Source organism: Pistacia vera, unplaced genomic scaffold (genome assembly GCF_008641045.1).
Source record: "Pistacia vera cultivar Batoury unplaced genomic scaffold, PisVer_v2 Contig160, whole genome shotgun sequence".
In the NCBI taxonomy this organism is placed as follows: Eukaryota; Viridiplantae; Streptophyta; class Magnoliopsida; order Sapindales; family Anacardiaceae; genus Pistacia; species Pistacia vera.
In genome coordinates, this window is record NW_022195685.1 from 522,916 (window position 1) to 665,617 (window position 142,702).

At 35.5% G+C, this 142,702-nt stretch overlaps 13 protein-coding genes, 4 non-coding genes and 3 pseudogenes across 20 annotated transcripts in view; 10 read left to right on the forward strand and 10 right to left on the reverse strand.

Annotated features, from left to right (window-relative positions):
- LOC116125085 overlaps positions 1–996 on the reverse strand; it is a 2,403-nt gene extending 1,407 nt beyond the window's left edge. The window contains exon 1 of the mRNA XM_031410815.1: positions 832–996. Within this exon, the coding sequence (XP_031266675.1) occupies positions 832–996 (165 nt within the window). The remainder of the gene's footprint in view (positions 1–831) is intronic.
- A 5,625-nt stretch (positions 997–6,621) lies between these two features.
- LOC116125178 (transcription factor MYB41) lies at positions 6,622–7,989 on the reverse strand. The gene is made up of 3 exons (XM_031410910.1): positions 7,830–7,989; positions 7,603–7,732; positions 6,622–7,516 (listed from the first exon to the last, which is right to left on the reverse strand). The coding sequence occupies exons 1-3, from the start codon at positions 7,960–7,962 to the stop codon at positions 6,712–6,714; spliced, it is 1,068 nt and encodes a 355-aa protein (XP_031266770.1). The 5' UTR covers positions 7,963–7,989; the 3' UTR covers positions 6,622–6,711.
- A 7,830-nt stretch (positions 7,990–15,819) lies between these two features.
- Positions 15,820–15,902, reverse strand: TRNAS-AGA. Its single transcript has one exon. It is a non-coding gene; the product is annotated as a tRNA-Ser (tRNA).
- Positions 15,903–17,037: 1,135 nt separating this feature from the next.
- On the forward strand, positions 17,038–21,676 carry LOC116125086 (annotated as a pseudogene).
- Positions 21,677–24,699: 3,023 nt separating this feature from the next.
- LOC116125087 lies at positions 24,700–27,347 on the forward strand (annotated as a pseudogene).
- Positions 27,348–28,559: 1,212 nt separating this feature from the next.
- On the reverse strand, positions 28,560–28,641 carry TRNAS-AGA. The gene has a single exon. It is a non-coding gene; the product is annotated as a tRNA-Ser (tRNA).
- A 695-nt stretch (positions 28,642–29,336) lies between these two features.
- TRNAS-AGA lies at positions 29,337–29,418 on the reverse strand. The gene has a single exon. It is a non-coding gene; the product is annotated as a tRNA-Ser (tRNA).
- A 1,137-nt stretch (positions 29,419–30,555) lies between these two features.
- Positions 30,556–35,193, forward strand: LOC116125088 (annotated as a pseudogene).
- A 1,704-nt stretch (positions 35,194–36,897) lies between these two features.
- On the forward strand, positions 36,898–37,602 carry LOC116125089. The gene is made up of 2 exons (XM_031410816.1): positions 36,898–36,973; positions 37,103–37,602. Exons 1-2 carry the CDS (start codon positions 36,898–36,900, stop codon positions 37,393–37,395), a joined length of 369 nt encoding a protein of 122 aa, XP_031266676.1. The 3' UTR covers positions 37,396–37,602.
- Positions 37,603–43,039: 5,437 nt separating this feature from the next.
- On the forward strand, positions 43,040–45,839 carry LOC116125133 (vesicle-associated protein 4-1-like). 2 transcript variants are annotated; one of them, XM_031410848.1, is made up of 7 exons: positions 43,040–43,340; positions 43,513–43,583; positions 44,029–44,110; positions 44,232–44,353; positions 44,928–45,005; positions 45,139–45,258; positions 45,379–45,839. In XM_031410848.1, exons 1-7 carry the CDS (start codon positions 43,094–43,096, stop codon positions 45,436–45,438), a joined length of 780 nt encoding a protein of 259 aa, XP_031266708.1. In that variant the 5' UTR covers positions 43,040–43,093; the 3' UTR covers positions 45,439–45,839. The 2 variants fall into 2 exon arrangements, with proteins under 2 accessions (XP_031266708.1, XP_031266709.1); XM_031410849.1 differs by lacking the exon at positions 45,379–45,839 and having other exon boundaries at positions 45,107–45,247.
- A 2,250-nt stretch (positions 45,840–48,089) lies between these two features.
- On the reverse strand, positions 48,090–51,302 carry LOC116125202. 2 transcript variants are annotated; one of them, XR_004127294.1, is made up of 4 exons: positions 51,089–51,302; positions 50,472–50,982; positions 49,091–49,516; positions 48,090–48,808 (listed from the first exon to the last, which is right to left on the reverse strand). XR_004127294.1 is itself a non-coding variant. In XM_031410941.1 (3 exons), exons 2-3 carry the CDS (start codon positions 50,940–50,942, stop codon positions 49,157–49,159), a joined length of 831 nt encoding a protein of 276 aa, XP_031266801.1. In that variant the 5' UTR covers positions 50,943–50,982; positions 51,089–51,302; the 3' UTR covers positions 49,024–49,156. The 2 variants fall into 2 exon arrangements, 1 of the variants encoding a protein (XP_031266801.1); XM_031410941.1 differs by lacking the exon at positions 48,090–48,808 and having other exon boundaries at positions 49,024–49,516.
- Positions 51,303–57,266: 5,964 nt separating this feature from the next.
- Positions 57,267–58,037, forward strand: LOC116125201 (dynein light chain 2, cytoplasmic). Its single transcript, XM_031410940.1, has 2 exons — positions 57,267–57,404; positions 57,496–58,037. Exons 1-2 carry the CDS (start codon positions 57,267–57,269, stop codon positions 57,697–57,699), a joined length of 342 nt encoding a protein of 113 aa, XP_031266800.1. The 3' UTR covers positions 57,700–58,037.
- A 1,025-nt stretch (positions 58,038–59,062) lies between these two features.
- LOC116125139 (cyclic nucleotide-gated ion channel 4) lies at positions 59,063–65,830 on the reverse strand. Of its 2 annotated transcripts, XM_031410856.1 has the most exons (8): positions 65,072–65,830; positions 63,222–63,437; positions 61,956–62,272; positions 61,515–61,623; positions 60,700–60,936; positions 60,398–60,484; positions 60,061–60,297; positions 59,063–59,423 (listed from the first exon to the last, which is right to left on the reverse strand). In XM_031410856.1, exons 1-8 carry the CDS (start codon positions 65,711–65,713, stop codon positions 59,145–59,147), a joined length of 2,124 nt encoding a protein of 707 aa, XP_031266716.1. In that variant the 5' UTR covers positions 65,714–65,830; the 3' UTR covers positions 59,063–59,144. The 2 variants fall into 2 exon arrangements, with proteins under 2 accessions (XP_031266716.1, XP_031266715.1); XM_031410855.1 differs by lacking the exon at positions 59,063–59,423 and having other exon boundaries at positions 59,700–60,297; positions 65,072–65,828.
- A 40,935-nt stretch (positions 65,831–106,765) lies between these two features.
- Positions 106,766–116,567, forward strand: LOC116125138 (double-strand break repair protein MRE11). The gene is made up of 24 exons (XM_031410854.1): positions 106,766–106,924; positions 107,049–107,098; positions 107,193–107,221; positions 107,822–107,957; positions 108,220–108,377; positions 108,843–108,933; positions 109,328–109,447; positions 109,528–109,596; positions 109,681–109,772; positions 109,903–110,005; positions 110,092–110,199; positions 110,297–110,359; positions 110,437–110,508; positions 110,641–110,718; positions 111,111–111,173; positions 111,272–111,332; positions 111,946–112,028; positions 112,498–112,611; positions 112,813–112,890; positions 113,423–113,494; positions 113,657–113,916; positions 114,321–114,441; positions 114,881–115,078; positions 116,253–116,567. The coding sequence occupies exons 3-24, from the start codon at positions 107,205–107,207 to the stop codon at positions 116,283–116,285; spliced, it is 2,190 nt and encodes a 729-aa protein (XP_031266714.1). The 5' UTR covers positions 106,766–106,924; positions 107,049–107,098; positions 107,193–107,204; the 3' UTR covers positions 116,286–116,567.
- A 2,710-nt stretch (positions 116,568–119,277) lies between these two features.
- On the reverse strand, positions 119,278–123,188 carry LOC116125195 (CDKN2A-interacting protein-like). Its single transcript, XM_031410936.1, has 6 exons — positions 122,981–123,188; positions 122,226–122,293; positions 122,079–122,108; positions 120,969–121,962; positions 120,475–120,741; positions 119,278–119,582 (listed from the first exon to the last, which is right to left on the reverse strand). Exons 1-6 carry the CDS (start codon positions 123,017–123,019, stop codon positions 119,529–119,531), a joined length of 1,452 nt encoding a protein of 483 aa, XP_031266796.1. The 5' UTR covers positions 123,020–123,188; the 3' UTR covers positions 119,278–119,528.
- Positions 123,189–125,337: 2,149 nt separating this feature from the next.
- TRNAF-GAA lies at positions 125,338–125,410 on the forward strand. The gene has a single exon. It is a non-coding gene; the product is annotated as a tRNA-Phe (tRNA).
- A 498-nt stretch (positions 125,411–125,908) lies between these two features.
- Positions 125,909–127,349, forward strand: LOC116125073 (chlorophyll a-b binding protein 3, chloroplastic-like). The gene is made up of 3 exons (XM_031410804.1): positions 125,909–126,111; positions 126,205–126,366; positions 126,649–127,349. The coding sequence occupies exons 1-3, from the start codon at positions 125,992–125,994 to the stop codon at positions 127,156–127,158; spliced, it is 792 nt and encodes a 263-aa protein (XP_031266664.1). The 5' UTR covers positions 125,909–125,991; the 3' UTR covers positions 127,159–127,349.
- Positions 127,350–127,356: 7 nt separating this feature from the next.
- LOC116125072 (myosin-2-like) lies at positions 127,357–134,967 on the reverse strand. The gene is made up of 15 exons (XM_031410803.1): positions 134,859–134,967; positions 134,583–134,721; positions 134,151–134,269; positions 133,878–134,030; positions 133,706–133,795; positions 133,461–133,538; positions 133,097–133,255; positions 132,122–132,310; positions 131,330–131,535; positions 131,102–131,237; positions 130,097–130,226; positions 129,771–129,884; positions 129,578–129,687; positions 128,807–129,019; positions 127,357–128,207 (listed from the first exon to the last, which is right to left on the reverse strand). Exons 1-15 carry the CDS (start codon positions 134,943–134,945, stop codon positions 127,740–127,742), a joined length of 2,391 nt encoding a protein of 796 aa, XP_031266663.1. The 5' UTR covers positions 134,946–134,967; the 3' UTR covers positions 127,357–127,739.
- Positions 134,968–139,521: 4,554 nt separating this feature from the next.
- LOC116125154 (chlorophyll a-b binding protein 13, chloroplastic) lies at positions 139,522–140,184 on the forward strand. Its single transcript, XM_031410877.1, has one exon. The coding sequence runs from the start codon at positions 139,539–139,541 to the stop codon at positions 140,025–140,027; it is 489 nt and encodes a 162-aa protein (XP_031266737.1). The 5' UTR covers positions 139,522–139,538; the 3' UTR covers positions 140,028–140,184.
- Positions 140,185–140,572: 388 nt separating this feature from the next.
- Positions 140,573–142,702, reverse strand: part of LOC116125127 (myosin-2) — an 11,312-nt gene continuing 9,182 nt past the window's right edge. The window contains exons 22-25 of the mRNA XM_031410841.1: positions 142,641–142,702; positions 142,448–142,557; positions 141,677–141,889; positions 140,573–141,077 (exon numbers count right to left, since the gene is read on the reverse strand). The exon at positions 142,641–142,702 is cut by the window's right edge and continues 52 nt beyond it. Of these exons, the coding sequence (XP_031266701.1) occupies positions 140,610–141,077; positions 141,677–141,889; positions 142,448–142,557; positions 142,641–142,702 (853 nt within the window). The 3' untranslated portion in view covers positions 140,573–140,609. The remainder of the gene's footprint in view (positions 141,078–141,676; positions 141,890–142,447; positions 142,558–142,640) is intronic.

Sequence of the window (142,702 nt, forward strand, 5' to 3'; positions counted from 1 at the left end):
ATCAAAGACAGTTAATTCTGTGAAAGAAAAGATAAATAACATATAATTGTGGGAAAGATAAGATAACAAACATTGAGTTTGATCATTTATTTCGTTTTTTTGTCGTTTTTATTATTTTCTCAAAAGGCCAGAAACTCACATGAAAACAAAAGAAAAATCTTCATTTTCCCCCTCATTTCTATCATTTTCTATGAAGGCAAACAAGGGTTTATAAGTTCAAGAATCCAGAAGAAACTCAAATAAAGCAAATGACTTGCAACAGAACGAAACAAATGATTAGTAGTTCACAGTTCTTTCATTTACTTGGACTCTCTATCATTTTCTCAGTAGGTTAACAAGGGTTTGCATGTTCGTTTCACAAAAAAACATGGAAAACAATCAGACAGAATCAAGAAACCTTGATGGAATCAATAATTCACAAGGAAGAAATTCCAAAGAACAAAAACAAAACAGGAGTTAATAGTACAATTCTTTCCCCTTTTTTTTTTTCTCTCTTCAATTCTATCATTTTCCCAAGGATTTAGAAGTTGAAGAATCCAGAAAATTTGGCTTTATAAAGAAACTGACACACAACAGAACAAAACAAATTAATTAGTAGTTCAGTTCGTTCTTTTTCTTAGACTTTTTATCATTTTTTGTAATAAAGAACTGAAAGCTTTTACTCTCTTTTTTTCTTGGCAACGAAACTAGATATCATGCATATCTTTCATTTTCTTTCAATCTTACCTTGTTTTCTCGTCAACCAAACAAAACCACAAAGTTATATTTTAAAGTCATTTTCCAGGAAACCAAACAGAAACAAGAAAATAAGAACCTCATTAGCACACTTACTTCCAAGATCACTCTAACAGCTATCTTTCTGAGAGTCGCTTCTTTACTCGTAGCATAACCCTCAGCCGCCATGGATTCGTTTTCAACATTTAAGTAACTCTCAAAAGCATTTTGTTCTTGGTAAACAGGCACCGGATTAAGTGGGTCGTAAATTCTCAGAGCCATTTTTTTTCCGGAAAAAATCTAAAGAAAATAAGAAAGAATTCTCTTAATCTATTATCGTAACAATTTTCTCCTTGTATAATAATAATAATTCTCCGATAAATCATATACTAATACCTTGTCCTAATAGAATACTGACCTTATCTAAATAAATCAAGCAACTAAAATAAATGGCTCAAGAAAATTAGAGAACTGAACTACTAATTCATTTGTTTTATTCCATTTATTTCAAGTTTGTTAGTTTTTGATAAATTCGTGAGACTTAAAAGATTATCTTATGTTGATGGCACAACTCTCAATGTGACAATTTTGATCGTTCGTACCATATCTTGCTTTAATTTCAAAGAACCCATGATTTTAAGAGTTGGATTTTTCACATACTTTGTTTGTTAATGTTAACTGTTGCTTAATGTGCTAGAATCTTCAGGTCCTTGAATTTGTGGTAAAATCAATATGAGTGTATTTCATTTACTATTACTGTTTGTTTCTTGAAAGATTGAAGTTGTTAAAAGGCAAAAACGGATATGATTGTGGAACTTGAGATTCTCAATGGACTTGACTGGAAAAAGCGTGTTGTGCGCGCTACAAGATGGTAATCCAAACTCAAGGGAGTAACTTCTGATTTTGATTGAGTTTTGGTTAAGCTACTTACTCTAAACAATATCTGAGACATTATATTTACAAAGTTCAGTTATTGCAAAATGTACACAGAAAATCGAATTGTTATGAAGAAGATGAACAGAGGCCTCCTAGAGGGCCATCAAACTGTACATCTGACAAAGAACCCCGTGACGTTAGGGTCATCAGGCGGAAAATGACATCCTAATGGAGACAAATTGTTAATATATATAAATTAGGGGAAAATGTAATTTAATTTAATTGTTAAAATTACTTTTAATGAATGGGAAATGACATTCTCCACCCATGATATTTTGTAAATAACATTTTCCCCTACAATTTTGGAATATATATCTCCATATGAGGTTAGCAAGATAAGCAGAGGACTTGAGAAGATGGGAGTATATGACAATATTCAATGGTGTTTCCCTTTCTGACTTGTCTTGTAATGTTTCCTAAGTATGCCATTCATGGCAATTTTGCCGCTGGCGGAAGATTTTCTGGGAAATTAATGAGTTTAATTTGAGTTATATAAGGGAATTTTCAAGTCAACAACTTTAAAACCTTCCAACATGTTTTGACAAGATTCAAAGACGAGAAAACTACAATCACACGGATATAAAACTAATGCTACTGAGGATAATGATGCAAATGGAGTACATTTGAAGCATTGGCAATTGTCTATCCGAACCATTTTGACTCCTCAAGAGCTTGAAATTTTGGACAATCATCTCCATTATGTTGCTGAAAGGTAATCACGTAATCTGATTTGTTTATTTTTCTATCTTGATCAATAATATTTTGCACAACAACTAGACTTGAAAGATTAGATCTGATGAGTTCCTCATCAGCAACTGGTTGATGGTTGTACGAGTGATAATTTATTTGCTTTTTCAACTACATAAAAACATCAACTGGTCATCAGCAAGCATTAAGATATAAGAGGTGAATATGAGCTAACATGATGTAAATACTTACTACAATAGAATGAACAATGTATGTTGAGAAAAGAAAGATGAAACTAACACTGGATTACCTGAAGCAGGGGCCCTTCGAGCTGGAAAACTAGCTAATTTGTGTAAATATAGCCCACGAATGAAGTTCCATCCATGGCGGTTGTTCATCCATCCATCGTTTAAACTTGTCCAGTAAATAAGATTCAGTGCCCTGTTCAATGCCTTTATTTCCAGCTGCAAAATGCCACCGCCTGTCTTTTCCCTTTGATCAAATTTTATGGCGAAACTCAAACGACTCCATTCAAGTAAATCAGTAAAATCGTAATCTATAAAACAATCATCAAAAAGAATCTTCTCCAGCTTAAGGCAGTTGGACAAGAAAAGATTCATAACCTTTCTAAGTAAGAAAGCAACATCGAACTTCTGTCTTTCCACGTCTGGCAGATTCTTACTTACATCATATGCTGTACTTGCCTGAAAACGGAGGCGCCCACTTACATTTAGTGTTCTAAGTTCACGGCAGACTATGCCAATCTCTTCTAAGATATAAGTAAAGCATTGACTACTGGTGATATGACCAAGAATTATGTGTTTAACATGTTTCCAATTACAAACTGCATTTGCAAAACCTCCGCTCGTTATTCTTGATGTCCCAAGTACAGTTAAACTTTCAAGTCTTGGTGTTCTGTCATATGGGCATTCGTCATTCATGAAATTTCCACTAAAGAGAATGAGGTACTAATTAATCTAAATATTTTAAAATAAAGAAAGAATCTTGAATAAAATACCTTTCTGCAATGTAAAGGAGATGCTGGTTTGATATCTCGAGATCTTTTGGAATGAAAAGACTCCTTATGGACAATCTCCAATGCTCCAAAGAAATGCCAAACACATCTTTACCGTACAATATACTCTCTAATAGCTTCATCAATTTATTATCTATATGCTTAAAGCCTGCCATTGAACTGACATTTTTAGGAATCAAACGCCGAAGTCTGAATGATCTTCCAGAAAATGAATCAACTTTTCCCGGAGCAGCCACTAGAGGACTCAAATCAAGCACATTGTGCTCCCAAAACAAAATATCAAAACAGCATAATCGCCACGAGTGACACACTCTTAAAATATTACCAGGCGAGTCACTGAAGGAAAATATTTTCTTGAGAATATGAGTATCTAAATCCTCCCATCTTCTTGAGGATTCTTCCATTATCTCACCACAAATCTTCTTCTGCTCAATTTTGTCGATCTGCAAAAGACAAGAGTTACATATTATTGTCAAACACACCACAAATTTCTACCAACATCACCATATCTTGTTAAAAACCCACAACATTTTTCACAAAATTGGATGAAGTTAAAAAAAATTCATTGTTTCACCCCACATTTAACCCCATTCCAAAGCCAAAACCATAAGCCCTCTCTTGGCTCATATCCCTAAAACTCTCTCTCTGTATCACACAGAATTTGAATGCAGACATATTGCTTGTCGCTTCTTCCTTAAAGAGCAATTAAATTTAAGCAAAAAACAATTCTATCTTACATATCTGCAAGGCGCTATTATCTAAGTAGAGCTACAATTGCAGCTTATCAATTATCAACTTAATGATTTTTGTCTAGTGCACTCCTAATCTTGAACCATAGCTACATTATTCATTGTTTCAGACAATGAGATACAGAAACTCTTACAGTTGAAGAACAATTCTTTGATTGCCTACGTTACTAGTTCCAAGTCTAGAAATAACAAACAATAAAAATCCTAAACTTGAGTCTATTCAATGAAACTGCTTTTCAATCTCCAAATTTTAACCAGTTTAATGATGAGCGACGAATTGAAAATCAGAAACTCAGTGATACAGTAATCAAATTACACCATAAAACTTCAGATTATGTAATAATTTCAGAACACGGTTGTTAAATTGCAAATTTAACATATACGCATGCGTACAGATATAAAATCCACCTGAAAAAGCCGTCAGTAACGATGCACAAGAGGAAGAGAGAGGAAAGTGATGCAGCAAATAATAGGAAATCCTAAAACTAAATGGAATCCCATTTGGCTAAGAATTCCAAAGCCATGTGGTCTGCATGAGAAAGAGAAACAGAGCTAATTGATAAAACAGTAACCCCCCGTTTTTCTCGAGAACGAGAACGAAGATTTACAGTTTGTACATACACGCTTGATTTGCGTGAAAGGAAGAAAGATACGTTACGTGCATCACTAATTAGAATATGACACGTATTATACATATATTTGGTATGGGGTGTCTGGCCAGCTATTCCTTTTAAACCTAACCTTAGAAGTTAAACCCTAGAAAATTCAAACCCTTATTAATAGTTATAAGAATTTAAATTCAAAATTTCTTAAATAATATATCCAAGAGTCTCAAACAAATCGTTAAACTAGATAATTAATAAAGTACATTAATTTAACTTAAATTATTTAAAAATTAAATATCCATATATAACTTATAAAAGGTATAATCTGATACTATTTTAATGATATTTATATGAATATTTGGAAGGTTATTAATATTAAGTTTAAAATTTACACTCGTCTTTTAAGTGATATTCATATGAGGTCGTTGGATTGAATAAGGAATTAATAATTTAATTTTCTTTTAATCACTCACAAAAATCATAAATCTCCAGGCAATTGGTTTGTCATCGTTTCCTTGTACTATACGTCTTCCCAATTTATTACTACTGTAGAAATCAACTTAGCCTGAGCATTGCTCTAATTGCCTAATTAAGAAAACCCACCATGGAATTAGGTTTAAAAAACACCCGAAAATCGAATCTGTTTGGGTTGAAATTCGATCTCGTAATGAAACTTATTAGTATGGGGATTTTCTTTAATTGAATGAATTCCTATGTAATATTAGTTACAGGGGAGGTTATCGATAAATTGTTTGTTATAGTTGCTTATTGCTGAACTGAATAAATTGTCACCAGAGTGTGCCAGTCATGGCAATTAGGCTGTTGGCAGGTCGTATGTTGGACAGAAAGTACGTTTGATTTGGGTGTCATTAAGCATCCTCTTCAAAAACTTAATGTATCAACAATGAAACTGTTAAAAGAGCATATTTGAGGACCAGGGTGGGCGAGGAATTTATTTGGAGCATTGGAGATCGTCTGTTGAAACCATTGAGATTCCTGGAGATATGGAAATTTCAGATGACCATCTCCTTTACATTGCTGAAAGGTTAGCAATTGTAGTCTTTTTTTAATTAGACTATGCTGCTTTTGTGACTCTCTCTTATTTTACTTATTGCTTTGTTGTAGAACAACTGGGTTGAAGAGATTAATTCTATCAGAACCCTCGCAGATAACAGGGACAGGACTCATGAAAGCAATGTGCAACTGGAAAAATTTCCGATTTATTCATCTTAAGCAAGTTAACTATAGCTACTTCAGTCAAATTGTAGACAAGATTATCCAAAATAGTTCTGCTCTTGATATGGTTGGGATAAGAATGAATGATCTTCCTTCAGGGAAAGACTCTAGGACTTCGATAATGATAGATAAGATTCTAGACAAAATGAAATATGGAAGTGGTTTCGTACAAACTAACGGATTTATCTCGGCAAGCTTCTATAACTTTGATTCAAAGGTGATTGAGCCATCTCCAGACTTTGCAGGTCTATACTATTCTTATCCGTTTGAAGCAACTTTGAAAATGAAAGGAGCGGAAGGTGACAAGCAAGGGTCTAATGAAGATGATGATAAAGCTGTTAGTGACTCAATTTTTCTTGATAATATAACAAGGCCGCAGAGAAGTGGCCCAGTTTTAGTATGTGTATTCTTTCAGTAAGTTTCATTTTCTAGATGCAGAAATTTTTTTTCAGTTTTTTTGTTGATCTATGTTCTAGGGGCTTCAGATTGAGATTATTTAAAAGTAAGTGCACAATTTTGCAGATGATTTTGAAGGGATGCTTGAAGAACTTTGTGATACTTTTTTTCCTACATTTTGTGGTGCTAATAAGATCTGTGCACAGAGTCTCTTGATGACTTCAGCTTTAATTATTCAAATTTGATGCTTGTTTTCTTCTTCTTCTCTTTCAATTACTAAATACTCATAAAAGTTAATACAGAGATTGTACAGTTACATTAAGTTTGAATCTCAAATTTGACATATGTTGTTTTACAAAAGTCCAATGGCATCCAAGCTGTCAAACAACACGTTGCTGCAGTAACTGTCCCTCTCATCTTCAGTGCTACCATTGACATAGGTTGTAGATGATGAATTCAACTGAGTCGAGCTAGAGGAAGGCGTAGATAGAAGCGATCCAAAGCTCATATTTGGGATTTTGCCACCATTAATGTTGGAAAGAATTGCTTGGTTTTGGGATAGAGGGTCAATCCTGTTGGATTGACTAGTACTGTAACTGTGCTGATAGCCATAGTTTGGTGTTTGAGTATATTCTTTTGGCATATTGAAACACTCTGAATTATCCTGAATAAAGTTTGGTGGACAATTTTGCCAACTAAAGCTATTGGGGTCTTGAGAAATTTGTTCCAAATTGGCTTGCAAGAGTTGGGATTCATTCAGAAATTGAGGACTTGAGTCACTTTCTGGCTTTGTGAAGGTTTGAACAGGGCACTGAAGCAGATTTTGGTGAAAGGATTGTATTTGGTTGAGGTTTCCTTGAACATTTTGAGGGCTAAATTCCTGATCTCTGTTTTGGCAAGATAAGAGGGTGGTGGCTAAATTCAGAAACTCTGGATTGAAAAAGGGTCCTAGACCGAGAAAGTTCGAAGCATTGACTTGGGATGGATTGCAGAGAGTTGAACTAAGAAATGAAGATAGTTCAAGAAGATCAAGGCGAGGGCTATGAGTGACTGGATCAATTCCCATTCTCAAAAGTTTCTTTTTGATGTGAGTGTTCCAATAGTTCTTGATTTCGTTATCAGTTCTTCCTGGTAAGTGAGAAGCAATTGCAGACCACCTAAAAAAAAGTAAAAAACATGAGAAATTTTATACCATAAAGTATGAAACAATTATCCACAAGAATGAAAAATAGAATGTACTCACTTGTTTCCCAAAACTTTATGCAATTGTATAATGATTTCTTCTTCTTCGACTGAAAACTTCCCTCTCTTGATATCAGGTCTCAAATAGTTTGTCCACCGAAGCCTGCAACTCTTTCCACATCTTTTGAGCCCTATAACAAAGAAATGAGCAACCCATTAATGTATTATAACAAAACCCAGAAAAGAGGAAAAAAAATTGAGAAATGAATGTAATAATAAAAACAATACCGGCATTCTTGGGAAGGGTTCTCCATTTGCCATGGCCATGATTCTGAATATAATCAACAAGTTTCTGATCTTCCTCAGCAGTCCATGGACCTTTCTTGAGTCCATTTTTGTCAGAACCAAGTGACTTTCCCATAATCAATCAAATAATTATTAGTTCAGAAACTCTACAATGAAGTTTTGGAGCAAAGAGTGAAATGGGTTGGTGTGTTTTTAAATAGGCAAAGACAGCAAGCAAGCTCAGAGAAAAAGTGAACAAGTCAATGGGATTCGGTACCGCCCTCTTGAGCAACGTGTCTTGTTTTGAAGAAAATTATACACACAATGCCGCTCTTTTCTACCTTCAATTGTTAAAGTAAAATCAATTTGGTGTCTCAGTTTCATCAATATCACGTAATCACTATGCCATTCTCAGTTGCGTCTTTGAAAACTGTTTATATTTATATAATTCTGTTAATTAAATTCAAACCAACAAAAATATCTTAAACCCTTGATAGGGGTTTTGAAAATGAAACAAAAATGTACAGAAAAATCACTTTAAATTGGTTTTGACTAAGGAATTGAATGAAGTGGCAAGGAGTGATAAGCCAGTTGAGAAATTCTTGGAGGATGACCCCGAAATGCAATGGTGTTGGCTCAATCCTTTGTTTTTGATGGGTGTCTCAAATCCTTGAGCAGGATGACACAATCAAAAATCTTTTTCCAATTTTCAATTGTTGCCCTGTAGTACATTCTTGCTTTTCCAATACGTATTAGCTGTCACCCACTGATCATTGCCACCTCATCTGGCGATTGATTTGATCAATCGTATTGAAATTGCATGGCTCTATCATGCCCACCACCACACTCCATAGCCAACTTCAATAAGCTCCAACCACGCAGCCGACTCGGCTCTTAAATTAATATATATATATATACTTTTTGCTTTTCATTCCAAATCGACCTAAAAAATGGAATATAAAATCAAGAGAAAGAAACCCTGGAACATTGACATCTTCCTAACCAATGGATGGAATTGTAACAGTAGTGGATGACAAATAAAGAATGATCTTGTAACAGTTGGATTATCAGATGGGGCAAGAAGCTTTAACTGAAACCTAACTCGAATTGAAAGCACAGTGAGAATGAAGGTGGTGCTCTGAATGGAGCCTAAAGCTTTCTATTATATATGCTGTTCAATGTTTAACTGTTTGATAGTCAAAAACAGTAAAGTATTTGCCATTAGCTCAAGAAATATCGAAATTGGTCTGGGATAATCGATTTGACTCCAATGACTAATGTTTTGCAGGTGTATTTTCATGGCATTTACCCATAGAATCAGCTGCATATGTCACTTCAAGAGTTTGAAAAGAGACTTTTTCACTGTTTTGGCTGTCAACAAAAGTTTGGATTAGGTTAAAATTTAGGTAACAGTGAATAACGTTTGTGATTGAAAGAAAAGATGAAGAAGAAGAAGAAGATGAACGTTTTCATGCATGTGATCTTATTTTGACTCATCTTTTTTATTTCAACCAGGAACTGAACCTCCATTTCAGGCTTTCAATCATTCTATATATTTCCTCAATTTGCTCCTTCATTTATGCACATAATCATGGGATGTTCAAACCTTACAAAACTTAAAATACTTCTCACAAATTCTCCTTGAATAAAGCATACTCCATACGACAAAATATACAAGTAATTTAGATTTTCTCTTGATGCAAAATGGGCATAATAGTCAAGGCTATCCTATAAAAAAGGAAACGGATCTAATATTGTCTCTTAAATTCGAGTCTCCTTAAAGGTATAGAACAGAGGAGGGTCTAACATATATGATCTCTCGAGTTTTAGTTTCATATTGTTAAAGGCGTAGTTATTGAGATTATATTTAATCGATGGTTTTATGGTATCAAAAGGTTAACGGAGATACAGGTAAGCCGATCTGAACACCCAAACATTTCCAACAAAAAAAAAAAAAACATATAATTATGCTGATGGTAAAGCGAGGTCGTTTCATCACCCACATGAATGGTTACAATTATTAGTCTTGGTCAAAGTCACGTGGAATATGAGAACAGCACTTATAAAATGCCAATTTAAATACAGCATAGAGAAAAGTGCTAAACACGAGTTAGAAATTCAACAACATAATTAATTAACGAAAGTGAAAGCTGAAAAAATCTAAAATTAATTCGCTATTGAATTTCCTTAATCATCAATTATTGATGAAATTAAGTTAGAAATTCTACACCATAATAATTACGAAAGTGAAAGCTGATATAAATCTAAATTACTTCGCTATTTACTTTCCTTAATCATCAATTACATGTCTAGAAAACGAAACACGCGGCCATCAGTAATGCCACCCAATTGAACTTTTATATTAATTTAACGAGTAACCGACTTTTTCCCTCTAGGTTTGCCTTATGGACTTTTTCATCGAAAAATTTTAAAATGTCATTTTCCTATCTAAAGTTTATATTTCGTAACTACCTAAAGCTGATTTTGATAATAAAATTCTCTTTATCACCGCAACTTGAACTCCATCTCTTCTCTATAAAACCTTTCTCTTAAGTGAGTAAACGACATATTGCCACCCAAGGTTTGACGCAATCTCAAGTGATTACCACAGGTTCAATTTATTCCAGATTCCCACCCTTAAAGTGACGGAAAAACGTTTGATATAACGGTAAAGAGTAAATTGGTCATTTTACATAGGCGGCGCACGTTGCAGACCCACCGCCTGCAACAGTCCCCGGCGCACGTTAGAAGACCACCGCCGGTAAACTTTTTCGCTCTTTTTCCGGCGATTTTTTCACCCAAAATCACCCTTGTCACCACCATTTGACTCCTCCAATCCTCGCCTACAAAACCCCTAACGTTTCCAGCCATGGCAGCTCACCTTTGCCGTCCACCGCTTCATCGAAAAAACGGCCGAAGAACACGAACTCTCGGCCGGCGAATGACGACGAGACGGCTGCTGGGGACATGGGGAATTTATAGATCTGGATACGCTGGTTTCATTGGTGGTGTCCAATTGGATTTTCACCGCCGGAATCGACCGGAATCCGGTGAAGAACGTCAAAACCCTAGTCTATCAACGGTGCCGGCGATTGGAGGGGCAAATGAGTCGGGAATGAGAGGGGTTTTGGACATGGAATACGGGGAAGGTGATGGAGTGACCAGGACGTTCGACGTCGTCGGAAACAGCCCAGATCGGCTTTTCCGATGAGGTGTGTAATGATCGGGGGTGTTTTTGATATAATTTAAAAAAAATGTAAGTTTATAATTCTAATAAATTAGGGATAAAACATAATTATTAATTTGGTTAGGGCATTATGGTAATTGCACGTCCTAAACCCAAAAGTTAGTAACACTGTTACTTTAAGGTGTGAATATGGAATATGAAACCTGTGGTACTCACCTAGATTTCGTCAAACCTTGGGTGGGAATATTCGTTTACTCCCCAATTGAACTTTTATATTAATTTAACGAGTAACCGACTTTTTCCCTCTAAGGTTTGCCTTATGGCACTTTTTCATCGAAAAATTTTAAAATGTCATTTTCCTATAAGTTTATATTTCGTAACTACCTAAAGCTGATTTTGATAATAAAAATTCTCTTTATCACCGCAACTTGAACCTCCAATCCTCTCTCTATAAAACCTTTCTCACTCTATACTTGATTTCTCGTTGATTATAGCTCACCGCAAAGTTAAGGTTTTTTATTCTTTTGATTTTCGGCTGATTCCCACAACATATTTAATTGGTCATCACCATTCAATCTACTAAACTTCACTCTACAAAACCTCTCTTATCTTGGTTCCTAGTAACTTGTTGAACGTGATTGAAAAGTAAGTGTATTTTGGGTATTAATAGAATAATTTTTTTATGAGAAAGTGATATTTTGAAATTTTTGGGTGAAAAAAGACCGTTTACTCTAATGTAATTCAATATATTATTAAAAATAAAATAACTCTATTACTTGTCCATGTAGGCCTGCAATCGCCCGAACATGAATGAACAAGCCCGTTCGAAAATCATTCGATAAGCATGTTCGATTGTTCGTGTTCGTGTTCGAACGAACACAGGATGTGTGTTCGTGTTCGTTCGATTACAAAAGCTCGTTCGTGTTCGTTCGATTAACAAAAAGCTCGTTCATGTTCGTTCGTAACTTGTTCGTGTTCGTTCGACTAACTCATAAATACTTGTTCGACAAACTCGTTCACTAACTCATAAATACCTGTTCGATAACCGTTCGATAATTTTAAATACATGTTCGAATAACTCGTTCGATAACTTGTAAATACCTGTTCGAATAACTCGTTCGAATAAAAATATACACCAACTTTCCAATTCATGCCCTAAAAAACAAATATGCACAATATAATTCATACCCATTTAATTCAACTTGAAAATAAACCAACTCTCTATCTATATTTATTTTAAATAAATCAATAAAAACTCAGTAAATTAAATAATAACCATCATAAATAATAAAACTTCAAAATAAATTAAACAAACAATAAATCGTTCAAAACAATTTAGTTCAATATCAATATGACACAAACAAAAGGAATTTACATTTTGCATAGACATTACAGCACAACCAAAAGGATTCCAAGGAATGAACATGCCACTAAATAGTATGTAAAATTTTTCAACATTATTAATCATAAATTAATTTTTAATATATTATGAATTACCAAAACTATAGATTATCATATATTTTTATCATTACATAAATTATCGTAAATGTTTTAAATGTTACATATATATTTTTATCAACCTCATAAATTCATAGTAAATGAGAGTTTATTATAATATATGATCATACTATGTGTGATTAATTGTTATTATATGTGTAATTATTTATATACAAATTATTATCATACATATATTAATCATAGGTTAAATATGTTATGAAATTACCAAAATTATAGGTTCATATATTTATTATCATACATAATTATCATAAATATTTAACATGTTTACATATATATTTTGTATCAACACCCATAAATTTATAGTGAAATGAAAGTTTATTATAATATATGATCAATACATAGTGTGATTAATTTGTTTAATATATATTTCATATTTTGTATCAACACCTATAAATTCATATGGTATGAGGGTTTATTGTAATATAGCAATACAAATGTGTGATTAATTTAGGTTTAATTAAGTTATTATATTATAAAATTTGTTATGCTATACATTATAGATTATACATATGTTGTGTTTATCAATTTATCATACTATATTTATTATTTATTAATTGAAATGCTATCATAATATCTAATTATTGATTATATTTAGAAAAATATGAAACTTTATGTTATTGGATTTACTATATTATATATCATCACTTGATTAATAATCATATATGTTATTAAATTTGTCATGCAATGTATCATATATTTATTATTTTTTAATTAAATGTCATATACTTATATATTTAATTATTAATGACATTTGGAAGAAAAAAAATCCAAACATATTATATATATGAAGAAAACAAAGTATCATAATTTTATTATTGATTACCATTAAAAAATTTCATCCAAACTAAATCAAATATAATATAAAAATAAAAAAAAATTAATTATAATAATGCATACATGTTTTTCAACATAAAGAACGAACAATTGAACGATTGTCACGAACGAATAGATCATCGAATATTATTTTTGCGAACATAATCGAACGAACAATTCCTGTTCAAATTCGATCGAACATATCGAACGAACATCAAACTGTTCACGATAATATTTGTAAACGTTATCAAACAATAATCGATGAACAACGAATATTCATAAACTGTTCATTCGTTTGCAGCTCTAGTCAGTGTAGACGATTTCAAAATTGGCACGCATGTTTAATTGAAGAGTCAATCAAGAAGTAGCCATGGCTTTGTAATTGGCTTCAGTCTGGCTCATGGGACGCCTAACTTATTATTATTATTTTTCCCCATGATTTTCGAAAAGAAATATAAAAGAATTCAATAGTTGGTTAACAATCCCTTTCGGATAAGCCGCGCGTTGAATTTTTGTTCCACACAAACGACAACACTATAGTCAACTATTTATTTAATTCATCAAACTAAGATCTCACCTAAGTTTTGTCGTGATTTATGATAATATTTTCTATTATATATATAAATAATAAATATAACTACTATAAACAACTTTCTCTAATTGGTTTTGTCAATTTTTTTTTTTTTTTTTTTATATCTCAACTAACTTCTCATAATCTAGAACTATCAGCCAAATAAAGTTCTAATATAATGTTAAATAACTAGTTATTTATGATTATTTAGATTTATTTCAAACTTTATCTAATTTCTATGCTTGAGATTTGTTTATTGTTCTAAAGGTTAATTGAGTGTGAGCTTTGTTGTTAAGATAACTCACTGCGTCGCAGTGGCCACTCCTATTAGTAATTGATAAGGGATTCGAACTCAGAACACTTGAATATACATTTAATGAACAAAATAGAGAAACAACAGGAACAAAATATAACAATAAACAAATCAAAATAGTAAACAAAGAAAATAACACGCGCGATTACCCTGGTTCACCCAATGTGGGCTACGTCCAGTTAAGTCAATATTATTGCAATATGTCTCACCTCTCCGTTTATAATTATGAATTGTTCTATGATTTGCTATCACTTCCATAATAAGAGAGAAAAATATATTTATATAATAAGTTTAAGAGACTAAACCTAGTTTTACAAGGATTCATATTCCTAAGCCCAAACCAATAAGGAATTAGTAACTTAAAGAAATCATATACGTTATACATGGAACAACCCAAATCCGCCTACGAGATGCGTCTGCGTTACCTATTAATGCTGAAGTAGTCGACAACTCCAACACTTAAGAGTCCATATCAAACCATTCGATGACCCAGAGATAGTTGTTCTGTCTATCATTTCAATTGAAAATTTGAAAAGAGAAACAACAATTTGATTGGACAAATTGTATCATATAGACTATAATTAGTATCCATTAAATAGTTTAATTTTGATTAATCGAATTGCATTTCAACAACCATTTTTAATTAAGTTTTCGAAGAAAAGGTGATTGCTGATTCTTCTCACTCCAATACAAATTATACTCCAGTACCAAATACCAATAATTAAATAGAAGTTTCCTAGAGCATCGATAAATTAAGTTGATGAGATGACTTAATATATAATTTCATATACCCCATTTAATAATAATAGCACTTAACAGATAGATTAAATTAATTAATTACCGGAAGGATATGCTATATTATAGTTTGGTTGCGCAGAAGGAATGTACCATGGTTACTATAAGGAAATTATATATACTTTAAATCATTGTAGCCTCACGTTATATATCTCATTATAGTGGTATTTAGATAATCCTGGTAACGACCAAACATATCATATTTATATATCTCGTTACGACGTGTCTTCTAATATATATTATTTCAAACTTTATAATTCAATTTTTTTTTAGGGTTTATAATTTAAGAGTTGTGTGATTCGTTCGTGCATGTGTGGACGTAAAGAATTGTTACTATTCAATTAATTAGCTTGATCTTGTCACCATCTTCAATTTTCTATGCACGTAACCATAATTATTTATTTTCTTGTAATTATCATGCAAATATATACTATTTTTGGAAATTATGATGACGTTGGATGTTATTTAATCAATATAGTTAATTATCGTGCAAATATATCTAATTTTGGATTTTGGTTAGAAGATGTTATTATATTAAGATTTGAGGTTTTGATTGCGTGGAAGAAGTAATCCTTAATCATATAATAATTAAGCTTAATTATCATGTTATAATTTATAATTAGGGAATGTTTGTGGACAAGCAAGTAGGAAAGCCAGGTGGGCATCAATTTCAGGTCAAACTAAAATTACAGAGTTTGTTAAACCAAATCATTCAATCATATCGTAATTTATAGAAGAAAAAAAAATTATTATAAACCAAACGTATTGTGCAAGTGTTCCAGGGAGAATTAAACATCGTGAACGGCAGGATTCGAACCTGGCGCGGCAGAGCCCACATGATTTCTAGTCATGCCCGATAACCCACTCCGGCACGTCCACCTTTGGTTCAATATATGATTTATTATATCCAACCACCAACAAAACTTGAAACACGAATACTATTTTCGTCCCAAGATTTATGCCAAGGGATGTGTCATTATATGATAATGCATTGAATGATTGACAATGGTTATTTGATGACACATAATAAGGTAGCTGTAATATATTTTACATTTTACTATCTCTAGGGTGGATAATGCTATTGCCTAGCATCCACCTCTACAACTCCTAAGTTATTTATAAATAATGATCTATTCATCTCTTTACTAGACCCAACCAACCAACAACAAAGAATTGGGCCCAGAACTTACCCACCCACTAATGAGGCCCGAGCTCCTCTTTGAAGGCGGATCTATGCAACATGGCATCTTGGAGTGTCCGTTAATGAGCCCACTTGCTTCTTGTCCCCAAGTATATATGATTTAAACATTATTTTAAAAAAAATAGTAATTACAGTTATTCATTAACATTATTTTTTTTATCAAAAATCCCATTATAACAGTATATGTTAAAAATAATTTTTTTTTTTCTCTCTGATACTCAATTTATATTTGAATTTATTATAGATAAGTATTGACATCATGTTTTTCAAGACTCGTATGTACAAGTCCAATTGTACAAACTTCTTAAAATATTCTATTCCCGTAATCACAACTTATAGTCTAAGTCAGATAATTAAAAAAAAAAATACAAAATCGTCAAACAAAAACAAATTCCATACAAAACAACCCAAAACAAAAACAAAAGCAGTTGATTAACTTGATTCTGAATATTGAGTTTGAAATGGTAAACAACCAAAATAAAAAGCGCAAAACAGAAGCTTCTCTTTCATGCTTTCCCATTTCACGTTTCTTCGGTGGTTCTCTTTGGTTTTTTGTATTCAACCAAAACCGCGTTGTTCCTTAACGATTATTCCAAGAAAGGGAGCTTCCGAGAATTGCTTCTAATTTGCTTCTTTCTATACTTTGTTGATTCAATGATATTCTTTTTCGGATCATTTGTCTCTTTCTTGAGAAGCATACACCCAATTCAACTCGGCTAAGTTATTGCATGGATATATATATTAATATACACATTGGTTAGGCTCCTTCATTAAGGTTTACACAATGGAGAACAAACAGAGATCACGAAAGAAATGGAGCTTCTTCACAATTTTTCTTCTGGATCTGGAAATTCTTGCGACCTATTCATGATTTCTATCAAAAAGGTGAGATTAGATGAGTATGAGGATCTCGATTAGTGCTTTTTTCTTTTTTCTTTCTTTTTTGGTGAGTCATTAGGATTTATCTAGGTTTGTTTTGGAGAATGTGACAATAGATATGATCTAAATAAATGGATCTGGAATCTTAAAAGTTACTGTTAGAATGATGACTTATTATTTCTGGGTTTGTGAATTTTTTATTTTATATTATTTTTTCTTCTGTTCAGGCCGTAAAGGAATAAAATAGCTTAAAATATGTGGCTTGTAAGCTTCCAGATGTACTTCCTTGATGAATGTGGTTAATTCGAAACATTAACGAGACAACAGAGGAAGAATTTTCATGACTTTATATTCTTTGGCTTTTACCCTTTTTTATTTTTGATTTTTGATTTTTTTTTCAAAACGTGGTGCGTTGTGATAACCCTTAGCTTCTCAAAATGTTTAAGGCTTTCTCAGAGTTCTAAACTGCTTTGAGAAAATGTGTGTAGGATCACCAAACAAAAGGGAGATTCAGTATTTGTGTGACAGTGAACTTACAAATTTGTTTCTATTACTAGGTTTTGAATTTGATGTCTTATTTTTGATATAATTGTAGTTCGACGAAGCAACAACTGATTCCATATCTGAGAGTGTTTTAAGGAGATTATTATATTCCAAATTACATTCTTGTAGCTGGATCGAGGCCACAGATGCTTCCCATATACCTGCTTGTCCAGTGATAGTGTTCATTACCTCCAGAAGTGGCGGTCATTGGGTGGGAAACTTCTTGTCAGTTATCGTCTCTTTTAATGAAAACCAGGTAATTGAAGGATTTGTACATTTTGATTATGATTAGTTTGTTTTCAGTGGAATTGACGGAGAGTGATCATTTCAGGTTTTTGATTTGGGAGAAAGGCCCCTGATAAAGTGCTACATGAACTTTATGCCAATTAGAAAAGTAAGGTATGCTGGAGATTTCTTGGCTGCAGAAATTCTGAAGAGGACTGAGAATAATTGTGAGTAGGCTTGCCCAGAAATAATATGCTGCCTACAGATATCAATAATAATTCTTACTTATTTTCTTTCCGTATGTCCTTGATTTACTTGATATCTTTGATTTCTTTAATGTATCTCACAAAATCAGGTTGCCGGGGGAGTGGCACAGCTGGCTGGCTTCTTGGAGTTTGTTCTGATCTAAACTACCTCATCCACCTCAATTGCTACAGTGCCATTGGGAACTGGAAAACAACCTCCCTTTTGCATTTGGTTGGGTAGGTTATATGTTTCCTGTCTCTTGTAGCTGAACTTAGAGAATGCCAATCTTATAATGGATTTCTTCTTGATTAATCTTTATCAGTTAGCACAATTCTATACATGTATTTGGATATTCCAGGGAAAGAAAAATCCAGCACAGACGTGATATAATATCTTATATCAGTTTAGCACAATTCTTAACCATGTATTGGATAATTCTCAGGGAAAGAAAATCCAAGCAAGACCGTCAGTCTGTGCTGTCATTCATGGAACAAGTAAAGAATGCAAAAGATGAAAATCGACAGGTAATGCATCCATGATGGCTTATATACTATATACCATAAAGTTACTTATTCTGGCATCACTACTAAGCAATCTAGTGGCACTAGACATTTCCTTGTATTCATATATAGTTATATTTTCTCTTGTTAAATTGGAACTCTATTTTTTCTGTCAGAATTTTACTTTATTTTCTGTTTACCATCATATATTTTCTTATTAATTTCAGCTGGCATATTCTAATGAGAATGAGGATTCCTAAACAAGGACCTTGTGATCCTATTGCGCCTCTTGAATTACCCATTCTTGCATGCATTTCATCGCGCTCTGAAAAAGATACACTGATGTGGTAGTCTTTTCTTTTCTTTTCTTTTTATTATTATTTTGTGTTTTTTACATGGTTTATGCAATCTGACATTGCTGGCTTACTGTCAAATGTTTTGTTGAATGTTTCTCAGGAGGGTTGCACACATTTCGTGGGGGATTTTGAACTACTCAGCATTGGTAAGAAATACGAAATTTAGTTTCTATAATCATAGAAGTTGATCCATTATGATGTTTGAAAGGAAAGTTTAATTTGTTTGGTGGCAACCAGTTCTTATTACATCAGTGTAGCTGCTCAGTTTGTTGAACTATAAGTTTTCTTATACAGGAATGGATGCTCAAGTGTTCATATGCATTTCATTCTGAGAGGAGTTACACCCAGAAAAATTCCAAAATCAGTTAGTTAATCAGGTATCAATATCTTTACTATTTAGACTTCAGACAGAATAGTAAAAATTCTTGATCATAATTACCCTACTATGTTAGTCCAAAGACAAAAATCAACTTACCACATCTTTCTATTAATTTAAGATGTCATACATAAAATTTCTTTCATAGGTCCATCTGATAAGTTAAGCTGTGAAATACATGGTATCACATCTTTCTATTACAGGATCTCTTCTTGTTCATTTTATTATATTTTCTTACTTGTGCAAGTCAAATTATCTTTCGGCTGCTTGCTCCCTTTTAATTAAATTGAATAGTATCTTTACTTGCTTTCGAATTAATATGTATCACTGCATAATTTGAATTTAACCCTATACTTGTGTTCTGAACATCTTTGTACAAGGTCAGAATTTCATATTTTTATGAGCTGTGCTTCACTTGTCTTCTCTATAATTAAATCCTTGCGATAATTTTTCCAACAGCTGACTTTCTTTCTGTGGAGCAGAGTACTTATTTGAAGCTTGCTGTACTCAAGGATGGTTTTTTGCTTCTCTTTCGCAGCCTTCTTCACAATCACGGTGAGTAATCAATTAATGAGTACCATTACTTCTTATAAGATATATTAATTGTTTTCGTAGTCGAGTCTACTGAGAAGAACATGCCTGATGCTTGATGTTGATCTTGCCTCTCAGCTTAAGTATGTGATCATGATATTGGAGTAGGTTAAATTGGTGATACTATATAACATTATAACACTGAGCAGCTTTTAACTTGAGCCATTGAAATTTGTTGGCTGTTTCTGGCAAAGTGTTCTGGTGGCATTCTGTTTTCTGTATATATTTGTCACACTACATTATCAGTTGAAGATAAAATAAATAACTTGTTTTTCTGGTTTCTTTTCATATGTTTTACATTTGCCTAAACTTCTTGAGGCTAATGGTTTTATTTATTCTTCAAGTTACTGGACTTCAGTTTGGTTTCTATGTTTCTGGATGGCTTGATTTCATACAGGACCATAGCACAGCTAGCAAAAGTTAAAATCATGAAAAAGCAAGGCGTATGGGAGGACCTCGACATACCTCACAGGTGAGATTATATGTTCCAATATTTCAGTTTTTACTGATCCAACTGAGTCAGATTGGATATTCCAAGTTAAGTGACAAAGAACAGGAAAGCATTAAAGTGTTGAATGTCTTATGTTGTTTCTTGTCACTAAAACTGCATTTACATCAATCTAGTACATTTACATATAGTTTCTCATTTCTGTCAATTTTCACTCCGCAGTTCACCAACACTTTTGTCTTTTGACATACAGCATTAGGTCTATTGTATGTCTCAACTTGCCCAGTTTTTCTGGTGGACTTGATCCTTGGGGAAAACCATTAAGGAAGAAAGTACGCGAGGTTAGTTCTGACTTTTAATACAACTTCTGGGTTATGAAGTGAAAACACATCTTCACCAATTAGTTTCTAATTCTCTAAAATTTTGATTTCCAGAGGGGCTTGACTCCTCCATATGTAGATGATGGCTTTATTGAGATCGTCGGTTTTAGAGATGCTTGGCATGGACTTGTTTTGCTTGCTCCAAATGGACATGGGACTCGTCTTGCTCAGGTAGGAGATAAAGCATATTTTTATTTTCAAATTCATAATGCTTAAATTTTTCCTTGAACTGTTAACAGTCTAGTTCTATGCTACACAATATGTGATGTGCAGAAATTTTAATTAGCTTGTTTCTATCTTGGCTTTAATTTTTATTTTTCATTGTTGTATGCAGGCAAACAGAATACGTTTCGAATTTCAAAAGGGTGCTGCTGACCATACATTCATGAGAATCGATGGTGAGCCATGGAAACAACCTCTCCCAGTTGATGATGACACCGTAGTTGTGGAAATATCTCACCTACGCCAAGTGAGCATGCTTGCCATCCCAGGTTGCCGGTCCAGAAGCATAAATGACCTCTCACCTGCCAGTTCCCTAGATGAAGAAACTGATAGTGTTGAAGATGAATGTGACCAAGATTGGGAAGAACGAAGGAAGTTTGGTGCTGCTGAAACATTTAAAATTCCAGATGGGGTCGATATAGCTTGTCTCAGTTGAATTACTAACAGCTAAACTTATTCTCCCACTTTTTCCCAGCCTCTAACATCTCGCCACTGCTCTTTTTCACATTAACTGATTGATATTCGTTTGGTTTTCATGATATGTGCAATACAAATTATATTGTACAGATTGCAAAAGGGTTATCTTCCCTTTTGAATGTATAGAATTCTGATCAGATTGTTTGTGTATGAATCTGTGAATGGTCCACAGAATTTTGAGTGTTTGAAATTTTTAATTATTCTCTTCAGTTTTATTATCACCAAGATTAAAGGTAAAATTTTGTAAAACGTTTCAGGACAAGGGTTTGCCTTAGGGGTCATAAAAAGTGTTTCAGTAACAAAATATGCAGAAAGGAGTATGATTTATTTTCTGTCATTCTGAACAGAGTTGAATGTTTGTGATGCATTAATGATACCGATACTCAGGATTCAAGAATGTGAAGTATGATTCCTTAAAAGCAGAATAACTTTTCAAGTTAATTTTGCTAAAGATGCTTCAATTAAAGAAATTCCAAAACTTTCTCACTGTGATAATAGCATAATAGTTCTAGTTTCTGAATGCATACTGTTATAATCAGTTAATAACTTAATATTACCATTGATATGCACTGTTAAAAATTTTAACTGAATAATACAACGTTATCAAATCAAAAAAAATAACTATACCCTTCAAATAAATTGCATAAAATCAAAATAACCAATATAATATAAGAAAAAAAAAAAAAAAAAAAGCTAAAAATTACAAAAATTACTAAGGATAAATTTTACAACACTCTTATTAAGACACAGGTTTGATTATATGATACTTGGTCTATTCCTATATTTAAAAATCATTGCCTCCATTTTTATTAAAAAAAAAATAAAAATACAAAACTAACCTTGTAATATTAGGGGTGTGAAAAACTATCCAATCCAGTTTTGCATTTTTCTAATCTAATCAGGAAATTCGGATTAGGATGAAAGCTAATATGAATCCGATCAAGATTTGGTCTGATTCAGTTTTGATCCTCATTCAGTCATTTGCATGGAAAGTATATTTGCCCCCTAAAATTTTGCATTATTCTTTAACATCCTTGCCACATCAGAATTCTTTTGTCCCCCAAAGTTGTCATTTATTTTATAGCAGTCCACATACTTTACCAATTTTCACCTAGGACCCTAAAATAACTTCTTAAAACTTGTACTTTTGGACAAAACCGAATTGGGTTCAGATATCCAATTTCTTTGTAGAGGCGATCCGGTATCCAATCCGAACATCCAGATCCTCCAAAAATTGATATCTGAATCTGATTTGAATTTTCAAATATTCAAATTTTTCGAATCAAATCGGATACGAATATTGGATTTTTTTTCACACTCCTACCTTGTATCATACAATAAAAGTTTTTTTTTTTTTTTTTTTTTTGGTCAAATAATTAAATGAAAGATGGCGTTTTCATCCTCACACAGTTACACTCCATGTCTGATTATCCCGGTTATTATTAGTGGGGAGTAAATACTTGGGTCCCGGACCTATCAAATCTCGGCCCGGGCCCGGGAAGGCAGGTATAAATTATGTCCGGGCTGGGCCAGATTTTTTTAACTTCCTTATTTACTCGAAGCAAAATGGACAATTTTTTTTCCCAGATCCCCAAAACTGAAAACACTTTTTAACAGCAAAAAGCACTCAATAAACAGTCAAAGTCTCCCAATTTATACGCGTCAAAATTAAAATTAAAATATGTAATTTAGAACCATTATTTTTAAAAAAAATAGTAATTACAGTTATTCATTAACATTATTTTTTTTATCAAAAATCCCATTATAACAGTATATGTTAAAAATAATTTTTTTTTTTCTCTCTGATACTCAATTTATATTTGAATTTATTATAGATAAGTATTGACAATCATGTTTTCTCAAGACTCCGTAATGTACAAGTCCAAATTGTACAAAACTTCTTAAAATATTCTATTCCCGTAATCACAACATTATAGTCTAAGTCAGATAATTAAAAAAAAAAAACAAAATCGTCAAACAAAAACAAATTCCATACAAAACAACCCAAAACAAAAACAAAAGCAGTTGATTAACTTGATTCTGAATATTGAGTTTGAAATGGTAAACAACCAAAATAAAAAGCGCAAAACAGAAGCTTCTCATTTCATGCTTTCCCATTTCACGTTTCTTCGGTGGTTCTCTTTGGTTTTTTTGTATTCAACCAAAACCGCGTTGTTCCTTAACGATTATTCCAAGAAAGGGAGCTTCCGAGAATTGCTTTAATTTGCTTCTTTCTATACTTTGTTGATTCAATGATATTCTTTTTCGGATCATTTGTCTCTTTCTTGAGAAGCATACACCCAATTCAACTCGGCTAAGTTATTGCATGGATATATATATAATATACACATTGGTTAGGCTCCTTCATTAAGGTTTACAATGGAGAACAAACAGAGATCACGAAAGAAATGGAGCTTCTTCACAATTTTTTTCTGGATCTGGAAAATTCTTGCGACCTATTCATGATTTCTATCAAAAAGGTGAGATTAGATGAGTATGAGGATCTCGAATTAGTGCTTTTTTCTTTTTTCTTTCTTTTTTGGTGAGTCATTAGGATTTATCTAGGTTTGTGTTTGGAGAATGTGACAATAGATATGATCTAAATAAATGGATCTGGAATCTTATAAAAGTTACTGTTTGGAGAATTGATACTTATTATTTCTGGGTTTGTGAATTTTTTATTTTATATTATTTTTTCTTCTGTTCAGGCCGTAAAGGAATAAAATAGCTTAAAATATGTGGCTTGTAAGCTTCCAGATGTACTTCCTTGATGAATTGGTTAATTCGAAACATTAACGAGACAACAGAGGAAGAATTTTCATGAGCTTTTATATCTTTGGCTTTTTACCCTTTTTATTTTTGATTTTTGATTTTTTTTTCAGAAACGTTGGTGCGTTGTGATAACCCTTAGCTTGTCAAAATGTTTAAGGCTTTGCTCAGAGTTCTAAACTGCTTTGAGAAAATGTGTGTAGATCACCAAACAAAAGGGGATTCAGTATTTGTGTGACAGTGAACTTACAAATTTGTTTCTATTACTAGGTTTTGAATTTGATGTCTTATTTTTGATATAATATGTAGTTCGGACGAAGCAACAACTGATTCCATATCTGAGAGTGTTTTAGGAGATTATTATATTCCAAATTACATTCTTGTAGCTGGATCGAGGCCACAGATGCTTCCCATATACCTGCTTGTCCAGTGATAGTGTTCATTACTCCAGAAGTGGCGGTCAATGGGTGGGAAACTTCTTGTCAGTTATCGTTCTCTTCTTAATGAAAACCAGGTAATTGAAGGATTTGTACATTTTGATTATGATTGTTTGTTTTCAGTGGAATTGACGGTAGAGTGATCAAATTTCAGGTTTTTGATTTGGGAAAAGGCCCCTGATAAAGTGCTACATGAACTTTATGCCAATTAGAAAAGCTAAGGTATGCTGGAGATGTTCTTGGCTGCAGAAATTCTGAAGAGACTGAGAATAATTGTGAGTAGGCTTGCCCAGAAATAATATGCTGCCTACAGATATCAATAATAATTCTTACTTATTTTACTTTCCGTATGTCCTTGATTTACTTGATATCTTTGATTTCTTTAATGTATCTCACAAAATCAGGTTGCCGGGGGAGTGGCACAGCTGGCTGGCTTCTTGGAGTTTGTTCTGATCTAAACTACCTCATCCACCTCAATTGCTACAGTGCCTTGGGAACTGGAAACAACCTCCCTTTGCATTTGGTTGGGTAGGTTATATGTTTCCTGTCTCTTGTAGCTGAACTTAGAGAATGCCAATCTTATAATGGATTTCTGTCTTGTATTAATATCTTTATCAGTTTAGCACAATTCTATACCATGTATTTGGATAATTCTCAGGGAAAGAAAAATCCAAGCACAGACCGTGATATAATATCTTTATCAGTTTAGCACAATTCTTAACCATGTATTGGATAATTCTCAGGGAAAGAAAATCCAAGCATAGACGTCAGTCTGTGCTGTCATTCATGGAACAAGTAAAGAATGCAAAGCATGAAAATCGACAGGTAATGCATCCATGATGGCTTATATACTATATACCAGTAAAGTTACTTATTCTGGCATCACTACAAGCAATCTAGTGGCACTAGACATTTCCTTGTATTCATATATAGTTATATTTTCCCTCTTTGTTAAATTGGGAACTCTATATTTTTCTGTCAGAATTTTACTTTATTTTCTGTTTACCATCATATATTTTCTTATAATTTCAGCTGGCATATTCTAATGAGAATGAGGATTCCTAAACAAGGACCTTGTGATCCTATTGCGCCTCTTGAATTACCCATTCTTTGCATGCATTTCATCGCGCTCTGAAAAAGATACACTGAATGTGGTAAGTCTTTTCTTTTCTTTTCTTTTATTATTATTTTGTGTTTTTTACATGGTTTATGCAATCTGACATTGCTGGCTTACTGTCAAATGTTTTGTTGAATGTTTCTCAGGAGGGTTCACACATTTCGTGGGGGATTTTGAACACTTCAGCATTGGTAAGAAATACGAAATTTAGTTTCTATAATCATAGAAGTTGATCCATTATGATGTTTGAAAGGAAAGTTTAATTTGTTTGGTGGCAACCAGTTCTTATTACATCAGTGTAGCTGCTCAGTTTGTTGAACTATAAGTTTTCTTATACAGGAATGGATGCTCAAGTGTTCATATGCATTTCATTCTGAGAGGAGTTACACCCAGAAAAATTCCAAAATCAGTTAGTTAATCAGGTATCAATATCTTTACTATTTAGACTTCAGACAGAATAGTAAAAATTGCTTGATCATAAATTACACTACTATGTTAGTCCAAAGACAAAAATCAACTTACCACATCTTTCTATTAATTTAAGATGTCATACAAAAATTTCTTTCATAGGTCCATCTGATAAGTTAAGCTGTGCAAATACATGGTATCACATCTTTCTATTACAAGGATCTCTTCTTGTTCATTTTATTATATTTCTCTTACTTGTGCAAAATCAAATTATCTTTCGGCTCCTTGCTCCCTTTTAATTAAATTGAATAGTATCTTTACTTGCTTTCGAATTAATATGTATCACTGCATAATTTGAATTTAACCCTATACTTGTGTTCTGAACATTTTGTACAAGGTCAGAATTTCATATTTTTATGAGCTGTGCTTCACTTGTCTTCTCTATAATTAAATCCTTGCGATAATTTTTCCAACAGCTGACTTTCTTTCTGTGGAGCAGAGTACTTATTTGAAGCTTGCTGTACTCAAGGATGGTTTTTTGCTTCTCTTTCGCAGCCTTCTTCACAATCACGGTGAGTAATCAATTAATGAGTACCATTACTTCTTATAAGATATATTAATTGTTTTCGAGTCGAGTCTACTGAGAAGAACATGCCTGATGGCTTGATGTTGATCTTGCCTCTCAGCTTAAGTATGTGATCATGATATTGGAGTAGGTTAAATTGGTGATACTATATAACATTATAACACTGAGCAGCTTTTAACTTTGAGCGCATTGAAATTTGTTGGCTGGTTTCTGGCAAAGTGCTTCTGGTGGCATTCTGTTTTCTGTATATATTTGTCACACTACATTATCAGTTGAAGATAAAATAAATAACTTGTTTTTCTGGTTTCTTTTCATATGTTTTACATTTGCCTAAACTTCTTGAGGCTAATGGTTTTATTTATTCTTCAAGTTACTGGACTTCAGTTTGGTTTCTATGTTTCTGGATGGCTTGATTTCAATACAGGACCATAGCACAGCTAGCAAAAGTTAAAATCATGAAAAAGCAGGCGATGGGAGGACCTGACATACCTCACAGTGAGATTATATGTTCCAATATTTCAGTTTTTACTGATCCAACTGAGTCAGATTGGTTTCCAAGTTAAGTGACAAAGAACAGGAAAGCATAAAGTGTTGAATGTCTTAGTTGTTTCTTGTCACTAAAACTGCATTTACATTCAATCTAGCTTACATTTAGTTTCTCATTTCTGTCATTTTCATCACTCCGCAGTTCACCAACACTTTTGTCTTTTGACATACAGCATTAGGTCGAGTTTAATTTTGATTAATCGAATTGCATTTCAACAACCATTTTTAATTAAGTTTTCGAAGAAAAGGTTGATTGCTGATTCTTCTCACTCCAATACAAAGTCATACTCCAGTACCAAATACCAATAATATAAATAGAAGTTCCTAGAGCATCGATAAAATTAAGTTGATGAGAATGACTTAATACTATAAATTTCAATAACCCCATTTAATAATATATAGCACTTAACAGATAGATTAAATTAAATTAATTACCGGAAGGATATGCTAATATTATAGTTTGGTTGCGCAAGAAGGAATGTACCATGGTTACTAATAAAGGAAATTATTATATACTTTAAATCATTGTAGCCTCACGTTATATATCTCATGATAGTATATGGTAGTTTAGATAAATCCTGGTAGACGACCCAAACATTATCATATTTATAATATCTCTGTTACGACGTGTCTTCTAATATATATTTATTTCAACAAACTTTAATAATTCAATTTTTTTTTAGGGTTTATAATTTAAGAGTTGTGTGATTCGTTCGTGCATGTGTGGACGTAAAGAATTGTTACTATTCAATTAATTAGCTTGATCTTGTCACCATCTTCAATTTTCTATTCACGTAACCATAATTGTTTATTTTGCTTGTTAATTATCATGCAAATATTATACTATTTTTGGAAATTATGATGACGTTGGATGTTGATTTAATCAAATATAGTTAATTATCATGCAAATATTATACTAATTTTGGAAATTTTGGTTAGAAGATGTTATTATATTAAGATTTGAGGGTTTTGATTGCGTGGAAGAAGTAATCCTTAATCATATAATAATTAAGCTTAATTATCATGTTATAATTTATAATTAAGGGAATGTTATGTGGACAAGGCAAGTAGGAAAGCCAGGTGGGCATCAATTTCAGGTCAAACTAAAATTACAGAGTTTGTTAACCCAAATCATTCAATCATTTCGTAATTTATAGAAGAAAAAAAACATATTTATAAAAAACATAACGTAGTTTGCAAGTGTTTTCCAGGGAGAATTAAAAAAACATCGTGAACGGCAGGATTCGAACCTGCGCGGGCAGAGCCCACATGATTTCTAGTCATGCCCGATAACCACTCCGGCACGTCCACCGTTTGGTTCAATTATTTGTAATAAGAATTTATTTGCTTTATTATATCCAACACCAACAAATAATGAGACACCAAAAAACTTTGAAACAAGAATACTATTGTTCTTCCCAAGATTTATGCCAAGGGATGTGTCATTATATGATAATGCATTTAATGATATGACAATGGTTATTTGATGACACATAATAAGGTAACTGAATATATTTTACATTTTACTATCTCTTAGGGTGGATAATGCTATTGCCTAGCATCCACCTCTCTACAACTCCTAAGTTATAAATAAATGATCCATTCATCTCTCTCAGTTGGGCCTTCATGGATCTACTTTACTAGACCCAACCAACCAACAACAAAGAATTGAGGCCCAGAATGAACCTTACCCAACCCAACTAATGGAGGCCCGAGCTCCTCTTTGAAGGCGGATCTGTAGCAACTATGGCATCTTGGAGTGGTCCGTTAAATGAGCCCAACTGCTTCTTGTCCCCAAGTATATATGATTTAAAGTTNTTAAGGGAATGTTATGTGGACAAGGCAAGTAGGAAAGCCAGGTGGGCATCAATTTCAGGTCAAACTAAAATTACAGAGTTTGTTAAACCAAATCATTCAATCATATCGTAATTTATAGAAGAAAAAAAACATATTTATAAAAAACATAACGTATTGTGCAAGTGTTTTCCAGGGAGAATTAAAAACATCGTGAACGGCAGGATTCGAACCTGCGCGGGCAGAGCCCACATGATTTCTAGTCATGCCCGATAACCACTCCGGCACGTCCACCCTTTGGTTCAATATATTGATTTATTATATCCAACACCAACAAAACTTTGAAACACGAATACTATTATTCGTCCCAAGATTTATGCCAAGGGATGTGTCATTATATGATAATGCATTGAATGATATGACAATGGTTATTTGATGACACATAATAAGGTAGCTGTGAATATATTTTACATTTTACTATCTCTTAGGGTGGATAATGCTATTGCCTAGCATCCACCACTCTACAACTCCTAAGTTATAAATAAATGATCCATTCATCTCTCTCAGTTGGGCCTTCATGGATCTACTTTACTAGACCCAACCAACCAACAACAAAGAATTGAGGCCCAGAATGAACCTTACCCAACCCAACTAATGGAGGCCCGAGCTCCTCTTTGAAGGCGGATCTGTAGCAACTATGGCATCTTGGAGTGGTCCGTTAAATGAGCCCAACTGCTTCTTGTCCCCAAGTATATATGATTTAAACATTATTTTAAAAAAAAATAGTAATTACAGTTATTCATTAACATTAATTTTTTTATCATAAAAATCCCATTATAACAGTATATGTTAAAAATAATTTTTTTTTTTTTCTCTCTGATACTCAATTTATATTTGAATTTATTATAGATAAGTATTGACAATCATGTTTTTCTCAAGACTCCGTAATGTACAAAGTCCAAATTGTACAAAACTTCTTAAAATATTCTATTCCCGTAATCACCAACAATTATAGTCTAAGTCAGATAATTAAAAAAAAAATAACAAAATCGTCAAACAAAAACAAATTCCATACAAAACAACCCAAAACAAAAACAAAAGCAGTTGATTAACTTGCTTGTGAATCTTGAGTTTGAAATGGTAAACAACCAAAATAAAAAAAGCGAAAACAGAAGCTTCTCATTTCATGCTTTCCCATTTCACGTTTCTTCGTGGGTCTCTTTGGTTTTTTTGCATATTCAACCAAAACCGCGTTGTTCCTTAACGATTATTCCAAGAAAGGGAGCTTCCGAGAATTGCTTCTAATTTGCTGTCTTTCTATACTTTGTTGATTCAATGATATTCTTTTTCGGATCATTTGTCTCTTTCTTGAGAAGCATACACCCAATTCAACTCGGCTAAGTTATTGCATGGATATATATATATATATATATACACATTTGGTTAGGCTCCTTCATTAAGGTTTAACAATGGAGAACAAACAGAGATCACGAAAGAAAATGGAGCTTCTTCACAATTTTTCTTCTGGATCTGGAAAATTCTTGCGACCTATTCATGATCTTCTATCAAAAAGGTGAGATTAGATGAATATGAGGATCTCGAATTAGTGCTTTTTTCTTTTTTCTTTTTCTTTTGGTGAGTCATTAGGATTATTCTAGGTTTGTGTTTGGAGAATGTGACAAATAGATATGATCTAAATAAATGGGAATCTGGAATCTTATAAAAGTTTACTGTTTTGGAGAATTGAATTGACATATATTATTTCTGGGTTTGTGAATTTTTTATTTTTATATTATTTTTTCTTCTGTTACAGGCCTAGTTGGTATAAGGAATAAAATAGCTTAAAATATAGTGGCTTGTAAGCTTCCAGATGTACTTCCTTGATGAATTTGAGTTAATTCGAAACATTAACGAGACAACAGAGGAAGAATTTTCATGAGCTTTTATATCTTTGGCTTTTTACCCTTTTTGATTTTTGATTTTTGATTTTTTTCAGAAACGTTTGTGCGTTGTGATAACCCTTAGCTTGTCAAAAATGTTTAAGGCTTTGCTCAGAGTTCTAAACTGCTTTGAGAAAATGTGTGTATGATCACCAAACAAAACGGGGATTCAGTATTTGTGTGACAGTGAACTTACAAATTTGTTTCTATTTACTAGGTTTTGAATTTGATGTCTTATTTTTGATATAATATGTAGTTCGGACGAAGCAACAACTGATTCCATATCTGAGAGTGTTTTAGAGGATTATTATATTCCAAATTACATTCTTGTAGCTGGATTCGAGGCCACAGATGCTTCCCATATACCTGCTTGTCCAGTGATAGTGTTCATTAACTCCAGAAGTGGCGGTCAATTGGGTGGGAAACTTCTTGTCAGTTATCGTTCTCTTCTTAATGAAAACCAGGTAATTGAAGGATTTGTACATTTGTGATTATGATTACGTTTGTTTTCAGTGGAATTGACGGTAGAGTGATCAAATTTCAGGTTTTTGATTTGGGGGAAAAGGCCCCTGATAAAGTGCTACATGAACTTTATGCCAATTTAGAAAAGCTAAGGTATGCTGGAGATGTCTTGGCTGCAGAAATTCTGAAGAGACTGAGAATAATTGTGAGTAGGCTTGCCCAGAAATAATATGCTGCCTACAGATATCAATAATAATTCTTACTTATTTTTACTTTCCGTATGTCCTTGATTTGATCTTGATATCTTTGATTTCTTTAATGTATGCTCACAAAATCAGGTTGCCGGGGGAGATGGCACAGCTGGCTGGCTTCTTGGAGTTGTTTCTGATCTTAAACTACCTCATCCACCTCCAATTGCTACAGTGCCATTGGGAACTGGAAACAACCTCCCGTTTGCATTTGGTTGGGTAGGTTATATGTTTGCCTGTCTCTTGTAGCTGAACTTAGAGAATGCCAATCTTATAATGGATTTCTGTCTTGATATTAATATCTTATTATCAGTTTAGCACAATTCTTATACCATGTATTTGGATAATTCTCAGGGAAAGAAAAATCCAAGCACAGACCGTGATATTAATATCTTATTATCAGTTTAGCACAATTCTTATACCATGTATTTGGATAATTCTCAGGGAAAGAAAAATCCAAGCATAGACCGTCAGTCTGTGCTGTCATTCATGGAACAAGTAAAGAATGCGAAAGCAATGAAAATCGACAGGTAATGCATCCATGATGGCTTATATACTATATACCAGTAAAGTTACTTATTCATGGCATCACTACTAAGCAATCTAGTGGCACTAGACATTTCCTTGTATTCATATATAGTTATATTTTCCCTCTTTGTGGTTAAATTGGGAAATCTATATTTTTCTCTGTCAGAATTTTACTTTATTTTCTGTTTACCAATCATATATTTTCTTATTAAATTTCAGCTGGCATATTCTAATGAGAATGAGGATTCCTAAACAAGGACCTTGTGATCCTATTGCGCCTCTTGAATTACCCCATTCTTTGCATGCATTTCATCGCGTCTCTGAAAAAGATACACTGAATGTGGTAAGTCTTTTCTTTTCTTTTCTTTTTATTATTATTTTGTGTTTTTTACATGGTTTATGCAAATCTGACATTGCTGGCTTACTGTCAAATGTTTTGTTGAATGTTCTCAGGAGGGTTGCCACACATTTCGTGGGGGATTTTGGAACTACTTCAGCATTGGTAAGAAATACGAAATTTAATTTCTATAATCATATGAAGTTGATCCATTAATGATGTTTGAAAGGAAAGTTTAATTGTGTTTGGTGGCAACCAGTTCTTATTACATCAGTGTAGCTGCTCAGTTTGTTGAACTATAAGTTTTTCTTATACAGGAATGGATGCTCAAGTGTCATATGCATTTCATTCTGAGAGGAAGTTACACCCAGAAAAATTCCAAAATCAGTTAGTTAATCAGGTATCAATATCTTTACTATTTAGACTTCAGACAGAATAGTAAAAAATTGCTTGATCATAAATTACACTACTATGTTAGTCCAAAGATCAAAAATCAAACTTACCACATCTTTCTATTAATTTAAGATGTCATATCAAAATATTTCTTTCATAGGTCCATCTGATAAGTTAAGCTGTGCAAATACATGGTATCACATCTTTCTATTACAAGGATCTCTTCTTTGTTCATTTTTATTATATTTTCTCTTTACTTGTGCAAATATCAAAATATATCTCTTCGGCTCCTTGCTCCCTTTTAATTAAAATTGAATAGTATAGCTTTACTTGCTTTCGAATTAATTATGTATCACTGCACTAATTTGAATTTTAACCCTATACTTGTGTTCTGAATCATTTTGTACAAGGTCAGAATTTCATATTTTTATGAGCTGTGCTTCACTTGTCTTCTCTGTAATTAAATCCTTGCGATAATTTTTCCAACAGCTGACTTTCTTTTCTGTGGAGCAGAGTACTTATTTGAAGCTTGCTGGTACTCAAGGATGGTTTTTTGCTTCTCTTTCGCAGCCTTCTTCACAATCACGGTGAGTTAATCAATTAATGAGTACCATTACTTCTTATAAGATATTTAATTGTTTTCGAGTCGAGTCTACTGAGAAGAACATGCCTGATGGCTTGATGTATGATCTATGCCCTCTCAGCTTAAGTATGTGATCATGATTATTGGAGTAGGTTAAATTGGTGATACTATATAACATTATAACACTGAGCAGCTTTTAACTTTGAGCGCATTGAAATTTGTTGGCTTGGTTTCTGGCAAAGTGCTTCTGGTGGCATTCTGTTTTCTGTATATATTTGTCACACTACATTATCAGTTGAAGATAAAATAAATAACTTGTTTTTCTGGTTTCTTTTCATATGTTTACATTTGCCTAAACTTCTTGAGGCTAATGGTTTTATTTATTCTTCAAGTTACTGGACTTCAGTTTGGTTTCAATGTTTCTGAGAGTGGCTTGATTTCAATACAGGACATAGCACAGCTAGCAAAAGTTAAAATCATGAAAAAGCAAGGCGTATGGGAGGACCTCGACATACCTCACAGGTGAGATTATATGTTCCAATATTTCAGTTTTTACTGATCCAACTGAGTCAGATTGGATTTCCAAGTTAAGTGACAAAGAACAGGAAAGCATAAAGTGTTGAATGTCTTAGTTGTTTCTTGTCACTAAAACTGCATTTACATTCATCTAGCTTACATTTAGTTTCTCATTTCTGTCATTTTCATCACTCCGCAGTTCACCAACACTTTTGTCTTTTGACATACAGCATTAGGTCATGTATGTCTCAACTTGCCCAGTTTTTCTGGTGGACTTGATCCTTGGGGAAAACCATTAAGGAGAAAGTACGTGAGGTTAGTTCTGACTTTTAATACAACTTCTGGGTTATGAGTGAAAACACATCTTCACCAATTAGTTTCTAATTTCTACAATTTTGATTTCCAGAGGGCCTTGACTCCTCCTATGTAGATGATGGCTTTATTGATCGTCGGTTTTAGAGATGCTTGGCATGGCTTGTTTTGCTTGCTCCAATGGACATGGGACTCGTCTTGCTCGGTAGGAATAAAGCTATTTTATTTTCAAATTCATAATGCTTAATTTCCTTGTACTGTTAACTTCTAGTTCTATGCTACACAATATGTGATGTGCAGAAATTTTAATTAGCTTGTTTCTATCTTGGCTTTATTTTATTTTTCATTGTTGTATGCAGGCAAAACGAATACGTTTCGAATTTCAAAAGGGTGCTGCTGACCATACATTCATGAGAATCGATGGTGAGCCATGGAAACAACCTCTCCCAGTTGATGTGACACCGTAGTTGTGGAAATATCTCACCTACGCCAAGTGAGCATGCTTGCCATCCCAGGTTGCCGGTCCAGAAGCATAAATGACCTCTCACCTGCCAGTTCCCTAGATGAAGAAACTGATAGTGTTGAAGATGAATGTACCAAGATTGGAAAACGAAGGAAGTTTGGTGCTGCTGAACATTTAAAATTCCAGATGGGGTCGATATAGCTTGTCTCGTTGAATTACTAACAGCTAACTTATTCTCCCACTTTTCCCAGCCTCTAACATCTCGCCACTGCTCTTTTTCACATTAACTGATTGATATTCGTTTGGTTTTCATGATATGTGCACTCGAATGAATACAAATATATTGTACAGATTGCAAAAGGGTTTCTTCCCTTTTGAATGTATAGAACTCTGATCAGATTGTTTGTGTATGAATCTGTGAATGGTCCACAGAATTTTGAGTGTTTGAAATTTTTAATTATTCTCCAGTTTATTATCACCAAGATTAAAGGTAAAATTTTTGAGTGTTCAGTAACAAAATATGCAGAAAGGGAGTATTTATTTTCTGTCATTCTGATCAGAGTTGAATGTTTGTGTTGCATTAATGATACCGACACTCAGGATTCAAGAAGTGAAGTATGATTCCTTAAAAGCAGAATAACTTTTCAAGTTAATTTTGCTGAAGATTCTTCAATTAAAGAAATTCCAAACTTTCTCACTGTGATGATGGCATAATAGTTCTGGTTTCTGAATGCATACTGTCATAATCAGCTAATGTACCATTGATATGCACTGTTAAAAATTTTAACTGAATAATACAACGTTATCAAATCAAAAAAATACTATACCCTTCAAATAAATTGCATAAAATCAAAATAACCAATATAATATAATATGAAAAAAAAAAAAAGCAAAAAATTACAGAAATCCTAAGGATAATTTTACAACACTCTTATTAAGACACAAGTTTGATTATATGATACTTGGGCAAGTCCTATATTTAAAAATCATTGCCTCCATTTTTATTAAAAAAAAAAAAAAAAAAAATACAAACTACCTTGTAATAATTTAGGGGTGTGCAAAACTGATATCCAATCCGGTTTTGCATTTTTCTAATCTAATCAGGAAATTCGGATTAGGATAAAGTCAAGATTTGGTCTGATTCGGTTTTGGTCCTAATTTGCATGAAAAGTATCTTTGCCCCTAAAATTTTGCTTTACTCTTTATACCCTTGCCACATCAGCATTTCATTTTTTGTCCCCCAAGTTGTCATTTATTTACAGTCCAGTACTTTACCAATTTTCACCTCGGACTCTAAAATAACTTCTTAAAACTTATAGTTATGAACAAAACCAATCAGTCGGATATCCATTTCTTGGTAGAGGTATCCGGTATCCTATCCGAACATCCACATCCTCCAAAATTGATATTCGAATCTGATTTTTTTCAAATTTTCGAATTTCCCAAATCAAATCGGATATGAATATTGGATTTTTTTTCACACCCCTACCTTGTATCATACAATAAATTTTTTTTTTTTTTTGGTCAAATAATTGAATGAAGGGTGGCGTTTTCATCTCACACGTCACAGTCCATGTCTTGATATCCCGGTTATTATTAGTGGGGAGTAATACTTGGGTCCCGACCTATCAAATCTCGGCCCGGGCCCGGGATGGCAGGTATAAATTATGTCCGGGCTGGGCCAGATTTTTCACTTCCTTATTTACTCGAAGCAAAATGGACAATTTTTTTTCCCAATCCCCAAACTGAAAACACTTTTTAACAGCAAAAAGCACTCAATACAGTCAAAGTCTCCCAATTTATACGCGTCAAAATTAAATTAAAATATGTATAACAACAAACCAAAACCATCATCGTCATCGCCTGTTTTTGTCATTTTTTTTTATTACTCTTACTTCAGCCTCCGCACCTGAATCACAATTACAAACACGTATACAAGTAAACTACGCACGTGTTAAACCAAACGGCCAAACCCAAACAGCAGCAACACAATGGTTTTGCTTTTACTTACAAAACCATGGGCATTTTCTCCTGAAATATTGCTGTTTCCAGTGAACTCTGCCTCTGGTTTTGAACTGACACCACTATATATCAACAAACTCACCAACCTAACTAAATCACAAATCAACGCTGTCTTCTCAGTTCTAACACTTACAGCCAAATTAAGAAAATCCCTTCAGAAAATATCCGAATGAGTGCTGTCACGAAAGGCTTGGTTTGTGGCGGCCAGTATCGGTGCGGTGGAGGCACTGAAGGATCAAGTTGGGATTTGCAGGTGGAATTATGCTATAAGGTCGCTTCAACAACATGCCAAGAACAATTTGAGGTCGTTTAGTCAGGCTAAAACGATCTCTTCTACTTCTTCTTCTTCTTCTTCTTCTTCGAAGGTTTATGAAAAGATGGCATGTGGCAAGGTGAAGAAATCTGAAGCTTGCATGGATAAAGTTATGGATTTGAACTCTTGGGGTCCTAGTACTGTTAGATTTTAATGTAATTAGTGATCTTATTATTAAATGTAGTCAGAAAATATATGCTTCATTCTGTTACAGAATTATTATTTTTTCTGGGTTCTTTTTATGTTCTTAAATTAATGGAACATGAAGTAGAGGAACACGAGCTTGTAAGAAAGTTCTTAAATTTTTGTGAGAAATGAAAAAAATTGTTGAGCAATTGCCTTATAAGTGAATAAAAAATGTAGCTGCTTCGTCAGTGGTGATATTGATGAAACGCTTTGTTTAAAATCTGTCGTTTATTTGCAGCAAGAAAGAAAGCAGCAATATGCCTTGAGAAAAAAATAAATAGAATCAGCAAATGGCCGAAGAAATGAACAAGAACATGCTCTTTTTCTTATGTAAAAGTATTTTGATACTGCTGAAATATTACCCAACACGATTTAAAAAATCGCAATACCACCAGCTTGAATTGATTCCACAAAACTTCTTGGATCTTGATCCCTACTCTCCATAATCTATAAAATTTTTCATTTTCAGTTTAAATTTTCTTGAACCAGTGAAGAAACTGAAGATTTGAAGCAATGTTTTAAAACCAATGCGGGTGGAACCCGGCAAAGTTGCCGGTTTGACCGGCCGGATGACAAAACTTCTAAAATTCACAAATACACTCTTAAAAACTCGTTAAGTCCTTATAAGTTTGAAATTTAGCAAACACACCCTAAATATAAATTGATTGGTGATTGGTACCCCAAATGCAATCCCCAATCATTCTTTAAGCCCATTCCCTAAAAAATCTACCCAAGATGTGGTTTGATTTTGATAGATCTCACCGACGCAGGCATCAACATTCTAGACCAAATCTCATCGACACAGTGTTGACAACCCTCCCCATCACTCTGAAAATACTCTCCTTTTTCTCCAGACCAAAACCCACCTCACCCCACCCCCGTTAGCCTCGACAATCACCAGCAAAAGTCGGTTGTTTCAACTGCCTTTTTTTTCTTTTAATTTTCAGTCGATTCACTCACCGAAAATCAACTATGTTGCCACCATTGCACTCATCGACACTTTCTCATTAAAAGCCCCAACATCCCGACCTTCAATTATTCGTCGATTATCATCCCAAATTCTATAGTTTTGGGTGAATAGGGAATTGTTAACCTAACCCAGTGAAGCTCATGGGTCCCGATTAAACTGGTTAAACCGGCCAAGCCGGGCTGGATTTTAAAACAATGATTTGAAGTTGAAGAAGTATTCTAGTAAAATGTGCGGAGAGTTTGATGAATTGAACATGTGAAACAATGCAGGTATGACCAAATACAAAACAACACAACCATTAGCCTCTTGGCTTTGGAAAAACAGTAACCCAAATTTGTTTTGTTTTCTTTTATTATTGCATATATTCTGATTTTAGTCCTCAACCACAAAAATATTAATATATTTAACTGTAGTTTATCAGCTAGTTAAATTTCCTTGAAGTTTCCATCAGGGATTCAAAAGACAAAGCACACAAAGAAAGAAGTATCCAAATACTAGGGATTCTTTCCAAAAACCAAAACTGTTGGTTTCCACTGCCTGTGGTTTCTTACCAAATGAACCAAACTTTATAAATGATTAAGCTGCTGCTTCTTCTTCTTTAAAGTCTAAAGAAGAACTCAAAACAGCATGAGTTTGGCAAGAAAAGCTTGGATTGTGGCGGCCAGTATTGGTGCAGTGGAGGCATTGAAAGATCAAGCAGGAATCTGCAGATGGAATTATATTTTAAGGTCATTTCATAATGATGCCAAGAATAATTTAAGAATTATACTTTCTGCTTCTCCATCCAGGGAGATGTTCATGAGAATCAATAACATGAACAAATCAAAGGATTCCATGGAAAAAGCTTTGCAATTGGGCTGTTGGGGTCCCAATACTATCAGATTTTAGCATGATTGTAACATAATTTTCTGTTGCAAATTTCATTGCCATCTTCTCATCTGGGTATATTTTACTATTCTTTTTTGGTATAATTTTTTTTCAGTTTACAAATCTGATTGTGAATGAGACTGGATTTCAAGACTGTTGCACCAATCAATTATTGGATTGTAATTAGATATAATCAATTTTAGAAATATCCGGATCAAAGATTTTGCATATGGGCATAGTAGCTTTTTCCCCATCAAATAAAACCTGAAAAACAACGACCATTAGTGGCTCAACAGTCAGCTGAGACTCTTAGATGAATTACTCAAAAAAATTTGAGTTCGACCTATCTGAGTTGCTAATAAGGGTAATCACTAGGAGGATTTATCCGACTGTTAATTTCAAAGTACTGAAGAATTAGTTAAGGTGCCTGTAGACTGGCTTGGACACCTCAGTCACCAAAAAAAAACAAAAACTAAAACCTGAAAAAAGTTAATGGCAGTTCTATATTCTAATGCCCACAACCACAAGTCATCAAACCGTGTGCTTGCGTTTAAAGTTGAAAGTGCTTAAACAAAAAGCACTTTCCACCACATGCTTGATGCTTCTACTACAAACAAACCACTAACACATTAAAATTCCACTCGTCAGCACCCCTTGAATTTTAATAACCCTCTACACTGTCCACAAATCTGGGAGCCAAGTCCCACCATTTTCAACCTCAGTTTTCCCAAAACCACTGACATTTTCTAAAGAAACAAACAGTACCCCATTTTTAATTCCCCAAGAATCCAAGTCTCTTTATTTATTCCTCTCTATATAAATCCATGCACCAGACCTCACAAATTACACTCAAACAACACAACAGCGAATTCCGCGGGCTCGTCAATTTTAATTCAACAACTCAAAAATTTTCTCTTTACTTTTCTGGTGGTTTATTATACAGAGAGTAGAGATGAGTAGTAATGGAGGGAGAATTTCCAGGTTTGATGTGGCATTAATGAAGTCTGTGCAACAAAAGGGAAATGCCTCTGTGGCAGAATCTGCTTCTGCTTCTGGCAATAAGTGCAACAACAGGAGTGTTTGGTCTACTGTTGGAGATGTTAATAATCAGACAGTGAAGAGAATTAATGGTGATGATCAGAAGAGGAGAAAAGAAGAGAAAGATGAAATTCTTTTTAACTTAATTTGCTGGGCACCCAATTAATATGTTCATCTGTTTAAATTAAATGTTATATGGTAGCATAATATTTCATTTATTTTTTCTTTCTTGGTTGAAAATTCAGTACTAAGTCTGTTTGGTTCGGTTGAAAATGGATTATGGGTTTCAGCTTGTTTAAAGTGTTAAAATTCTAAAATTTTAATATTCTATATTATATTTGATTTGATTTATTTTTATTTATTAAAATCTTTTTTATTTATTTTATAAATTAGTAATAAAAGGTTCTCTTATATTTTTCTTACCTAATAATTAACTAATTATTCATAAAAATTATAAATTATATTTTTCTTACCATTCTTTGGCCGTAAATCTAACTATTTCCCACTAGATCGACGCACGATTGACCAAATCAATAGCTAATTTATAAAGGAAATATTACAAATTTAGAGCACTTCTAACAAACCGCTTTTAACCCAAGCAATCTTATAAAAGTACATGACAACTTTTGATGAGAATAAAATTCCAAATGTTTCATATGCTTTTTAAAAAAAATAATATTAAATCAACAATCATCTCTCATAAAATTTGTTCAGAACCTTGACGGGATAATTCATAGTTGGTCAATTCACAACATGTCTTATATAAGTCCCACTAATTAATTGTGAGTTGACTAATTGCGAGCTGTTATATCAGGATTGTGAGACAAAATTTGTGAAAAAAGTGTTGTTGGTATGATATTACTCTTTTAAAAAATAATTAATTATTTATTAATGGAAATATTAGATTAATGTGAAAGAATAATTAAGTCCAAATATTTAACCTAATTTATTATGGGTAGGTCTCCACCTCATCCAAATTTGTTTTAAACAATGATTTACACATAATCTTAACTTACAAAGTTAAAATTAAACAATAATTTACATATAAGAATAAACTTACTAAATTCAAATCAATGATTTGAGTGTTAAAATAACAATTTTGACAAATATCTCTTGGTCCCAGTCCATCAATAGTTATTATTCTCAACCATGAATAAATATTATACAAAAAAACAAAAAATCTTATTTAAAATTATTTCAAATCAAAGTATAAATACCCTACCCCTCCTCTCTTTCTCGATGAGACACTTCAACAACCATTTTTGCAACATTAAATATTAAATACCATATCTACATCTACATCAATATCCATATCTATTTTAATCTAAATGAATATTTTATATTTCTAATAATGTTGTCATTATAACCCATGTTCATAGTAGGTTTTGTTGCATTTTTTGTTTTTGTTTGTTTTTTTTTTTAATCATCGGGATGTTTGGGCTAGCTAACACACACCTTAATTAATCCCTCAGAGTCCTAAAATTGTCAGTTGGGTTATTGGGTAGTCTTGGGGCCCTGAAACTGCCAACCAAATAAGAGCTTCAATGTGGTAATCTCTATTAGTGTCTGGTGTCACGGACCAGGAGTTTTACACCCAAAAGGCTAACCTATTAGGTAGAGAGACTTCTCCCCTTATAAGCCCAAGACTACCCTAATACGTTTCCGATATGGGATCCATGACATTCTCCCCCACCTAATCCTGTGATGTCATCATCACAGGTGGGGCCCCCTACCTACTCGTTCACCTTACTCTCAACTGGACCCATAATCATACGTGAGCCCGATTCTACGTGGGCGTTTGGCGAGAAATTGAAAAACGAATTGGGGTTGCTCTGATACCACTTGTCACCGGCTGAGAGTTTCGCACTCAAAAAGCTAACCTATTAGATAGAGAGACTCCTCCCCTTATAAGCCCAAAATTTTCCTAATACGCTTTCGATATGGGATGTATGACATCGAGAAGACTCAAACTCAAGAATTCATAGAACCTCTTTTTGCTCTTTTACCATCAGACCACCCACGGTGGTTAAGGATTTTGTTACAATTCAATACTATAATAGTAACTTGTAATTTATAAATTTGTAATTTTAAAAATATAAAATTTGTAAAATAAACTTACATAATAATAAGCATAAAAATCCAATTATTTTTTTATATTTTGATTTCATATTCATTATTCACCTAATTAATTCCTAACTTCCCAACTAACCCATACCAACAAAACCAGCCGACAAAGGTAAATACCGTACATTGCCTTGCATAATCTGTTCATTCATAATTAAAACCATTCCCCTCAAGTGAAGAATGCCGTTACTCTCTCCCCCACCCTCACGCGCCCCACCCCTTTATCTGCCTCAACAACACAACACATGTCCTTCTCTGCTCCTCTACTCTACTGTACTGTTCCCCACAGTTCACGCTTTCAACAGTTGTACTATGATTAACCTCGGTAATATAATTAATTTAGTGAATGCTTCAAGCCTCTGCCAGTTATAACAATAGGATTCAAGTTTTATACCTTCGGCTTTACATTATCCTTTATCCAAAGTACAACCACCTCAATGCACGGATGGAAAAATCAAATTTAATTCTAGTTAAAGAAACATTTGGAATCCGCTAAGTTTAAAACTCGTGAGGCCACTCCTCTTTTCTCTCTCTCTCTCTCTCTCTTCTGTCACTCCCATTTTATATAAATCCAAACTCATTTCAGACGACATATCCCTCCCCAGTTCCCCCGCCCCCAAAAAAACAACTCCAACCTCGCGGAGGAACCTTGCTATTCCCGGTCACCATGGCTATCGCCGGCCGGAAAAAGTCAAACTCTGAAACGAAACTCTTTCGGCTCTGTCCGTTTTGGCAAACCGGAACGAACTCCTCCTCTTCGCCGTCCACAAACCACCTTAATAACGGTAACCGACACGTGGACTCTCCCGCTCTCAATTCTAGGTCCACCAAAACGGTGTCATCGGTGGCCAGATCCCTCCTTCCTCCTCGGCGTCGGCTACGCCTTGATCCTTCGAAAAATCTCTACTTCCCCTGTACGTGTTGATGTTCTCGGTCAGGGTTGACTTTTGGACGTCTTTAAAATAATAGTTTTGTGAGAGAATTGTTAATTAATCTTTAGTTTTTTGTGTTCTCGAGATCGATTAGCATTTTGGAAGTACTTTTGTTGCTTTTTGAAAACAGAATTTTGTTTTCATTGCTGTGCAGATGAACCTGGTAAGCAGGTTAGAAGTGCGATAAGGTTAAAGAATACCAGCAGGTCTCATGTGGCTTTCAAGGTCTTTTTTTTTTTTCAATTCTTTTATCTACTTAAATATAATATATTGGTAATTTGGTACTATCCCATGTTACAGTCCCAGTAAAGTTACCGGGCCGGCTTCTTCGCATTAATACTACTTACTGCAACTTTGTTTTCAGTAATGTTATTCGATGTCCCCGAAATCCCGGTGTTAGATTTTTTTTATTAGTTATAGGGAACTGTGAACTTTTTTAAAATTAAATAGAAATTTCGGGTTACATCTTATGTTGCTGGCACGTTAATGTAACCGGCTGGCATGTTTTTGGTAATGTTACTTGATGTCCTGGCAAACCCGGTGTTGTAGCAGTTCCCATCATAAAGTATTAGAGATTTTATTTATTTATTTTTTTTTTTTTTAAGCTGTAATTGTAAAATTTTCAAATTTATTTTATTCTTCTGATTGTGTTTGTTTGTTGATGGTTTAGTTTCAAACAACTGCGCCAAAGAGTTGTTACATGAGGCCACCTGGCGGCATACTTGCACCTGGAGAAAGCATTATTGCAACTGGTATGTTTAGAGTTTGATGTGGATTGAGGTTGTAAACGTTGTTCAATTTTGTTGTGTTTATTGTAGGTTTGGTTTTTGTTCTTGGGATTTAAGTTTGTTTTGTAAATGTGATGGCGTGTAGTTTTCAAGTTTGTGGAGCACCCAGAGAACAATGAAAAACAGCCACTGGATCAGAAGAGCAGGGATAAGTTTAAGATCATGAGTCTGAAAGTGAAAGCAGGAATAGACTATGTGCCTGAGCTGGTGAGTCATCTGAGTATTTTTTTTGCTACAATGTTGCTTTGCCTCTATGTTTTGTTATGATTGGATTGAGAAAAATGCTTCTGGATTGAAAGATAAGCTATTTTATGGTTTCAGATAATTGGTTTTAACTTTTTCATTGTTTATTAATCTCAAATTTCAATGCAGAAATTGTAAAGTCTATCCGAGGTTTCATGATGGCAATTATATGTGTTTTGCCAAGGGAATAATTAAGATTTTTGTCAATGTTTGTTTGAGTGGGAGTACATTCTTGGAATATTAAAAGGTGGAATTGCAAAGAAGACTTTTTAATATTCTTTCTTTTATGCGGATTTTGCATTTGTGGCTTATGTATATGGGAATGAGAGAGCAGTTTGAATTTCCTTAGTACATGAGATTTAAATTGGTTACATGCTTATATTTTTCATTTTGTTGGGTGTACTTGTTATCTTAGTAGTATCCACATAATGTTGTATGAGAAATGTTGTATGAAAATGATGTATGTGTAGTATTACTCTTATATAATAATGTTCTGGTTTATGAGAATAACCCAAATTTTGTTACTTGTGTATTGCAGTTCGATGAACAAAAGGATCAAGTGACTGTTGAGCGAATTTTGCGGGTTGTATTCCTAGATGCAGTGCGTCCTAGTCCTGTAAGTGTGATTTGTATAGTTTGGATATTTCTTATAATTGAATTATTTGGAAATTCTGTGTAATTGAGTCAATAATTGACTTCATTGATGGTGATAGCTAGTAATGACAATGCTATTAATTGTTTCGCTGAAGGCATTGGAGAAACTCAAGCGTCAGTTAGCCGAAGCTGAGGCTGCTCTTGAAGCACGTAAGAGACCTCCACCAGACACAGGTCCCCGGGTGGTTGGGGAAGGTCTTGTAATAGATGAATGGGTATGAATATTGAATCGGTCTTAATAAATGCTTAACTCTCTGAATCTTTTCTTCCCACCTAACAGAGTATTTCCTTTTTTTATTTTTTCTTTTTCTTTTTATTTTTTTAAACTTTTTCAGAAGGAGCGAAGAGAGAAATATCTGGCTCGGCAACAGGTTGAAGCAGTTGACTCGGTGTGAGGTGTCATTCCACTCATTCTGCAAGCAATTTATCTACCCAGATGGGTACGCTGTATGATTTAACCCCTCAATCTTCAGTTTTTCTTGAGAGAGGCGGTCCAGCGCTTCGTGTAGAAAAGAAAAATATTGAATATCATGCCTCAAATGGCTACACGGAGCCACAGTACTAGATTTTTGGATGAGCCCTTTTCTTGTAGATAATGCTTTTGCTGTGTTATGATAATAATCTAGATGCGAAATGTATGATCACCTCATTTTGTATACCTTCAGGCTTCAGTTTTAGGGTGCTTATGTTTGTGTCCAAGTTTTTGCCCTTTTTTTTCTCGGGTGTAATATATTATTAAATAATATTAATGATTTTACCGGATTTGTAGTGTATCTTCTGCATTTTTGGTTCTGAACATCATCTTTTTCCATTATGCTGTGAGTTGTGAATGTGAAGGTTAGTCTTGATCAGATTCAGAAAATTGGTTTTTGTTTGCAAAATGGAAATGGCAACAGGGCATTTGTGGATCATTTTAGGATGAGCTTAATAGACAACAATTACTATCCAGGGAGAGAAGTAACATCAAAATTGACTTGCCCATGAAATGGTTGTTGAGAAAAGTGAAGTGGCTGTTACCATCAATGTTCCACAAAGAATAATTTTGAGACTTGAAAAACAGCTGGAGGCTAATATCTGATTTTCTGATTGATTTATTCTTTGCTAAATAAACCCACTTTACCCACCTATCATACACTCATTTAAATTCATTTTTAAGGGTTTTTTTTTTTTTTTTTTCCTTCTTATCAGGAGGTGTTTGGATCAGTTTATGCATACTTTAACTGATCTCTTGGGGTCTTAAAGTTCATAATTAGGTAAACTTTAATCACTTCTATTAGAGTATATGGATATTCGAACTTAAGAGTTTATGAAATCTTAGATTGCTAGTTTACTATCATGCTACCGGTGGTGTTATTTCTCTTTTAACCCACGAAAACTTGGATTCTACCATTGACCCTTGCACACACAATAAAATAAGAAAAATTGTTTTGACTTTTCCCATGAGGTCCTTTTTCCAAAATCACTTTTAGGTAAAAAGTAATTCTCAATGTGACAAGACTAAGCTCTTAAGGAGTTAAGAATTCGACTTTTATTACGAGTCCACTATGATATTATAATTATACCTCGTGTTTTACCATTTCTACTGTTTAAGAGGTTCAATTTTAGTCAAGTAACAAATACAGATAACTAGCTGGCTGGTGCACCCAAATGGCTGTTTTAGATTCCCTATAAAGACTGCAATAATAGCCCCAACCACCTCCAATATAATATGAGATCTTATCCTCCTGTTTTGGTTCATTTATGATGTATTCCTAACTGAAATGATTTGATTTGATGCATCATAATTTCTGTCAACTGCCTTCTTGGTGTCAATATCACTGTTGATTTGAGCTAAGAATGGCTTCAGTATTTTCAAAAAGCTTATTCAGATATTGTACTAGAGTCTTATTACTTATTGAGCTTTTAGATGGCAAATCAACCAAGAATCAAGATTGAGAAAACTGATTTGTGTTACCTTCTTATTCCAATGACTAAATATGTAACCTTGAAGAGAAATCTGAGGCCCCTAAAAGATATATACAAAGCACCTGTCTTCACAATTGGTCTGTCAGAAATTTTTGTAAGTTGCTGTTACTTTTAGTGAAACCACTCTAAATTAAGTTTAATCAGCCATCATAAATGCATTCAACTGAGTCATTAACCATTCTGAAAGAAACTAAGTAGTAAATGCATTGATGAACTGATCCTTCCACTACTATTAGCAAAAGCAGTTCTAGGGCCTAGCACCAGAAGTTCTGATTCTACTTCTCAAGTCAAATATGCCATAAATAGTTCCGGCTACAATGTCCCCAACTATTCCATCAACCTTCTGCTCAATTACTTAACTCTTGCCAAATTGCTGAGGTCAGGTTTGGTCAATGTTATGTAAGTTGATTTCAGTCTGCTTTAGTACCTGAGTCATTTTTCTTTTCCCTTTTTATTACACACTTCACTCTATTAAAAGATATAGAAAGTGATTCTCAAAAATCGCAAAACAAAAAATCATACGATGAGATAAAATGTACAAGCAATGAGTTAATTACTTTAAAAGATCAAAACGAACCCTTTTATTATGAATTCTTTAATTCATAAGGAATCAAATCTCTCCAAATAGGATTTGAAACTGCAACCAATTAGTTAACACTCTCGCAACCACTTTACCATAAAAGAATAAGGATTTAACTAACTAGACTAGATTCTATGATTTAATTTTAAATTGAAAAAAGAAGATAATAAACTTGGTGATTCATAAGACAATATATATGAGTATCAAACTCATACATGGTAATTTGAATCCTCAAATATATCTGACTTAAATTTTTATTTGGTAAATTGAAAGAATAGACCATGCATGTACTTTTGATAAGCATCTATGGTCTCTATGTAAGTGAGTCTTTTCATTGAAAAACAGTCTGAAATTTGTTAGCTGATCATGCTCTAGTAAGATTCTGGTGACACTGACCATTGGATTATATTCAGTCTAACATATAATTTGAGTCCCATTCAGGATTTTAGCATGTCTCACCCTCTTTCAAATTCAATATATTCTGCACAAACCATTCATTTCTAGTGCAATGGATAAACATTTCAAGGTACATTCTGAGTACGAACAGTTTCTGAGTGTTCACCAGACACAATGACAATGACCCATGACTGAAAGAGTGCTTTAGAAAAAGTCATGAAAGAAATAAAGACAAAATGGGATAGAACATTATTGATGTCCATGTACACTGCATTGCATATATTCCCTATCAAGTGAATTTGAAATCTTAACTTGAGGAGAAACTGTCAACACTCAAATATGGGCACTGTCTTTCCCCATAAAGGGTCTCCTGGTTTTTGCTAGTGGATTTTATTTGGAATTGTATTAAGACTTGCTTTACTTGTCTATATATTCATACATCATTTATCTTCTTTGACAGCACTAAAATTCACTTGAAACCTTCTCCTGCTTGAAGCTAAGATGAGGTTTACAAACAAGGCTTGTGTAATTGTCACACTGGGAGCTGCTTTTGGACTTAGAGATCAATTGGTCAAGTCAAAATCGCATAGTCTTAAGCCGGAATGGACTGGAATTGTTTCTTCTATGTTGCAAGCAAAACATGTTTCAGGTTCTTTTAGTGGATCAAAGAAGGCTCACCAGACTGCAAATCAGAATCGTCAGGCCGCAGAGGAGTCCTTGAGGGTGGTGGTCTATTTGAGTTGCTGGGGACCCAACTGAGTGGCCTCACAGATTCAGAGAGCTGTTTATCCAAACCTATCCATCTCTTAGGTCAACCAAATCCCCTAAAAGATTCATGGTAATTAGCCCAGGATGATAAAATCTGTGTTCATCAACAAGCAGTGGCACTAGCTATCTCTGTTTAGAAACTAATTGTAAAGATCACCTTTACATTAAGGTGTTAATTGACTGGAAATGAAAATATTTATGACATTAATGCAAACTTCTCTCTTCATATACATATATATGATATGATTCTACATATAGTGACAATACAATAAGAAAGAAAAGTGAAAATTATAGAGAAGAGGAGTCCAAAAATAAACAAAAAGAAGAGAAATCAATACCTAAACAGAACACATCCTGTACATAATGGCCTGAAGAAACAATACAATAAAAACTCAAATCCAGTTTCATATGTTGTCCGGCAACTGAAAGTTCTGTGAACACAAAATTTGATGAGAGTTGCTTTGAACAAAGACAGTAACACCACATTTGCTACTGTTGAAGCCTTGCCATAGAGGGAAATTAACAGTTCCTGAAACATTCTTCTTGGCCGAGATGTCTTTCACAGTGCATAGTTTCTCTAGCTTCCGAACAACATAGTCATTTGACAGGACACGCCCTTTGTTCTCTCCCTTTGGAACGTCAGTCACCAACCCACTTTCATATAGAGCCACCATCACATTTGCGCCTTGATTATCCACCTTGTTCCTCAAAGCTCCTGTTAGAGAAACTTGCAAAGATTCTGGTGTAGGCCTTTGGAAAGTTGCCTGTATTATAAAATTAACCACTTCTTTCAACATCAAAATTGCATAATTTTTGCTTCGTGCTATAAATACTCAGTTTGATCAAACACAAGTAGCAAATTATCAAAAATTATGCAGTTCTTTACCCTAGTAAGGGCAAATTATCCATGAGGTGACTTCTGGAAAGGTGAGGTAGAATTTTTGGCATTCAAAAGCTGTTCAAATGTCACTTCTAACAAGTCTTAACATCATATTTTATTCAATTTTTATATTGATTTTCGGGATTAAAATTATATAATTTGAATCATGATATATTAAGTTGGCTACTGGATTGAAAAATTATACAATATATTTTTCTTTTCCAATAGTATCTGTAATGTCAGTCGTACGAAATGCTAAGAAAAGGTCTATCTTAAGTGAAGGGGTGGGCGGGTACCCACTAGTTCTAGGGATTTGGAACCGACTAAAATCTTGGAACCGAAACCTGTGTTCAGAACCTGTAACACAGGATCCGATTCCAGGTACCGAGAAAAATTCATAACCCCCCATTATTCACAAAAATGACAAAAATGACAATACACCCCCAAAAAGTACACCCTCAAAAGTTTACAAAAATTACAGTTTAATCCCATTCCACCCAAGTCTTAGTTCTGATTCCGATTTTAGTTCATGTTCCTATAGTGGTAAAATTGGAACCGCACAATATCGATTCCAATTTTTTAAAACTGAAACCCTAACTATTCGTCGATTTTGGTTTTGACTGGTTCTTTTGCACACCCCTAATCTTAAGACAACAATTTTATTTCCCCATCACCAAATCCTTTTAGATCAAATAATACCTAACATCTCACCAAATTCAAACACAAGGGCCCATATGAGCAATTAACATATTTCTAATTATCAAATTTGTGAAGTTCAAGATCTATGAATTATGATTCACGAACACCCAAAAATATAAATGTAAAAGAGCAATAATCACCTGTAAGGTAGGAGCAGGGAACCTGGGTGCACCAGTAATCGCAGACAATAATCCATCCTGATCATTCCCCTGACACTGGGCTCTCCCCTGGATCACCACCTGTGGCGTAAACATTGTATCAAGATTCAACGCCTCCACGTAAGCCTTTTGTCGAACAGTCCACTGGCTGGATCCGTACGGGTCTTTCCAGCCCATGTAGTCCCAGTAGTCCACGTGGTATGCTAACACAATCACCGGAACCTCCAGCTCGAAGTCCCCTCTTCCTAGCCGTGACACCAGCACCTCCGCCTCCGGCGACGTTTTGCAACCCTGTGAAGAAAACAGCTCCACCAGCACTGCACCACCCCGCCGTTGCTCCTCCGCCGACACATCCGCCGTTACATTCTTTTCTTGCGCATGGTTTAACGATACCTTCGTCACTGCATCATTGCTTTTTCCCCAGCCAAAACAGGAAAAGAGACGACGCCCCATTTCGTTCTTATCTCCTTCCCGCGGCGAGGCGTCTCTTCAGCTGAAAAATGAGTTCCGGGTGATGGCGGTGGCGGTGATAATGAATTAGCTAGATTACAAAGAGGGAGAGAAGATTAAAAATAAAAATAAAGGAAATTCGTATGTACCTTTTTTTTTCTTCTTTAGAACAGAGAGAAAAATGAAGAAACCAAAAGGTTTTTAACGTAAGGAATAAACGTGAGTGGTGAAGAGAGAAAGGTGGCAAGGAAGAAGGAAGGTTTGAATCGTTCTCTTTAATGTTTTCTATTTTTGTTTCTGTTTCAATCGCATTGATTGGTCGACAAATGTTGAGTTGTGATTGGGCGGTGTGCTGCGTCGGTGAGTTAAGAAGAAGATGCAGTGCAGTTGGGTGGAGTGGTAGGAACTGGGCAACAACAAAATTGAGCTGGAATGGTTGAAAAGCCATCTTTAACTGTAAAGAAATAAAATTGAATAACTTAGTGGGCACGTTGCCCACATCTTTTTTTCGGTTGGTGACAAAATTGGTAGTTAGTTTGAATGGTATTCTTTGTCAATAAGAAAGGAAGATTTTATGTCTTGGTGTCGTATTTGATGGATCTTCTCAAATCTATGTAGATGTGGTTTTCCATGTGTATTTATTTACTAATTTGAGAATCTGAGATCTATTTCTCAACAACGTACATAATATATGGAATTATGGCTTTATTCCAGCAACTTTAGTTAGGGATCGGCACGGGCCGGGGACCCCTCTCTCCAGCCCCGACCTGAAAGCCCAAGAGAATTCTCCGGTCCCGGCCCGCAGCCCCGAATTAGGCCCGATCCCCAACTTGGAAATTCGGGAAATCCCTATTTGGGGTTTTGCATTATAATTTTTTTTAATTTTTAATAATTAAAAATTATTATTATGATTTATTTTAATGAATTAAAATATCAAAATTATAATTATTATACATTATACATATATACAAATATATTATATATTAATGGTATAATATTATGTATTATGTATTAAGTAACAAGTATTAACATATGATATTATGATATTATGATTATGGATAATAACATATTATATATAATGTATAATTTTTGTTTTATAGCATATTATGTATGATATATAATATATAATATATTATAATAAATTCTAAATAAATTATACCATATATATTATAATGTCTCATTAATATTCTAAATAATACATAATATATTCCATATGATACATTATACATATATATTATAATAAGTTCTAAATAAATAACTACCATAATATAATAAGGGCAATTAGGTAATGGAATTGAAATAATGATTCAACGACGGACAAAAAAAAATTTATAATGATTTATTGATTTATTATAATTAATCAAAATATCAAATGATACATTATACATAAATAATATATATATTATGTATATCAAATGATATATTATACATATATAACATATTTATTATGTATTACAAATATTTATAATGATTTATTATATTTAATATAGTTTTATTTATTACCTTGTATATGGTTTCATAAAATACTCACATAATTATAATTTGTTTTTGTATAATTTATGACTTCATTGATTGATTTTCAATTTTCAAAATTAATATAGGATTAAATAGTTAAAATTATATATATATGGGGCGCGGACGGGCCGGGGCAAGACCAATCCCATCCCTGAATTCGGAGACCAATTTTTAGCCCGAGCCGAACTCAAATCCCGAATAATTTGGAGAAACTCCGCGTCGTTTGGGCCTGGTCGGGACGGGTATTATGCCCATCCCTTACTTTAGTAATAAACTTTAAAAATTGTAGAAAAATAAAGAAAGACTCTTTCTTTTAATTACTTTTCGATAGAGACTCTTGAGTGTATCACTCAATAGATTCTGAGTTCGAGTCATTTTTTAGATGCTAATAGAGATAGTCATTGAAGTTTTTATTTAACCGATAACTCTAAAGTTCTAAAAGATTAGTTAAGTATGTATAAACTGTTCAGACACCCGTTAGAAAAATAAAAAAGGACATAAAAATTGTAAAAATTACTGGACCGTCGGCATAAAAGATACGATATGTGTTAATACAGACTTTTCAAAGGAGTGGTTACGAGGTTTGAGTTGTAAAAAGTCGGCGAGATTTGAACCGGTCGATATTTGACTTGTTCTTCTTACAGGCAGGCTTAGCTTGGGCGGTGAGATTTGGTGAAAAAAGAAAAAGGTACACGTAAGGCTTTGGGAAATTGGGCTTTGATTTTCTTCAAAATCTTAAGCTGTTTGATGAAGTCATGGTGACCACTAAACCACCAAAGCTAATATCAATGTAAGACAAAAACCCAATTTGTAACATGTGGCAGTTAACCTACAATAATTCTGGGCCAGTCCAAAACTGCCCAAATCCAGTCCAGTGCAGCCCAGCCTCATGACACATAAGAGAAATTGAGTCACATCAGGACTTCCGGTTTGGGATAAAAAAAATCTTCAAATTTACTACTAGAGATGCAATTCATTTGATTTGATAGGTAAATGCTCTTATCTTCTTTTCTTCTAATCATAATCATGTATATATAAAATGAACTGGTGGGCACATATGGTCAAATTAATATGAAAATTTTCTAATTAATTATATATTGTCTCATTTTTTTTTTCTTAAATTGGCTTAGAGTTAGAAAGAAATTATACATTATCACATAAGAAACTCGTTTTTTTTTTTTTTTTTTTTTTTTAATGACGAAAGTATCCAGACCAGTTTACGCACATTGCAACTAAACCCTCGAGAGCTTAACTACCGACTGGGTAAGAACTCTAGTGACCACCCCTATGGCTATCAACAATCGAAGAAGAACTCGAACTCAAACCTCTTAAGTAATATACTCAAGAGTCCCTATCAAACCACTCAGCTACCAGAGATCGATTAAAGAACCTCCTTATAGTGGATGTAAAATTTCCATCTTCATAGACTTATACCACTTAGTCAAATTACATCTATAACTCAAAATTTTTCTTTCTTTCTTACCTGCTCCTGCTTAAAGAATTCCTTTGCGTGTGGTTCAACCAAATTACTTTTGTTAGTTAAGTCATGCTTCATAATTGACAAATCGACATAATAAAACTTCATATTGTTAAGAAAAAGCAGCGAAATTTCTAGCCCCCAGCCTCCCAATCTCCTCCTCACACATTAGATGGACCACTACAAAACTCGACAAAACATGCCATTCGGTCATATTTCGCCCGCCAACACCTGTCAAAATCTTACTGTAGTTCACAGACAACGAACCACGTGTCCATGATCATACAAAGTGGGTCCATATAATCCTTGTAATTTCCCAGATTTAAGCAGCATTCATGCAGTGTGCTTCCTCATCCTCTCTCTCCAATGGTGTCAGATGCAACTCTTTCATCAAAAGAAAACATATATAAGTATAGATATATATATGGCCACTCTTTAATTAGTCGAATGTGTAAATATCAGTTGCATATTTATATAAGTAATATATGCACTCTTTAATTAGTCGAATGTGTAAATATCGTTGCATTTTACAGTGAATTTTTTTTCTGCATAAATGCAGACACCAAAGGGTCCACAGGCCAATCAATATCAAATAGGTCGTTGGCTCGAGGCCATGGTATCTTTTGGTGACCACAAAGCCAAATCAATACGTGGTTGGCCCACTGGCCCTGAGGCATTTATGCTCAACTCAATATATATCTCCACCACCAGCTGCATTGCTTTCATCCATAACGTAGTTAGTTTATACTAGCTCACTCATCTGTCTCATTGAAGAAATCATTTATCTTTGTATAACGCTTTTGTATTAGCGGCCATGTTAGAGGCAAAGCAGTCATCGGCGAGACTGATATGCTCGAAACCATGCGCAAGATGCCCTTGATTGGCTGCCAAAGCCCTTGATTTCTTTGATGTCACTGAGGCCACCGAGATTGCCCGCTTCATTAAAAAGTGTAATATAAACAAGAAAGGAATTTCTTGCATGTTTGAATTGTGGTGGCTTAATTCATTACTGAGTTTGTTTTGTGTTTGATGACATGCAGGAATTTGATAGGACTTACGGAGCTGGATGGCAATGCTTGTGGGAACTGATTTTGGTTCATTTGTGACACACTGTTTTGATGTTTCATATATTTTCAAGTCGGTAGCCTTGCGATTTTGCTCTTCAGGTTCTGCAGCTGGTCAAGAGACTGATGAACCTGCAGCAAACCAGTTTGCCACATTAAGACTGTCAAAACATATGTTTTTTAGTTATACTTTCGTTTTCTGCAATATCTTTTGTATCCTCTCTTGATTAGTTGTGTGTAGACTAGCTAAAGAACAAGAAAAATATTGAAGTTTCAAATTCAATCTTGTATCCCTGTTTTCATTTTTGTATCCAGTTTCAATATTGGCCTGTGTGGTATATTGTATAGTTTAGCACACAGATGATACCAGTAGCAAGTGGACAATTTTTAAATTTCAGGAGTCGATTTAAGAGAAATTGGAGTTTAGATTTGGTGATTTGTTGAATGCATATTTAAGAATTATAAGAAGAGGTAAAGAATCCTAGAGTTATTATGTTCATGGTTGAAATTAACTAGTTTGATTCTCGACTGTAACAAGAAAAGACCAAATTGGGTCCAAATTAGCTAAGCCAGAATTTTAATTTCAATTATCAGTACAGTTAACCATTTTTAATTGCGTGCAGCACTGCAGTAATGTCTTTGTCTAGCTTGAGAAATGAAGAGTATGCTTGAAACTAAGCATAGAATTTCAGTCTTTATGAATCGTATTCACAGGATTTATTCGAAGCCAAGTGCTGGGGAACACTGTTCACTTTATCTCTGGCATCAAATTCACCCTTTTTCTTATCCATTTATTCTTCCTTTGTAGGGTCATTCTTCAATCGTGGAATAATGCTAAAGAGAACTTCTATTAATATTCCCCTTGCAAGCCAAATGTGCTAAAAAAAACAAAGATTGCTATGCCAACCACCGCTGAGTTAACTGATGGTAAAAAAGCAAAGGAATCTAAGTTTACATGGTCTTCTGGGTACAAACGTTAATGACCACTCTGGTTCAAGTCCCCGTAGCCCTTAATAGTGACGGCCACTAAAGTTTGTACTCGATTGATAGTTTTAGCAGATTAGTTGAAGTACGTATAAGTTGGTCCAAACAACCTTGATTATAAGGAAAAAAAAAAAAAGATTACTATGCATACATAAAGACATATCTACCATTACACCAAAAATGTTTCTTTCAGAGGGGCTAATTCATCTAGGTAAAAGAAGTATCCCTCGAAAATACGGCTCTGTTTGGTTCCCTTTTTGGAATACTACGATTAGTATTTCCAATAAAGTTAAACAGTAAAATTACAAAAACTCACAATATTATTCAATATTATTTAACTTTTTTTAAACCCTTTAAATTTATTAATTTAATTAAATACCCCTAAATATTTTTTAAAAAATTAAAAAAAAACCCCAGCAACCCATATTTACCAGATTCCGGCCACCACCACTGGAAAATGGCCAGAATCTGATATAATGGCACACTACCGGCTGAATCTGGCCGGTAGTGCGTCGATCTAGCATTTTTCAGCCAGATCCACGATGGATCTAGCCGGAAAAGGCCAGATCTTTGGCCGTAGCCAGTCGTCAACGACGGCCAACAGATGGTCTTCGTTGACCATCAACGACGGTCGTATCTTTAACCGTCGTTGACGAGCAAATACGGCCAGATCCACCATGGATCTGGCTGGAAAAGGCCATATCGGCACACGGCCGGCAAGATCCAGCCGGTCATGCATCGATACGATGACTCCGGCCACCCTCCGGCGGTGGTGGTCGGCTGTCCATATTTAATGGGTAGGTTGAGAGTGTTTTTGTTAACTTTTAATGTTTTATTATAGGGATGTTTAGTAAAAAAACAAACATAGGAAGTATTTTTATTAATTTTCAAATCCTACATCGTAATGTCCGCCCAATTCAACTTTTTTCAATAAAACTTTTCTAAAAAATATAAAAAAGTGAACCAAACGGAGCCTACGTTTTTTCAAGAACTATAAGTACTCGAATACTGTTGTGAATGCAGACACCAAAGGGTCCACAGGGCCAATCAATATCAAATAGGTCGTTGGCTCGAGGCCATGGTATCTTTTGGTGACCACAAAGACAAAATCAATACGTGGTTGGCCCACTGGCCCCGAGGCATTTAAGCTCAACTCAATATGTAATCTCCACCACCAGCTGCATATGCATTTCATCCATAACGTAGTTAATTTATACTTAGCTCACTCATTCTGTCTTCATTGAAGAAATCATTTATCTTTGTATAAACGCTTTTGTATTAGCAGCCATGTTAGAAGGCAAAGCAGTCATCGGCGAGACTGATATGCTCGAATCCATGCAGCAAGATGCCCTTGATTTGGCTGCCAAAGCCCTTGATTTCTTTGATGTCACTGAGGCCACCGAGATTGCCCGCTTCATTAAAAAGGTAAATATAAACAAGAAAGGAATTTCTTGCATGTTTGAATTGTGGTGGCTTAATTCATTACTGAGTTTGTTTTGTGTTTGATGACATGCAGGAATTTGATAGGACTTACGGAGCTGGATGGCAATGCATTGTGGGAACTGATTTTGGTTCATTTGTGACACACTGTTTTGGATGTTTCATATATTTTCAAGTCGGTAGCCTTGCGATTTTGCTCTTCAGGGGTTCTGCAGCTGGTCAAGAGACTGATGAACCTGCAGCAAACCAGTTTGCCACATTAGAGACTGTCAAAACATAATGTTTTTAGTTATACTTTCGTTTTCTGCAATATCTTTTGTATCCTCTCTTGATTAGTTGTGTGTAGACTAGCTAGAAGAACAAGAAAAATATTGAAGAGTTTCAAATTCAATCTTGTATCCCTGTTTTCATTTTTGTATCCAGTTTCAATATTGGCCTGTGTGGTATATTGTATAGTTTAGCACACAGATGATACCAGTAGAAAGTGGACAATTTTTAGAATTTCAGGAGTCGATTTAAGAGAAATTGGAGTTTAGATTTGGTGATTTGTTGAATGCATATGTAAGAATTATAAGAAGAAGGTAAAGAATCCTAGAGTTATTATGTTCATGGTTGAAATTAACTAGTTTGATTCTCGACTGTAACAAGAAAAGACCAAATTGGGTCCAAATTAGCTAAGCCAGAATTTTAATTTCAATTATCAGTACAGTTAACCATTTTTAATTGCGTGCAGCACTGCAGTAATGTCTTTGTCTAGCATGAGAAATGAAGAGTATGCTTGAAACTAAGCATAGAATTTCAGTCTTTATGAATCGTATTCACAGGATTTATTCGAAGCCAAGTGCTGGGGAACACTGTTCACTTTATATCTGGCATCAAATTCACCCTTTTTCTTATCCATTTATTCTTCCTTTGTAGGGTCATTCTTCAATTGTGGATAAGATATGAAATAATGCTAAAGAGAACTTCTATTAATATTCCCCTTGCAAGCCAAATGTGCTAAAAAAAAAAACTAAGATTACTATGCAAACTACGACTGAGTGATAAGTGATCAGATGTTAAAAAAGCAAAAGAATCTAAATTTATATAGTCTTCTGGGTATAAACTTTAGTGACCATTCGAGTTCGAGTTTCTACAACCCCTAATAGTTGTGGCCACTAGAGATTATACCTAACTAGTAGTTTTAAGATTTTAGCAAATTAGTTAAAGTACGCGTAAGCTAGTCCGAACATTTGATCATTAGAGAAAAAAAAAATTTAATATACATACATAAAGACTTATCTACCATTACACCGAAAAATGTTTCTTTCAGAAGGGCTAATTCATCTAGGTAAAAGAAGTATCCCCCAAAATTATGTTTTTTCAAGAACTATAAGTACTCGAATACTATTGTTATTTCTCTTGTTGGAAAATGTATTTTGTTAAAAGCAGTCGTTAATGTACCATTTTTTTACATGCATTACCTCTAAAAAGCATGATCACATATATATTTCAAACTATGAATAATATTTAATTCTAAGGAAAGACATCCGTCATAAAATTACTATCTTACTACCTAATTAAACTATTCTTTTAAGTTAGAAATTGCTCTTTCCAACTTCTACATTAAGAAAAGGAAGCATTCTATATACAAACTTAGTGCCTTATGGAGAAAGAGAACTAAATTACTCCGTCAAATTAAACAGAATGAATTCCACAATCCATACATGGTTTCATCATAAGTTCTCAGAAATCAAAATCATCTTGATTCGGCTTTGGTGAAGTCAACAAAGCGGTATAAAGCCTGAGCCTATCCTCCCCCAACGATGAGCACCTCGACAAAGGTCTCCGAGGCCGTATAAACGACAACGAAGTAAGCGTTAAACGGTGCTTGTACCGCCTCCAAGCCAGCTGAATTGCCACAGCCGCCCAGGTCCTCCATCCTGGAGAATAATATCTTGCACTTCTCTTCACTCTTTCATTCACAAATGTGTACCTGAAATGTTGTGTCACATATTTTACATCCTCAGCTTCCAGGCNTTGTTATTTCTCTTGTTGGAAAATGTATTTTGTTAAAAGCAGTCGTTAATGTACCATTTTTTTACATGCATTACCTCTAAAAAGCATGATCACATATATATTTAAAACTGTGAATAATATTTAATTCTAAGAAAAGACATCCGTCATAAAATTACCATCTTACTACCTAATTAAACTATTCTTTTAAGTTTTAAGTTAGAAATTCCTCTTTCCAACTTCTACATTAGGAAAAGGAAGCATTCTATATACAAACTTAGTGCCTTATGGAGAAAGAGAACTAAATTACTCCGTCAAATTAAACAGAATGAATTCCACAATCCATACATGGTTTCATCATAAGTTCTCAGAAATCAAAATCATCTTGATTCGGCTTTGGTGAAGTCAACAAAGCGGTATAAAGCCTGAGCCTATCCTCCCCCAACGATGAGCACCTCGACAAAGGTCTCCGAGGCCGTATAAACGACAACGAAGTAAGCGTTAAACGGTGCTTGTACCGCCTCCAAGCCAGCTGAATTGCCACAGCCGCCCAGGTCCTCCATCCTGGAGAATAATATCTTGCACTTCTCTTCACTCTTTCATTCACAAATGTGTACCTGAAATGTTGTGTCACATATTTTACATCCTCAGCTTCCAGGCCAAACGCCTCCGTAGTTTCCAGGGTCACCAGAGTCGATGAAGACGGCGGAAGCCTTTCGATGAAGGGTCTTCTCAGGCACCAGGACAAGAGCTCATCGCCACTGAAGTTTCCGGGGCCTAACATGCAGCAACTCTTTATATTATTATGCAGAATTTGACTACTCTGAAGATGTCCCCTCACCACAAATAACATTCTTTGAACTGGGTCACCCTCTCTTGTTATCTACATAAAAACAATTATATAATCACACTAAACTTTTCAGAATAAACATCCAATATATTGAAATTAATCAAGAAACAATGGAAATTATATTGGAGCTTACAGTTTCTCCCTTCGTAAATATGAGGGACTTCACTCGGTCACAAATATTCTCCAGGACTAGATCATCCATATGCTGGAATAATGGTACCTGAAACATATAATTGAATTGCAGTAAATCCCAGTAAGAAATGATGCACTGACAACGTATATATTATTTATTTTGTTGGGCCCAAATCACTCTTTTGAAATTGTATAAAGTTTTCTTTTTGGTCTTTATTCGAAGTAATTAGTAAAGCAGGAAAAAAAAAAAAAACAACTTTTGACAAATTTCAAGGCTTAGATTGAGCTAATAATTGGTGGTACCTGTCTCACTAAGTCCAAACAGAGGTGATACTTGATGTCTCTCCTTAGGCCCTCAGGCAGATTACTGATCATCTCACACTCATCGACCCCGCGCATGGCGGCCCATCGTTGCCTTTCATAGTTGCGGACTCGGTGCCTGAAACCCTGCGGCAAGTGCCTCTTCCTCATCCACCATTCTATGTTCCTCATCTTCAACTGCATCGCTTGTTTTTTTGATGTTGTTGCATGCAAGAACACCTTCATCCCCATCAAATTATAAGACTTTTAAAAATTCGAATTTAAACCCCCGTTAATGTTAACGAGAATCGATAAGAGTTCACAAAATTTTATCATTTTATGTCAAAAAAAAAAAAAAATTCATGCATACAAATTAAATATGGTCACTATGAAAATAATTAAAATGGTACGAGTATAGCTTAATATTTCCCATCATAAATAGTGCGAAAATAGACCTTGCACATTGGGCGTATTAAAAGGTTGTCGTTTGCATGCAAATTATTTAGTATACAAAACAAACCAAGCTACAAGTGTTCATATGTAAGGACAGGAATAAAGACACGAACATGTTCTGTCGGTATCAACCACCCATCATGCTCGTTTGATATGAAACAAATTACTGCCTCAGAAATTTGAGTACGACTCTGATTTCAGCCAATAATCACAATGGGAGGCTTATTGGAGCATTATATTTTACATTTATTCGCATTTTTTATATATAATATATAATACTTTACTTGTTTCACTGTATCATATATATGTTTCAGAAATTCAATTATATAATCAATTATGTGGTTAATTAGAGTATAAATAATTACCTTGATATTTCCAATCAACATGGTCACAAGAAGAAGTCCACTGGTTAGAACAATAATGTTGAAAACAACTTCTAACCATTCTGTTGTGCTCTCCAAGTTGCCGAAAGTGCTGATGATGATCATAAATCCGTAAAGGTATCAGTCAATAGAAGAAACTTTCAACAGATGGAAACAAAAGTCTAATTTGATTTCTAATTAACAAACAAATATTTTATGTTTCGATTCTGTTCAGAACAAAGAAAAGAATTTTAAACTGTTCTTTACGAATTAAATAACTGTTTCTCCTTTATTTGGTCTGTCGAGAGCCAGGCAGAACTGTAGGAAAGTCAATTATTAAAGCCAGCTATTACACGACACAAGCATTAATGAAGAACTAAACAAAGTATCAACAGCTCTAATTTTGAAAAAACCCAGAATGGAGAAGGGTGAAAAGAATAGTACCTGAGAGTCATTAGGCCCCAAAAAATGGGAAACAGTATTTTCTCCAAGCGGCTATCATTGGTGACAAGTTGAACAGTCCATTTATAAGCGCCATAGTCATAGTTATTGGAACTGTCTATGCATGTAAATCTTGCTTGCTTGTTCTCTGCCCAGGCCAGTCTCGCTCTATCTCTCACCATGTTTGAAGTTGTGCCATAGTAAATAGAATCTTTGCATGACAGTAATCGAAGGTCACAACCATTTGTTACTCTGCATTGCTCTCTCAGGCATTTTGCAGACCTCTGAATCCCGAGCAAGTACCAACAAGCTCCTGCTGCCTGCACATATTTGTTTAAAGAATGAGAGAGAACCCATGTGACATTTTCTTGATAATTTATCAGTAATATCCCAGTTCACGTCAAGATACTGCGGATTTATCTCTTTTCCATCTTGAATAGTGAAGCTCAGAAGACGTCCCAGATTGGTACTCCAAGTCTCACTATTTGAGATGGGTAAAAGATAAATCCACAATATTTTGACAGTAGGACGAGGTGGCATATTATCAAATTCAAAAAGCTAGTTAAAATCCATTTTGCTGTCATTAATTCTCTAAAAAGACATTCACACATATAAAAACTGTTCATAAGAAGATAACACATTGTACTGTTGCACATTCAGGTTCAATTGATAGTTCAATATACCTCTATTATTTCCAGATATTTCAATATGCATCTACTGTTTCAAGAAATAGTGAATGGTAACAGTTAATGAAGGCTCAATTCTTAGTTTGAGCTCCAAGGTAGTTCAAAATGTGGCTACTACTATAGACCAGAAGGTTCTCTTGTTAAAGTAATTAACACAGTTCCTCCTTCTTCACATGAGTCACGATATCGAGACTATTGTGGATTTCACCTCATGAGAAAATCTCTTTACTTTTTTCTTTCTGGCTTATCTTTTTTCTTTTTGTCTACGGAGTTGGACCACTTTGCCCACAGATTGTAGACCTTTATACAATAGTTTAATTGTTCTAAAAGAACCCTAGTGCATGATTATAAAAAGGATTTAATCTTTGTTATAAATATATTCTCCCACCTTTATTGAAAAGCAAAAGTTTTAAGATTTTGTGTTCACAAATATCACTTCAGTTTATGGTGTCAACTTTTAAACCATAACATTATTTGTAATATTATCCTCTAATAAATGACAAAACGAGCGTGATGTTCTCAGCTCCAAAAGGATTATACTTTCAATAAAAAGTGTTAAAAGCACCGGAAAAGATTAACTTACGTGTGATGCAACAAAATATGCTATCATGTTGAGTACAATCCCCCACCAAACGGTTCCAAATATGTAGCCAGAGAGATTCTGCATGCGGCGCAGGAGGCACACCGAGTGGTAGATTTTTGGAAGATATTGAAACAAAAACATTATCAGGAACACTGTCATCACTAGAGTTATTGATCCTTTCTCCAACAACGCCGGGATCGCCACCCACAGCACAACCTGTTTACGTTCAAATTTCACAGTTTTTGTTAAAGAAATTAAGCTCAACGAGTAGCTAAAATTCAACATTCTTAAGTGATTTCATTATCGTCCTTGAGACTGCTAATAAAGTGACACAGTGGGATAATCTGACTTCTGCAACCCTTTATCATGACAGAAACACGAGTGGTTAAGTTTCTTAAATTATATTGGTACGAGAGTTGATATGTAGTTTTATTCTTTTTATCTTTCCACTTCGCCGTGGACCATCCATTGTCTAAATCTTAAGTATCAATTGAATGTTCACACGCCAATACAATATAAACCTGATCGGCTTGGACCACAGAAAGGACTAGAGATTAGAGAAAGGAAGAAGAAAAGAAGAAAAAATACTGTACAAAAATAGTTTGTGAAGAGTATTATCCATATCATGAGATAATTAAGAATTTTCTGCTAATGTTCACACGGGGTATCTGTGTCTAGAACTAGAAGTGTTTATGCAAAAAGTACTTCCAAACAAAAACTGGTATTTTCTTCAAAAAAAAAAAAAAAAAAAAACAGTAAATATACAAAAACGAAAAGTTTAAGTACTTAATTAAAATACTGTCTCAAATATAATATAAAAAAGCACTTCCAGTTTTCAACATCACCAATTCTCGAATTTTTGATAACATTGTCACTTCTAAATTCTTTCTCTCCCGAGTCTTACCTAGCAATTAGTGACCAAAGATATAGTTGGAAAATAGTGTAATTATGGGGAAACGTTAAAACAATATGCTTCCTTTAAATTTTTTGCGTGTTTAAATTAAAGATATAGTTGGAAAATAGTTTACTTTGAAGAAATGACCTTTAATCACATCACCAGCACATGCATGTTATCGCTTTTGGGAGACCGAGAACTTACTTCCATCTTCTAAATATGTCAGCTAGCTATAATTATACATCTTGATTTTAAGTTTTTTTAATTAGCTAACGCAACCCTTAATCAATATAACAAATCAAAAATGGTTATGACAGTCATGACTCTCTTGAAAAAGGAAAAATAATAATTTTATGACTCAGTGAAGAATTAATTTTCTTTCTTAGTAAAGATTTTGTATACGTGTATAGATACTATAAATGACGTAAGTTCAATAATTACCATGACGGTATTTTCTTAAAAAAATTTCATATATGGAGGAAGAGATTCCAGGTACAGAGATGAGTCAACCACCACTGAACCAGATTCTACTGCAAAAGAGAAACGTCCATGGAGTCTCTCTCTCTGTGTACAGACTCTAAATTATTTTCGTCCTTTTAGTTTAACTTGTTATTCCCCATTATGCCCTTCTGAAACTTAGAAACGACATGGTTTCATCACATGTTAGCTACCTCTACTGCATGCATATGCCCAGTTGTAAGTGTAAGACTAAGAGTAATTTCCGTTGCATGCATAAAACGACTAATTTCTTCATTTCCACTTGTCACCTTCCCCCACTTCCCTCTCTATAAATTTATATTTAAAAAAAAATGGCATGAATGGTTAGAACTCTTTGGTTTTTTTTAAACCTCAAAATGGTAAGATAGTAGAAGACGATTGAAAGTAACGACGATGATAGTGATATACTAGAAAAATGGGTGAAAAAATAAATAAAAATATATTAATTAATTAGTACCTGAGGGAGGGGGAGGATAACAAAGAGATCAAAGAAGAAACCCTTTTTAGCTTTCAAGTAACGGAGAGCCACCGAGCGTGAATTCTGCTGCTGTATTGTGTGGGTCACAGAGCTATCTGCGCTGCCAACACCGCAGGTGGTGGCTGCGGCTGTGGCGGCAGCAGCAGCAGCAGCACCAACACAGTAGGTTCGCTTGGCCATCTTGAGCTCCAACCACATGTTCCATACGTGTAACACGTCGGTCATGCACCGGAGAGCCGTGACGGTGATGGCGAACCACCCATCGATGAAGAGGCACATACACGTGTCACTTATAGAGAGAGCGTAGAAGAACAGAGGGTCCACGAAGAGCCCTGTGGCACATACAAGGAGAAAAACCCTATTCCATTCTTGAACCCATTTGGCTCTCGGGTCCAAAACTTGACCAAAAGACCAACCTCGCCGGGTTCTTGGAGCTCTACTTCTGCACATGGAGAACATACTCGGGCAATAATTCTCATTATGTGATGAGCTCTCTTCTTCTTCTTCTTCTTCTTCTTCCTCTTCTTGGTTAACCATTTCCTCTTCTTTGTCATCAGAATCGTCGTCCGTGAAGTATTGCATGAGGGTTGCAGGTGACAAGAATCCTTGTTCAGTCGCCATGGCCGGCTAGTTGGTGAGAGAAAGAGAGTGTTATTTGTAGAGAATAAGACTGAGAGGTTTGGATTGAAACAAGTCTCAGAAAAGACATAATAATTGGAGGGGTGGAAACTGGGAGAGTTGGCAAGTTTATGTGAAGTTACATTATCACCCTTGTACTATATTTTGGTTTTTAATTTTAATTTTTTTAACTTTTAATTATTCATTATTAAATGTGCTTAAGCCTAGAGATAGTGGACACATGTTTGAATTTTAATGCTTGTATGATCTGGACATGACCAAATTGTTAATACATGCAACCTGTTTACTTCTTTATCATTGATTATAGTATAATTAATTTAAATTTGCCAGAGTGAAATTGCCATAACCATAAGAGCACCCAATTGGCAGCTTATATATGAGGTGTATAATAAAGTACTTATATATGAGGTATAATAAAGTAAGAATGAAGAACCAATTAATTCTAACCTTAAACATCCTAAATTCAAAATCTCTTTTATTTTATTGATCAATTAAGTATTATTAAAGTATATCGATTTTGTTTAAACATGAACGAACGGTCGTTCATTCCATTCATAAAGAATAATTTTTTTTTTTTTTTATAAGGAATGACTATTATTTTATAGGAAACAATCATACATTTATTCTTTATGAAAGAACGGTTGGTGGTCTCTAAAAAATGATTATTTATGTCTAATCAAAGTAATTTAATATCTTGAATAAGAATGTTGTGAAATTAGATTATTGGCGTAATATTATTCTGTATATATATATACAAATGATTCAATATATATAACATACCAAATGGACATGTAATTTAGTGTTCATTATCCAAAAAAATATTATTGAGCTCTTAAAGTAAAATATTAACTTATAATATTGTTTTTCTATGCTAATCATTGTTTTTCGATGTAAATGGAATTTCGGTGAGGATTGATCGTCATCTCAGTAAAATAGTAAAAGATTTGAAGCAGCTGTAGGCCAAATCCATCAGTTGCTTTTGCCAAAACCTATGCGCGCTCCATGAGTTGGGGCTGGGCAATAATTAACAAGCGACAGAGGCACTCCCGTCTTGTCAACCCCAAATTTAAATGGAATCGAAGAAAATTTATCTTTGCCACATATATACACAGTGAAACTCTATCAGCATAGAAAGTTACCAAAAGGTTGGTGCATAAAACAAACAAATTGTTTAATCAACCCCACTTTCAACACTGACGTTTCTTCCTATCCCACTTATCATTTTTAGGTTGTAGAAAAAGCCATTGATGCTTTTTTTCCTTTAATTTATGTCCCAATAATTCCAAGCTTTTAACTATTTAAGAGTTGAATAAGCTTTCCCTACAAGCTCCCCAGTTAACGGAAATATTAATATTTAAGCAATAAGATCAAATATCAGAAGGGATTACTACTGATTCAAACACCAATTACTTTTAAAACAAATATTCGAAGCTAGGTCTATAGGATAGAATTCACAGGAGTAACAGCGAGATTCAGGAACAGTAAGTGTATTTTTATGGGAAAAAGTTGGTGGATATTGAGGAGTGATTCAATATCTTTTTAGATTAATTTCACCATAACATTTTTAAAATTTTTTTTATATGACTTAAATTTTTTATTATAAAGAGTTTATTTATAAAAATAAGAGTCTAATAAATTATTTATTTTTTAAATCTAAATTAAATAGTGAATTTGATTTTTTAATTTTAGAGAGTCAAATTTTATTTTTTATTTTAATATTAATTAATAAATTATAAATTCATTATTTATAAGAAAGATGATTTTTTATTTATATATTATAAATTAATCAACAAATAATACTTCAGTAATTACAAAGAAAGTACAAACGCACGGACGTATCTCCATCAGGGGCATAAATCACGCATTTAGAACTAGAGGGCCCATAAATAATATAAGTGCTACCAACCATGATTCATGAAGCAGCTATGCAAAGCAATTCATATAAGAAGACAAAAACTGAAAGCAGTTTCAGTTTCATTCACCCTCGTGCTTGAGAACAATTAATTGTTTCAAACAAAAGGTTATTGGGATCTAGGTACATATTCCATATATTTCCAAGAAAAATTTAATGCAATTTGGGTACAAATTATACTGTAGAAATTAAAAAGTGGTGTTATGTTTACTCTTCTTTATTGTTTTTTATAAATTTACCCGCATGCTATTTCATGTATCGGACAAAAATGACCACATACTAACAGTAAATCTGGCCTTTTTCACTTAGATTCATGATGAATCTGATTGAAAATGTTATTTCGGTACACAATCTGCTAGATCCAATTGATTGTGTATTTATATGACGACTCCGACCATTCTTTGACAGTGGTAACTGGTTGTCGGTATTTAATAGGTGAGTGAAGGTATTTTTATAATTTTTAATATTTTTATTACAGGAGTGTTTAGTAAATTAACAAATATTGAGAGTATTTTTGTTAATTTTTAAATCATACCTCGTTATTATCACCCAACTCTTACTTTTTCAAAAATACAATCTAAAATACTAAAACAAACACATTGTTAATTATCTAATTAACACTGATTTTTTTTTTTTGTAATCAAGGTGTCCGATGAGCTTGCTCGTACTTCAATTAATCTGTGGAATCCATTAAACACCTTACGAACTCAAAAGACCAAATAAACTACATTATGTTTCAAAGCTGAACAATATAATCGCAATATGTTGTACACCTACACTTAAACTGTTGAGCGTCACTGATAATAGAACTTTGTCGATGGAGATATCTATTAAAACACATGCATAGACTACATGGTAATACAACAGGCAAGCTGCATGCCTCGCCTCGCAATGCCAACATAACGTCGAAAAGAGACTAAAATGATAGTCCCAATGGAAAGGGTTCGTAGGAGACTGGGGTACCCATACCCAAAACAGAAGTGGCGTCGCAATAGTAGGTGGAAAATTCTATTAATATGCAAAAAAAATTGTATTATATATACATACTAGATGATAAAGAAGCTCTCCACATTTTTGTCGTGTACATAGTGAATTATCATCTCATGCAATTTTCAAAGGGAACTACATGATTGCATTCCCTTTTTTTTTATTTTTTTTATTTTTTTTTTATTTTTATTGTTAGTAAAGTGATAGTATAAGAAGTAATTTTTAGGAAAATTTCCAAATCAAAAGGCCTAATAATTCATATATTTAAAAGAGGGTACGTTTGGAAAAGAAAGAAAAAAAAATTATATACAATTGAGAGGACAATATGGATGGACATGATCAGGAAGAAAATTATGATGAAAAATGAGTAAGGCAAAGCAAGAAGGTAAGGAAAGAGACTGTGGTCTGGCTTATTCACACATAAGTTTAATGAACACAGGTTCCATGCAGCTTCGTTGTTTTGTTTGTTTGTTTGTTCATCAATTATCAACTATCAACACGCACCCTCTCAACATCTCGAAATGGCTAACCCAAGAGACGCCACTGTTGGACACTTGAACACAACACTACCGTTTGCAGCTACCGGCCACCTGCATTAATAGTAAATAATCTATTGAAGTATAAACAAAAACAACTTTAATGACTATTAATTTAAAAATTAATGCATGAATGTCACTCTCAAAACTGGGACACGTTACAAGTGATTATAACTTTAATTAATATAATAGAATGATAGGTGTGCATGATCGGTGTAACATATAATAATTAATTAAAGATGTGTTTTTTCTGTTGATATTTGTTGGAGATCCCATATCGACTAGACACACTCAAGCCAATGGGTTTATAAGAGTGGATAGTCCTCCCACTCAATAAGGCCTTTTGGGTGAGGAGTTAGACCCAACTCAAATTCTAACATGGTATCAGAGTCAGCCTCATCTGAGCTGAGTGATTGACCAACGGTGGGCTGTCAAACTACCTCCATTCATAGGCAAGTGGACTATATGGGCTTGACCGTGAGGGAGAGTGTTGGAGATCCCATATCGACTAGGCACACTCAAGTCAATGGGTTTATAAGAATAGACAATCCTCTCATTCAATAAGGCCTTTTGGGTGAGGAGTTAGGCCCAATTCAAATTCTAACTATATTTACCTCAGAAAACAAAATTTGCTTTGGTTCATCGGTTTCACGAACACAAACAAAAATTAAAATATGATTTATATATTATATTTTTCTTGTGAAGGAGGTAGGGCACCTTATCGTTAGAATGTTTTCTGAAGGAGATAATTCATTGTCTCCAGTCAAAGCTGCCTATAAGATAAGGATTATAATTCATTCTAGGAAATTGAAAAAATATATCAATAATTTCCTAGATTTGAGAAATAAGACATAATGGCGTAGCCCTTCAAATCTTGAAGACGACAAGAAATCTCAATTATATCTGACTACTTGTAGTTGTGGAGAACCCTTAGAAATATTTGTGCAACTTCTGAATTACGCAATAAAAAGAAAGAAAATTAGTCAAAAATGGTTATCATTTTCATTTATCAGATCTTTCAAAATATATTCTTGACTTGAAGTTGAAATGATACCGCTACAGCACTGGCAGTAAAACTACAGCGTTCAACTGATATTTCTTGCAAAATTTTTAAATTCACTTGCACATTTAAAGTAGATTTTCATTAATGATCAACCTGCAGACCTAGCTAATTCTTATTTGCCTGTACTGTACCCTTCACTTTTCCATGAGTTTCTTACTCTTTTTACTCCTTTCATGATCTCGTTCATGGCATCCGACTCAAAACGTCTAATCGTAAGTTACCTTGTAACATCATCATCACTTTAGCGTTAAAACACAATTTATTCCATTTTTATTTGGTTCAATGAAAGAAGAAAAAATCTGTGCATATTACGCCCGACTATCACTTCTAGAACTTTTATTTGGTTCTGTATTGTGCAATGTTCAATATATTCTCTCCGTGAATGTGAATCACAAAAACTAAGCTCAAATTTCATAAAAGCCTTGATAAAAGACGACAATTCTAGCGGGAAAATTCAAGTTAGCTCAGCCATCATCTATCAGATAGAATGAGGGCCTGATGGAATGATTTCAAGGACTGGACCACACACACCTAAGAATTACGTAAGAAAAGATTGGAATTTTTCGATAACGTAACGCCAATGCATTTGGCTGCATCCACAATTTTTAATTTCCAGGAAATGCACGATTTCATTTTCAAGATCTTGGAAGCATTCTCATTACTTACTTCCTTCCCAAAACCTGCCAAGGAGACTTGTCATTTTGCTCCGTACGTTAAAACATTTATGTGCGAGGCAGGAAACCTGCATTTTGCCTAAGGTTCTTATATATATCTATCTATATAAACAAATTGATGTGACATAAAATAGATGGACGAATTTGTATATAAACTCAATCTAAAAAATGTTAATTAATATAGATAAATGTATGATAATAAAAAAATTGTGTCCCGTTAGTTTATATACAAGAATTTATATTCTAATTTGTACGTGTAACATCATTTTATAAATATATCACTATTTATATATGAATATATCATTTGAAGGGAAAGGAACAATAGATTTTTTAAAGGGGATTTTTATGGATGTTTGGACAATTCACAACCATATTCAGAACATGGTGAGAGATAGGGCTATGGACCTCAACAAAATGAAATCTTTCATGGCCAACAGAAGACTTGCGTAGATTTGGGGATTACGTATGACTATTTTTAAAACCAACATGTATCGAACATAGGTTTTTCTAACCCAAGGCTTGTCCTGAAGTAGGAATGATATTGTGTATTGTTGTTCTTAGTCTTGTTCAAGTTTTTTTCAATCCTAATATAGGGCATGTCCTCTAGTAGAATGTCTTTATCTTTGTGTTTTTTTACTTGCTAGGCACAACACTTCTCTCCTCTTATCCTAAGGCCTGTCCAAAGGTAAAATTGTCAGTTTTTTTTATAGCCTCTCAGTAAATTCTTTCTTTCTTTTAATGGTACTTCTTACTTACCAAAAAAGAAATATACATATATATTAAACATCTTCAAAGTCTTTCCGGGTTAAAAGGAAATTTCTTTTATCTGATGAAAATTTGAAGGCACAGTGTTGTAACTATTATATTATTAGCGTTTGTTTACGAGGTTTGCGTCATCTTATTATCTTATTTCAATTCACTTAACTTTAAATTGAAAGATGTTTTGACATATATTTATTATTAATAATATACTATTTTCGTTATCCTTTTAATTAAAAATCTATCAATCATATATGATTTGACCTTGCATACACTAAATTTCAAACTGATATGACCTACTCCATTAACACAATTAATTAACCACATGAATCTCGTCTCATACTTTTCAAAAACCGTTGCATCCTTTCTAATATCTAATTGAGTTAATGAATTTTGTCTCTTTAAAGATATTTTTTTATCTATAGATTTTTAAAATATTATTTTATTATTCATATTTATATTATATAGACGAATAAAAAATAAACTCGATCTAGATTATTGAGACTTTTAAAAAGAGAATATCGATGAGTCTTTTGGTGATGGAAGATTAGATTTTGATGGTTAAAATTGATTAGAATTTGACTTAAGAGTGGCGGTTATAAAAACCCTATTTACTCAATTGCCAACAATTGATAGAGTCGGTGAAAATAGGGTGAAGGAGTTTTGGTGAATGATAATCGGAAAAGAAAACGGTGGTGGTGTGAGATTATAACGATATTGAAATCGAACATGAAATATAAATTTAGGTAATAAAATAGTATTTTAAAAATCTATAAGTGAGAAAATATCATCAAATTATTATTTGGATGGAAAAAATGTTGTTTACTTTATCTAATTTTATCATTTTCCTGAGAAAATTAAGTTTTCTTTATGGGCATAGGGTGCCGAGGTGTCGTGTCAGCATTCAATCATCGAACTCAGAACATGCCCACCGGCCATTTTGGGGTTTCTGTAACTGTTATGAATTAGGCGATCAGTCAATTTTCATAATGATAGATAACGTTAAATTTTGGTTAGGACTTGGCTCTTATCTAGTGGGGACATATTTTTATTTGTCACTAGTTGCCTTCCCATGTGCCTTCTGAATGTATATTTCTGTCTCGACTGTATCCTAATTTTAATACGAAAATAAAAAAATTCATTTCAAGAACGAGAGCCCATCATATGATATGTTTTCAATAAAACAATCACCTGTTCGTATTTTATATCGTCAAGAAAATATTCCATAATCAATCCAGCACATTTGCTGCATATTTCACTTCTTTTCCACATCGTTATAGTTAATCAAACCTTAACTTCTTAAGATATAAGAGCTTAAATAGATTAAGATTATATATTAAGTACTTTTCTTCATAAAGTTTTTTACATTATACATATCATCACAGGGAAAAGCTCTGCCTAAAGTAAAAAAAAATTCCCGTCACACTTCCTTAATTCCAACGTAAAAATTAGGTTGGAATTCAATTGGAGACCATGTATTTTGACACCGTCAATAGCATCGGTAAATTTTTTGACATTGATGCGGTAAGACACTGACACTAATCTACATTCAAATTCGTGTCAACGGAGTATTAGGAGCTCAACGCCGAAAGCTGGTAATCATCAATATATATATCTCAATTCCGATAATGTATTGTTAGAGATGAGATCGATATATCTTTAATCACAATATGTTTTTTTTTTATTCTCCGTGTGGGGAACTCCCAGCGCCATCCTCTACTCAAATAATTGAAGAAATAACCCAAGACGTGCTGAGATGGGAAAGGCCTACCCGTCCCCTCTATGCCATTGTTTCAAACTTTATCAAAGGAAAAAATGGATAAATATTAATAATAATATGAAGAAAAAAATGGTCCCAAACAGGAGCGAGGCTATAGCTACTCAAGAGAATCAATGATTTATGTAAAAGTGGGTTTCCTTTCCATAATATTTATTAACTCATGACCATCATGGTACGACAAATAAATGATTAATTTGTAAGTAATAGACTAGAGTCCAAAGTCAATAATTTGCTTATGTGACAACCCAACGAGATGATATCTCACCTTAAACTTTCTATAATCAATTATTAAAAAGTGCTACCCCAAGGAATCTCCCTGAAGATTAAACTATATATTATTATGATTTATATTATTATTATTATATATGATATATCATTCTATCTAAATCTACCATGTCAAACGAACGTACAACAGAATAATTTGGTAGATTTATAATGATATTAAATGTGTAAAGAAATAAAAAACCATTCTGTTCATCGGAACAGGTGTACAAAAACATAATAAAGTCAATCTTCTCGGTATCAAATAAAGTGATATTTGTTGATAAGAGTAAACGACTTTTTCCCACCCAATGTTTGCCTTAATAACACTTTCCCACCCAAAAAGTTTCAAAATACCACTTTTCCACCCAGAGTTTATATTCTGTTAATAACTAAAATACACTTCACTTTCTTAGCTGACATTCAGTGAGTTACTAGAGCCGGGATAAGAGGAATTTTGTAGGGTGGAGGTCAGTGAATTGAATGGTGGTGACCAATTGAATATTTGCCGTCGGAATCAGTCAAAAATCAGCTAAGAACAGGAAACCCTAGTTTTGCGGTGGTCGATAATCGACGAGAAATCAGGTGTTGGAGTGAGAGGGGTTTTGTATAGAGGAGACCGAAGGTTCAAATGGTGGTGATGGAGAGAATTTTTGCCACCGAAATCGGCTTTGGATAGTAACGAAACATTAACTTTGTGTCAAAAATAGTATTTTAAAACTTTTTGAGTGGGAAAGTATCATTAGGGAAAACCTTGGGTGGGAAAAAGTTGTCTACTCTTATTGATAATAAATAAAAATTCCTTTATATGTTCCCTGTTGGTTGGTCTTTTTCTCTCTTCTATTATAGTAGCGTTATTTGAGTCCCATGAAAACTCTTCTAAACCCCAATTTAAATAAATTTTATCAGATAATATTTTATTCCAAAATCACCCTCATCTTCTTCCTTTCTCATTTATTCAACCTTCAATAGACTCTAATATATTTTCTTATGCAGTTGTTGATGTTTGATTTTGACACCAACAACTCGCACGTGCAAAGTACTAAGCTATTTTTAGAAGTTATATGTGAATGATTGCTAATAATAAATGAAAGACTATTTTTAAAGTGGTTCGAATGCTTAACACAAGTCCTACTTCCATTGTTCTTTTATATATGAGATATTACAAGAGGTCGCGTATAGCGAACAACGAGCAAAGGTACAACAACTGATTATTCAGATAGAATATCAATTCAATCTCTTTCTCGTAGGTTATCTTTGCTCTGAGAATATAGATTACAATCAGAATTAGAAAATCCCGAAAATGAGAGGAGGAGTCTTCTATTTATAGTAAATGAATTCAAGGTAATGGTTACAAATCTGCAAGTGGGTAAGTGCCATGCAAGTCTTTCCTTACCTTCCATTGGCTGATAACTTAGGATATATCCTCAAATTACCTAGGGCTTGGATAGGTGTGCTGCTCCCATTCACTCATAGACAAAACCTGAATCTGCCAAGTTGGTGATAGCTGTATTCTTTCTGTCTTGGGGCGACATGGCAGCACCTGGATAGCGCAAAGCCTTCCTGAACTCTGATTGGAGCCGGCTGATATAAGCTTACATTAGCCTTGATTTTTTAGGCATAACAGAAGCTCCCTAGTTCTTAAGGTTCAAGAATTGAATCTTGAAAACTTCATGATTATGTCGCAATCAGAATTATCTCAAAGAATACTTGCTCGAACTAACAATTGAGAACAACCAAAACAACATGAGGTTGTGGCTTAACTCGACTAGCGAACTAAGTAGAGGTTGCGACATGGATCTTCGAGTGTTACACAAGCGACTCGAGGTGATCGTTCCAAAAGGTTCAACGACCTATGTCGGATCCTACTTAGTGTTATAAAGGCGTGTTTTAAACTTTATCTGTCATTTGCGACCTGAAAATACTTAGGGTATTTTGCTGTCAAAAATTGAGAATCACTTGGCACATTTGATGTGGAGGAGATAATCAAATCGTCTCTTAGCGATTTCAATGAAGGGAAACGCCAGTTCATTTCTACGAAGCGTGACAGTTACTCTTTGCATAGATTGATGACACATGGTCACAATCAATGGCTAGAAACACTTCCCACCCAAACGTCGCGTATAAAAGAAACCAAACGTCGCCTTTTTCCCTATAAAACCCTAAGCCCATTCAAAGTTTTTCACAGAACTTACACTTTCAGAGAGAAAAACAATGTTTTTACACTCAAGAAATCAGTTCATCCTCTTCCCGGTTGATACGCACTCATCGTTACGACAGAATGTCCATTCCCAACAATCCAGAGGTAAAGAAAATTTCTTCTCTTTTTCATTTCTGTTAAAAAACTCAGTTTTTACAGTAATGGTGGGTATAGACGTCTGATGGGCTTGGACGATGAACATTCTTACGTAGTGTTTGAAAAGAAACATGTTTAAGAGTAGAAACTTAGGGCACAGATCCTTAAAAAAATCATCTTTAAGAACTTTTAGGGTTTATGGAAGAGAAATAAGAGTTTCTTTTACTCTTTTAAGTCGTCGTACGAGGCAATGTGTACGAAGACTGAGTCCCCTCTACATGTCACACATTTTCAGACTTTAAGAGCAATGGACACTCTTGAGGTAAGAACAACAGGAAAGGGAAGCTCACAACCAACGGGCACCTCGACAGGTCCCAGCAAGTGGTACGAACAATAGTTACAGGGGAGGAGATACAAAAAGCGATAGATCAATTTGCAATCAACATGATAGATCAATTTGAAATCAATATAAATGTCTACCAACACAGGTTCAAGATCCTCCCGAGGGAATGACTGCGATCTCAGAAGTGATTTTCAAATGTGGAGTGATGATACCCTTCCACCCCTACAGTAGGTCAATTCTCGACCACTTCTAGGTCGCACCGTTCCAGTTGATGCCCATTGCATATATGATAGTAGTCACTATGCATATTGCATTTGGCAAAAACAACCTCGGCGTGCTGACAATAGTGGAACTTGGCTATGCCTATTATCTAAAGAGAAGTAAAGACAAGGATTCATACTACCTCTCTAAGCAATCAACAATCGAAGGAAAGATATTTGGTTACCCCAGCAATGTCAGGGCTTATGAAACCAAGTATATCTTCTTTGAGTATGACAGAGTGAGTATGACGAAGTCTATAAATTTAGGGAACTGAGTAGGTTTTCCTTTTAATTCTCAGACTACTTATCCTCTGTCTTTAACTCTTCTTTGATAACTAAGGCTAATTAATTTTTTGCTTTCTTGGAGAAAACAAAACAACCAGTTTGTCCGAGCTAGCTGATTTTCGTTGCATCAAGGCATTTGGTCGATTGCCCGACCAGAGGCTTAACGCGAGGCTGCTCGTGATGACCACCAACCTTTGAAAGTACATGTTTTTCAGCCCCAAAACATCCTTGGAAGCTCCATCTTGGAGATACTAAACAATCAAAGTCATCCAGGATACAAATTCGGTTGTAGCTACGACTTGATCAGGTGAGCTGATGTTGGGAACCTCGATGTATCAAATCGGAATATTGTCCGGAGCATCGGAATCCAGCAATGAGGCTATCTTTTCCAAAACATCTGCGATAGAGTTACTATCTCTCGGGATTTACTTGATCGTATAACGTTTGAAGGGCTTGAGCGTGGTCTTAGCTTTCTTCAAATAACTGATCATATTCTTTTCTTTGGCTTGATATTCTCCCAAAATTTGATTGACAAAGAGTTGGGAGTCGCTATTAATGTCAATCATATCTGACCCCATTTCTTTTGCTAGTTGTAGACCAGCAAATAGCGCCTCATACTTAGTTTCATTATTCGTAGCTTTGAACCCAAACCTAAGGACTCTATAAATGCAAGTCCTTTCGGGACTGATTAGTAGAAGGCCATCTTCGGATATTCTCTTATTAGAAGACCCATCAACATAAAAGCTCCAGGCTGACAAGTTTCGAACAGTTTCTTAGACAACTTCGTTGGCTGGCTGTTCGGATTCCCGATCTGGCTAATGAGAGAACTTCAAAATAAAATCAACAATAGTTGCCCTTTGATTGCTTCCTTCGGTCTATAATGCAGATCGAATTGACTCAGTTCCATAGCCTACTTAAACAACTTACCCGAAGTCTTCGGCTTCTGAAGAACTTGTCTGAGTAGGTAGCTGGTTAACACATGGATGGTGTGAGCATGGAAATAAGGTTGTAACTTCCTGGAAGCGATTAGCAGGGCAAAAGCTAATCGTTCCATCTCTAGATATCGTGTCCTGGAGTCCAATAGTCGCTTACTCGTATAATACACTGGCCACTAAATTCTGCCTTCTTTCCGGATGAGAGCTGCACTAACTGCATATTGGGAGACAGACAAGTAAAGAAATAAAATTTCCTTGGGAAGTGGCTTGGATAAAAGAGGCGGCTTTCCGAGATGCTTTTTTATACTCTGGAAGGCTCGCTCACATTATGAAGTCCATTCATACCTCTTGTTGGCCCTAAGTATAGGAAAGAATGGCAAACAACAATCTGTCGCTCTTGTTATGAAGCGATTGAGAGCCGTTATCCTCCAATTTAAGCTCTGAACATGCATTCGGTTAGCTGGACTCTTCATATCTAAGAGAGCTTGGATCTTTTTGGGGTTGACTTCAATTCCCCGATGGTTAACCATATACCCTAGGAACTTCCCTAAGGATACTTCGAATGAACACTTAAGAGGATTAAGTTTCATTTTATATCTCCAGAGTATGCCGAACATTTCTGCGAAATTGGCTATGTGATCTGAAGCAACATGCGACTTGACCAGCATGTCATCGACATAGACTTTCATTGATTTCCCGATTTGCCCAGAAAACATACGGTTAACCAAACACTGATAGATTGCCCCAACGTTCTTCAGACCAAATGACATGACTTTATAACAGTACAATCCTCGATATGTAATGAACGAGGTGTACTCCTTGTTGGGCGTGTACATTAGGATCTGATTATACCCCGAGTAGGCATCTATAAAGTTTAATAGCTCATGCCCGGAGGTGGCATCAACCAGCTGATTGATTATGGGCAAAGTGAAACTGTCCTTCGGACAAACTTTGTTGAGGTCGGTGAAATCAATGCAAGTTTGTCATTTACCATTGGGTTTCTTCACCAAAATAGGATTGGCGACCTAACTCAGGTAATGAGCCTCCCGAATGAACCTGATTGAGAGGAGCTTATCCACCTCAACCTTAAGAGCAGCATAACGCCTTGGGTCTAGGGTTCTCTTTTTCTATTGAAGTGACCTGATCTCATTGTTGATGTTGAGCGCATGACATATTACATTCGGGCTGATCCCGACCATGTCAACATGAGTCCATGCAAAAACATCAATATTCTATTTGAGGAAGCTCGTCAGATCTGCAGCGAGCTGAGGGCTGATATAACTTTTGATTCTCAATACAAGGGTCGGCTCGCTCTGGTCGACTGGTACCTCAGATAAAGTCTCAACAGGCTATAATGGTTTCTCTCTATAGGTAGTATACTTGTAAAATAAACAGGAAACACATATAAATAGGAAAATCTAGTTTTTCTCACTTAGTGACATGTAAGCACCACTAGAGAAACTAATTTTGCATAATATAAATGTCATGATGTATATGCATAAATGCATACAAGAATGCATTTTCTTTTTTGTTTGTTGTTGCTCTTCTTTCTTTCTTTTCTGTGTTCTATGCTTTCTTTTTGTATTCTATTCTTCTTTCTTTCTGTTATTTCTTTCCATTCTTTCTGTCCTTTCTTTCTATTCTTTCTGTTTTTTCTTTTCTATTCTTGCTTTGCCGATTGAACTCAGTTGAGGCATGGATTCAAAAACCTGGCCATGTGAGTGGGTACAGTCCTAATCTACATGCACTTCTAACGGACTGTACAATTCTTCTTTCTATTCTATAGCCGCTCGCTGAAAGCGGCATGCATGTAGGTATATTCTGTTGGTACAATTTTCATCCACATGCATTTCTAACGAACTGTACACTTTCTTCTTTCTGATTCTGAGGCTGCTCACTGAAGGCGGGGCGTGCATGTGGGGCTATTCTCTTCTGTCACTCACGGGTTCCCCATCGCAACAACCTGTTCTTTTCTTCTTTTAAAGCATTCTTTAATAGTTTTTCTTTCTTTCTCTTTATTCATTAAGTTCTCATACATATGTATATTTATGCATGTAAATGGCTCATGCTTGTTATTCTTTCTAAATGCAAATGTTTAAATGCAAGAATGCCATGTAGCATAAAAATAAGTCATTCTTTACCATCTACAAGCTCATATCAAGTTCACAAGTGAATAAACTCATGCATACACTTCTCTTGAATATTTCATCAAACATATTGCATGCACACTCAAACTCTAATTTGTCTACACTTCTACTTCTTTCTCAAGCCACCAATATTTGGAGTAAAACTCCCTTAAATCAATACTAAACTTGGCCAGGAAAATACACTCCATAAATCCTACTCAAACTCTTTCTAAATTCAACCAAACTTCCATCAATCACCATACAACAAATTCCTCTTCTCATGGCTGAAGTCTATTCATCAATAAACATCAATCTCATTAACAATTCTCAAAATCATAAGCACATACATACATGTAAAAATTCTCTACTCAATTGAGTTCAAATCATAATTTGGGTTGGATTTACTTACCTTGAAAGTGAGAACTCAACACTCTAGTCTTCTCTTGACACAACTTTCTTTCTCTTACACCCTATTAACAACAATCATAAGAAGTCACTACTTAACAAAAATTAAAACTTATATCTGGGTGCAAGAGTCTTACCGTGAGGCTTAGGATTGAAAATTTACCCAACTTAGACCAAAATCTATGAATTTCCTTTGAAAATTGATTGAAGAAACTTGAGAGAATTTGGGTAGAGAGTGGCGTGAAAGGCAAAGAAGAATGGCTAGGGTTTCATCTTAATCTCTTAATATAACAAAAAGTTACTCATAGCTTCCCATTTTACCCTTACACTTTCTATGAAATTTCATCTATGTCCTGTAGTCAATTACCAAAAAGTCCTCATTCCATTGCATTCTCCATGACATTCTATCTCTTTTCACTCCCCACACTTTCAACTAATTATGGGTGGAATGACCATTTTGCCCTTGAGCAAGATTTTCCCCAAAATCACTAAAATTTCTAGAGAGTTCTTCGCCCCGGGGAAGCTGCCTGTTTCTGTTACAAATTTGGGCAAAATGTACAATGTCGTGGCGACAAACTTCCTTTGCCGCGCCGAAGTCTGCAAAATTTTTCTTCAACAAATTTTCATGCATTCAGCTTGAAATAAAGGCATAAAGACATTAAGACATGAATAAAATTTCATACCTTACTGTGGGTGTTACACAGGCCCACTGTGGGAATACTTCTCTTGAACCCGAGGATCTAAACTGTCCTCCACTGGACCTGGTTGTGGTTCGATCTTGCCGATTGACTTCCCTTGCCCTTTGCACGCCATCTACACTGCTCTTACATAACAATCGTGAGATTCACTGTGAGACCCATTAACTTCCCCACACCCTGTTGGTGTGAAAAATTTCATCTTTAGATGATAGATAGAGGTGATAGCTTTGAAGTTTTGAAGTAGAGGTCGTCCCAAAATGCCATTGAAAGCGGATGGGCAATCTACTACCAAAAACTTCGTCATCTTAGTCACTTCGTGGGTCTCATCCAAAGTGTCAGGAAGTGCAATTGTTCCCTTAGGAATCAAATGATCCCTTGTAAAACCATAGAGGGGGATAGAGGTAGGCTTCAGATCTGCCTCGTCTAATTGTATTTCCTCGAATGTTCGCTGAAATAGGATATTCATGACACTACCATTATCCACCAACATCTTGTGGACTTCACACTGAACTATTTTGGGAGCGATAACAAGTGCATCCTCATAGGGGTGAAGCAATTGTATCGCATCTTTTTCTGAGAAGGTAATCTCCTCTTCTCTATGCACCTTTGTAGGTCGCGACGTTGTGCTAATCACACTCACGGGGTCATGGTAAGCTTCTCAAGCATACTAGTCTTGAGCATTTCGAGACCAACAAAGCTACGGACACCAAAAAACTTACATCGAAATTATGTACTGGCTTACGTGTACCAGGCCTCTGATTTAAAGGACGCCCTTCCCTAAGTAAAATACAATTAAACAAATTTGTTAAACATTAGGGATGGCCGTCCATCCATTATGGATGGCCGTCCATTACTTTTGGATGAGTGCCCACAAATAATGGACGCCCGTCCTTAACCCAATTATGAAAAAAAAAAAAAATATTCAGCTCATGCAAGTCGTGCTCATGCAGTTCGTTTAAGTAAAGGTCATGTAGTTCGTGCTCATGCAGTTCGTTTTAAGTAAAGCTCATGCAGTTCGTGCTCATATAGTTCGTTTTAAGTAAAGCTCATGCAGCTCGTTTTAAGTAAAAACCATTGTGGACGGGCGTCCATAAGTAATAGACGCCCGTCCATTCTTTTTGGATGACCGTCCATTCTTTTTGGATGGCCGTCCATTACTTTTGGACGGGCACCCATAAATAATGGACGCCCGTCCTTGACCCAAATATGAAAAAAAAAAATATATATTCAGCTCATCCAGGTCGTGCTCATGCAGTTCGTTTAAGTAAAGCTCATGCAGTTCGTTTTAAGTAAAGCTCATGCAGCTCGTTTTAAGTAAAGCTCATGCAGCTCGTTTTAAGTAAAAACCATTGTGGACGGGCGTCCATAAGTAATAGACGCCCGTCCATTCTTTATGGACGGTCGTCCAACTTTTATGGATGCTCGTCCATATCCTTTATTGTGGACGGGCGTCCATTGCGTCCATAATTAATGGACGCCCATCTATTAGTTATGGACGACTGTTCGTAAGGGTTGGACGACTGTCCCTTATGTAGAGGACGGTCATCCCACCCTTATGGACGCCCGTCCTTTACTATAATCAAAATAAAATAAAATAAAGTCGCGTTTTAGGTTAAAAATTTTGGGGAAGTTTCAAAAATTCAAACACGCAGCCACTCACATGGACTCCTGCCCATATTATATTGTTAAAAAAATCAGAGGCCTAATACACGTAGGCCGATGCACATTTTTGGTGCAAGTTTTTCGGTGTCCATAACTTTGTTGTTTTGAGAATTCCCTGCAAAGTACGACCCTTCAAATATAATTCTGACAAGATATATGCCCTTTCAACCACGATGTTTCTTCCTTTGGTCCTCTTGATCCTTTTCCCGAACGGCAGTTGGACCATCGACATACTCCTTGAAGTGCCTCTTTTTAATAAGGTCTTCAATGGCCTGCTTAAGAGCCCGACATTCATTGGTATAGTGCCCATTATCCTGATGATAACGACAATATTTCTTGCTATTTCTAGTTGAAGGGGGATTATTCATGGGCACCTCTTCGAGTAGATTAGCTTCTTCTGATTTATCTAGAATAGCTGATACCGATGCATTTAGCAGAGTATACTGATTCTTGTCGCGATCGCGACGAGGGACCTAGGCATAAGACTTCTTGGGCTCAAACTGCTGCTTCTTTCCCTTTCTCTAATCATCATTACCCTATTTGTGATAACGCTTTCTACTACCCTCCCCTTGGTTTTCCTCCCTCCGACTAGGAGCGCTAGTCGAAGGACCAAGGTCGTGGCAATTCAAGGCGGCCACTGAATTTTCTATCCTAAGATACTTCTTAGTGAGATTGTAGAAATGGGTGAGGGAAATATCATCCTCAGACTGCAACTTTTTCCACAAGTCGGTTTGCAGGCGAACTCCTACAATAATAAGAGTCCAAACTGACTCTTCAGGCGTATTAGCCACTTTATGCAATTCCCTGTGGAACCCATCGATATAGGACTGGAGGGACTCACTCTTTTCCTACCGTATGTTGCTCTGATAACTCAACGACATTGAGAACTTCCTATTAGCCTGGAAGTGTCTTAAAAATAACAAACTCATCTACTGCCACGAATTAATAGATCTTAGTAGAAGTGATCTAAACTAGCGCTTGGCGTGGGTAGTCAAAGTCATTGCTAAGCAGCGACATTTAGCCAAGTTGGAAACTTAGTAAAGCTCCATGAGGTCATTAAACTCATAGAGATGATCCTGCGAATTAGAATTCCCATCGAATGCTTGCATGTCAGGCATTATAAATCTTGACGGGAGTAGAGCAGTCAATACTACTGGAGAAAAGGGAGACGCCTCAGCAACCTACCCTTGTTCATTCTACTAAGCTTTAATGTGATCCAGAGCTCGTTGTAATTCCTCGATCTAAGGAAGCGGAGCTATCTGGAGATCACTTTTCGCAACGTGAGTTCGCCCCCTATGATTGCGGTTGAGGAAAGACTGCAAGTCGGACTCTTCCTCACTTTGGCCGGATCCTCCGGCATACCTTGACACACACTGGCTGGAGCCATGTTAAGGCATGGAATGGCCAGAGGAGGTATCTCGACCTCCACAGTGGTCAAAACTGACCATCGAATGGTGTGCATTTTCCTTGCGGTGATGGTCAAAACCATCACACTGGCGATAATGAGAATCTCTCTGCCTTGTACCCTTATAGGGGTGCCCATGTGATGTGGCGTGGGATGGCTCATGATGTGACATACCGCCAAGTCGCTAAGCTATAGGTATTCTACCTGCTTCACGATTGATATTCGCTGGTCCCTTAGAGCCCTTTGGCCCATTATCAGCCACCTATTTTCCCTTATCTTTGTTCGTTGTAGTGCACGCGACATGGGTTTTTGCCTGCTTATGCACTTTAGCATGACCTACAAGCGTATTCGATGACGGCACCACTTTATCATAATTGGGCGATACAACCCAATCCAAACAATCTAGCCTTCGGTTGACCGTTTGGAGAATATTGTTGAACCTCTCCAGGTAATTCATCACAATTGGGTCAAGCTGTGAGCTTGAAGGAATATCCGCCATGGTATCGTGCGAAATCGGACGTACTTCAGGAGAAGTATCATCCTATACCCGGGGGATCTCCTCATTGCTAGTGCTAGCTCACTCGGCTTCAAGACCACGAGCCATTTGTTTGCAAATAGAACTGGTTGATCAGAGATTCCTTATGAAAAGCGTCAAACTGTTGATGCTTGATTTTGACACCAACGACTTGCACATGCAAATTGCTAAGCTGTTCTTAGAAGTTACATGTGAATGATTGCTAATAATCTAATGCAAAGACTGAATAATAAATGAAAGATGATTTTTAAAGTGGTTTGGATGCTTAACGCAAGTCTTATGTCCACTGTTTTTTTATATATGAGAGGTTACAAGAGGTCACGTATAGCGAACAACAAGCAGAGGTACAATAACTGATTATTCAGATAGAATATCAAGTTAGTCTCTTTCTCGTAGGTTACCTTTGCTCTGAGAATATAGATTACAATTAGAATGAGGGTTTTGTATCAGAATCCCGAAAATGATAGAGGTTGTCATCTATTTATAGTAGACGAATTCAAGGTAATGATTACAAATCTACAAGTGGGTAGGTGTCGTGCAAGTCCTTCCTTACCTCCTATTGGCTGATAACTTAGGATATATCCTCAAATTACCTAGGGCTTGGACAAGTGTGCGGCTCCCATTCACTCATAGACAAAACCTAAATCTGCCAAATTGGTAACAACTGTATTCTTTCTGTCTTGGGGCGACATGGCAGCTCCTGGACGGCGTAAAGCCTTCCTAAACTCTGATTGGAGCTAGTTGATGTAAGCTTACATCAGCCTTGATTTTTTAGGCATAACAGTAGTAAACATCAAAGTAAAAATAGATGTAATAAACAAAACAATATCCCAAATCAAAATAAAAAAGTTGTTGTTGGATAGAGAAAATGTTGCTATATAGTTAATTAATTAATCGGCTATTTAAGATATAGAAGAATAAATTAAGTGACCATATTATTTCATATTTTATAGATTAAATGTTTTATATGTTGGTTTGTTTTAAGCTTTTGTTTATACTTGTATTCATTTTATTTGGGACTCCATAGATTCTTTTGAAGGTTAACTAGTTCATATATACTTCATACTAATGAGAGAGAAAGGAAGAAGATAGGGCTAATTTTGTAATATGATTATGAGCATAATTAGAATTAATACGTTTTATTTAATATGGGGCTAACATCACTCATTAAAGTATTGGTAGTACTGAAAATTAAATTCCGAAGGAAAAGATTTAGGCTCATAAAGCCCATTAATCATATCATCCAAAGGCTGTTTTGTTTGGTCCCTTTGGTTTAGTCTAGTCCATGGACCTTTATCCATTAGACCTCTATAAACTCTCAAGCCCATATTTAGGGTCTGTTATTAATAATTCTCTTTTACATTACTGCTATGAAATTGGTGACCATCCACCACCTTAACATAAGGCAGTTTCATTGGTGATCAATCAAAATATTTGAGAGTTTAAGCTATATCACTTATATCTCTCAATTCTCTTACTTTGATCCTTGTTATTTATTCTATTTGCTTTATCCTTCCTGAGTTATTACTAAATAGCACCACTAAAATTACATCATGTTATCAGCACGAAGAGCTTAACAAGTGTAACGTTGCACCAAGACTTCAAAATTAAGACATTGATATTTAGTAATGGTGGAGACATTTGTATAGTAGACAGTGCAAAAACGCACACCATCCTTTGAGACAAAAAATATTTCTTAGGTTTGACCTTTAATGAGGCTAAAATAAATACCATATCAGGATTTATAAACATAATTGAGGGTTTCAGAAAAGCAATACTCTTGTTACCAAGCAGAACTAAATTAAGTATCCATGATGCTTTATATTCTAGCAAATCCAGAAGAAATTTGCTTAGTTTCAAAGATACACAACTCAATGGATACCACATTGAAACTTTAAGTGAAAATGATGGAGAGTTTTTATGCATCACTGCTAATATTTCATGCCAGAAGCATGTATTAGAGAAACTCCTTGCTTTCTCATTAGGATTATATTACACATTCCTGAAGAATGTTGAAGTCTATGCAGTTATGAACCAGAAGTTCACTGATCCTGAACTTTTTAAGATTTGGCACGACCATCTTGGTCATCCAGGATCTACTATGATGTGTAAGATCATAAAAAACTCACATGGCCACCCATTAAAGAACCAGAAGATTCTATCACCTAATGAGAGTTTTTGTATTGCTTGCTCACAAGGCAAATTGGCACTTAAGCCATCCATCACTAAATTTGGTCTAGAACCCCGCCATTTTTACAAAGAATCCAGGGGGACATATGTGGACCTATTCAACCACCAAGTGGACCTTTCTGTTACTTTATAGTACTAAGTGATGCATTGGCACGATGGTCACATGTTTGTCTACTATCTTCTTGTAATGTTGTCTTTACTAGATTGTTGGCACAAATTATCAGATTACAGGCACACTTTCTAGATTACCTAATTCAAGCAATCTATTTGGACAACGCTAGTGAGTTTACCTTGAAAACATTTGATGACTATTGCATAGCAATGAGAATTGATGTTGAGCACCTAGTACCACATGTACATACCCAGAATGGTACGGCAAAGTTATTTATTAAGCGTATCCAATTAATTATAAGAACTTTGCTATTACATACGCAATTATCGACTTTTGCCTAGGTTGATGTTGTTTTACATGTTGCAGCATTAATTCGTTTAAGACCCACTACATATCATCAATACTCTCTAATACAACTTGTATTTGGACATCAGCCTAATATATCCCATTTAAAAAAAAAATTGTTGTGCTGTACAAGTTCCAATTGCACCCCCTCAATGCACCAAAATGGGAACCCAACATCGTTTGAGAATATATGTTGGCTATGACTCACCATCCATAATCAGATATCTTGAGCCTTTGACGGGTGATCTGTTTACTGCATGTTTTGCGGATTGCCATTTCAATGATTTAGTATTTCTTCCTTTAGGGGGGAAAGGTAAAGTCTTTTGAAGTAAGGCCTGAAATTTCTTGGAAAGTAAATTCTATGTCTCATTTAGATCCTCGCACATCTCAATCTAAAATTCAAGTGCAGAGAATAACACATTAGAAGAACATTGCCAATCAAATGTCTGATGCATTTATGGATGCAGCAAAATTAACGAGATCATACATTTTTGCTATGAATACACCAGCAATGATTGATGTTACCAATGAACAATCTATGCGGGTGGCAGTCGCTTCATCTGTTACATGCCAGAAGCGTGGTAGGCATGTTGGAGCCAAGGATATTGTTCCTAGGAAATGAAAGACACATAATCAAATAGGGGCCAATATTGACAATACTAAAATAATTGATGATTCCACACTTTCTAAACTGACTCTAGAAGAGTTAATAGTCCCTGAAGGAATACAAGAACATAGAAATGAAGAGATTTTTATAAACTATGCTCACTCTAGGGAAATGTGGAATCGTGAAACAATGATTATCGATACCATATTTTCATACGCAGTAGCGATTGAAATGATGAATGATGAGTTTGAGCCATGTTCTATTGATGAATGTCGAAAGAGACATGATTGGCAAAAATGGGAAGAGACAATTCAAGTAGAATTAACTCCCTAGCAAAACATAATGTATTTGGACCTGTAGTCCAAACGCCTGAAAGCGTGAAACTTGTAGGATACAAGTGGGTATTCACAAGGAAACAAAATGAGAAAAATGAGATTCACTACAAGAAAAATGACTTTCCGTGTTTAGCAAAATTAGATGCCGATAGTAAAATTTAGACGCTAAATGTCTTGTGCGTCTAAATTTCGTAGTCGCCACGTAGTTGCAAAATCACTTACGCAGAAAGTATGGACATCTAAAAAGTTGGTTAGATGCATAAAGTTTTTTTTGGCAACTAGCAAATTAGTCGTTAATTGCTGGTTAAAATAGTTCCCCTGCTTAGACGCTAAATGTGCAAGGGTAATTTGGTAAAATTGTATTGCGACTAATCAGTTAGTTGCAAAATGTACCTTTTAGTGACTAATAATTTGTTGCGCATGCCACAAAAATTAGACGCTGAAGGTGTAAGGGTAATTTTGTAAAAGTTTTTTGCGACTATTTTATCAGTGGACGAATGTATCTTTTGGTGACAAAAATTTGGTGGTTAATTCCAATAATTTTAGATACTGAATGTGGAATCCAAACATGATAAATTACTTTTCACTACTATGAAATTTGTTGCAGAATGTGTTTTTTTGTGAGAAAATAATTAATGGCAAAAGCATTTCGTTTTTAGTGGAGAAATGCATATATCCAATTTGGTTTCTTACATTTTGTAACTAATGTTTAGTCATTAAAATTAATTTTTTGCATCTAAATAATATAGTAACCGATTGTATATGAGTTTTGAAAACTAATTATTTTAGTCAGATATTATGGATTAGTCTTTGCTGCTATATTATTTCTACAACGAATTCTTTAATAGCTATTTGGTTAACATTTAAGAGCATTATTTTTGCTCTTTGTAAATGACCTAGTTTATACATTCAACATCAACAAAATAACTAACATAATATAAAAATCTAATCACTAACATCAACTATCATATTTTCATATATATATGTATATTAATAGTCCATACAGGGATTTTTATGCATGATGAGCAAAAAAAATCCAAAATGCACTATCATGTGTGCATAACCAAAAAAGAAAGCATGCACCCGACATTTTCATCAATAGCTATCTATCTGTGCATAACTAACAAACAAAATGCCCACCCCATGTACACCATCTAAGGATATATGCAAGCAATCCTAAAAAGTCCAAAAAGATGGTCCTACCCCCATGTCAAAATATCTACTGCCATGCAACTAAACACTAACCATCAATATTGTTAGCATCTTAAGTGTCACTAGTTGAGGTTCTTGAAACAGCAGTAGCAGATGAAGAAGAGTATTCATCAATTGGAGATGGCGATGGTAGTCGAATTGGAGCTCTAGCAGTTTAGGCAGGTGCAAAAAATATAGTGATCTGCTTTAGCGTCTCCAACATTTGAAAATGTTGTTCTTCAAGCATTTTTATTTTCTGTTTTTGTTGATCAAGTAGGATGAGCTACTCCTCCACCTGTTTAATCTTATTTTCTTGTTATTGCACTATGCGCCTTAACTCTGCTTCCGCTGTAGTATCATGATGCTAAGTTTGTGAAAATGCAAAATTTTGGTTAAATCCGGAAGCTTTACCCAGTACTTCCTCACATATTTCTACTTCTGTTTTTTCACTTTCCCATACTTGTTTTTCATCTTGCAGATCTATCATTTTTTCCTACCATCAATTCAGTGCATAATCAATAAGTCATTTCCTCAAATATTGATTATATTTATAGATGACTCAAAATTCAAACATGAATGGCAGATATGCAGTATACTACAATTTCCACGCTTCTTTGCATACTAACATAGATTCCTCTCATCTTAACATACAACACAAGCAAAAGCATATTTATGTTTAGGAAAAAGCTACTCCTTTTCACAACTCCTGATCAAAACACATAACATATAATAGAAGTAACCTTATTTCGATAATGCAAAGATGATGAACTTACATATAGCTCTCTTGCTTGTTCATTAATCCACCCTTTCTCGGCACTCCAATGTGTTAGTAAACGGTTCCATATATGCAGCGGAAACAAAAATAAACGATATAACAGGATCGTTTACATGAGCCAAGATCAAGGGTATAATTTTAAAATTTTATCATAATAAGAATCTGCAGAAATATTATAAACATGAGTTAAGAGAAACAAACGCACGTTGGAGGCTCCTCCAAATTTGTCGACGAATGTTTTGCTACCGATCCAAGTGTAGGATCGAACCCACATAGTCCACACGAAGACAATCTCAAAAGAACTAAGGAGGGATTTGCTATATCCTCCTTAGCCTTAAGAATCAAGAAGACAAATCAAATGAATTGATTTTTGGGCAATAGGTGTTACTACCGTGGGAGTGAAAGAGAGGGGCTGTGTGTTTTGTTTTTCAAAGAAAAAACCTCAATAAAAAATCACACACTTTTTCTTTTTATATTAAAAACAATTTGCCCTAATCCCATACAAATTAAATATATATTAACATTTAACAATAATGATAATATATTTAAATATGTGCGAACACACATTTAAACGTAATTTCACTTATTTAATTTTTCTAACAAATTAAATAAAGGCTACGACCTCAGCAAATTTAATTGCACTGTGAAATTACCAAAATACCCTTTCGCCTTAAAAGACGAAAACACCCTTCTTTCTTCCTGAGTCTTAAATTATCTTCTATGTGTGTGACCTATAGGCTCCTCATCATATCGGCAGTGTATAGTATCGCGATTAACACCAATTAATCGTCTTACTAATACACAGACCAAGATTGGCCCCTAGCAAGGCATCATGACCACCCGATAGATTCGGATTCAGTAAAGTAGCTACTTGTCAACGATATGGTTACCTACAATTCGATCCTTTCATCATACGTTATCTTGACGAGACGAAGGCATAGAAATAGTGTCAACCTTCGGTTACTTTAGATATTATTTATTCAGTTTCTAGACCAATAACCCGTATTATAAACTGGATAGAGCAACAACTCAATCTCACTGTGGCCATAGTTTTAGTGTCATTGCCATATACTGAACTGCGTCGTGAGATAACTTTCTCCCACACCCGGGAGTGATGAATCCTCTGTCAATCCACCATAGTCTTTATACACTCCTTGATGCAGCCAATCACCACCGTATTGACAGCTCTGAAAAGAACTGCGTTAGGCTAGTGTCAAACTACACCAATCGGTGCACAAGGCGCTCCGGTGATCTCAAGTCTAAGGATCACATGCACCACCATTCGTTAGAGGATTTGTTCCATAGACACTGGGGTTACCATCCATATGGAATCCTCTGGTGGGTCAGTCCAGTGAACTTGCTGCGGTATATCCGCCTACAACAAGCACCCATGTGTTGCACCAGGTTGTCACCAAACAACCTTGACAAGTGAGATCAGTCACTGCCTTTCGACAGGGTCGTTCAACACTATGATAGCCTTACCGTATTATCTGTGCCCTTACTTCAGAATAATACTGGGGCTACGGACGTTTCTAGAATGGCCACCATATGTGCTCATAGGGTTCTCACTATCAAGATTTGAAACACTTGATACCCTCGTTACGGTTCTACCATTCTAAGGACATATATCAATACATATTGCAATAATAATGATTTACACGATATAGAATAAGATGTCTTTTATTATTGATTAATGAACATTATTACAAAGAGTTAATTCTACAATAATTGATTAGCTCTAGGGCACTGTTAGGGCCAAAAACCGTCCTTGGCCCGAATAGGAAAACGGGCTCGACACTGAAGAAGAAGTCAGGCCCAATCCCGATATGACCCAACCAGATTAGGCCCATTCGGTACAAGATATAGCCAGCCCAAACCACGTGGGCACGAGCCTCCTAATCCCAGTCCATTTCCTAGGTCCATGGGCGAATCCAGAGCCCACAGCCCCCTAAGAATACTTTCCTACTCATGATCAATCTCCCATTCAAGGTCACCTTCCTATTCCTGATCACTTTCCTACTCGGAGTTACTCTCCTAATCAGAATCACCTTCCTATCCGGACACTGGTAAGACAGCTTACCACGACCCTAATTCTTCTAGGGTTTGCATCATAGTCATACTAGGACTCCTACTTCTACCAGGATTGGGAGACCAGACGACCACTATATAAGCAGAGGCCAGCCCTCTCACAAAGGAGAGATGACATTACACCTTCACACTGAAAGCTCTGACTTGAGAGCTCCACATCACCGCCGTAGTCACAGTCCCCGACTAGACTTCCAGTAACCTTTACTCCCTAACCCTCACTATATTAGCCTCTCTTAGCCTTGCTGACTTGAGCGTCAGAGTGCCTATGGCAAACACCACCCAGGTGTTTCCCGTTCGCTTCACGCGTGTGTTTCTCTACGTGTGCAGGTGCAGTGGATCGCTAGTGGCCTCAACCTCACGGGATCAGACCCCCCTTCCATACAAGTAGATTTATATGTCTACAGTTTGGCGCCTACCGTGGGGCCTCTAGCAATCATTCGGCTTGACGAACCTTGCTACGTGGAGGAATATTCCATGGTTGACAATCCCGACAACGTTAACTCCGGCCTCGAGGCCAGACTGGAGGCTTTGACCGCTCTCATGCAACAAAACTCGGACAAGGTGGCCGCGCTGGAAGCCGAAAACGCATCCATTAGGGCTGAAAACCAGTCTTTAAAGGAGAAAGTAAGTCAATTCTATGATCTCGAGTTTCTGCCCAACCAAGTACCCCCCAATCGGTTCCGCGCCCTTATCCCATCCGGGCAACCTCTCTCCACACCAGAGCATCGCCCCTTGGCCTCCGGTAAAGGGCCCCGTCTGTTAAGTGCACTGGCGCTCAACGACTCCGTTTTGACTAATGGGGACAAAGATATGCCAACAGAACACCATCCAGCCGATCCATCCCAGCCTCGTGACCAAGACGATCCAGTAACAGAGAACCCGTATCTGCAAGACCAGCCCATCCTTACCGTCTCGCTCCACCTCCAGTCAACAACCCAAACACAAACCCCATTCAGCTCGGCTCACCCTCGCGGGTTGAACGGCCAAACCAAACCAACTCTAGCACTCGAGCTCATCCATCCTGATGGACTGAACGACTACCAGACGACTCCCCTGACCATTCATGTAGGGCGAAATAATAGAACAATGACAATGGGAGTCATCCAACCGGAAGGGATGAACGAAGATCCATGCTACCAAGGAATACACGACGGAATGATTTATCAGACCGCCCCCCGAGGGATGACCCAACGGAAGGTGCTGAGAACGAATGCAATAGTAGACCCAGTAAGATGGAATGATCCGGTAGTATCCCCTTTGATCCGGTAGTATCCCCCTCTCCTATGGAACAAGTATTGGCCAAGAGGCTAGCCGATGTCGAGGCAGTGATGAGACGCATTCCAGGAATGTCGGGCCCAACCAAGAAGAGCAGACCCCATTGTTACGCCGATTCACCCTTTGTGGATGAGATCGTCTTGACTGACATGCCCCAGAAATTCACCATTCCCAACATGAAACCTTACGACAGCACAACCGACCCAGATGATCACATAGCCTCGTACAAGCAGCAGATGTTCACTGTCTCAATACCCCGAGCGTTGAGGGAAGCCTGCATGTGCAAGAGTTTTGGTTCAAGCTTATCCGGTCCAGCACTCCAGTGGTACACAAATCTCTCAAACGGTTCCATCGACTCATTCGCTCAGCTCACAGACACCTTTGTGGAGCAGTTCGCCAGCAGCAAGAAACACGAGAAGCTGTCAGCCGATCTATACAAAGTATACCAGAGGAGGGGAGAGCCATTGAGAGAGTATGTCAACAGATTCAACAAAAAGAAGATTTCCATCCCTTCATGTAACCCTGAGACAGCCATAAACGCCTTCAAAAAAGGTCTCCTCTCGGATGGTGAACAATAAAAAGAACTAACGAAGCTAGGTTGCATCACGATGGAAGACGTCTTGGCCAGAGCAACGATTCAAATAAGGTGGGAGGAAGATGAGATGAATCAGGCAATTCACGCTAGGTATGACTGAATGCAGAACGACAGGAGGCCAGAGCTCAGATCGATTGTAGGCTCTACAAGGTCACCAAAGAAGCAGGGAAGACTGCATAAAAACTCTAGACCACCGAGGGCAAAGACATCAACAACAGTTAGAATGTCGTTCACCTCAAACGCTACTACTTCTGAGTGAACCTTGTCTTTTTTTCGTTTTTCATTTTTTCATTTAAAAAAAAAAAAAGATGAGTGGGCCTATCCACCTCCTCTTAGACAGTCGGCCTCATGGCCAAATATTTAATGAAGTGCTATTAAGAAGTTTTCGTCTCCAAATCTACCCCGATCGATGAATTACTTATACCTTCAAATCGGCCTTGCCCGATGAACGTACTAACACCTTCAAATCGGCCTTGCCCGATAAACGTACGGACACCTTCAAATCGGCCCTGCCCGATAACGTACGGACACCTTCAAATCGGTCCTGCCCGATGAATGTATGGACACCTTCAAATCGGTCCTACCCGATGAACGTACGGACACCTTCAAATCGGCCTTGCCCGATAACCTTACAGACACCTTCAAATCGGCCCTGCCCAATGAACATACGGACACCTTTAAATCGGCCCTGCCCGATGAACGTACGAACACCTTCAAATCGGCCCTGCCCGATAACCGTACGGACACCTTCAAATCGGCCCTGCCCCATGAACGTACGGACACCTTCAAATCGGCCCTGCCCGATGAACGTACGGACACCTTCAAATCGGCCCTGCCCGATAACCGTACGGACACCTTCAAATCGGCCCTGCCCCATGAACGTACGGACACCTTCAAATCGGCCCTACCCGATGAACATACGAACACCTTCAAATCGGCCCTGCCCGATAAACGTACGTACACTTTCAAATCGGCCTTGCCCGATGAACGTACAGACACCTTCAAATCGGCCTTGCCCGATGAACGTACGTACACCTTCGAATCAACCCTACTCGATTCACGACGACACCTTCAGATCGGCCCGACCCGATCAACGTATGTACACCTTCGGATTGACCTTGCTCAATCTACGGATTTAGACCCTCGGATCGACCCTGCTCGATCCACGGATTTACACCTTCGGATTGACCCTGCTCAATCCATGGATCTACACCTTTGGATTAACCCTGCCCGATCCATGGATTTACACCTTCGGATCGACCTTGCTCGATCCACAGATCGGCCCTGCTCGATCCACAGGCTTACACCTCCGAATCGACCCTACTCGATCCACAGATTTACAATTTTGGATCAACCCTACTCGATCCATGAATTTACACCTTCGGATCGACCCCACTCGATCCACGGATTTACACTTTTGGATTGACCCTGCTAAATCTACGGACCTCCACTCTACCCGTTGGACCGACTCAACTCTACCATCACTCCCCAAGAACCAAGTATTGGACCTCCACTCTACCCGACGGACCGACTCTACTCTATCCTCACTCCCCAAGAACCATGTATTGGATGTCCACTCTATCGGAACGACCGACCGACTCAACTCCATCCTCACTCCCCAAGAACCATGTATTGGATGTCCATTCTACCGGACCGACCGATCGACTCAACTCCATCCTCCCCAAGAACCATGTATTAGATGTCTACTCTACCCGACCGACCGGCCGACTCCACTCCATCCTCACTCCCCAAGAACCATGTATTGGATGTCCACTCTACCCGACCGACCAACCGACTCAACTCCACCATCACTCCCCAAGAACCAAGTATTGGACCTCCACTCTACCTAACGGACCGACTCCACTCCATCCTCACTCCCCAAGAACCATGTATTGGATGTCCACTCTACCCAACCGACCGACCGACCGACCGACCGACTCAACTCCACCATCACTCCCCAAGAACCAAGTATTGGACCTCCACTCTACTCGACGAACCGACTCCACTCCATCCTCACTTCCCAAGAACCATGTATTGGATGTCTACTCTACCGGACTGACCGATCGACTCAACTCCATCCTCCCCAAGAACCATGTATTAGATGTCCACTCTACCCAACCGACCAACTCAACTCAACTCCACCCCACCATCCTCCCCAAGAACCAAGTATTGGATCTCCACTCCACCCGATCGATCGACCGACTCAGCTCCACCATCCTACCTCCCCAGGAATGAAGTATTGGATCACCACTCCACCCGACCGACCGACCGACTCAACTCCATCCTCCCCAGGAACCAAGTATTGGATCACCACTCTCCCTATGCCACCGATCGACCGACCGACCTGGTCTTTTCAAACTTTGACTATCACCACTCACCCCGCCCCCCGCCACCGATCAACACACAGACTTAACCTGTCTAAAAGATTCAATCGCCCTTCCTACCCAACCGAGCCAGCACATTGCAATAGGTTGGCTCCCGCAACGAAGCTTACACTCTCATGCTTCACGTCTAGGAGATTCTCCAAATTTGGGCGATCGGCTAGGAGCAGTCTCGCACTTGTTCACCCTCGAGGTGATCAAGCTAAGGGGCCTCGTTCATTCAGTCTTCTATAGCGAACGAGTGGGCAGCCATAGGTCAAATGTTTGCGCATTTTGTTTGGCCCTTTGGCATCCAGTAAAAAGCGCCATGGAGTCACAAGCGCAAGTCTTACGGTCCAACAAACCAGTCGAGCCGATTCCATCCCACTCGATCACCCGAGTACCCCAACTGAATGAACCTTTAATTTAACATCGTCTCCAACTCATTCGACCCGACATACCGAGCGGATACCCCTGTCATGGGATTTTAGTTCACTTCTCCAGTCAGCAGGACACACCGAACGAGCACGTGAGCCCCAGAAGTCTCGTTATCTCAGTCCCTTCGACCCTTCACACCAATCGGGCACACCCTCTTGGGGTGACTGCACATTTCGGATCAGCTTTGATACCGAGCGACCCTTAACTACGAATCACCTACATCAAACTGGTCAGCTATGCCGATAATCGACCGTCCAAGAAGGGAGACTGAGTGCCTATCGATCGCTTCCTACTCTCTGACTTAAGAAACTCTTAACTCAGAGAGTGGGGGGTAAACTGTTAGGGCCAAAAACCGTCCTTGGCCCGAATAGGAAAACGGGCTCGACACTAAAGAAGAAGTCAGGCCCAATCCCGATATGACCCAACCAGATTAGGCCCATTCGGTACAAGATATAGCCAGCCCAAACCACGTGGGCACGAGCCTCCTAATCCCAGTCCATTTCCTAGGTCCATGGGCAAATCCAAAGCCCACAACCCCCTAAGAATACTTTCCTACTCATGATCAATCTCCCATTCAAGGTCACCTTCCTATTCCTGATCACTTTCCTACTCGGAGTTACTCTCCTAATCAGAATTACCTTCCTATCCGGACACTGGTAAGACAGCTTACCACGACCCTAATTCTTCTAGGGTTTGCATCATAGTCATACTAGGACTCCTACTTCTACCAGGATTGGGAGACCAGACGACCACTATATAAGCAGAGGCCAGCCCTCTCACAAAGGAGAGATGACATTACACCTTCACACTGAAAGCTCTGACTTGAGAGCTCCACATCACCATCGTAGTCACAGTCCCCGACTAGACTTCCGGTAACCTCTACTCCTTAACCCTCACTATATTAGCCTCTCTTAGCCTTGCTGACTTAAGCGTCGGAGTGCCTACGGCAAACACCACCCCGGTGTTTCCCGTTCGCTTCACGTGTGTATTTCTCTATGTGTGCAGGTGCAGCGGATCGCTAGTGGCCTCAACCTCACGGGATCAGACCCCCCTTCCGTACAAGTAGATTTTTACATCTACAGGCACCTACTCCAACACAATTAGTGTCATCAAATAATTGTATAGGACCGACATATTCCCCAAGTTGCTTTGCCTTAATAGTTTATATGGTCACTGACCATAAATTGAAATAAAATTAGTAAACAGGAAAACAAAGCTGTATATTTGTATAGGTGAATAATATTAAATACCTTTTCCTTTTTGTGTTGAATAAAGTTCTTGGAACCACGGCGGTGGTTACACCTCATCTTCAATCGATTCTCAGAATAAGTTTTTGACTGTGCCTAACACCAAAAAATTTAATATTAAAATACAATACATATGTAATAACATAAAAAGTGATGTTGACCTTACCTGAAACTTTTCACTTGAAAAAAGGTCACAAAGATATATCCAATCATCAGGATCTTTAATTTCTTCAGGTCTATTCTGTAATGCTTCCTCCTTAGTAGCATATGCTTTGAATTTATTGTGCAGGGCACTCTGAAAGTTGTTGAATCTCTTACACAGTTTGTGTTTCAACCATTTGAGTACATGAGGCTCCATGATATTGATGTCAAACTTGGTCTGAATTCAGCAATAATGTATATGCATTAAACTTGTATGGGTATTATATATTATTTTCATAAGGAAGTATGCCAATATGGATAACAATATGAAAGACATTACCATGATACGAGCAATCATTTGTTTTTCCACATCGTTGGGAACTTTCTTCCAAGTAAGCACTCTAACGAGGGCATAGTTCCTCGCAACTATTCCAACCTCTGTACTCAACTTTGATGCATTTACTTTCGTAGGTACTCCATCTTCTTTTTTAAAGTCTACATGCAACTTCGACTTGGCTGTTTGTATGAGTCTTTCACATCCGACTCCTCTAGTCTTCCCTCTCACGTTCTTTGCCACGATATTGCCTACAAAATCAAAATAATGCATCATTAGTAAATAATATGTTATCACAAGGACTGTTTACATGTTGGTAAAGTAAAATGGATTCTTAAATTCTAAGCAAACATTGGAGACAATATCTAAAATCCAAGTATATATTTCAGTATGCTTAAGTTAACCAATATCATAACTTTACCAGCGTTTGCAGCAGTTTTAGGAGTCAGTTCAACACTCTAATTCATCTGAACAGCATTTGCACATTTAGCTAGGGTCCTTCTTGTACTAGGAGCCATTTCGGAATCTGCAACATCAACATAAGAGAAAAAATAGCAGGTAAGATTTAAGTCACTTTATACAATTAATCTCATGAAATTAGATCATTAACTATATTTAAACATGCATATAATCAGTAAAGAGTACATATAAGCATACATTCATACCATCAGAAGTTGTTATCAGAATCACTCATTAAATCATTTTCATTATCAGTACAATAATCAATCAACATATCTTCTTCTTCTTCAACATCAACATCGACATCATCTCCCACAACTTCAGCTCCAACATGTGTAATTGTTGCATCAACCAAGTTTGGATCAACATCATTTCTAATGAAATGTCCCTTGTCAAACTCATCTTCTTATACAGGAACAACATGCTCATCTTCTTCATTTGTGTTATCCATCTCTTGTACATCCCATAGGTTTCTATGTTGAGCTTTTCGAACCACTTTCCAATTAGTCTCAAGTTTGTAATCATCAACATAGAATACTTGTTGAGCTTGAATTGCAAGTATAAAATGATCATTTTCATACCACAATTTGCCAACATTAATACAAGTGAGATGATAATCTTTTTGTATCCTCTTCTTTTTTGCATCAGTGTCAAACCAGATACACTTGAATAATATAGCTCAAAACCCATTAACATAATTTAGCTCTAACAAACCACTTAATACACCATAAAAATCAATTGGATCACCATCACTCCACTATTTTGTGTAACTCGACAATGTGATTGATCATTGTTATGGAAACACATTCCATTGACAATACAATCATTAAAAAAATTAACATGAAAATTAGAACCACAAGATAAGGAGTACAATTCCTTAGTTGTATCATTGCACCCATCAACATTCAAGGTGTTCATCTACACAAAAACATCAATTCCAAATCAATAAAATTACCTAAAACATATTAAACCTTGTTTTGTATGTTTTTTAAATGATAAAGGTATACTTACACGATCTACAAACCATTTAGGAAATGATTGTTCTTGTGTTTTGAATATGTTGTCACAATTTTGGGCCTCCAACTCACTTAAGTGTTCTCTGTTTGTTACATAAATAAAAGAGAGAAATATGGTTATAATGATCAACTTATATACAATTGCAAACATTTGTTTCTCAACAGGTTTCAAACTAAACTTAAAAACAGACTCACTCTAGAAAAGGTTGCAGTTCTTCGCAATTGTTTAAGACAAACCAATGAGCCTTTTGCAATTCATCTTGTGGAAGTTTAATTAAGTTCCTTGAACCCCATGGACAAGCCTTTTGACAGAAAATCAATAGTACTCCTTCTGGATGTCCATGCAAACCGTCATCATTTCTCTCTGCTCGATTAAATCTAGTTTCAATTCCCCACAGATACATTGAACAAAATGTTAATGCTTCATTCACAATATAACCTTCCGCAATAGAGCCCTCTGGTCTAGCTTTGTTCCTAACATATTTTTTCAATTTCCCCAAAAACCTTTCAATTGGATACATCCACCGATGTCTAACTGGACCACCCAATATAGCTTCCAGTGAAAGGTGTATAGCCAAATGAACCATAATATTAAAAAATGCAGGAGGGAAACTATTTCAAGCTTATAAAGAATTAGGACTATATCTTGTTCCAATCTATTTAGATCATTTACAGACATAGTTCTAGCACATATTTGTTAGAAGAAGTAGGACAGCTCGACAAGTACAGTACAAATGTCTTTACGCAAATATGGACGTATTCCTACTGGCAACAGTTGTTGTAGCAGGACATGACAATCGTGGCTCTTTAACCCGTGAACCTTGTTGTTTTTCACATTGATACATAGGGAGAAGATATTACTTGCATACCTGTCTGGAAACTTAACTAATTTCAGGAACTGGTAAAATTGTCTTCTCTCATCTACTGTAAGAGTATAACATGCTTGTGGTTTCAAATATCTATCACCATGAGGCTGCAAATGTAACTCTTTACGTATGTTCATATTAGCCAAATCGAGTCGAGCTTTATCCGTATCTTTTGATTTCCCTTTGATTTTCAATAATGTGCAAATGTTGTCACATATGTTTTTTTCAATGTGCATCATATCACGGTTATGTCTGATTTTAAGTTTACACCAATATTCCAACTCAAAGAATATACTTTTCTTTATCCAATTTGATTCACTAGGACTGTGTTTCCTTTTTCTACCTCTATCAACTGATAATATATTTTTCCTAAAATGCACATCTTTCACATGAGATTGTTGTTCATGAATTTCATCCCTTGAATATAGTTTAAGTGGAGATCTAACTTCTTTATTCCCATCGAATTGTCCGATGATCTGGAGACAAGAATCACCGATGTCCTATGTAGCATATTTTACTTCTCAACAATTGGGATGAAGTATTCTCATTACATACAGGACAAGCCTTATAGCCTTTGGTTCTCTATCCAGACAAATTGCCTAAGGCGGGATAATCATTAATTGACCACATGACAACGGCATGTAAACGAAAATGTTCTCCTCGAGCTGTATCATAAGTCTGTACACCATCAACCCATAACTATTTTAATTCTTCAATCAGTGGACTCAAATACACATCAATATCTCTTTCAAGTGCTTTAGGCCCTGGAATGAGCAATGACATCATAGGTCTTTCATACACTTCCATGAAGGCAAATTGTAAGGGACAAGTACCACCAGCCACATGCTATAAGATATATTCATGTTCCCAAAATGATTAAAACCATCAGTTGCAATACCCATCCGGACATTTCGGAGATCTTGTATAAATGAAGGGTATATCTTGTCAAATTCCTTCTAAGATTCAAAATCAGCAGGATGCCTCAACATATCTTTTGTATTTAATCATTTTTCCTTATGCCACTTCATATCTTCAACTATGTGCCTTGACATTAAAAGTCGTTGGAGTCTAGGTTTCAATGGGAAGTAATGCATAACCTTATGTGCAATTTTTTTACCTTTTCCATCATTAATTTGATATCTAGGTTCATGACATACAGGACATTTATGAGCATTCGCATGCTCCTTCCAAAATAATGCACAATCTAACCTACATGCATGTATTGATTAATATCCTAATTATTGCATAATTTTTCTAGCTTTGTAGCAGGATTCGAGGAGATTGGATCCTATAGGCAACACACTTTTTATCAACTGTATTATCAAGTCACATGATTTGTCAGTCATGTGACTGATGGCTTTTATATGCATCAATTTAACTATGAACTCTAGGACTAGGATGTTGGTGCACCCTGGATACAATTCTTGTTGAGCATATGCAAACAACTCATCAAATTTCTCGTAGTCTACGCTCCTAAGATTCTGGGCTGTACTACCACCTACATTTGATGAATCAACGTTCATATGCATGTTTACTAGACCACGAGCATCATTCAACATTTCCATGATTTCATCGTCATCTTCTTATTCATTGTCCACTTCATCACTAGACATGTCGTCAAATATGGTTCCTAGATTCATGTGTTCCCCGTGAAAAGTCCATACATCTTAACTTCTTGAAAACCCATGTCTATACAAATGTAGCTGAATGGTGTATATATCATGTGATCTTGTATTCAAACAAGTTCTACATGGGCAACAAGTCTTACCCTCACTATCCAAATGTTGTTTTGGAATGTCTATGAAAAAGTCAATTCCCTAAATATATTCATTGCACAACCTATTAGACAACCAAATCCATCTTCTATCCACTGTGACCTTCTAGGTTCACAAACAAAATATAAATTCAGTATCATAAATTTGTGTCATCAACTTCTAATATAACTACCTAAGTTTACTAACATATTCTATTTTTTCTCATTTTTTGGGCTCGATATGTTTCATTAACATTAGAATCTCCCATTTCATCAATGTTACAAATACAGAATACAAGCAGTACCCGAAAAACAGAGAAAAAATGCAAACACACAAATAAATTTCAAACATTAGCAATTATAATTTTCTTTTGCAAGAAATGACACTTTCCATTACATAGAGAGAGAGAGAGAGATTGGACTTACTTTTTCTTCTTTGGTTTTTGCTTTCTTGTTGAAGATTCTCTAGACAATGTGAGAGAACCAAAGAACCAAAATCTGTACTTATGGGAGGTTAGGGACTGCCTCATATTGGATGAATGAAGGAAGCCGAGAAGATCATTTGAAAGATGAAGATACGTGGAGAGGAGATGAGGTGAGGTTCTGCTTTGGGAAATTCGAGAAATAGGGATTAAGATGAAGATGCAGGAGAAGAGATGAAGTAAGGTTCTGCGTTTGGGAAATAGGGATTCCAATGAAGATGCGTGGAGAAGAGATTAGGGATTGGGAAAAAGGTTTGCTTTATATAGGTTAAGGTTTTCTGTAAATAACTTAAAAAAGTAAGGCTTTTATTTAGTTGTTTAATTTTTAAATATAATTATATTTGGCAAACAAGTGAATTTGGAACTAAACATTTAGTCACAAAAGAAGTAGTCTTAGTTGCCTATATGTTAGGTTTGGCAGGAACAAATAATTTGGGGAGAACATGAATTTTTCAACTTAAATTGGCAATTAAACCGAATTTAGTTGCTGTATATAATTTTTTGCAACTATTGTTAATATGAACACAAACATTTGTTGCTAAAAATACCTTGGGCCCTTGTAATTATTGTCCAAATATGGGACATTTTGGTAATTTTATTATTCTATAACTAATCATAATAGTTACTAATAAATTCCTAATTATTCACAACTAATTTAGCTACTAAGGGCTAGTTGCAAAAAATTGTTTTCTATAACCAATAATGTAGATGTAAAATATAATATTTTAGATGCAAATTGTCAAATTATGGAGGGAAAAATCACCCATTAAAAATGACAACTAAATTTATTAATCATTAAAGCAACCTATTCTGTGACTAGCAAAATAGTCGTAGAAAATTAACTTTAGACGCCAAAAGTTGGAACATGTGGACCCCAAAATTTTAATTCTCTTTGCTCGACCAATAGCTATTTAGTTGGTAAATGTAGCCTTTTTGTAACTAATTCTGGTCAGTTGCTAAAACATTGGTTGCATAATGTAGTTTTTCTTATAGTGATTGCTAGGTATAAGGCCAAACTAGTGGCTCAAGGTTTCCTGTAGAGACTTAGAATTGATTTCGATGAGATGTATTCAACAGTGATGGATGTGATCACATTTCAATACTTGATTAGTTTATTAGTCTTAGAAGCACTTGATATGCGTTTCATAAACGCTGTCACTGTGTATTTATATGGTACACCGGTACTGATATCTATATGAAAATCCCTAAAGGATTCAAAGTGCCAGAAGCAAATAAAAGGAACATGTATTCAATAAAATTGCAAAGATTGTTATATGAGTTAAAATAAGGACGAATGTGGTATAATCGTCTCAGTGAATATTTGATGAAGGAAGGATACATCAATGATCCTGTATGCCCATGTGTCTTTATAAAAAGGTCAGAATTAGGATTTGCAATTGTGGCAGTACATGTCAATGACATGAACTTAATATAGACTCTTAAAGAGCTCAAAAAAGCTGCTGAGTACTTAAAAAGAGAATTTGAAATGAAGTATCTAGGGAAAACAAAGTATTGTCTCAGCCTGCAGATTGAGCATTGTTCAGATGGAATTTTGCTCCATCATTCAAATTATACTGAAAAGATCCTAAAGCAATTTAATATGGATAAATCTCACCCCTTGAGTACCCCAATGGTAGTTCAGTCTTTTGATCTTAAAAATGATCCATTCCATCCTAAAGAAGACAACAAAAAGATACTTGGTCCTAAAGTACCGTATCTAAATGCAATACATGCATTATTATATTTGACAAAATGTGCAAGACTAGACATAGCCTTTGCAGTGAATTTGTTGGTAAGATTTAGCTTTGTATTAACTCGCCGACATTAGAATTAGATCAAACATGTCTTTCGTTACCTCAATGGAACAAAAGACTCGGGATTATTTTATCCAAGGAAATCTGTTAATGATCCTAAATTAGTTGGCTATACAGATGTTGGGTACCTTTTTTATCCACACAAAGCCTGCTCGCAAACGAGATATGTTTTCACTTACAATGGTACTGCAATATCATGGTGCTCTATGAAACAAACATCGATTGCCACTTCCTCCAATCATTCTAAGATTCTTGCGCTTCATGAAGCCAACCGAGAATGCGTATGGTTAAAATCTGTCATCCATCATATTGAAAGTACATGCAAATTGCCACGTACCTCAGATGATCCCATAATTAAAAATGAAGACAATGCAACATGTATTGCTCAAGTCAGAGGAGGATATATCAAAGGAGACAAAACCAAGCATATTTCACCGAAGTTCTTTTACACCCACGAACTCTTGCAAAATTGAGAGATTGGTGTCAAACAAATGCGCTCTAGTGATAATCTTGCAGATTTATTCACTATGGCCTTACCAACATCAACATTTGAAAAGTTAGTGTATAACATCAGTATGCGGCAGCTCAATAAGTTACTAAATTAATTCTACCATTATGAGGGGGAGCATTGACGAAGAGGAGCATCAATTAGAAGGAGTTTTAAGGAAAGTTTGTTGTATTGTTTATTGTACTGGATATATGTGCACTGTACTCTATTTTCCTTGATCAGTTTTTGTCCCAATAGGTTTTCCTGACAAGGTTTTTAATGAGTCAGTATGAAGCACGTCCAACTTCACGTTACAGTTTCATTGTAAAGTTGTATTTCTTCACTTTGGTTTTTTTCCACTGGGTTTTTCTTGAGTAAGGTTAAATACAATTCATTTGTGATCAATCCAAATATTTGAGAGTCTAAGCTATATCGCTCACATCTCTCAATCCTCTCACTTTGGTCCTTGTTATTCACTCTGTTTACTTTATCTTTCCTAAGTTATTACTAAACAACACCACTAAAATTACAACAATTACAAGTTAGTTTTGTATATTCCTATAATGTGGTTTAATTTGAGTGCATTCAATCTCTCAAATCGTCAAAAACCTCCTATAAGCGGGGTTTATAATGGATTATTAATAATCTCGGCAAGGGAGAGAAATGTTTTAAATTTCAATAGTGTGGGTAAAGGAGTAAGGATGGGCCTTTTTCACGCCCTGCCGAACAAGGCGGGGATTCCTTGAAAAAATAGTAATGGAAACCATAAAATTCCATGCCCTAGGGGACGGGGTGGGATCTCTCCGCACCCCGCCCTTGAAAGCCCATCCTTACGAGAAAGGGATGGAGGGAAATGTTTTAAATTTCAATAATTATAGAGGGCATTTTAATGACTTCCAAAAAAATAATTGTGCTTCCAATTAAATAATTTTATCGTATTTGCCCATCAAATTTATTAAATTTATCTATGAATGGTATTTAACTCTTACATAATGAGCGATACCTCTATTTTTTTATCAATAATAATTAATAATATTATATATCTTTATAATGAAAATTTAATACACGTCTACTAGCATTTTTGTAACTTTATGTTTAAAACTTAAAACACAGGGTTTAATTAAAAAAAAAAAAAATGTAGGGTCTATATGAAAATACTGAAACGTTCGGGGATTAAAAAATCCCGTCAATTTTCCCATTTTCCTCTTCGAGCTCTTTGAAATTCCCCGCCACCAAAAACCCTCTTCTTCTCACTCAATTCTCCAGAAACTCAGCTCCCATCAACAAAAACGCAGCGTTTTATCTATTCATCAACACAAGGTAACATTGTCGTCACTCTCTCAGCATAATCACTGTAAAAGGTATTCACTCTATCGTCTATCGAATTCAAACTAAATAAAACTTTAAATCGTTGACTATCTCGGTTTACTTATTATTGCTGTTAACATTTTAAATATATTTCTCTTGTTATCAACGATTTTGTAGTAACCAAACTGAGAAGTCTTAATTGATTTACGTCCCCACTTTCTTCTTCGGTATTTTCTGGTGAACGGTATTAGGGTTTCGTTTATCATTTTTATTTTATTTTATTGATTTATTTATTGTTGACATATGCTTATTACTTTTTAGGTTTGGAGCATCATGGGGGAAACGTCGAGGTAAATTCTCACTTATAAAAGTGAAATATTGATTTTTTTTCTTTTTAATGTCAGTGATAGTGTTAAATTTAAATTGGTTAACTTGTTTAAGTTAAGCTAAGTATTTTAAAGCTCTAATTATGTACTTTCAAACCTGACATTAACTGTTTTCTTTCTTTTTACTTACAAATGCATTTGTGCTTCTTTGATTAGTTCAACAATCAGTCAAAATGGTTCTGAGTCCGTGCGTTGAATGATGTATTTTGTTTTAGTCTGTTTGGATTTTGTAGTGTTTTCGGTACTGAGGTGCAGTAGAATTGGAATCTTGAATTCATTAAATTTTCCTCTGTAATGTTAAGAGAAACTTGGTGCTGCATATAATTTAATTTGTATTAACATATATCTTACTAAATTTTGTTGAAACGCCTTGTGGGTAGATTTTCAACAATTTTTTTTGGGGCTGTGGCATGTGTTTTGTATCCCTCTTGCCATTTCTAACATGATCGCTTCACAATTTTTTTGAAAGCTTTCATTTAACATGGGGTAGGAGGAAGTTCATTAGTTGGGATATGTATTTTATCTACCAAAACATTTTCATGTATATGATGAAAGAAATTTTAGGGAGGATACTGCCAGTACACTTCGTATACTAGTTGCTACGGATTGCCATCTGGGCTACATGGAGAAGGATGAAATACGACGACATGATTCATTCCAGGCATTCGAGGAGATATGCTCAATAGCAGAGCAAAAAAAGGTGATGATTAACTTACTACTTTGCATTGTGCTCTCAGTGAACTGTTGGTTTGTTTCCTGTTAGTTTAATTTCTAGGGAAACTTGATGTTGCTCTTGCAAATGGATATATCTTTTTCATGTTTTAGTTGACAATTATGTTCTTCCATTCTCAAGTTAAATTAATTTGTATTGGAAAACTTTGGGTTGAAGGAATTTGTACTTTATTTTTATGGGTCTCGTTAATAATTGCCACTCGGCAGGCACTTATTTCTATCTGGTACAGGTAGACTTCTTACTCCTTGGTGGTGATCTTTTCCATGAGAATAAACCCTCAAGGTCAACTCTAGTGAAGGCAATTGAGATTCTGCGTCGCCATTGCCTAAATGATCGACCTGTACAGTTCCAAGTTGTTAGTGACCAGACTGTAAATTTTCAAAATATGTAATGACTTTTTCTGCATTTAAACCTACTGTATTTCTACAATTTTAAAATGTTGTCTCCTTTTTTCAGATTGGACATATGCATCTATTTTCTTTGACATGGCTATGCTATTGGCACGTCTTATTTCTCATTCATGACTCAAATAATAAACTTAATTTTGATCGTGTCAATAGGTTGAGGTTATTAGTAGCCTTGTGCTATCTCTTGAAACCATTTCTCTCCTTCTTTTGTGCCTTTCTTTTGCAGCCTCATTCTACATTGTGACTTGGTTAGGATGCACCATTATTTTTTAGTTGTTTAAATCTTACATTTTCTGGGTAAAACCTTTCCTCAAACCATAAAATTAAGCTCATAATAGTTGCATGCATCTATTCACACACACAAATACTCATGCATCATTACATGCAATCTTACACAAATATCAATTTGCCAATCTTATTCATAACAACTTGCCATTCTGAACAGATTTGGTCATGTAAATTATGAAGATCCTCACTTCAATGTTGGTTTGCCAGTGTTCAGTATCCATGGAAATCATGATGATCCCGCTGGAGTGGTATGCATTTTGTAATGACTTGCTGTATTTTTAATTTTAATGTTTGAGGTGCTCTACCCACAATTAATTAGAAAGTCATGGGCGCTTGAGTTTGTCTCCAAAATTTAATGCTATAAGTTAGATCAAACCTATAACTTCCTGTACTGTGATGTTGTTTTTAGTTTAGGATACTTTATTTTTGTAAAGAATATGGTAAAAAAGAGGAAAGTATTTAGAGAGAGAAGGGTAAGCAAATGTGATATGGCAAGAGAGTTCGCATTTGATTGTAAATCATTGAGGGTTATTTGGTATATAATAGTCCATTCTTTCTTCTTTCAAAAAGTCTTGTTACTTTATCTGTTTGGGTGTCCATCACTCTGAATGTCTTATTCCTTTCTATTGGCAATGGTGACAGGACAACCTTTCTGCAGTTGATATCCTTTCAGCATGTAATCTTGTGAACTATTTCGGGAAAATGGTTCTTGGGGGATCTGGTGTTGGTCAGATCACTCTCTACCCTATTCTTATCAGAAAGGTTGGTAAATTTTTTTAATAGAGGGTGTGAAAAATTTATTAAAGTGTTTTTTAGCTTGACTTATAACCGATATATTGCAGGGTCCAACAGCTGTGGCTCTCTACGGTCTTGGAAACATCAGAGATGAACGGTTAAATAGAATGTTTCAGGTACTATTAGTTGAATATTTGCTTTGCAACTGTGTAAGGACTAAACTTAAGTTTGCTTATTTATAGTTCTTTTTTATTTTTTAGACACCACATGGTGTACAATGGATGCGGCCTGAAGCCCAAGAAGGTTGTCAAGTGTCAGACTGGTTCAACATTCTGGTGCTTCATCAGAACAGGTTGTGTGCTAGTGCTAGTGCATGCTTTATCACTTAACTTTGAAGCTGTGGGCAGTTACAAAGTCTATAGTGTACACTCTGAGCATATTGTTTGTAATTTTGTATTCTTACCCAGTGATGTTGTCTGCAGAGTGAAGACAAACCCTAAAAATGCAATAAATGAACACTTTTTACCACGCTTCCTCGACTTTATAGTATGGGGACATGAACATGAATGTCTTGTTGATCCTCAGGTTTCATTCACACTGTAATTCCTTTTCCATAAAACATCAGTCTTGTATATTATCACTAAGTTGGAAGTGGATTTTGATTTCCAAAGGAAGTTCCAGGGATGGGATTTCATATTACACAACCAGGTTCTTCAGTAGCAACATCATTGATTGATGGAGAATCAAAGCCAAAGCACGTGCTTCTCTTAGAAATAAAGGTTTGTTTGGGGAAAACAACTGTAATTTGTCTTTTTTAATAGGCAGTATCATTGTTTTATTTGTCTTCACTGTGTTGATATGATGCATCTTTTACAGGGAAATCAATATCGTCCAACCAAGATACCTTTGACTTCCGTGAGGCCCTTCGAATATACAGAGGTAATTTTTTTTTTTTTTTTTTCCTTTTTTCATCTTCTGAGGAAATTTACGCGACTTACTCAATTTTCATGGTGCAGATTGTATTAAAGGATGAATCTGACATAGATCCCAATGATCAAAATTCAATTCTTGAACATTTAGACAAAGTGGTAAGGGTTGTTTTGATTTTGACTATCTGGGTTTCTCATGTCCTCTAACTGTTATTTGTGATTGTAATTCTTGGAGGCTGTGTAATATGTGCCTATGCATTAACTTTATTATTATAACTTCATTCTATTTAGGTCAGAAATCTGATAGAGAGATCTAATAAGAAGGCTGTTAACAGTTCAGAGACCAAGTTACCATTGGTCAGAATTAAGGTAAATTTCCCCAAACCTATAGTTGATTAGGTTGTTTTACATTTGAGATTCTTGCATATTTGTTTTGCCCTGGCCCACATTTCAGCTTATGAAAAGTCAGCCTATACTATTTCATAGCCCTGGTCTCTAGTGTTCCTGCGGTCATAAATTCAAGAAAGAGTTAATCTTAACCACTTGGGTTAGGATATATAAACTATAATTTCTTGTTAGAGCCATAGTTTCCATGTAAACTTTGTGAATGATGTCTTTTCCTGCTCCCTCTATCCACATAGAGAACTTTCTTAGATCTCTGTTGGAATTATTGTATGTGGCTAAACCTTCTTGTACACCTGTTATCTTAACCCCCCTTCCACAAGTGGAATGATCCTTAACTTCTCTGACTAATTTGGCAGGTGGATTACTCTGGATTCATGACAATAAATCCTCAAAGATTTGGGCAGAAATATGTGGGAAAGGTATCTCCAGTATAATTCATAGTTGATTGGGAAGTAACTGCTTGTTTATTTAGGATTACATTCAATTGAGAAATATAAATGATCTTAAAATTTTGCAGGTTGCGAATCCCCAAGACATTCTAATATTCTCTAAGTCTGCTAGAAAGGGTCGGAGTGAAGGTAAACTAAATTGTTTGATGTTAATAATTTACTTGGTTTTGATTATTTGATTCAATTTGGATCACAAATCAACTTTCGTTGTCATTGATTCTGCCACAGCCTGTTATCTTGTAACTTTTATCTTTATGTAATCTAGGATATGTTATGAAACTTAATTGAACAATTGCTGCTATTGCCTAGCCTGGTGTGGGGCTGACACACTAAACATATGCTTTTGGCATTCAATGAATTTAGGGTCTAAAAACTGGGGCATGTGTTGAAAATTTTCAAGTTTGCAAACAGAATGCAGAGACATGGTTTTCAGAAAATTTTCAGAATTTCTGTTTGAGAGAGAATGAAGTTAACTGTTTTGTTTCAAACATTATTGGATGACTAATATACTGACATTAGAATCTGTCATGTCTCTTAAATGCAGATTTCTCTGTTGCTTTTTACTCTTTGAATATCTGATGTTATGTCTATTTTTTGTTGGATGAAATATTCTTGATTCCAATTTGATATCAAGAGTTTCTTTTCTTAAAAAAAGAAAAATAATAATAATTATAGGTTATAATTGTGTGGTGTTGATGTCAGAAGCCAATGGCATAACTATAGTTTCTTTATTGGATTTCAGGTAAAATTGATGATTCTGAAAGGCTTCGCCCAGAAGAGCTTAATCAACAAAACATAGAGGCCTTAGTTGCTGAGAACAATTTGGTACTTAACTATCATTGTCTATGTTTCCTATTGATCAATGTATCACATATATGACACCAATTGCTGCTTCTTACTGTATTGAAATTTGTACAGGGAACCTCTACCTAATATATGCTATTAAATCATCAGTATCTCTATTGAAATTTGTACTGCAAACACTTCTATGTCTGTTTGGAAACCATACCGGCAATATTGATTTTTAAGCGCAAACACTTCTATGTCTATTTGGAAACCATACAGGCAATATTCATTTTTAAGCATGGATTTAGTAGTTATGTGGAGGATGGCTTTATTGAATACATGTTTTTATCTGTGGGTTACTCAACTAAATGGATCCTACTAGAAAAAAAGAGTTGGGGGGAGGGGGTTGAAATGAAAAGGAAAATAGAAACACTTACGAACCTGTAATGAATAATGAGGTTTAATCTTGTTTCAGTTCTCAATATTCATTATAATGTCTGCCTTGCAGAAAATGGAGGTTATTCCAGTCAACGATCTGGACACTGCATTACACAATTTTGTTAACAAGGATGATAAATTGGCTTTCTATTCTTGTGTAAAATACAATCTTGAAGAAACACGTGTAAGTATTTCATATTATCTTCTTCGTTGCAGCAAGAATTATGTTGAGGATCTTGCATTGATTTTTGGTTCACTGCATATATATATGATTATAAATAGTTTCTGCTTCTTTGTGTTCATTATATTTGTTTGCTGTTAATTACTGTTTCATTTTGTTCTTTCACTTTATTAATCTAATGATTGCTTCCCATTTTGCTTACAGCACAAAATTGCCAAGGATTCTGATACAACGAATTTTGAAGAGGAGGACCTAATACTTAAAGTTGGAGAGAGCTTGGAGGCAAGAATGATGTTTTCTTTTTCCTCCAATAGGGGCTCCAAGATGTCTAACATTATCTAATATAGCCCTAGCTTACCTCATCCAGTTGCTAACGTCTTAACCTAGAATGTAACATAGGGGCTACCTACCTACAGGGCCCTTGAGCTGTTTGTAATTACTTAAGCCTAATATTTATTGCTGGTGCTGATATAACGCATGGATGGGCTGCATCACCCAGCAGAAGAAAATGCACAAGACACAATCACACAAACCTATGTGGGGAACTAACTTTACGTTAAAGGAAGGACTTTCCCCCTCCTAACTTTTTTTCTCACTTGCAAGCTTTTTACCTGTTCCAGCTATTATATCCCCTATTCTTTAAGCCTCTTGATTTCAAAATTATGCATATGTAAGCAGAATGGTTGATCATCAACCTTACAGAATTTTCCTAAGTAGTTGATTTTTCACCGAATGAGATTTTAGGGAAGACAAAGTATCCTATTCACTTGCCATCAAGCATCATCTTACATTATTGGTGAAATATTCCTTGCAGGAACGTGTCAAGGAAAGGTCTATGCACTCTAAGGATACCCCACAGTGGACATTTAGTGCACCATCTTTGGAGGTGATTTTATATTTTAATGTTTTCTTCTTTTTTTTCTTTTTTTTTCACAAACTGTTTTATTTGGTCCTAGTCTGTAATTCCTTGTCTCAAACCAATGTGTGGCTTTTCCAATATGTATAACTGTAATCTGCATTTTAAGTTTTCATCTTCTATTCCATATAGGATATCAGGAGTAAAAGTGCCACAGGAATCGGAAGTGCTGTTTCTTTTAGTGATGATGAAGACACAACACAGCTATCTGGCAAGAAGTATGCCACCAGAGGTCGAAAGGGATCAACGGCAGCTAGGTCATCCAATGATGCGTCTCAACTTGATAAAACTTCTACAAGAGGAAGGGGAAGGGGAAGGGGAAGAGGCAGGGGCTCTAGTAACTTGAAGCAGACGACGCTTGATATATCTCTGGGGTTCCGTCAATCTCAGAGGTTAATGTTGGCCCTGATTATTGATAGTTTGATAGATATCATTACATTCTTTATTTCTTGAAGCAAAGTGAAATATATGCCAGTTATGTGTTAAATTGCACTAGTTTGTCTAAATAAGCCCTAGGACTGGCAAGTGAGAATAAATTGATTCAAGGTATCAAAGATCTGGATTTTCATCATGGACTCTCTTACATGCCTAGTATCTGTTGGGTGATTAGTGAGAGCAAATATGTGAATAAGAGTGGAGATATGCTAGGGGTTGTACGTACATACATAAAATAATAGAAAAGATGGACCAAAACAGATACAAATCAATAGGCAATTAAAATTATATTTATCCATGTGTTGTTAGAGTTGTATATATAGACCCAAAATAAAAATTAAGTTTCTTAGTATTTCTGCAGGTCTGCATCAGTTGCTGCAAAAGCTGCTGTTCAGAGTCTTGTTGACAAGGAGGATAATGTAGATTCTGCCTCTAGTGAAGACGCAGGAAAATATGGAAACAATGAAGTTGATAACAGTTCGGTGAGGACTATTCTTTTAGTTATTTAAATTGGTGCATTGAGTTATTACCGGTTTTTTCATTGTCTTGTTGTTGTTGTGAATCTATAAGCATTGAAGACTTAATGGATACAGACTGATGAACAAAGACCGGCTTTCAATTAAGATATAAATTTTTGGCATTTACTTCTAAGCCACTTCATGCTCACATGTGTTACCCTTTTGGTGCCCCTCGACGTAGAAAATTTAATGTTTGAAATGATTTGGTGTTGAATAACCCTTTAAAAGTTGGAATCACTTCTCTTGTGTAGTTATTGAGTTTATGGCTATGATATTAGCTGTGTTGAGCATGTTCAGTTATTATATTGAGCATGTTAAGGTATTATATTTATCTTAGACATTAACTCGTGCCTTAACATAGTGATTACATGGTCTGGAACTAATTCAATAAAATCTCTTGAAGGATGATGATGGAAGCCTTCAAGGGAAAGGACGCAAAAGAGCTGCACCAAGGGGAAGGGGCAAAGGTGCAACACCCTCTAAGCGGGGACGGAAATCAGATAACTCTTCAATTCACAGAATGCTCATGAGTAAAGATGACGATGATGATGATGATGATGATGAAGACATTGCAAAGAGACTAAACAAGTCTCAACCTCGGGTTCGTGATTTTATCCCTACTTTAACGTCCTATAAATATATAAATATCATCTTTTTACCCAAGGAGTTTAATCTAAGCAATGACCTGAAAATGTCTTTCTAAGATGCAGTTCCCACCATATGTTAATGTTATTGTTCGTTTTCATTTTCTTCCTACATTAGACATGTTTTGTAAAATTACTATGTTAGTTGTTGTTAAGATCCCACATTGAGAGGGAAAAGGGGTGGGTATGTGGTTTATAAATGGCTTTAGCACCCTCCTTTGGCAAGCCGGTTTTTAAAGGAGAGTTATACCTAGTCCTATAAAAAACCCATTGCCCAGCCCAATTATTTGTGTTGTTGGAGTGGGTTCCTATCAAATGATATCGGAGCAGGCCCCACCTTCCGAGCCCATGCAGCAAAGCCCAATGGGCCCCCCGAGGGGTTGAGAAGGAGAGTTGTTGACAGACTTCTAGGCGAAGTAAGACCCGAAGGGAGGGCAGTAGAGGCCGATGAGGGCTAACGCTCTTTGGAAAGAAGACCAACGGGGGCGTTGGGTCTTAAAGCGTGAGGGAATGTTAGGATCCCACATTGAGAGAGAAAAGGGGTGGGCATGTGATTTATAAAGGCTTAGGTACCCTCCCTCGGCAAGCTAGTTTTTCAAGGAGAGTTTTACCTAAGCCTACAAAAAAACCCCTGTCCAGTCCAATTCCTAACAAAGCCCATTGCCCAGCCCAATTCTTATCAAAGGCCCACTAGTCAGCCCAATTTCTATCAATTTGGGAGTGGGTTCCTATCAGTTGTCCAAAGATCTGTAGCCTTATGCAAATACAGACCATCATGTGGAACTAATTCGATGCATATTTTTTTAAAATAAAGTAGTATATCTAATCCATTCATTGCTCATTGTCCTTGTGATCGAGACTTCCTTTACTGAACTTCTTCAGCATTTTCGGGAGCCTGTTGTCATAGGCAACATATATCACAGGCAAATTTTACATTCAGTTTTAAATTATTAATAGAAGTTAAAGACAGTTAACTGAGCCTTTAAAATCCTATTAGATGACTTGGATTCAGAAAAATTCCTAGTCCATAATTTTATCATTTCAATCTTAAGTAAGATTTTGTTTCTGCGCATTTTATCTTCATATCAAGATATTTGTAGCTTTGCCTGACAATTCGTCTCCCATTTGTAGGTCACAAGGAATTATGGGGCCTTGAGAAGGTAGGTGCAATTGAGGGTCACCACACACCCGGCAAAGATTGATACGTGTTCTTAATCTATGTCATGAGTTGAGTATATAGAGTATGAATACAGAACACTGTAAAAAAAAAATATGAAGTAGTTACTTAAATTGCAGAACGTCTGTTTTCGCATTTGCAGTTGCAATGAGGACTGAGGATGGATGTGTATAAGGCTTATTTTTAGTTTGTACAAATTGGAATTTTTTATTGTACATAATGAAGTAATGTGAGCAAACTTCAAAACATTTTTCATGGATAATCAAGAAGGCGCCTCACAGTTTCTTACATTTCTTTCCCAGTTCAAATATTTTCTAGTTTAATTTTTTATTTTTTTGCATTTTCATCAAATATTATTTTGATTTTTGTCATTAAATTGTATGGAATGACAATTAGATCCTTAAAACTATAAGTTAATGGCTGGTTGGAAAGGATATTAGATAATAGAGTAGTGTTATTTGAGTCCCAGTAAATCTTTTTATAAGCCCTATATTAAATAAAAATCATTACATTATATTGTATTCCAAAACTATCTTTATCTTCTTCCTATCCTATCTAACCTTTAATGGAGTTTTAAATAATTCATAGATCTGAACTTTAATTGATTCTATGTAATACTTAGTGCCATCATTAAAAAATCTTTATCTAATATGAGAATAAAAATTCACGATGGATGGAGAAAATATTATAGAATCATAATTAATTAACCGATGTCAAAATACTAGTTTACACCGTGAATGAAAAAAAGAAGATACGAGATTGGATGCAAAATTTGACTGTTCTTTATATTTTATAAATTCTAAGAACAAAAAACTCAAAAGATTCAATGGAATTTGCTTGGTTGAAGAAGATAAGATTAATATTGGAATAAATTGTGCATTTAATTTAATTTAACATGGGGCTTGAAAAGAGAATTGATTGGATTACATAGGGGCAAATGTTAAAATGCCATATTGCTTTGAATTTAACCGAAAGGTCATCTAGTTTTTTAGTCTTTACTAAATGGTCTTATTTTTTATTAAGACAAACTAATGACAATTAAATACTAATCATGGCTTAATTAGGATTAATGAAGTATTTTGTAATCCTTTAAAAATTATAATATGTCCCCAAAAACCTGAAATTCTTGCAAACAAACCCAAACATAACATCTTCTTCTTCTTCCTCCTGCTATTAACACATCCCTTCATTGGCTGCTGTTCATCCTAAGCTTCATCTACATCTTCTTCTTTCTCCTTCCTATACATCTTCTTCTTCTAGCTGTTAACACTATCTTCTTCCTCCGCCATTAACATCTTTTCCGCCACAGATCCTCCTCCTTCTCCTAACATTTCATCCAAGTATGTGTATCTCCCCTTCCTATTTTATATTTCGATTTACAAAGATTTAATAATGGATTGGGTTTGGGTTATGATTTTGATTTAGTTGTTTAGGTTGTTGAGTTGTGTTTGATGTAATGCAAGTTAAAATGAGTGAAATTTGTTGAATATTTTATTTCATTGTGGGTATCTAGGGGTGGTAGCACTGATTGTAGGTGGAGATTACTAAAAATGTGTTCTGGATATGATAGATCACTTAAGCGATCTGGTATGTTTGGTATCATACAGCAGATCGTAGATCGCTTAAGCGATCAGATGTATGGCAGAAGATCGCTTAAGCAGTCTGCTATAAATTTGGTATATGATAGCAAATCGCTTAAGCGATCAGGTAAATGGCAGAAGATCGCTTAAGTGGTCTGTTATAAGTCTAGTGTATAACAGCAGATCGCTTAAGCGATCAGGTAAATGGCAGAAGATCGCTTAAGCGATCAGGCTTATTTATACCATATCGCTCAAGCGACTTTGCAAATGTTTTTTAAAATCTTTCAACCCTTAATACATCAGTTAATAATATTTTCTTTTTCTTGCATTATAGGTACTTGGGCCATTATTAGACATGAGATAAATTGTTTTAGGTATTGAATATTTCGGTGAGTGAGTGGAGGAAAAAAGTTGCTAAAAGTGGATTGGGAGGAAGAAAGAAGTTATACCAATTTTTATGAACACATTGGTTAGTTTTGATGAGTTGATCAATGAAATAATTAGAAGAGGTGATTTGAGTTGCTCACATAGTGGTGAAATAAAAATCATTACAATATATTATATTCCAAAACTATCTTTATCTTCTTCCTTTCTTACCTTTAATGGAGTTTTAAATAATTCATAAATCTGAACTTTAATTGATTCTATGTAATACTTAGTGCCACCATTAACAAATCTTTATCTAATATGAGAATAAAAAATCATGATGGATAGAGAAAATATTATAGAATCATAATTAATTAACCGATGTCAAAAAAACTAATTTATACTGTGAATGAAAAAAGACATGAGATTGAATGCAAAATTTGACTGTTCTTTATATTTTATAAATTCTAACAAACAAAAAACTCAAAAGATTCAATCGAATTTGCTTGGTTGAAGAAGATAAGACTAATATTGGAATAAAGTGTGCATTTAATTTAATTTGGTTATTTAATTTAATTTAATATGGGGCTTGAAAAGAGAATGGATGGGATTAAATAACCAACACTCTCGAGCGCAGATAATATTTTCTTCCACAAGATTAGGTGTCAGGTAACCTATCCCACTAACATCCGTTACGTTTGAAGACTAAATTCAAGTTTTTGAAATCGTTTGTCCATCAATAGTACACCAAAATCCTTACGACAAAATTGAAATTATCTCCAAAGTTAAAAATAGACTTGTATTTTTCCTAATATTTATTCATATACGTTTTTGGTAAACCTGGTAATTGCTTTTCTCGTGACTCAGAGATATCTATTGCATGTACTTTGTGTTCTCTCTACTTAAACTTTGCTTGATCCAAACACACTATTAAGTCTCTCTAATGCATCCCATTCATTAAACAGGAGATATTATTGCACATATAATGCTGAGTTCAAGTTGAGAATTGAGATATAAAGCTTCTTTGTAAAAGAATAAGAAAAACTCGAAAATGGAAAGCTGAAGTGTGGCTCTAAGGCCCTTGATAAGAAAACATTAACAAAATAAATCGTGTGAGGAAATCGTCTGGGTCTCAGCTTGTCAAGAAGTGACCAAAAAGAAAAAGAAAAAAAAAGCAGAGACACAGAGCTGTTTGCCTCACTGATATCACTCCAGGTTTCATTGGGCTATGAAAAGTAATTCTACATTATGTATATGTACAGACATTTTTGCTGCAATTCTCCCTCATCTAAAGTAGACCCTCTGATTCACCCGTTCACTTCGATCACTGATTTTTACCTGCTTAAGAATTCATAGAAAAACATACCGATCTTAGAAGCCATTTCAATTATAAACGAACGAAAACAAAAAAGGGTTTCAAAAGTAACTACATGCGAACTATGAAAACATCTTTGAAACCATGACTAAGAGAGTATCACTTGTATGCACATATAATGGAATGTATAATTTAACTATTTCAACACGGCAAACTGTAAAAGCAACCGAAGATTATTTGAAGCTTATGTGAATGTTAAAAAACATCCAAATAATACTAAATAAGGTCATTAATCATCAATATATGGTCCATGTGTCATTAAAATAAGAATTTTTTTACCTTTTCAAGTCGTCCCATTCAGCTGCAACTAAACAATACTATCCTTGTGTTTGCAACTAGATATAATTTTCTTTCTTCTAATACCATGGATTCATTCATTTATTGCCAATTAGACTACTAGGCCTTCTATTTTCATATTTCAAGGAAAACCCCGGCTCAGGTTTAAAAGCTTACAAAAACAGGGTTGCAACAAGTGAAATATCATTCTTTCTACTAAGACACACATAAAAGAAGCAACTTCAAAGCTTAGATTCTCCATTCCAACAACAGCATGTTATTGAGAACTTTCAACTTTTCCTACATATACTAAACGCAATCAAAGGGTGCTTGCTTAGTAAAAGAAAGTTCATTGCGTAAGAGCAACATAATTGATCTTCAGGTGCCCCTATGAAGTGCAATAAAACCAGAAATGTCATCTTAAATACCTAATAAAAAGGACTTAGTAAGGCACTTCAGAAAGTGAATCTAACTTTGAACTTGAAGAAGAAACCAGAGTAACTTTATGTTCTAAGATATTTAAATAAAGTCCACAATTAACAAAATCTGAGCCGTATCATTGAAATTGAAGGTCTGTACCTTTGGACCAGCCAATACTCTTGTATCACTTTTTTGTGGTACATTATTTTTTGTACCATTTGAACCCCTAATGCTTCCAGAAAGATTGTTCCTGCCGTTGCATTTCTGACTCGCAGACACTTTGACTGTTGAATTCTCTTTTCCACCACCCACCTTTCTGTTGAGACCCCCTAATTCCACTTTCTCCCTGGCTTTAATAGCCCCAGTAGATGACTTCTGCTCATTAACTCTAAGTGGCAGTGAAGATTTGGCACGAAGAGATTGAACCTGTAACATTAATGAAACTTCAGATGATTTAGTAAGTTCATGGCATTCTGTACCCAACAAATGCAATTTTGCAAATTATCTATGGTTTCGCAGATAAGAGGAAATTATAGTCAAAATTCAGGATACTCGTAAAAAACAAAGCAATTGTTAAATTGTGTACACTAAATGAGTTTATTTGTTTTTAAAAGGATTGCCACAACAGTATCTCCTGTTTGTATGATGCTCACCTTTGATTTTGCCATTTCCTTATGATTCGACTTTGCAATAGAAGTTTTATCTCCCCTTCTAGAGTTGATAGTTCCTTCCTTAACTTGAACAATGGAATCCTTAGCCACTGCTTTTCTCGTCCTTGTCACATGTCTACTATCTGGGGTTTTTTCTTTTTTTCTTGTTGATATAAATTTTGAATTCTTACCATCAAAACCAGGGACTGAAGATGACCCCACACTAGACTTGCTTGAAGAAGATTTGCGATCTCTTGATTCACATCTTTCTTTATTAATCTCTATCCTTGACTGCCTCCCATCATTTTTAGTCTCTACTGTTGGCTGCCTCCTGTCACTATTTGTCTCCACCCTCGACGCTTGTCTTGTAATACAACTTTTCCTAAGAGTAATCCTCACTGCTGATAGTAGCTCGCTTGTGTGACCAAATGGTCGACTTGATACCTCAGGGAACTTTTGCTGACCTCGCAAATTACTCTCAGACGTGACTGTGCTTCCTGGATTGCTTTCACCTCCCTTATCCACCATAGAGCTTGAACTGTTCTCTGAGCCCTCACAAACTGATATAGGTTTCAAAGAGTTTCCTTTGGCATTACCAATTGAGCTCCTCTCACAAACTAAACTTCTTTTCATATTGGAAGTTCCTTTTGAATTTACAAAGCTCAGCTTGGGTTTTATTTCCTCTGTGGATCCCAAACCAACTCGTAAAGAATTAGGCTTCATAGAGCTTGGCCTAGGTTTCATCTTTTTACCAGATCCTAAATCCACCAATGAAGACTTCCCACATAAAAGCTTTACAAGGTGTGGTTTATTCAATGAAACATCATGATTGTCTCCTCTCCAGTTCTTGCTCTTATATTCTTTACCTCTAGATCTCGATACCGAGGATGGAAGCGTCGGGGAAGATGGTCCCATAAAACCCAAGTCTGGATTTACATTCTCCTCACTAGCATGAGCAAATGCAGCCTTTAACTGACGAGAAGAACATTGGTGGAACCTGAAAATTACAGCAATTAAGTTACCAACGCAACTTCATGATCTCAATAACAGGAATTCCAAACCTAACATGGTTAACCACCAAAAGTAACTTAATTCAATGAATAACACACTTACAGGTGACTTGTGTAGAACCACTCATCATCACTGCAAATATAACAAAATTTGTATTACAAAGCCAATAATGCAGACAGTAAATTTGAAAGTAAACCTCAAAAAGATGAAATTTCATTAACTCATAAAATTTTGTAAAAAGAAACTCACATCTCTTGGCCATTGGATTTAGCTTCTTCTAAGGTAAGATCTACCCACATCGGTGCTTCAATCTCATCCTACATATAAATTAACAAATTGAAAAACAACAATAAGTAGCCAGTGAGTGCAAGAAAACCCTAAGGATCAGAATATAATAAAAGCACATATATTACCTCGCAATCAGAACAAATCCTAATTCCTAGTACATTAACCAAAATAATTAATAATAAGTATTGGATCTCCTTCCCCACTGAAATGAATGAAACAAGGAGAAAAAATACACGCAATCTGATTCGTAAGATTTGACACTTAAAATTTCTTAATCTGTCCTTCACTTTCTCAGCAACCTAACACATCCAAATCAAGTCTACTAGAACTACCTGAGACTTTAGCAGACAAAAGTTATATAAAAAAAAAAAAAATCTAATATAAGAACAAACACCGAAACTGAAAAGGATAAATCCAATGAACTCATACAAACTACCTCAAGAGTTAACACTTCAATTTCTTGATTTTCTCTTCATTTTCTTAGCAGCAAACATATCCAAATCAAGTCAATCGAAGCTACCGGAAAATGAAGAAAAAAAAAACACTAATGAAAGAACAAACACAGAAACTGACATTGATAAATCCAGTGAACTAAACAACACCAATATTATACACAAACATATGAAATAAATAAATAAATAAAAAGAGAGTATTGCAGAGACCGAATTCAAGAATTAAACAAATACATAGAAGAAGATGAAGAAATGCGGATTTACCAAAAAAGCCCAGTGATCTTTAGTCTTGTTGAGAATCATTTTCTTGAAGGATTTTTCAAATGAGGAATTTGAATGAAATCACTTGAAAATCAAGAAAGTTTGTGTCTTGATGATCTTATAACGTTCTAATTTCTCCATTTTCATGGCAAAATTGGCTCCACAACTTCTCTTACTGTGTCAAAATTATGATGAAGAGGGTCGGGCCAACGGCGTCGTCGTTGAAAAGGAATTCGACCGTTCCATTTTTGACTGTCATAGTGGGGAAAATTTTTAGATGGTTTGTGGAGGTTGGTTGGTGGTATGAGATTAGTGATTGGACGGCTGAGATTGATTGTAAAGTGTGTAGTGGGGCATATTATACAATATGTTATTATGAGAGCAGTGTGCTGGAATGGAGCCAAATGATTTGACCGTTAGAAGGATTCAAAATGCTGGCACTGGGATAGTGTGAGTAGGCGGTCGTTTATTGAGGTGAAGGACAAATCCTATTTCTTGAAAAAATTTCTCTTTTCTAAATTGAAGTCCAAAATATATTTAGAGGTGACTTTGGCTTCGTTTTGTTCAAAATTTGGGGGTTTTGGGAAAAGTTTTTTGAAAAAAATTAAAAAAAGTTGAATTGGGCGGATATTACGATGTAGAATTTATAAATTAATAAAATACCCTTTATGTTTTTTTTTTACAAAATACCCCCTATAATAAAACATTAAAAGTTAACAAAAATACCTCTAACCCACCCTCAAACACCCCCAGCCGGCGACCACCACCTGAGGTGGCCGAAGTCACCTTATGGGCGCATGACCGGTTGGATATTGCCGATCATGCGTCGCTATGGCCTTTTCCGGCCAGATCCATGGTGGATCTGGCCGGAATCTGGTAAATTGGATTGTTAGGGTGTTTTTGTAATTAAAAAAAATATTTAGGGGTATAATTAAATTAACAAATTTAGAGGGTTTAAAAAAAATTAAATAATATTGAAAATAGTATTCCCAAAATAGGAATTTTGGGTATTTTACTGTTTAAATTTTTGGGAATAACAGAGTAGTATTCCCCATCTGAACCAAACGGAGCTTTTAGCATTGTGAATAATGTTTTGGGTAGACTATACCATCTGGGTTATCAGAGGTCTTTTGTTCAGTCCGAAAAGTGGTTATCTACTACATTTGATTTATCTGTTATTGAGATTGTAGAAGGTTCAATGATTCCGAGAATGAGTTGAGTTGCACGCAAGTGGTTGAAACACCCGTTATAAAAAAAAAAAAAAAAAAAAAAAAATTTTGGGTATAATTTGATATTTTAATAGAAGAAAAAAAAATACTTAAAAGTGTTATTTTGAAAATTATGATAGCTTTTTTTTAAAAAATTAAAGTGATGATAATATCTTTTAAAAGCATATCAAACTTTTCTCAATATAGTGTGTTGATTTTAGTTCATAATTAATTAGGAAAAGTGTGAAAGAAACAACGTAATGATACAAAAAGAGAAAGTGGATGTAATCATAATCAGTCAATGGTTATAAATAGAAGTAAATATTGAAAGGGAGGTAAACGAATTTTCCACGCACCTTAAGACTTTCTCACCAAAAAAATTTAAAGTTCTACTTTTCATAACGTTTATATTCCGTTAATACCCAAAATATACTTTACTTTCTCAGTAGGCATTCAACGAGTTATCAGGAGCCAAGATAAGAAAGGTTTTGTAGAGTAAAGGCTGGTAGATCAAATGGTGGTGACCGATTGAATATTCGTCGTTAAAATCAGCTAAAAACAAAAATCTCTAGTTTTGCGATGACCAACAATTGACCAAAAATCAAGTGCTTGAATGAGATGAGTTTTGTAGAAAGAAGACCGAAGATTTAAATGGTGACGACAGAGAGAATTTTCGTCATCTGAATCAGCCAAAATTTGACTTTGGGTAGTAATAGAATATTAACTTTGGGTGAGAAAGTGATATGAAACTTTTTGGGTGGGAAAGAGCCGGTTACTCTTTGAAAGGAATAGCTTTCGTATGGTGTTTTACAACTTCAATTTTTTTCATTTAAAAAGGGTTGAAAATAAGACCTAAAGTAAATAGTAATTAACTTTATTACACAAGACGCCCTTGTTCTAAGTTTGGGTTACTATAATCCAATTTTATAGAGATGAAAAATATAAATGCATCCAAGATTTTTGAAAAGCATTATATATCCCTATTAATTAGGAGGGTTTTAATACTTTTTTAGGGGAGTAAATGGTAATCCAAGTGGGTATACAATACTTTTACAAAATGTTGGGTGTATAATATTTCAATATTTCATGAGGGTTTAAATAATAACCCTTGTAAGTGTATTTGAGTAAAAATAAAAAAGCTGAAACCGTAAAGCGGGGATAGCTCAGTTGGGAGAGCGTCAGACTGAAGATCTGAAGGTCACGTGTTCGATCCACGTTCACCGCATTTTTCATATTTTAAATCCTTTAACGACGTCGTTTAGTCCCCACTTCAAGTTTCCCTATGCTGAACGACGCCCCATTTTTTCATTTTCAAACAAACGTTATTTACACCCACTTAAAGTTTCCATATACTGAACGACGTCGTATAGTTTATTTATTCCATCACAAACAAAAGCCCAAAGTGATGAGATTTTAATCGAACAAGCTATATCCATGAATTGGGCCAAGCAAAAGCTCTCTCCCACCAAGCAATTCTCAACCCATCTTGCTACCCAAACTAGAATAATCCAGTACACCACACTGAAGATTTTTCCCAAGTTAAAAAATAATCTGAAGGCAAGAGTAGACAAGAACTAGATTATGTGTGGATAGAAGGATATGAGTTGGAGATACTTAAAAATCCTTAGCGGCCATTTGATTGGCTGAATCAAACCTCACAATCCCCACCACACCTTGCAAAATTTCCACCACAACCCATTTCTTCACTCTCATTTTCTAACACATATAAAACATTCATCTCCCTTTCTTCAACCTGTTCAACACACACATTAACATTAAACTTTCAACACAAAAAAATAGTAGTAAATGTCATCAATGCTAAGCTCTAGCACCACCCTGAGGCCTACCCCGTTTCTTGGCCAAACCAGGTCAAGTGTTAACCCTCTCAGAGATGTTGTCTCCATGGGCAATGCAAAGTACACTATGGTAATTTTTAGTTCTACTCTATTTCCATTCACATGCAAATTTGTGTACTTCAAGTGGGTTCAGTTGAGTTGAGTTGAGTTTGTGTGTGTACAGGGAAATGAATTGTGGTATGGACCTGACAGAGTGAAGTACTTGGGACCCTTTTCAGCTCAGACTCCATCATACTTGACTGGTGAGTTTCCAGGGGACTATGGATGGGACACTGCCGGTTTGTCTGCTGATCCTGAGGCCTTTGCCAGGAACAGGGCTCTTGAGGTGATTCTTTTGTTCTTCTCTTTTAATTTTGTGATTCACTTTGTAACTAGCTTCTTTAATCAATCTGTGAGAAATCATACTGTTAAATGTTTAATTATCAAGTCTAATATGGTTTAGGATAGAGAATATATTTCATATTCTTTCATTAAAAGTATAATCTTACCTCGAGATTTGTCCTTCAACTGCTTGAAAGTAGATAGTTGTGTGTTTGAAAATAATTAAAACACCGTATGGAATATTGATCAGAATACTTGGTCACATTTTTGTTGTACTATTCATTAGGTGATCCATGGGAGATGGGCTATGCTTGGAGCACTAGGGTGCATCACCCCTGAAGTTCTTGAGAAATGGGTTAGAGTAGACTTCAAGGAGCCAGTGTGGTTCAAGGCAGGAGCTCAGATTTTCTCAGAAGGAGGCCTTGACTACTTGGGAAACCCCAACCTTGTTCATGCTCAAAGCATCCTGGCAGTCCTGGGATCCCAGGTTGTCCTCATGGGACTCGTAGAAGGGTTCAGAATCAACGGTCTCCCTGGTGTCGGAGAGGGCAACGATCTCTACCCCGGCGGCCAATACTTTGACCCTCTTGGCCTTGCTGATGATCCAGTTGCATTTGCTGAACTCAAGGTGAAGGAGATCAAGAATGGAAGGCTAGCCATGTTTTCGATGTTTGGTTTCTTCGTCCAAGCTATTGTTACCGGCAAGGGTCCCCTGGAGAACCTCCTGGATCACCTCGAGAACCCTGTCGCTAACAATGCTTGGGTTTACGCTACCAAATTTGTGCCCGGATCTTAAACTGATTATCATTTACTCAAATTCTTGTGTCATGTGAAATGTATATTGTAAAAATTCTATCCCATTGAGATCCTTATCATCTCTAACTTGATTTTGTTGTTGATCTTGTCTGTTTAGATGCATTGTTTAAGAAATAGCAAACTATTGCAAAGTGTGAAAATAATGGTGTTATTTTAAGGCAGAATAATTGTGACCAGATTATATAATATTAACACTTTTTCTTTCCATATTTAATAACCTTGGTACTACAATTCTTGACATCACATCAAAGACAGCATAATATACACCAACTACACAAATAATTTCAAAAGAAAAAAAGACTGATCTCTAAGGAATATCCCTATTGGACTATGGACATGGTCATTGGTCATTCCACCAAAGTAACAAAAATTGGTAAATATACAAATATTTTTTCTCCCTCACACCATATAAACAACCGTAGCACCTGCCATAGATATAAAGCAACTTCACCTGAGGACGGAAACAGGCATAGTTTCGGAAATATTTCTTTCTCCACCTGTAATCCTCGAATTGTCACCTTCGTCTTAACACAAACGGCGATGCTAATATGAAGTGGAATACTATGAAACTTTTGAGCTTAGCTTTCCCCACCATGTGCGTCGAACCTCTGAGTTCGCCACTTTATGAAGCCTTACCTTAGTCTCCCTTAATCTTGTCTTGTAATCTTTCTTCCATGCCTCAAACCTTGATTTCAATTTTCGAAGCTCGGCATCAGGATGCACATTAGGAAGTGGCACCGTTGTTTTAACCTCAACCAAAGCTTTGGCATCATCATCAAAAGTCTGTTTCCGCTGCTCAAATTCCTTTACCAGATTGTTGACAGCAGTCAAACCACCATTAGACCCTCTGCCTGCTCCATCAGCATTGGCATTGGAATATTTGACGGGTGTAGTTCCACCAGGAGTTCGAGATCCCATGGATGTTGCATCCTCAGAATCATAAAAGTGAGGTGATGAAGATGTTTCTCTTCCAGCCTCACCTACAGTGTTATCAGCAGCAAGGCTTTTTCTGGCAGCAGCAAGACTCATCTGCATCAAAATTACGATGAAAAGGTCAAGCATCTCAGTACTTTAATCATTTAGGGTGGAACTCTTACATCCTATAAGTATTCCTGTGCCAGTGCATGCATATTAAGGTAGGCATATATTGTTTCATACAGATCACATCTGGAGCTTTTGACAGATATATTTGAGAAACCATCAGAGTTAAAAAAAAAAAATCACACATGTTTCCCTATAGGTAACCGAGGATACTAATTGAATTCACCAGGCAAAGACAGACACAAGTTACTAGAGACATGCCATTGAGCTCTTTATAATTATCCAAGTACCGTGAAGACTACACTTGGAAGTAGAAACTGATTAATTTGGTTATCTATCCTGCAGTACATGCCTTCCAATGTGATTCATAGACCAATGAAGTTTTGCCTACCATCCAAGAACCTCATTTAATGTTAATTGACCAACAAAACATGGCATGTTCGCTAGCTAAAAGAGCCATGATGTGTTAGCTAATAAAGATTTTTCCACTATTTTCAAAGTTTTCAGGACCCCTTTCATTAGTCAACCGCTACAGTGTATATAAATATATGATGACTAGACTTATGTATACACATGCAAAAACTCACTTGCAAAGATGACATCTGCTTTTGCCACATCTCCTCCATAGATTTCATCTTTGCCTCGTACTCTGTCCACCTTGTTTCATACTGTTGTAATTGTTCACGCAAAGCAGCATTTTCCTCTTCTTTTTGGCCCATAGTAGCTTCTGCCTCAAGAACTCGCCTTCGAAGCTCCGCCAAAGCTGAAGGCAGAAGCTGGGCCTGCTCTTGTGGCAAATCCTGGCACCAAGTAAAGTCACCTTTTCAATCCTTCTGAGTTGCTTAAATTTAAACATATAATGACAAATAGAAGCAAAAAGAAAAGGCATGCTTAATTATACATGTGCAGATATCTTCTCTGAATTGCATTAACAACATCAGTGTTTGCCAGAGTCACATACTTGTTCCTAACAATCCAAAGTTAATCTCAAATCTCAATGATAAAAGCTGCATACATTTTATGCAACATATGTTCCATAAACCTATATGCAATTTAAATGTAATTTGCATATTAAGCACTATGTATGAAGCTAGAATGAGCTAAAGCACATATATCAGATCTTTAACCCTTCTCTAAAATTTATGTTAAATCATTATAGGATAAAAACTAGCCAATATAGAAATTTTGTCTAGTATCATTAAAATGTAATTAGGAAAAACTCATAACACATTGAAGAATTCACGTGGTTATGCCTGCAAAAGAGACTACCAACTAATTGCAACAAGAGTAACAAAAGAAAAACATTCAGGAGCAGAAACAATATTTTTTTACATTAACGAAGGCATAAAGAAGAGTACCTTCACTTCTAAAATTTTCCAGCAAGGCCTCTTTTTAGATTTTGAATTCACAAGATTTGATTGTTTTAAATTATGCATGTAATGCTTCCGAACCAACCACCCACGGATTACTGCACAGAAAAATAACAAAGAATAAAAAACTGTATGCTATAAAAGGAACCACAAAGCTGGCCAGCCAACAACATAATTTTACCGGATTGCAAAAATATGATTGTTGTCAACGGCTCATCCAGTATTTGGGGAGCACTAGCTGTGCACCTCTTTTCCAAAGTAGCATATTTCACTCTAGCATTTTCACCACGAACAACTGTATTGTATAACTAAATTTCATCACATGACTGGACCAAAAAACTCAAACAATACTGAACATCAAAAGACAAGCTTCTCAGAATATATAAGCATAAATCTGCATTTTGAGTCAGCAAAAATTAAAAGATCCAACAGGAAATATAAGCAATTGTATGCAATGAAGCAAAATTTAGTCAACAGTAATACTAAATTAGAAAGAAAAAGCATTACATGATTGCAATGTTATTACTCCTTTCTTGAGTTCATGGAAATAATGACGAGCCCGGCGACCACGGAAAAACTTTTGAAGCCCAACTACTCCTTGCAAAACTTGTTTTCTCCTATCCTCCAACACACCAACCTATAATATAAGACACCATGAAAAAAGGGAAAAAGTGAATCCAATATGAAAGATAATCTATTAAAAACAGAGCAGAATATGATATGAGTCATTGTTCCCAAAGTCAGCAGATTACGTTAAATTGCGAAGCTATCATGTTTTCTGTTCACCAAATAAATCATCATGTTTTCCGTTCACCAAATAAATCATCCACCTTCAAATGTTAATATTGGTAGAATCTCTTGGCTAAATTATTGTTCTCAAGTGGATAACTATGCAAGTGCATATGTTTAAAAGACACTACTATGATTAAAATTCATCACAAGAAATTCTTACGCATCCAAAGGAAATTTTTTAATCTACTGTGACACCCTCTCCCTTTGCTAAGTTACAATGTCATATCTAAAATAGTTAAACCTTCATAGCTGATATTGATCATCTGAAAAACTTACTTCAACTGTTAAAAGATTGATAAAAATATTTAAGTATCTTCTCATTTGAAATAAGAGATTTGTAAGAAACTGGTTTTATACTATAAAATATAAATGCAAAATTTAATATCAGGTATATATCCATATGGTCACAAAAAAAAATTGATATGATTGACCTTGAAAAACTTCAATAAACATAAATTTAATTCTTTCCTTTTCCTTTTCTCAGCTGCCTATTTTGGAAGTATATTTTTAAGTCAAAGATTCACACCATGTTTTTCAGTGAATATTTGTGGCAGAATAGTTAGTAATACAAAGAGATTGTCAGATGGCGAAATCTTAGCAATGTACTTAAAGCTACATTTGTGGTGACACGAAACAGTTTACATTGTAGGAGCCTTTTAACGTGAAAGATGGACAGGATATGAGAAGAATTAAAAACACTTGCAAGATTCTGGAGATTACCTGCCCGGAACGGATATACAATTTGGTATAACCAACTTGATACATTTCAGGAAGAACATTAAACTGCTGTAAAACAGCCACTGATATACTTAATGGATCCCGAGATACATGGTTCTCCGAGAGCAGGAATCCATACCTAGAATAAATGCAAGTACACACAAGAATTAACCAAGAATTAAGACAAAACATTAAAAAAAAAAAAAAAGCAAGGGTTGGTTTACTCTCTACCTTCCTGCAAACTCTTGATGTGTCATTCGAGAAGGATATCCTGATCTTGAGATTCTAACCACCTCCAAAATTCCACAACACCTGAGCTGTTGTAAAATAAGATCTTCATCATATATACCGGGAAGCCGCTTACTGTTTGGCTTTATGCAGCGAATAAAGTGAGGTTTTGTGTTCTCCAACTGCTGCATTAGTTTGAAGAGTTGACCCTATAAACATGGAAGAGACCCGCTAGGGTTATGCAAAACATAATTTAGAAAAATCTCTAGCATTTAACAAAATAAGTGGAGCTTTCAACGGTTATCAGATGTTTTGCTCAGTAAATGAACATTAAGAACTCATGGTGAGTAAAAGATATATTCTCATAGCCTTAAAGCAACAGGAAGCACATCAAAATTACATAACTTATTCAATGAAATCTCAAAGTGCCAACAGATTTAGTACTTTTTATATCAAAAGATACTGTTCAATTTCAGCTTCAACAGTTGGGTTGAGTTGTAAAGGCCTTTGGTTCCAAATCAAGGATTCAACTACCCTTGGATGCACTAATTTTGAATATTATATGGAACAAGTTTCTAGACCACCAAGGTCGTACATTCTAGGAGTACTCCTCAGTTTCAAACTCATGAACAACCAAGAAAAGTAGAATTTAAGGGTTAAAAATACAGTTGATTCTTCAAATCATCCCAAATAATGACCTTAAACTGTCATAAGTTTCATCATCCAACTTGAAGTAATTTGTAAAAATACACCCACATATGTAATCATATAAATATATGAATCAAGTAAACTGACCTTGAACTTTGTACCAACACTTTGCTTTTTAGAATCCAATGAACAAAAGTTAGCTGATTTATGGGACTGCTTAGGCATTTTGGAAAACAACTTTAGGAGTTGGCAAGAACATGATGACAGAAGTTGGATGAGGTCAGAGTGCAGAGGATCTCGATTCTTCTCCAGAAAGCCATTCGTGTCATATAGAACCTGATAAGATTCCAAACGTTACTAAATTCATATATGCATTATGGATGAATCAAGTGGCAAAAAGGACAATGGTTTCACCCTAAGTGTAGCAAGAAAAAAAACCGTGCAGAGTATACTGCCAGCTAACCTCATTTTAAAGGGATGATGCTAATGGAATAGTCCAACTCAGAATAAGAGAAAATAGTGCTAATATTAAGTATCATTTAAATTTACCTTCATTACCAATTTAGGTCACTGTTAAAATCACAGCAAGATCAACAATATTACAAAGGCTCTTCAAGGTTCCATTAAGGAATCGTTGGCCATTACACTGAATTCAAAATTTTGAAACTACTGCACTTTAAAAGTAAGTCTAAATTAGACAAATAATTGGTGAAACAATAGTCCTTTTCTTACAGAGAAACAGAAAGAAGAAATAAATAGAGGCAAAGATGTCAGATCTCATATCATATGAAAAAGTTTGGCTCTTCCCAATTTTGTACCATCAAGGTTTCAAGTCTCACAGAATTTTCATTATCTCTCTCCTGTACACATATGCTACACTTTTGTCACACTAGGATATTGCTTCTGTTTGTTCTCTAATTATTTTTGTTCTTTCTATGCCCATTATTCACATAAGTTCATAAAATCATAAAATCCTTCATAGGGACTAGGACTCCATCAGCAAAGCAAAAAGCCAGATTGAGTCCAAAGTCAACTATCTGAATTCTATAAGTCTAATAGTGCAGGTTAAATAATGGGAAAAATAAATTTGTAAACACCTCAAAAAAAAAAGAAATAGCCAACCTCTCCAGCGTAATGTCGAATACCAAAAGCTCTGCCTCTCTCCCCTTTAAAGCAAGAATTTAAACTCAAGTGCTGTTTAAGCTTATTTGCAAATGTCAAATCAGTGGCTTTTGGGAAATTTGATTCCTCATCTAGTAAAGATAGTATCCCCAATGGTTTCTGCAGAAAATACCACATAGTCAGAAAAAGACTGAAACCATGAAGGCAAACATAAATGACAATCTATGAACCTAAAGTAACAATTAGATTCCAAAGCTCAGACAATATAATCTTTTAGAGTGATTGGAAGAAACAAGATTTAGTAAGACATAGCACAAAACATAATATTAAGGTAAACCAAATGGAGGTTGACTCATTGAAATACCTTCTCAATTAGATTCAAACACTCTTCATTGTCTTCAAATTCAACTTTGGTCCAATCAATGCCGTCTAATTCATATTCCTACAATGAAAATGGTAAATCATGACTGCACTATTTATAACAACCATTGATAATTCAAATTACAGGAAAATTTCTGCAGCAGGAAAAAGAAAAAAACACATCTAGAAATGAGAGTCAGTGCCAAAGAAAACAGGGGTGTAAAGCCAGATTAGATTTGTGATGCTCACCTCCTGCTCAAGTTTAAATAGATGCCGGTTGAAATGTTGTTGCAGCCTCTCATTTGCATAATTAATACAAAACTGTTCAAAGCTATTCTTCTGCACATGAGAAAATTGTCACCATGGATGCAACATTATAGCACAGAAAGCACCAGCAGAATATAAATACCAAGTAGTATACCTTAAAAGATTCAAACCCACAAATATCAAGGATACTTATGGATCTCCCTGTTTGCCATTTGCCCAGTTCAAGTGATTTGTTAATTTGTTCTACAAGCCATTCAAACAAGCTTCCGTATATGAATTTTGCCAATGCATCCCGGGTATCAATCGCCTAAATAATGGATAATAAATTAGTTTTAATGTTCCAAGAGATGAGTTATTTGGTGTAGCATAGATGCACACACACATTGTTGGAAAACTGATAAATCTGCTAATAAACTCCTAGACAAACCTGCTGCAATGTCAACTTTTTAGCAATACCATCCCTGCCAGCTTGAATTTTATGGGTAGATAAAGCTAGCATCAGTGCCTCAGCACTGCAACCCATCAGCCTAGCAGCAGAAGTTACAGCTGCCAAAAGGAAATATAGGTGGAGTTAATTCACATAAGCATCTTTTGAAGTCATAATTCTAAGTATGAGCTATAGACATAAGCACTACAGATAAACACACATATAACACACAGCAAATGTAACCCAAGTATGATGAAAAAACAACCCAGCAATACTCAATTAAATAGGAGTGTTCATCAGAAAAGAAATTTTCAAATAATTCACACAGCATTAGTTTCTGCAAACCTCGTGCCAAACAACGATGGATACAACATTAGACGAGAGATTTCCACCAAAAAAGTATAGAATGGAAGTTTAGCTTATAGATGTTACCTTCATCAGCCAACACCTCCACATGATTCTCATTGTCGATTACTTGAAATGATATGTTTCCCAACCATAAAACCACAGCAAGCATAGCAAATGTATTGTCTTTGTCTTCTTTACAAATTTGAACCATGTCTAAGGCTTTCTGTAGAAATTGGAAATTAAACCACAATGAAAGGAAAAAAATTAAAAGAATGCACTGAAGAGCCAAGGATACAGGAATGAACTGAAAAGGGATTAACTCCCACAGATGAAGATGGTAACGTCTAACTTTCATATTACCATAAGATTATGAAAATTTTGAGCTTCATCAACACCATCAATTGCCAAGCATTCACTCTGATTAAGGTAGTTGTAATCACATGCCATTTTAAGGTTCAGTCTCTCTGCAAAGCAACAATTGAGTAAGCCAAGGTAAAAGAAAATTATCCTTATGAGGTTTCAAGAAATTAAATTATATGTCTACTGGGATACAGGACTATGTAATATCTACTTGAGAAGAATGGTGGATGCTTCTTGCTTATTAAAATAGAAATGTCTCTCATAAAACTCAAAATCACGATTTAAGAATATCCCACATCAGAATTGAAACACCAAAAACACTGTCAACGATCAACAACATGATAACTATAACAAGAATGCAAAGCATGAGAAAATAGAAACGAACACACTCCTGCTATAACTAAAACTGCGGCCTTCTCTTATAGGGGCAACAATGAAATTAAACTTTCCTGCAAAAGGATCCATTTGTCCAAAGACCAAACAATTTTGATTATTCCAACATTTTAGTTATATATAGTGTGACTTTCTGTAACATTTGACTTGCCTTGTTTCATACTGTTGTAATTGTTCACGCAAAGCAGCATTTTCCTCTCTTTTTGGCCCATATGTAGCTCTGCCTCAAGAACTCGCCTTCGAAGCTCCGCCAAAGCTGAAGGCAGAAGCTGGGCCTGCTCTTGTGGCAATCCTGGCACCAAGTAAAGTCACCTTTTCAATCCTTCTGATTGCTTAAATTTAAACATATAATGACAAATAGAAGCAAAAAAAAAGGCATGCTTAATTTACATGTGCAGATATCTTCTCTGAATTGCATTAACAACATCAGTGTTTGCCAGAGTCACACTTGTTCCTAACAATCCAAAGTTAATCTCAAATCTCAATGATAAAGCTTAATCATTTTATGCAACATATGTTCCATAAACCATATGCATTTAAATGTATTTTGCATATTAAGCATATGTATGAAGCTAGAATGAGCTAAAGCACATAATCAGATCTTTAACCCTTCCTAAATTTATGTTAAATCATTATAGGATAAAAACTAGCCAATGAAATTTTGTCTAGTATCATTAAAATGTAATTAGGAAAAACTCAAACACATTGAAGATTCACGTGGTTATGCCTGCAAAGAGACTACCAACTAATTGCAACAAGAGTAACAAAGAAAAACATTCAGGAGCAGAAACAATATTTTTACATTAACGAAGCATAAGAAGAGTACCTTCACTTCTAAATTTTCCAGCAAGGCCTCTTTTAGATTTTGAATTCACAAGATTTGATTGTTTTAAATTATGCAATAATGCTTCCGAACCAACCACCCCCGATTACTGCACAGAAAAATAACAAAGAATAAAAAACGTAGCTATAAAAGGAACCACAAAGCTGGCCAGCCAACAACATAATTTTACCGTATGCAAAAATATGATTGTTGTCAACGGCTCATCCAGTATTTGGGGAGCACTAGCTGTCCACCTCTTTTCCAAAGTGCATATTTCACTCTAGCATTTTCACCACGAACAACTGTATTGTATAACTAAATTTCATCACTGACTGACCAAAAAACCAAACAATACTGAACATCAAAAGACAAGCTTCTCAGAATATATAAGCATAAATCTGCATTTTGAGTCACAAAAATTAAAAGATCCAACAGGAAATATAAGCAATTGTATGCAATGAAGCAAATTTAGTCAACAATATACTAAATTAGAAGAAAAGCATTACATGATTGCAATGTTATACTCCTTTCTTGAGTTCATGGAAATAATGACGAGCCCGGCGACCACGGAAAAACTTTTGAAGCCCAACTACTCCTTGCAAAACTTGTTTTCTCCTATCCTCCAACACACCAACCTATAATTAAGACACATGAAAAGGGAAAAATGAATCCAATATAAGATAATCTATTAAAAACAGGCAGAATATGATTAGTCATTGTTCCCAAAGTAGCAGTTACGTTAAATTGCGAAGCTATCATTTTTTCTGTTCACCAAAAAATCATCAGTTTCCGTTCACCAAATAAATCATCCACCTTCAAATGTTAATATTGGTAGAATCTCTTGGCTAAATTATTGTTCTCAAGTGGATAACTATGCAAGTGCATATGTTTAAAAGACACTCTATATTAATTCATCAAAGAAATTCTTGAAATCCAAGGAAATTTTTTAATCTACTGGACACCCTCTCCCTTTGCTAGTTACAATGTCATATCTAAAATAGTTAAACCTTCATAGCTGATATTGATCACTAAAACTTACTTCAACTGTTAAAAGATTGATAAAATATTTAAGTATCTTCTCATTTGAAATAAGAGTTTGAAGAACTGTTTTTATACTATAAAATAAATGCAAAATTTAATATCAGGTATATATCCATACAGTCAAAAAAAAATTGTATGATTGACCTGAAAACTTAAATAAACAATATTAATTCTTTCTTTTCCTTTTCTCAGCTGCCTATTTTGAAGTAATTTTTTAAGTCAAAGATTCACACCATGTTTTTCAGTGAATATGTGTGGCGAATAGTTTAGTAATACAAGTGATTGTCAGATGGCGAAATCTTAGCAATGTACTTAAGCTACTTTGTGTGACACGAAACAGTTTACATTGTAGGAGCCTTTTAACGTGAAAGATGGACAGGATATGAGAAGAATTAAAAACACTTGCAAGATTCTGGAAATTACCTGCCCGACACGATATACAATTTGTATAACCAACTTGATACATTTCAGGAAGAACATTAAACTGCTGTAAAACAGCCACTGATATACTTAATGGATCCCGATACATGGTTCTCTGAGAGCAGAATCCATACCTAGTAATATGCAATTACACACAAGAATTAACCGAATTAAGACAAACATTAAAAAAAAAAGCAAGGGTTGGTTTACTCTCTACCTTCCTGCAAACCTTGATGTGTCATTCGAGAAGGATATCCTGATCTTGAGATTCTACCACCTCCCAAAATTCCACAACACCTGAGCTGTTGTAAAATAAGATCTTCATCTATATACCGGAAGCCGCTTACTTTTGGCTTTAGCAGCGAATAAGTGAGGTTTTGTGTTCTCCAACTGCTGCATTAGTTTGAAAGTTGACCCTATAATGGAAGAGACCCTAGGTTATGCAAACATAATTTAAAAATCTCTAGCATTACAAAATAAGTGGAGCTTTCAACGGTTATCAGATGTTTTGCTCAGTAATGAACATTAAGAACTCATGGTGAGTAAAAGATATATTCTCATACCTTAAAGCAACAGGAAGCACATCAAAATTACATAACTTATTCAATGAATCTCAAAGTGCCAACAGATTTAGTACTTTTTAATACAAAAGATACTGTAATTTCACTTCAACAGTTGGGTTGAGTTGTAAAGGCCTTTGGTTCCAAATCAAGGATTCAACTACCCTTGATGCACTAATTTTGAATATTAATGGAACAAGTTTCTAGACACCAAGGTCGTAATTCTAGGAGTACTCCTCAGTTTCAAACTCATGAACACCCAGAAGTAGAATTTAAGGGTTAAAATACAGTTGATTCTTCAAATCATCCCAAATAATACCTTAAACTATCATAAGTTTCATCATCCAATTGAAGTAATTTGTAAAAATACACCACATATGTAACATATAAATATATGAATCAAGTAAACGGACCTTGAACTTGTACCAACACTTTGCTTTTAGAATCCAATGAACAAAAGTTAGCTGATTTATGGGACTGTTAGGCATTTTGGAAAACACTTTAGGAGTTGGCAAGAACATGATGACAAAGTTGGATGAGGTCAGAGTGCAGAGGATCTCATTCTTCTCCAGAACCATTCGTGTCATATACCTGTAAGATTCCAAATGTACTAAATTCATAATGCATTATGGATGAATCAAGTGGCAAAAGGGCAATGGTTTCACCCTAATGTCAAGAAAAAAACCGTGCAGAGTTACAGCCACCTAACCTCATTTTAAAGGGATGATGCTAATGGAATAGCAACTCAGAATAAGAGAAAATAGGCTAATATTAAGTATCATTTAAATTTACCTTCATTACCAATTTAGGTCACTGTTAAAATCACAGCAAGATCAACAATATTCAAAGGCTCTTCAAGGTTCCATTAAGGAATCTTGGCCATTACACTGAATTCAAAATTTGAAACTACTGCACTTAAAGTAAGTCTAAATTAAAATAATTGGTGAAACAAGTCCTTTTCTTACGAGAAACAGAAAGAAAATAATAGAGGCAAAGATGTCAGATCTCATTCATATGAAAAGTTTGGCTCTTCCCAATTTTGTACCATCAAGGTTTCAAGTCTCACAGAATTTTCATTATCTCTCTCCTGTACACATATGCTATACTTTTGTCACACTAGGATATTGCTTCTGTTTGTTCTCTAATTATTTTTGCTTCTCTTTTAATTTTGTGATTCACTTTGTAACTAGCTTCTTTAATCAATCTGTGAGAAATCATACTGTTAAATGTTTAATTATCAAGTCTAATATGGTTTAGGATAGAGAATATATGTCATATTCTTTCATTAAAAGTATAATCTTACCTCGAGGTTTGTCCTTCAACTGCTTGAAAGTCGATAGTTGTGTGTTTGAAAATAATTAAAACACCGTATGGAATATTGATCAGAATACTTGGTCACATTTTTGTTGTACTATTCATTAGGTGATCCATGGGAGATGGGCTATGCTTGGAGCACTAGGCTGCATCACCCCTGAAGTTCTTGAGAAATGGGTTAGAGTAGACTTCAAGGAGCCAGTGTGGTTCAAGGCAGGAGCTCAGATTTTCTCAGAAGGAGGCCTTGACTACTTGGGCAACCCCAACCTTGTTCATGCTCAAAGCATCCTGGCAGTCCTAGGATCCCAGGTTGTCCTCATGGGACTCGTAGAAGGGTTCAGAATCAACGGTCTCCCTGGTGTCGGAGAGGGCAACGATCTCTACCCCGGCGGCCAATACTTTGACCCTCTTGGCCTTGCTGATGATCCAGTTGCATTTGCTGAACTCAAGGTGAAGGAGATCAAGAATGGAAGGCTAGCCATGTTTTCGATGTTTGGTTTCTTCGTCCAAGCTATTGTTACCGGCAAGGGTCCCCTGGAGAACCTCCTGGATCACCTCGAGAACCCTGTCGCTAACAATGCTTGGGTTTACGCTACCAAATTTGTGCCCGGATCTTAAACTGATTATCATTTACTCAAATTCTTGTTTCATGTGAAATGTATATTGTAAAAATTCTATCCCATTGAGATCCTTATCATCTCTAACTTGATGTTGTTGTTGATCTTGTCTGTTTAGATGCATTGTTTGAGAAATAGCAAACTATTGCAAAGTGTGAGAATAATGGTGTTATTTTAAGGCAGAATAATGGTGACCAGATTATATAATATTAACACTTTTTCTTTCCATATTTAATAACCTTGGTACTACAATTCTTGACATTACATCAAAGACAGCATAATATACACCAACTACACAAATAATTTCAAAAGAAAAAAATGACTTATCTCTAAGGAATATCCCTATTGGACTATGGACATGGTCATTGGTCATTCCACCAAAGTAACAAAAATTGGTACATATACAAATATTCTTTCTCCCTCACACCATATAAACACCCGCAGCAGCTGCCATAGATATAAAGCAACTTCACCTGAGGACGGAAACAGGCATAGTTTCGGAAATATTACTTTCTCCACCTGTAATCCTCGAATTGTCAGCTTCATCTTAACACAAACGGCGATGCTAATATGAAGTGGAATACTATGAAACTTTTGAGCTTAGCTTTCCCCACCATGTGCGTCGAACTTCTGAGTTCGCCACTTTATGAAGCCTTACCTTAGTCTCCCTTAATCTTGTCTTGTAATCTTTCTTCCATGCCTCAAACCTTGCTTTCAATTTTCGAAGCTCGGCATCAGGATGCACATTAGGAAGTGGCACCGTTGTTTTAACCTCAACCAAAGCTTTGGCATCATCATCAAAAGTCTGTTTCCGCTGCTCAAATTCCTTTACCAGATTGTTGACAGCAGTCAAACCACCATTAGACCCTCTGCCTGCTCCATCAGCATTGGCATTGGAATATTTGACGGGTGTAGTTCCACCAGGAGTTCGAGATCCCATGGATGTTGCATCCTCAGAATCATAAAAGTGAGGTGATGAAGATGTTTCTCTTCCAGCCTCACCTACAGTGTTATCAGCAGCAAGGCTTTTTCTGGCAGCAGCAAGACTCATCTGCATCAAAATTACGATGAAAAGGTCAAGCATCTCAGTACTTTAATCATTTAGGGTGGAACTCTTACATCCTATAAGTATTCCTGTGCCAGTGCATGCATATTAAGGTAGGCATATATTGTTTCATACAGATCACATCTGGAGCTTTTGACAGATATATTTGAGAAACCATCAGAGTTAAAAAAAAAAAATCACACATGTTTCCCTATAGGTAACCGAGGATACTAATTGAATTCACCAGGCAAAGACAGACACAAGTTACTAGAGACATGCCATTGAGCTCTTTATAATTATCCAAGTACCGTGAAGACTACACTTGGAAGTAGAAACTGATTAATTTGGTTATCTATCCTGCAGTACATGCCTTCCAATGTGATTCATAGACCAATGAAGTTTTGCCTACCATCCAAGAACCTCATTTAATGTTAATTGACCAACAAAACATGGCATGTTCGCTAGCTAAAAGAGCCATGATGTGTTAGCTAATAAAGATTTTTCCACTATTTTCAAAGTTTTCAGGACCCCTTTCATTAGTCAACCGCTACAGTGTATATAAATATATGATGACTAGACTTATGTATACACATGCAAAAACTCACTTGCAAAGATGACATCTGCTTTTGCCACATCTCCTCCATAGATTTCATCTTTGCCTCGTACTCTGTCCACCTTGTTTCATACTGTTGTAATTGTTCACGCAAAGCAGCATTTTCCTCTTCTTTTTGGCCCATAGTAGCTTCTGCCTCAAGAACTCGCCTTCGAAGCTCCGCCAAAGCTGAAGGCAGAAGCTGGGCCTGCTCTTGTGGCAAATCCTGGCACCAAGTAAAGTCACCTTTTCAATCCTTCTGAGTTGCTTAAATTTAAACATATAATGACAAATAGAAGCAAAAAGAAAAGGCATGCTTAATTATACATGTGCAGATATCTTCTCTGAATTGCATTAACAACATCAGTGTTTGCCAGAGTCACATACTTGTTCCTAACAATCCAAAGTTAATCTCAAATCTCAATGATAAAAGCTGCATACATTTTATGCAACATATGTTCCATAAACCTATATGCAATTTAAATGTAATTTGCATATTAAGCACTATGTATGAAGCTAGAATGAGCTAAAGCACATATATCAGATCTTTAACCCTTCTCTAAAATTTATGTTAAATCATTATAGGATAAAAACTAGCCAATATAGAAATTTTGTCTAGTATCATTAAAATGTAATTAGGAAAAACTCATAACACATTGAAGAATTCACGTGGTTATGCCTGCAAAAGAGACTACCAACTAATTGCAACAAGAGTAACAAAAGAAAAACATTCAGGAGCAGAAACAATATTTTTTTACATTAACGAAGGCATAAAGAAGAGTACCTTCACTTCTAAAATTTTCCAGCAAGGCCTCTTTTTAGATTTTGAATTCACAAGATTTGATTGTTTTAAATTATGCATGTAATGCTTCCGAACCAACCACCCACGGATTACTGCACAGAAAAATAACAAAGAATAAAAAACTGTATGCTATAAAAGGAACCACAAAGCTGGCCAGCCAACAACATAATTTTACCGGATTGCAAAAATATGATTGTTGTCAACGGCTCATCCAGTATTTGGGGAGCACTAGCTGTG

What these genes read in the sequence shown, in the direction of transcription:
- LOC116125178 (XM_031410910.1), bottom strand. Translation starts at nt 7,962, where the DNA reads ATGGGAAAGTCACTTGGTTCTGACAAAAATGGACTCAAGAAAGGTCCA. An exon ending in AACCCTTCCCAAGAATGCCG is followed by an intron (nt 7,733 to 7,829) that starts GTATTGTTTTTA and finishes TCTTTGTTATAG; the next exon opens with GGCTCAAAAGATGTGGAAAG. An exon ending in CATAAAGTTTTGGGAAACAA is followed by an intron (nt 7,517 to 7,602) that starts GTGAGTACATTC and finishes ACTTTTTTTTAG; the next exon opens with GTGGTCTGCAATTGCTTCTC.
- LOC116125089 (XM_031410816.1), top strand. Translation starts at nt 36,898, where the DNA reads ATGGTTTTGCTTTTACTTACAAAACCATGGGCATTTTCTCCTGAAATA. An exon ending in TCCAGTGAACTCTGCCTCTG is followed by an intron (nt 36,974 to 37,102) that starts GTTTTGAACTGA and finishes TATCCGAATGAG; the next exon opens with TGCTGTCACGAAAGGCTTGG.
- LOC116125133 (XM_031410848.1), top strand. Translation starts at nt 43,094, where the DNA reads ATGGCTATCGCCGGCCGGAAAAAGTCAAACTCTGAAACGAAACTCTTT. An exon ending in GGTCTCATGTGGCTTTCAAG is followed by an intron (nt 43,584 to 44,028) that starts GTCTTTTTTTTT and finishes TTGATGGTTTAG; the next exon opens with TTTCAAACAACTGCGCCAAA. An exon ending in ATGCAGTGCGTCCTAGTCCT is followed by an intron (nt 45,006 to 45,138) that starts GTAAGTGTGATT and finishes GTTTCGCTGAAG; the next exon opens with GCATTGGAGAAACTCAAGCG.
- LOC116125202 (XM_031410941.1), bottom strand. Translation starts at nt 50,942, where the DNA reads ATGGGGCGTCGTCTCTTTTCCTGTTTTGGCTGGGGAAAAAGCAATGAT. An exon ending in TCCCTGCTCCTACCTTACAG is followed by an intron (nt 49,517 to 50,471) that starts GTGATTATTGCT and finishes TTTATAATACAG; the next exon opens with GCAACTTTCCAAAGGCCTAC.
- LOC116125201 (XM_031410940.1), top strand. Translation starts at nt 57,267, where the DNA reads ATGTTAGAAGGCAAAGCAGTCATCGGCGAGACTGATATGCTCGAATCC. An exon ending in TTGCCCGCTTCATTAAAAAG is followed by an intron (nt 57,405 to 57,495) that starts GTAAATATAAAC and finishes GATGACATGCAG; the next exon opens with GAATTTGATAGGACTTACGG.
- LOC116125139 (XM_031410856.1), bottom strand. Translation starts at nt 65,713, where the DNA reads ATGGCGACTGAACAAGGATTCTTGTCACCTGCAACCCTCATGCAATAC. An exon ending in TGGGGCCTAATGACTCTCAG is followed by an intron (nt 61,624 to 61,955) that starts GTACTATTCTTT and finishes GATCATCATCAG; the next exon opens with CACTTTCGGCAACTTGGAGA. An exon ending in TATTTACGAAGGGAGAAACT is followed by an intron (nt 60,298 to 60,397) that starts GTAAGCTCCAAT and finishes GTTTTTATGTAG; the next exon opens with ATAACAAGAGAGGGTGACCC.
- LOC116125138 (XM_031410854.1), top strand. An exon ending in ACTGTAAATTTTCAAAATAT is followed by an intron (nt 108,378 to 108,842) that starts GTAATGACTTTT and finishes CATTCTGAACAG; the next exon opens with ATTTGGTCATGTAAATTATG. An exon ending in GGGTTCCGTCAATCTCAGAG is followed by an intron (nt 113,917 to 114,320) that starts GTTAATGTTGGC and finishes GTATTTCTGCAG; the next exon opens with GTCTGCATCAGTTGCTGCAA.
- LOC116125195 (XM_031410936.1), bottom strand. Translation starts at nt 123,019, where the DNA reads ATGATTCTCAACAAGACTAAAGATCACTGGGCTTTTTTG. An exon ending in TGGTTCTACACAAGTCACCT is followed by an intron (nt 121,963 to 122,078) that starts GTAAGTGTGTTA and finishes TGTAATTTTCAG; the next exon opens with GTTCCACCAATGTTCTTCTC. An exon ending in GAGTATTGGCTGGTCCAAAG is followed by an intron (nt 119,583 to 120,474) that starts GTACAGACCTTC and finishes ATTCTTAAGCAG; the next exon opens with GTAAAAATCAGTGATCGAAG.
- LOC116125073 (XM_031410804.1), top strand. Translation starts at nt 125,992, where the DNA reads ATGTCATCAATGCTAAGCTCTAGCACCACCCTGAGGCCTACCCCGTTT. An exon ending in GCAATGCAAAGTACACTATG is followed by an intron (nt 126,112 to 126,204) that starts GTAATTTTTAGT and finishes GTGTGTGTACAG; the next exon opens with GGAAATGAATTGTGGTATGG. An exon ending in CCAGGAACAGGGCTCTTGAG is followed by an intron (nt 126,367 to 126,648) that starts GTGATTCTTTTG and finishes ACTATTCATTAG; the next exon opens with GTGATCCATGGGAGATGGGC.
- LOC116125072 (XM_031410803.1), bottom strand. Translation starts at nt 134,945, where the DNA reads ATGGCATGTGATTACAACTACCTTAATCAGAGTGAATGCTTGGCAATT. An exon ending in TATTTAAACTTGAGCAGGAG is followed by an intron (nt 133,539 to 133,705) that starts GTGAGCATCACA and finishes TTTTCATTGTAG; the next exon opens with GAATATGAATTAGACGGCAT. An exon ending in CATCAAGAGTTTGCAGGAAG is followed by an intron (nt 131,238 to 131,329) that starts GTAGAGAGTAAA and finishes CATTTATTCTAG; the next exon opens with GTATGGATTCCTGCTCTCGG.
- LOC116125154 (XM_031410877.1), top strand. Translation starts at nt 139,539, where the DNA reads ATGCTTGGAGCACTAGGCTGCATCACCCCTGAAGTTCTTGAGAAATGG.